The sequence below is a fragment of the Hippoglossus hippoglossus genome, chromosome 6 (genome assembly GCF_009819705.1).
Source record: "Hippoglossus hippoglossus isolate fHipHip1 chromosome 6, fHipHip1.pri, whole genome shotgun sequence".
NCBI lineage: Eukaryota > Metazoa > Chordata > Actinopteri > Pleuronectiformes > Pleuronectidae > Hippoglossus > Hippoglossus hippoglossus.
Genome location: NC_047156.1, coordinates 25,084,497 through 25,228,675, shown reverse-complemented (window position 1 = coordinate 25,228,675; position 144,179 = coordinate 25,084,497). Strand labels below are relative to the sequence as shown.

The following is a 144,179-nucleotide window of genomic DNA, read 5'->3' as shown; positions in this document are numbered from 1 at the left end:
TACAAGTTTGAGCACACACACACACACACACACACACACACACACATTCAAATCTTAATGTCTTTTACTACTTTGAACTCAGAAACAGAATAATTGTCAAGGTTAACAACATTTGGGCAGAGACCAAACCCTGTTATCATAACTATTCACTACAAGGGCTGATACATATGTGAGCGTGTCATGAGCTTGTGTGTGTGTGTGTGTGTGTGTGTGTGTGTGTGTGTGTGTGTGTGTGTGTGTGTGTGTGTGTGTGTGTGTGCGTGCGTGCGTGTGTGTGCGTGCGTGTGCGTGCGTGCGTGTGTGCGCGTGCGTGCGTGCGTGTGTGTGTGAGTGCAAATCCGCTGACAGGAAGTATTGAGGGGAATTGTTGTTTTTTTGTGAGCTGGTCCATCTGTTGCTTCTGACTAGGTTTTGGTCACAGCCTGTTCCCTGAGCTGGATTAATAATCTGGTCAGAGGGAGAGAGAGAGAGTTGGAAAGTGTTAGGGTGTAAGCAATGAGATTGTGAGGATTGGCTGTGGAAATGATAGCACGGCTGGCATGCAAGAGGGAGTGTGTGTGTGTGTGTGTGTATTGTGCGTGAGAGAGTGTTTGCTATATTTCACGTCGATGTGTTTTGAGAATGAGTTTGTCGGCTCTGTGTGTTGGTGTGAATGTGTGTGTGCTTGCGCGCCTGCCCTGGAACTTGCAACACGATCTGTGAGGGCAACAGGAAATTACTGGAGTGGATGAGAGGGAAGCAGTGTGACATGAGACAGGTGGGTGGGTGGGTGGGGGGGGGGGGGGGGTTGTGCTGGGGGAGCTGATGGAGGGATGGATGGTGGAGGGAGAGAGAAGAAGGGGGAGGAGGCGGCTGTCAACACGCTGTCGCTTGAGGGTAAGAGGGACAGGAACCGTTAGCAGAGTTTTAGCAGGCTTGCCAAGTTTAGCCCCACAACCCGCTGCCTTTATTTTCAGGGCCCAAATGCCAGTGAGAACTGGGGCAGCGGCGCTCCACAGCGACCTCAGAGGTTGGACACCATGTCCGTGATCAATGATAACCCAATCTAACCCTAACACGATACCGGATGTGGCATTCTCATTCTCAAGTGTGAGGAGAAACAGGCATAAGGTTTGATGCTTTGTGGCAAAAAGAAAAAGGTTGACAAATTGGGTCTTTAAACTGCGCCAGAAACTCAACAGTTACTTGTCCAGGTGCTGATTTCAACCTTTCAGATGTTACTTTTTGGACTCTGCTGTGTTGTGGAAAAACGAGAACCTCCCCACACACTGAGAACTTAGCTGCTCCCGCCAGAAAAAGGTGTTATTAGCAAGCACCTGGAGTCGTGAGCACTTTCTGCCTTAAAAACTGAACAGTTTCATTCTCCAGCCAAGATAGCAGTTGGGTCTTTATTATTGCAGTAATAAACACGGTGATACCAGGCTCTCCATTGTAATTTGCCATTTTATAATACTATGTTTTAGATAATGGAAAAGTTCGATCAATATTGTTGCAACTCCTACTCTGATAATAAGGGTGAAAGGTTAAAGGTTTTGGAAAGGCAGGTGAGTAGATGAAGGTTGGTGGAAGGGTTTGGTGTTAAGGGTTAGGGCGGTCCTAAGGTCGGCGGTTCGATCCCAGTCTTCCCCATCTGCATACTGTCCTTGAGCAAGTGCTGCCCATAGATGAGATCCACGTGTGAATGGGTGAATGACAAAGAACTGTACTGTGAATATTATATCTGTCATATTTTCTATCTCATTCAAATCTTCCCAAAACATCAAAAACAGTCATGGTCAGGGTCCATGTGTTCTTAGCATGTAACCATCTGTGACTTCAGTTTGGATTCTTGTACTTCAGCTAAACTTACTTGACTCACCTCTCTGCCTCCTCCAGTTTCCCACTCATGCGTGTGACCGGATCTCTCCCGCTGCCTGCCTCACCTGTTGTCTATTTGCAGCGACCTTTACTCTATCAGATTATCTGCGTTGTATTTTTGCTTCAGTGTTTCAGCCTATTCATGCTCCTAGATGAAAAGCAAATGCAGACCCAGCATTGATTTTAATGAGTGAATGGTTCCAACTAAATTTGTTGAAGCAACTTTCACTTTTGCCTAACCATGATGCGTGTAACATGTATGTTGGGACCTGCTGTTGTTACCTGGATGAGGCCTTTCTGTTGGGGTAAAATGACAGCTGTCATGGTAACCTTTTACTAAATCCTCTGTTTGGACTTCCTGAATATTCCTGAACCACCTGTACCTGCAGTAACACTCTAACGCATTGCAGACCATTGTGTTGTTAATTCAGTGCTATTTCTAGGCAGAACACCTGCTTACTCTCCTCACTACTGTACATTTAACTCCACCCCCCTGACAGCCCTCACCATAACCACAGCCATACGTGTCTCCAGGTCCCTGTATGGCCTGCCCTGTCACAGCAGCTGGGCTGTGGTGATGTAGGTGCTCATGGGGTCTGCCAATCCCATTGACATGCCTGTCTGAAATTAGCACTAGTAGTTTCCTGTGCCCTTTAATCCTTGGCTTTAAAGCCACGGAAGGCCAAACCGCAGACAGGAAGAGCGGCCATGAGAGCCCCTGGGGTGCTTGACATGCCGCACATACCCCCGGCCCTATCTGTTCATCACAGTTCTGCCATGACATCACCACAGTCCAGTCTAAGAATAAGAGCTTCCCAGGCCTGACTTGATGGACGATATCCGGGTGGCTGAAGAGACTTGCCCCTCACCAGCAGGCTCACAGGTTTGATCCCCTGCAGCAGCCAGAGTATAAATCTGTCACAGTGTCCTTGAGCAAGACGTTGAATTTCATGCTACACTGAGGACACCCCTCATGTCAGAGCACTTTTGCTTTTATCTCTCATATAGTATAATTACTTACACTGAATATTAAGCCTTAACTTGATAATGGTGATAAAAGTGTGGCCAATGACAAGCATCAGTTTCATCAGACATGCAGTTTTTCACTGCAGATAAATAGACCTGTAGTTTCATAATTTGAGAAGATACAGCTGGGTTTCATCAGCGTAGCAGTGAAAAATAATTCCATGACTGTGAATAATTTGACCAAGAGGTGTAATATAATAAGAGAAACTCAAACAGCCAAGAACAGAGCCCTGGGCACATCTCATATCAGAATATGTGTATTGTTATAGGAGACACATTGTGTTCCTTAAGATAAGATGGACATGGGTACTAATGTTATCTCTCAGTGCCTGTACAGTGTATCTGCATTAATCCTGTGGTACTCTGGTTACTCCTCCTTCCATTGAGTGCAACCAGAATCCATGACTTTAAAGTTTTGAGCTGGCAGAAAAAACTAATGGAGAGTGGTATTACGTGCCACAGATATTTTCCTGCACTACTGTTTTGCATGAATTGGTAGTGTTTATAGCACAAATCACTATGACAGTGCACTATTTACATAAATTATAGATTCATACATTGACTTCTGCTATTTGATTCCTGGATTTCACCCTTGGTCATGGAAATCATTGTGGGCAATGTGGCAACTCTACGATGAGTTAGAAGAAGATTACTTTGTTTTTGTTCACATGGCTGTTATATCTGGACTGTAGGAGTTATATTACTATGAAATTATTACCAAGGAACTGGAAAATCATCTTAACTGGAAAGTGGGCAGGGGGTTGAGTGCTGGTGTCTTTATAAATCATTTACATCAGGACATGAGTGTACATGAGACTTCAGGTTTAATCCTTTTGTTACATTGCCAATGATTCACTTGCTTGGCTCAACTGTATCTCAGATTGTATTTCAAGTCTAAACCTAAAAAAACATGCCAGCGACATTAATTCCGTTTCTAGTGTTTGCTCAACTATCAGATTTTGTTGATAATTAAGCAATACAATTATTTATTTATTTTGCTTTGAGTATTTGGAAAAGACTCCAGCTTCCTGCCTCTACTGCACCCAATGCCCTTTCCAGTTACATTCTCATTGGTAGCACTCAAAGACTGAATACCAATACATTTTGGTGCAGATCCAGTTAAAGGGGCAGAGTCAGACATTTTTTAGCACTTCCCTTAACATTGAGAGAGGCCACTGTATGACTTTGAGATCAGAGTTTTTACAATTTGGTGCAAATTATAAGAGATAATTGTATTGGATTTGGCTGCAACCCAGTTTACCCTTGATACTCCAAAAGTGTTTTGTGGACTCAAACACTTCCCCCGACCCCTCCATCGGCATAGTGGTGATGATTGAATTTTCATTTTCATTTTTGGGTGAACTATCCCTTTAAAGCAACTCTTCGCGGCCAGTCACATTAAGGATGCTGTTTGTGTGGACCAGTTTGTGAACATTGTGACAAGCACATGGATGATGCCCACGTCAAGGACATAGCAGACAAAAAGAGCTTCATGCTATTCAGACTTTGATGTACACAGATCGGGGCCTTGGTTGATGCTTGCTCCAAGTCTTAGAGAATGAACACACTTCAGTCACACATACTTGGTCTGCTTTTGCTGTTAATCAGCGTGTGTGGGAATGTTGGTGCATGGCAGCACATCTCTGCTGAGCTGTGTAGCAAGTTGCTGCTTGCGTGAGAACACAATGCACCCCCTCCCTCACTTGCACTGTGAGGGCCGTCTCCCTAGCCTCCAGGTCTTAACAGGTACATACTACTATGCTCGCTATCAAGTATCCGCCTATCTCGGTACTTTCTGTTCCCTTTGATGGCTGAATACAGAGGCACCACCTTCAGGATGTGCCCTGGGGAGCATTAGCATGAACCCAAAGCCCTCACCACAGAGCTGCACCTGGAAAAACCAGTCGGGCAGTTTACAACATGACTGGAATCACTTTGTACTTGTTGAGTAGCATTTTACAGTTCATGAATGACTGTCGTTTGGAACAGAGTGTGCACAATGCTATCTTACACAAGCGTCATGTGACAGGACATGCTAATTCTGAACTGGAAAGTGAAGTTGGAGATTAATCGAGCACTGCCGTTAATGAATAGCAAGAGCTTTGTGAACAGCCCCATGATTCACGGCAACTGTTTTTGTTGTCGTGACTTGGCTCAAGTGTTCTGTGGGTGAGGAGACCCTTACATAAACGTGTCACTGTGGACACAGACAAAACACCAACGAACTGCATTAATGGAAAAACAGACATGAGAAGCGGAAAGTGTAGACAAAATAGCAATTTATTAATAACTTATCTTTTCTTTACATTCGTAAGAGAGGAGTGTGTAGGGTGGGTGGGGTGACGGAGGTCACCAAGTTGGCATCCTCCGGCAAGTGGCCTTGTCTTTGGAGGGGGCAACACAACCCTCCTGAGCTCTGGATTCTTCTCTCATCTTGACAAATTAAAATGCATTTCACAGACATTTCCCTGAAGAGGCGAGGCAAGCAAAGCCTCCTGCTTAGTCCACATGTCAGTGACTTTGAACACTTGTGCACAGATTGGGATTAGTCACATTAACCTTCAGAGATCCGGGCAACACAGTTGGCCACTTTAATGTGGTGCCAAATTAAAAACTGCTACTATTTTAACTGCAAGATTTGGTTTATTTGTTGTGTGAAAATTGTAAGAAAAAGAATTCTGGTATCCCATAGAGTTGAGAACATTTCTCTGTAGGGTAATGCACTAAAAAACCTTCTGAGCACAAAAGTAAGGCAAACAACCATGGTGACTTTGATTTGTGATAGGGTGGGTGCAAAAACAAGGCCGATCGGCTGAATTCACACATAAAGCGATTATCAAATATATTACACATGTACACATTTTTCCATAATTCTTGGAAAGCCTACTTGATTTTTGGCATAATAAACTTACATACTGATTAATATGCAGTTTGTTTGCTTACACAAAAGTAGAATATGAAACAAAGAATCTTCAGTACCCACTTGTTGCAAAGGGTATATACTAGAGCAAGGCTTTTACCGTATTGTTTTATATTAAGATATATACACAATGTATAAATGTTTGAAAAGAATCCACAAATGTAAAATCGAGTCCAGTATGTGTGCCATCTAAAGCTGGGGTGTTTCAGCCCCACACAGGCAAGTCTTCACAGAAGACAAAGGAGACAATGCACCCTGAAGTCATGGGGAAACCAACATTAGACCCCAAAACAAACATAAAAAAAGACTTTCATTTGTATATCTGTCCAGTCTGAACAATCTTGTATCTTTGGCACACCAGCCTAGGAACTTTGAAGCATAACGCACAGCTGTCCCGACAAATCACCTTTAGTTTCCTCAGACACAATGATAACAAAGATAGACGACATCGGGAATCCAACAACGATATAGGATTATAGAAAGTATCTGCACTCTTTAATCAACTCTCTTCCTCTTTTTTGTCTCTTCTACTGTCTCTCCTCATTTAGTCGACAGCAGCTGCATCTTGTCGGACAGCTTTGGCCCTCCAGTTACCGCACTCAGCAGCTGTCACCTCCAACCAGCTGTATCAATAGCGTCAAGAGCCTAGTCGCACAGCAGACGACAGGAAAAAGAGAGACTTTTTGTAGCTTTTCCAACAGGAGGCTCACAAAACCTCCAGCAGCGACAGGGGTGGCAACAGTCGACCTCACGTGGACTCCAGGGGGTCCAGCTGGAAAACGTTGTGGTTGGTCGGAGTGGTGAAGTAGAGCTGCTGGGTCGGCGCAGCCATGCGGTTGTCGCACGGGCTTTTCAGGCCCAGCGTGCGCTCAAAGTCCAAGAGCTGGCCCATGAAATTGAAGTTGGGTGAGATGTTCGACTTTTTCATCTTGACAATGTCATAGGCGTCGTTCATGGACAGGTTTAGTTTCTGCATCAGGTAGGCCACTGTAACTGTCACTGAGCGGCTGATGCCGGCCAGGCAGTGGACCAGGACGCCGCACTTCTGGCCTCGAGCTTCATCTGGTAGAAAGAGAAAAGGGTGTAAAGGTTTAGATACTTTTCCCAAACACTACAATTGCAGAGCAACACATAGTTTAACAAAACAACTCGGCCTTTTTTGTTGATTCTTCAATGACTCATCAATTCATTTTTTGTCAGAAAAGTCTGTGCCTGTTTCAGTTAATCAACTAATTAATATTTTAACACCTAAAAAAGTATTCCATCTTGTAAATGGCTCAAGAGGCATAATTTGTATTTCGGACAAACAAGAAAGGAGCAGTCCCTTTTTACAGAGAACAAAACTTGGGATAAACCTCTCTGTTATTTAAGTCAAGCTATGTGAAAGTTGAAGCCGGCGTGGGGGAAGGATAGCAGCGTAAGTTATTATCCTGACTATCTCCCAGGCGTGTCAGTCAACAAAGAAGGGACTGCAGCAGTAGTGCACATAAACAGAGCCGACATTCTTTCGTTTTTGGCCTAGAGTAGCCGGCTGGGAAATTGACTATTACGGTCTATTAAACCATTCTTCCGCTTGCTAGGGTTACTCCGACAATGGTGCCATTTGGGCGTGTAAACGTAGGAGTCATGAGGGCACCCTGTCAAGGCAAACAGGATGTCAACAGGGCCTGTAAATGGCTCCTTTTGTACTGTGGAGATAGGAAAGAGGGGGGGGGGGGGGGGCCGTGCCATGTCCTAGATTACTTTCAATGCCACTTCCTTCCTGTTGCGCTCAAATTACCGCCCTCCCCTTGTTCACTCTCCCCATTCTCCTGTTTCAACGTCGCCTTTGTTCTGCAATTACACAAGCCCCAGTTCAAGAGACAGGCCAGGAAGTCTTCCATTGAAGTCAAATCACTTGTACACATTGCATTTTAGCCTGTGCACCATTAGAGTCAGACTTGTATTCCTCTGCCTCGACACAATGGCCTTAATCTGCCCGCTCTGTGTGCCCCTGCCTGATTGACTGATAAGACTACAGCCAGGGACACCTCATCTAATCTCAATAGCACAATAAGAACCTAAGAACTTCCTGGCTATGATAACACATATCAAATTAATGAGATTATGTCCTTGACTATCTGCTTCCGCTCCTCAACTTTATCTGCATAGAGTCAAAACAATGACAAGATGTCCAAAAGTGAGGAGCTAAGGTGTAAAGGGGGTTTAATGATTAGGTAAATAATTAGCTGATAACCCTGTTCCTCAAATTTAATGTCACTGCAAACTAATATACATTTGAGTTTTGTACCAACCAAAACAAGCATTAAATATATATATACTACTACTCAAAATATAATTGTTGGGTAATCATGGATGAGAATCATGACTAATTACAGTACTTGCAGCCCTAAATGTGAATGTAAACAAGGGGACAAAACCATGGCCTGGGGGGGAACAGTATGCAGCAAAACAAGCGCTGGTGTGTTTGCAGCTCTGGGGGAACACTCACCGATGAAGCTGATGGCCTCGGGGAAGAACTGCGAGAGATTCTGGCTCCAGTGGTCCGAGATGGGGATCTGCTTGTACTTAAACTCCCCGGCGTTCTCGAAGAGGTTGGGCAGGTTGGGGGTCACGTTGAGGATGTACTTGATGCCGTACTCCTCCAGCACGTCCAGGTTGGTGGAGTCCTTGGCGCAGCCCAGGTAGAGGTGCGGCAGGATCTCCACGGGGAAGCAGGGCTGCGGGTTGGACAGCGGGCTGCCGTCAGAGTCCGTGGCGCTGCTCGGGTCCCGGTCTATGTCCGACTCGATGTCCGAGGAGTCGGAGCTGATGCGTAACCCGCCGAGGCCCAGAACATGGGCGGTGGGGGAGCCGCTGTTGGAGGAGCCGTCCAGGTTGGTTTCGCACAGAGTTGGATACTCTGCGTGGAATTTACTGAAGCCACCTGGAAGATAGAACAAACATCCAATGAACATGGGTTGCACTGCAAATTTTATTGATCTTAAATTGTAATGTAGACTCGTTTAGCTGCACAATAATCGTTTGGTTCTTCAAATGCCTGCACACAGTATCAGTTTGTTTTGATTACAGTTCCACGTGACTGTGTTTTGTTTTGGAATAAAGGATTCCCACTAGGAGACTGAATGTTGGAGGATGCAGGCTGATCATTGGAGGCACAGCTCAACAAAATATTTCATATTAAATGTGTTTCACTCTGCTTCTCTGCGCAAAGATCTGCTGGTGCTGAAGAGCAGCGGCCTCCGGGGGCCGTGAAATGTGAATGAACCGCACTCACCCTCCAGGTAATAGGCCTTGTAGCCTTCGTCCTTCATCCTCCTCAGCAGCAGACCCAGCACCGAGCCACCGTCCACGTTCTCGTTCCACTCGCGGCTGTACTCGTCGTACAGCACGATCGTGTCCGTCTTGCAGCGGCGCACGAACCTCTCCCGGTCCTCCCCGTCGGAGAGCAGCGAGCGCACGGGCAGGTTCCCCTTCTTGAGCCGCCGGAGCATGAGGCTGGGGATGGCCACGTTGATGGCCGTCTCGACGTGCGACGACTCGTACAGCTCCTGGGCCCGACAGTCCATCACCAGCAGCGCGTCCCTGCGCGTCTCCAGCTGCTCCCGGAGCCAGCCTACCGTCTTGCTGATCGCCATTACCGAGTCGAGCTGGACGACGGGCTTGAACTTCTCCAGCATTTATACGCAGGAGGTTGGGAAGATGTGCGTTGAGAAAGCGAGGGGAGCTTCCCTTGCTGCTGCGGCGACCAGGCGAGCGAGCGCAATAATGTGAATGGACTGTGTGTGTCAGTGCGCCGCGCTGAATGGGGGGGCCAGTTGAGTAAAAAGAAAACAGACGGGAGAAAGAGGCAAAGTCAGACAAATAAATTCTCACTCCGAATGTCCTGCGGGTGTCCTGCGGGTGTCCTGCGGGTGTCCTGCGCGCTGCGGGACGAGGCGGGTGGAGAAACGAAACGCAGCGATCCCCTTCACAGATTCCCGGGCTGCAGGTTGCATTCACTGGCGCTCATTCATGCATCTGGTCGGAGGGAGCCCGTGTTATTTATCAATGAGTCACACCGGCCCTGCGAATGGCTCTTATGTAAGTCCACGGGTCCAAGCGCAGCCGCGTCTCCAGCCGTCAGACTCGCAGTGGACAGGCAGTGTGAGGCGGTGTGTTCCTGGGGATGAGAAGCGTGCGGGTAATATCCGAGTGTCTGTGCCTGCGGATGCCGCCTGTTCCCTCTCCGTCCTCCGTGTGAAGCGTCGCTCTGCGGCTCGGTGCGCTCTCTGCGGCGCCAGGCTGCTGAATGGCTACTAACAGGAGGCGTCTCATTGGATACATTAGGCAGGCCGGCCAATCGGAGCGGGCCCAGCGGCGGTCGCCTTGGAAACGGGGGCCGGATGGAGCGGCCCCGTGTTGATGAATTGTTAATGAGTTTGTCATTCACAAAAACGGAGAGGAATTTCCGCTCCGGATCAAGTGAGTGCAAACAAACAGAAGAACTGCAGGCGGAGGGAAGGAAGAGAGGGAGGGAGAGGAGTGAGTGCTGCAGGGTATTATAGTCCACAACAACACAAGGAGGCTACATAATAATGTGCTTTACATCAGTTTGAACTGCCAAAGTTCAGAAGTTGTAACATTCCAAATGAACTAAAGGCTTAAACAAAGTGAAACTTTTCACATAACAGACTAATCAAACATTGAATAACAAAACCGTTCTACCTTTTCTTGAGCTTCCTCAAGTGCCTTGTGTAAAACCTATTTACAGAAAATAAAAACTAGTGTTGCTGTGTGATTTTAGACATTTTAACGCTTCAGGTGCTGACATCACATGACTTTACTCATCGACCTGCCCTCATCTGGCCTTCATCCATACTTTGTGGACTCTTTAAGGACGACATTTTTGGTTAAATCTCATTGCATAGTGTTCAATTTGACTGTAAAAATGTTATTGAAGATTTTAAAGATGAGAATTGCAAAAAAAACATAAAATTGCACATACATAAATGCAGAATGGAAAACAATACCCCCATATTTCACAGGAGTTCTTTAAGAATACATGAAGACCTTATCAACACTAAAACAATTACCAGAACTTCACCTCTATTTCTTTTATTTTCTCTCTTTTATATTTATGTTAGTATGTATCATTTCTGACATATATATATGTGTACAGGTTTATTTATCTAACTATTTATTTACTTTCTGTGTCAAGCACATCAGCATTGTTTGTTTATATACAAGTAAAGTTATTTTAAAAATCCATCCAGTGAAGGTCAGAGGTCAACCACACATGTACTACATGATCTTTACTTTGCCCATGCAGAGACAACTAATAACTGTATCTCAGAGGGACGTCCTTCCTCTAATCCCAGGTTTCTTTACTTAGGGGGGTGTTATAACATCTTTTTAATTCCATAATTTCATAGATTTGGACTAGACATTTGAAACTGTGGTGGAGAGGAGGACTCTGAGCAAACTGTTATCGATAACCCTGACCGCCCTCTACCACATGACTGACAGCTTTTATATTTTAACTTTTTTGCATAGTTTTGATCAGTTATGTTTAGTTCTTGTTCAGTGTGTAATGCACAAGCCATCTATCTATCTATCTATCTATCTATCTATCTGTCTATCTATCTATCTATCTATCTATCTATCTATCTATCTATCTATCTATCTATCTTTCTATCTATCTATCTATCTATCTATCTATCTATCTACCTATCATCCATCCATCCATCCATCCATCCATCCATCCAGCCATCCATCCGTGCTCACATCCAGGCTGTTATGATCAAAATTCATGCTTGTATGTTTTGCACAGCCAGAATTGAAAAACAACAACCCTTTTTGATTACATGTGCAATTCTTGAAACTGGAGAATTGAAAAGGTTTTAATCACAACATACTCTACTTATGAATATTCTGGTCCAACAGTAATTAAAATGTTCTTCTGTACAGAGAGGACTTTCAAATGTTTCTGTGGACATTTTTTTCAATCGAAATGAATAAACACTGCAGCAGAATAATGATGGCACTCAGTGATACTGTGAGCAAACCACAGCACTGGATCTATTATTGTCTGTGCAGCCTTCAGTAGACTGGAGAGGCTCTGTGTGTGTGGGTGGTGGTGCATCAATATGTCACAGTCAGTTTGGCTTCAGCCTGCCTCTCTCTCATTAACTACACTCACTGGACTAAGCACAACCACTTTGATGTTCCTATAAAGCTGCTGTGGGGGGGAAAAAATGACTTATTCTAAATGTTCACTTTTATATCTGCAGCCCATGGTCTTAGTTAAATCCCCGTAATATTCCAGCATTTCCAGTCTATTCCCGTTTGAAAGGACTCGCGCATTAACACAGCCACATGGTGTCAAAGTGGTTAGTTTACATCAATCAACCGGATCTCCTCCATCTCCGCGTCCTTCACGCCCTTTTAGCGCGGACAGGCCGTGTAGACCTCGGTCGGTGGTGGGTCATCAGGGCCGCTGATCGCTTCCCATCAACCCATTAACGCCTCCACAGCCGATCTAAACGCGTTTGTGCAGTAAACAAAAGATGCGTGCACGTCCACGGGTGGTTCACCACCCGTGCCTCGCAGCCGACTGTGAACGCGCGCAACGCTTTCCCACTGATGACCTGTGGGTGTGACATCACTGCAGAGTCAGCAGCTGTAATGAAGTTCACACATTATATAGGACAAATAAACACCATGGAGTTATAAGCTAAATTACAGTTATACACACACGACACAGCTGGAATTACAAATTCACACTAACAGGGTTTATTTTTTAATCAAAGCCTGAAATGTATAGAAACAACCACTGTGTAGAAAACTAAGACAATAAATAAGACTAGGTTAGACTCATATTTGTATTTAGTACAATGATTACAATGTTACTACCGTAAAATAAGCTTTATTTACTTGTTACAGCAGCAGATAGTCAGAATGAGGTAGATAAGAGAACATGTGATGGTATGAAATAGAATAAAAATAGGTAGTAAAATAGATCCTTAAATTAAATAAGAATACAGAGAATATCAACATAATAGACACCTTTCACTTTGCATCCTATTTCACATCCTTATAGCCATGAACATTCTACATATGTGAATATAAAAGGTTTACTTCAGGTTGGTAACTCATTTGTGAAATAAAAAAAATATATATGATTGTAAGATTAGTGGACTTGCAAATCTCCAATTAAGACTTAATTTATTTCCTGACCAAACAGTTCAGATATCAACCCTCTGAAGGAGATGATGAGTGGGTCATGATGCACCCTTCACAGACAGCTATTTGTCATGTAGTCGTCCTGTACACAATACTCCCGAAGCCTTTCAGAGGCACCAGCAGCTCTGTGATGATATATCATGTGTGATTAGAAGCTGACAACATCCTCTGAAACATACCATATAGATTCAATCACTGCAAAAATTAAGCAGGAGGATATTTCTTTGTTACGAATAAGATGTATTCCACACACGCATACACATATAATATCACTTATCATTTGTTTTGCAGGTAAAAGCTTCACCTGCAGAGTAACTGCTGCTGCTGCTGCTGGTAAAATGTATGAGTGAAAAGTGCAGGAAAGGGAGTAAATACTTTGTTCATGGTCTGAAGAGGCCGCCCGTCGCGGTTTATGTCCACGTCTCGTCACGTCCTCAATATCACTCTCTTGCAATAGAGGTCAGTGATCCAGACCAGACAATTTCTTTTGTTGGACCTGAGAGCATGAAATCTCCTTTTGTTTAAAACATTTCCATACTCATTCCATGATAGTTTGCCAAAACAGATATTCTATGAACTGAACTTGTTATTCTTTTCAATTTAGCAGCTTTGCTATCTTTAAAACCAGCAGTTCTGATAAAGAGTTTTACAGCAGTTATGTTTTGATTCAGCTGTGATCAGGAAAGAAGCATCTCTCATATAGGGGCACAGTTATCTAATGTAAAACACACCGGATACCAAGCCCTAATGGTTCTAAATCAAACACATGCACACACACACACATGCACACACACTCACACACTAAGCAGACGACCCCCACTTCCAGTCTCCCACCCAGCAGCCCCTCTTTTCACTCGGTGCGTCTGTATGCTGTATCCTTGCCAGTGTCTCTGCAGTGTATGTTAGCATATGAAGCGTGTACCGGCCCCCGGCGTTAACATTGGCCCTTTTGCCCATGTGGCACGACCCCCACCCCTTTCCTAAATAGCCAAGCTGTTTCTATTCACCTTCAAATTAATTCTGCTCTCACCAGCAAACTGCCCCCTCCCTCACCCCTGACCCACCCCAACTACCACCTCCTCCCTGTGTGCTTGCTCTATTCTTCTGCCTTTGCCCCTTTTTTTGGCCTTGGCCCCTCTTTCTCTTCCCCTCTCTCACCCTTTTTGTTTCGTTTTCACCTCTTTCAGTCAGGATACGTACTGTCAGAAACCACCGATTTTGACCAAACTTGCGCAAATGCTGTATGTCACTTCTTCGCTGGGACATTTTCACAGTCATTCTGAGCAGCCTGTTTGATGTGCCAAGTGTGATTACGTCCAAGTGGAAGATTGGGATTTATTTTTAAGAAGTCCTTTTCCACACTGAAAACAACAAGATTTGATTGTGGCTCACACACACTAACAAAGAAAAAAAAACAGTTTCTACAGTGATGATTTAATCACTATTTGGTAAAATATGTACATAAATCAGACCATTGGCAGTGTTTTATACTGGTGCAGTTGACTGACTAAAGAAATTAAGAGATTTGTCAATGCCAAGTCAAGAACTGAATCGTTGGCTACGTATAAATAAACAAAAAGTCCTTCAAAAATAAAATGCCACATTTCATGTTCTACTATTACATATACAGTATATATATATAAATACATACATAAATATCTTACATGTACAACCAATTTTGAAAAGGGGATAAAGAGAGAACCCAAAAGACTTATGAGGACTTGTGGAGGTGGGGGGGGGGGGATTGTGCTACAAACAATCACCGAGAGTCAGCTGTGGGAACACTTGACAGTTTCAGCGTTGCGGGAAAACAGTGACTATACCTTTGACATTGGACAAAAAGGCAAAAAACATCTGGCTTTTCTCTGCAGTGTGAATACGTACAGTTGGCATTTATGCCGTCGTCAAATGACTCTGCAGTGGTCACAGATAGACCCATTTATCAGCGCCTAGGTGGGAACGAGAATTTTCAGTGCTGCAATGTCTTTCAGAGCACACACACAAAGACACCTGTCAAACCCACCACAGCGCCATTAAACCAGAAACACTGCAGATACGTCATAAAGGCTCTACTCCTCTACTCACCACTATGCCGATGGAGGGGTTGGTGAAGTGTTTGAGTCCACAAAACACTTCTGGAGTCTCAGGGGTAAACAGCGTTGCAGCCGAATCCAATACAATTGAAGTCAATGGGGACTTACACTTCAGACGTAAAAAAACAACAGAAAAAACATATCAAGCCCCCATACTGCTGGTGTGGTGTCATCCAAGTGTCTGCAAGCCCCGACATTCATATTGGACTCAAAACAAGGTAATTTAGACTGTGTTTTAAGCCTACAAGTCCAATGACATCTTCCTGCGAGGTGCATTCACCGACCCTCGGGCACACTACGTCCACTAGTTTAGCAACTTCCAGTGGACATTTTGGCTGAAAACACAGTGTAAATGACCTCGTTTCCTATACCCATGATGCTAGCTAATGCTAACAGGCTAGAAGCTGCCAGGCCCAATGAAAGTGTGCAGCAGTAAAAGTGCATATATGCTTGAGTGGATTGATGGGTTGGTTTACACTCACGCTCGAAGTGTGGTGACTCGGTGCAGTGTTCTCTTAAATGATAGGTGTCACTGCTGAGAAAGATACCCCACTGGATTAAAGGCAAAGAGGAAGAAGGAACACATACGGAACCGTTTTGGCACAAGCTTGTTTCCTCCAGGAGCACCGCTTCAGGATTGTGAGAACTTCTTTGCCTTGACAAACCAGCATTGGAGGTTTTTCTATAGTTTCCTGAAGAATGTCTCGTCTTTATCAATTGTCTCTGCTATCTCCGTCCAGGAGCTATAGGAATCTCAAAAAAAAAACTAGGCTAAATAAGTTTTAAAAACATATTTATCCAAGCAAATCTTCTGAGGCTCAGATACTGACAGGAGCGGCAATATGCTGATGAGAAAATCATTTTTACCTGTCTGTCTATATATGTGTGCTCATTTTCGGTGTAGCACGTGTATAATAGTGTGACCAGTAGGCCTCAAACACCACTGATTTCACAGATTGTGCTAGAAATTAAACAACTGTATATCTATTCAGCTATTTAATTTGCAGCCTATTACCATGTGATGTCTGCTTTGAAAAATCTGAGCCAAATCATTTGACATTTTCTCCAGTCAGTCTGTTGACATGTTTACAATTGAATTCTTCTCCTGGAAAACCCCAGACTTTCTTTCTTTCTCTCTGACTGTACGTATATGTATGTCACATCCACTGTGCTGTGTGGCTGGTCCATGTTGTTTTGCTTCTTCTTCTTCTTCTTTGCTAAATTCTCAGGATTTATTTTCCTCTCAGGCTTGTGCGCCTTGACAAACCAGCATTAAAGGTTTTTCTATAGTTTCCTGAGGAATGTCTTGTTTTTACCAACTGTCCGTCCAGGAGCTATCTAGGAATCTCTATTCTCCCTCATTAATGAGTCATAGAGATGAATAATAACTTTATTTGTATGGCATTTATTTGAATAAGGTTACAAAGTGCTATACAAAATACATGTAAATGAAACAAACGCAAAAAATAAAAGGTAAGTGAATATTAGGGACATAGTCAATTCAATTCAATGGTAAGCGTCAAATCATAACATCTTAAGGTCAAAGCCTTAAAAAAAACTTCCTCATTAACTGGAGGGGGGGGGAGAGAGAGAGAGAGAGAGAGAGAGAGAGAGAGAGAGAGAGAGAGAGAGAGAGAGAGAGAGAGAGAGAGAGAGACCAGGAACAGTTGTGCAACCATCATATTTGAGCTCTGTCAGACTGGTTGTCTGTCGACATGTTTACAATTGAATTCTACTCCTGGAAAACCCCTGACTTTCTTTCTTTCTCTTTGACTGTACGTATGTATGTATGTCACATCCATTGTGCTGTGTGGCTGGTCCATATTATTTTGCTTCTTCTCCTTCTTAGCTAAATTCTCAGGATTTATTTTTCCCTCAAAGCCTCAATTTCTTGAAAGATTCATCCTTTTCTCTTTCAGATCCTGTCTCTCTCCTCTCTCATTTACATCACATTTGCATTATAATCGGTTCACATTTCCACAGCGACTGACTTAACGATGGAAGATGAGTGAGTTTAATGAGCTTGAATGAGCAAATGACCAAACGCAGGAGTTTAGGGGTCACAGACTCTTCTTCTCTATTACCACTACCTGTTGATAGTGATTCCAGTGTATAACTGTAGAATTACAGTTCACCAAATGAAAGCAGCATCCAAATGAAGATGCCTTTCCAACATCCAGAGTCTGCAGTTCCTCCATATTTTCCAGTGTCATACATGTAAAAGACACCGACGAAGATGTCAAGAGAGTTCGTGGTGATAAGAGCTGACGACGATGCGGCGGATCCACCTCTTGCCTGAATAATGTGGAGGATTTGTTTCTGTTGTGAACACACGTGTAAGGCTGACTACGGGGAAACTCCCTAGCCAATTCTTTGGATTTTGCCCGTAGGTCATGTCTGAAAACGGCTTTAAAGTCAGTGAAGCTTCATTCTTTCTACCTCCGTCTTTTCCCATTTGCCCCCCACCCCTCCCTGCCAACCCCACCCGTTCTCCTCATTCAGCAGCTAATCTTGTCCTGCTCCTTGTGTCTTTGCCACCAGCTGCTCGTCTCAAAGAGGGAAATCCTTTGTCCTCAAACAAAGACTCACCGCGTGCACTAATTAGGTCTGGAGCTAGACCTGTCTCTCTCTCTGTGCGTGTGCGTGTGCGTGTGTGTGTGTGTGTGTGTGTGTGTGTGTGTGTGTGTGTGTGTGTGTGTGTGTGTGTGTGTGTGTGTGCGTGCGTGTGTGTGATGATACTGAGGAAGTGAGTATGGGTTATCATGGAATTTATTGTGTGAGAACAACACAGAGTCTGACAGAGGCAGACAATGAGAGAGTGTCTGTTGCGAAATACTAAAGTTAGCACATGATGCACAGGAAGCCTGTGTTTGTGCTTGAGAAAGGAACTTGGCGTTAACGTTCAACAGTGATGCAAATAATGATAACACACAAAAAGAAAAGTAAGAGCAAATGATATAATCTTAAAGCGCGAAATCAAATTTTAGGATACAATCCAAAACTCGGAGCGAAACCACCAAGTATTTATGGTGAGGTTCTTTTGTGTCCCATTTACACCTGGTAGTGAGGTGCAACCAGACGAGTTATCTTTGTGTGGAAAACCCGCTCGTGGTGGTGTAAATGCATGCAGAAGTCATAGTGATCAATCAGACCATGAATGCTATACATTAAAGCATAAAAGGTAGAAAAATGAAGTAGAGCCTACAAGACAACTGTCTCCCTTGTTCAAGATTGCAACACATTTCTAAAAACATCCAGCATTGCCAGCATAACTGTGGTTATGTTTAAGGCTGGTTATGATTACCAGGTTTTTATGGTTTACTTGATAACACATCCCTACATTCTACCTAGATTCCTACTAATATTAGCGAGACAGATATTATTAACGGATTTTGGCTCAACAAACGACAAAACATTATCACCTACATAGTTATATGTCAACATCTATGTTAGACACTGTTCTGTCTCATGAGAGTTTCCAAAGGTTGGTTTTTTTTGGATAGTTTTTTCTCAGGCTTCAGGACAGAGGATGTTGCACCTTCTCCAGATTGTTAAAGGTTATGAGGCCACACTCCACATAGAGGCAAGATGAGACCAAGTTACATGTAAAGCTCCTTTTCCACCAACATCTGGCTTTTGTCTGCAGTTGGAACGAATACAATCAGCTTTCACTCCAGGGTCAAATGATTCTGCAGTAGACACAGGTTTGTATCGTCTCCAGCTCCAATCAGCAGTGATGGAAACATGACACGTGGGTGTACACACTGATTTCTTCTTCTGCTTTATTTTGGCAGTCTAGACGCTGATGCTGCATCATTTCCAGTGCAACGTTATGGCGCACATTGATATACACATATATGTTGGCACGTAAACAGCCATGAATGTTTCTGTACTTATTGTTTTTTACATCTTGGACAACATGCTGCAGTGATTTCTTTCTTCATATCATGCAAGATGCAACACTGGCCAGACAGCGAGGACAGAGAGCCTCTCAGTTTAAATTGAGATGAGCAGAGACATCTTAGGTAGAGCTGCTCAGGCTCCTGCTCACAGATAACAAGCACATGCTTCCTTCTCTTATCACACTGATCGTATCTGCACAGGGGCAGAACGCTCACCAGAGCAACACACACACAAACACAAACTAACGGGTGAACCGCACGCGATGACTAGACCGGATGAGGCTGCTTTTATTCTGACTGTTTTTTTTATCCTGAAGAACATCATCTCATGGCCCCAGATGTCGGTCTTTTCATTTAAATAGGACTTAATTGTCACAACAATCATATTATAGATTTATAAATCAACAGGTCAACTATTCATTCCCCAAGTTTGTTTGGTTCCTTTTGTGTTACATTTCCATCAGTGTTGAGATGAACTAATTAATTGACATGTGTAAACAATACAACCCTACCCCTGTCTGTTTGTTGGTTTAACTTTAAGCAGGATAACACAAAAACTACTTGACAGATTACCATGAAATTTGGTGAAAGAATTTGGCGCATATTGGTGCGGATCTAGGAACTTTTTTCCCCACATGCTTAAAACATTGTGTTATGGGGCATTCATCAAAAGATTTGGCATGTCGGAAGACATGTGTCTTTAGTCTCTAGTATGTGTAGACTTTCTGTCCTGATGTCAATGGGGAGCTCGTTCCACCATTTGGGAGCCAGGACAGCAAAGAGTCGGGATTTTGTACGTGACATTCTAGTTCAAAACTTTGCTGCTGCTGATGAGGAAAAGGAGAGCAGCTGAAAATGCTACCAAAAAGCCTTCTGCGTGTCAACAGTATCTTCACATGTATCCACATCAGTGTAGGAACACAGTGACAGTTTAAGGGAGCAGCTTTTTGTACACACGACGGTCATTCAGACCTTTTCAGCCCTCACTGAGATCTTGTCTCTGCTGCTCAGTCAGCTGCCGTCTCCACCACCCATTCACACACTATTCACATTCAAATCAGCCAGCGTCACAGTTACACCTCCACCACCTGGGGGGCTGAGGAGAACACACGGGGACACATGCATAAAGACACACATGCAGAGATGCAGACATAGGAGCACATGTTTCCTGTCTATTTCTGAAACACTCACAGTTTTTCCTCTTTAGTTCTCTGTAATCTGTTTTTGTGACACACACGAGTGAAAAAAAAGTCCAGTATCTATAAAATTTCTTCTGAATGACTTGTGCCTGTTCTCCATATTTAAATATTTTCTACTTACTGTGATATTTATGATTATGTCATACTGAAAAGTGTATTACTCAACATCAAATCTCTTGTTTTGAAATTGGTTATTGTTATAGACATATATAGATATGTTATATATACAGTATACACTGCATAAAGAAACTGAGAAGCACACACACGGTTTGATTTCCAGAGAGGTCTCCTCCAGCTGTTTGGTAACAGTTCCAGACACACACACAGACACACACACCCTGGTCTGAGCTCCGTGAAGACAATGGTGGCACCAGTGTTATCAACAGCTCCATCACTCTGTCTCTGCTCTGCTTCGCCTCACTTCTGTCCTGCCCCAGTGTGTGTGTGTGTGTGTGTGTGTGTGTGTGACCCTTAGAGAGGATTTCCACTGCATTGGGTGTCCACTTCTTTCTACCTTTGGCCCATTTAGCATGCAAAACAGGCAGACCGCCGTTTCTCTCTCTCACTATGAGACTATATGGTATTTACACACCAGCTCAGAGTAGATACATGTTTGCTGAAGTTGCGTCTATGAGGATGTGACCGTGGGCGAATCATATCAGTAATCAGTATTTTAGCAGACGTATACATTTCATACAGGATGTTGGTTTATATTATCTTTCTTTAGCCAAGGCTGGTTAGAAATCGACAATAGCAGCATTTCAGTTTCTCAGCAACTTCAGCCTTTGACCACGTTCACCAGCTTCTTGTGCCAGAAATTACTGACTCGAATGGTTAAAAAAAAAGGAAGAGGAACAGACCAATGAAATAAAAAGAACCAAACAGTCTGCATTTCTAAGATTTACTGAAAAGTAGTTCTCATACAAATGTCTCCAATAAATGTATCAATATAGGTTCAACCCAATAGCTACAGTCCAGAATGTGATTTTGTGTGTTGAACTTAACAATGAATAACAGAGAATTCGTTCAAGCATGAGTTCTGGAGAATGTCCGAACAACTGGGTCCGGCCTTTCACATATGAACAAAGCAGCAGGAGATTCTTCACTTAGACGCGTTCACAACAACACAGACATCTCTGCAGCGTTTAGGTGAGGCGTGGTTCAGCAGGCAGAGGACGGTGTGACATATTCATTCAACTGTGGGGATCACATGTTTTTGTTTACAGAACAACGACGTGTCCACCACGGGATAAATGTCATCAATACCCCCACTCGTTTAGCTGTGAATCCATTTAAGGGTCTGGCAGGGGAAACTCTGTAGAATGTTTGCATTCTAGGCCGCGTACACACCTGATATATACATGTGGTTTTTGTGATCCAAACTCAAGTGGACCGCTCTAAGTACAGGTGTGAAAGCACTCAGGCCCCATACACACCTGGTACAAAAATCCGTCCTGGGCCACATATGAAGGACCGCCTACTCGGCTGACGTCCTCTGACCCACTGCAGTTTCCCTATGAAATAAACGTATTTTTTCTCTTCTTGTTGATTTGTTTGTAACCACAATAACAACACTGCTCAACGCATAACGATCGATACTTTCCTCAAAGAAATCGCACTCGATTCATTCAGACTCTCTTGACTCATCTCTCTACCTCTTTCGCTTGCATGTGCCGACACAGACACACACACACAGGGTGGACACACATGTGTACTCAGACTGGGTAAAACAACATAACTTGGTGTGGCATTCGACGATGCCACCGGGGTCTTCCCACAGCAAACATTTTATTCTTCCTTGAACCGGATCAAACATAAGTTCACACAACACTGAACTTAAGGTGTCCAGCAGTGCCTGCTGGTCGAGGCAGCTCAGCTCTGGCGTGTCTTCCCCTGTGTCTCCTGTCCCTCGTGTCTCTCCTCTATGGCAGCTCTGCTTCTGCCTTTTAAACCTGAGGAGTAATCAGCTAACAGCCCTATGCTGCGCTGACTACTCCCAGGTGTGTACGAGGCCGATTGTTCTTCAGCATATCTTTGGATTGAAACTGGATCTTCAGGATGATATGTCATTTTCAAAGAAGTAGAAATAGCAGGCAACACATGCAATTGTTGGCTACATATGACACCGTCCATTAATTATCCATCAGAGGTGAGATTAGAAACTAGATAAAAGCATTCCAAAATGCATCCAAAATAAATGTTGATGTCATGTCTGAGTTGAGGTATTTTTTGGAGAGACAAGGTAAGACGTCTTTTTAATCTGCTCTGGTGTGTTTATAACACAATATCAATATGTGCCGCGTTAATGTCAGTTTCACCCCACAACATTGGCTGTTGTCCAAAAGTAAACAAGTCGACTGGCACTGAGATCCAGCTTATTTAAAGAAAAACACAGGCGTATCTACTGCTGCAGTCAGTGGGATTCATTGTTAAATAGCAAAGGAAAATGCATGTTTATGATGAGAATAATGATCTTTCTGGGGTTGGGGTTGTTTCTGGTTGAGTAGACAAAAAGTGATGTTTGCCTGCACTTTTGACTCCTGCTGTCCAGTGAAAACAGGAAGTGTCAAGACTGAACGGCATCCTTCAAGAGCGAGTCCGCAAACAAACAGACCCGCTGGAAATGGACGAGTCCAAGCATGAGGAAAACAGGAAACACAGATGGGGGACGGCGGGGAGAGAGTCGCTCAATGTTTAGCTGTGAAAGTGTGTTTCACCTCTAGTATATGTGTATGGTGGTGTGTGTGTGTGTGTGTGTGTGTGTGTGTGTGTGTGTGTGTGTGTGTGTGTGTGTGTGTGTGTGTGTGTGTGTGTGTGTGTGTGTGTGTGCGTGTGTGCGTTTGGTGGTATTTCTATTCACCCATGTGACTTTACTTTGAGAGGAAACAAACGAAGGTGGAGGGGAAACAGAGAGCAACACAGCAGGACAATGAGAGACAGAACGGGAGAGAAACTATTGTGCGGAATTGAGTTCGAGTTTGTCCAAAAAAGGTAATTTCTCCTGCATGATTCCACGTTGTTTCTCTTAGCAAAACATTGCTGACATTCCTTGTCGGGCCACTGGGAAAGGAGAGGGCGTGCTTCAACTTCCAAACAGCTGTGCAGACACATGTAAATGTCAGCCAGGGGTCTCAATGAACAGGCATCTGTCAAAACAGCATCTATTGGACACACAGGCTCTCTATACATAGATATCTAATATGTAATATGAATATGAAACAAAATCTGAGTGAATAGTTGGAACACGTTATCCCTCCAGAGCCAATATCCAGAATCTTTGGGTTTCTGTGCCCCTACATTCACTTCTGTGGGATCCCCACTGTAAAGGGTCTCCCGCCTTTACCTCTCCCTTTTTGCTATTTTATCATCTGTGGGAGAGCTAAGCAACTTTCTAGTTTGTTACATTTCAATGTTTTAGTCTTTCTGTCAAATTACAATTACATTTAATTGCAGCTTAAATGTACATCAACATCCTCCTATGTCATATCATATGTGGAGGAGCTCCAGGTACATATGTAATCATAATCCTTTGTCTGGTATGTTTTCTGTGTTTTCTGGTATTGAATGAATCATAATGTGGCCCCATTTCCCATTGTACTGTAGGAGAGGAGCTCAAGTTACATAATCACAGGTGAATGTTTTGTCAAAATAAACAATCATTGCAAGAGATTATCTGGAGGATACACTGCGAGCAAGTGGGTGCGTTGATGGATTTGACAGATGCAAAACTGAGAGAGAAAAAAATCCAAATATCTCAGGACGGAAAAGAGGTGACAAACACGACAAGATGTCAACTTGAAAAGACACGTTTTTCATTTAGTTTTTGGTGCTAAGGCCAACGCTTGATGTGCTGTAAACAAAAACACGTGATCTCCAATGAATTCATACGTTATGCCCTGTTTCCTGCAAACTGCACCCCCCACCTGAACATTGCTTTTGAAGGCAAACCCCATACAAAGTCTGAAACCCCATTGTGCAGAGTTTGTGTCTGAAAAGGTTTTTTTTTTATATATACGACCTAACATCCAGCTATCAGGTCACCCATTGGGAGGCTTTTAATGTGAAAGGTACACCGGAAGTGTTGGATTCCAGTGAGAGTATAGTCAACCAAATGTGTTTGTTTTAGCCACTGTTATTTTGATTCAACTATTACTTGTGTACCAGCATTTCATTTACAGTTTATGGCAAAGGCTTTTAGCATGAAGAATGTAAACTGTTTATACTGTAGATAACCCATCTCTCAAAGATTTTACCTTGTACATATACTATCTACTACTACTACTTATACCATGCACTTTTTTTGCTATTTTCCTTCTGCCAGTGTTTTTTAAAACTGCATCAGGGACCTTTTTACAAATGAATCCTTCCTCACCTAATCAAGATGTACTGACCGACAACCGCTGATTCTGGTGCATTTCAGCCACACAACATGGGTGAGTCTCCTGCCTGTCCTCTGCGAACACAGCGGGTCATTGTGTCACTTGAATTCGAACAGCAGCGTAAAAAGGAAGATTGAGAAACACTCAAACGCGACCTCAACCTCCATGTGATGTTATTGAACTTTTCCTTATCCCTTCCTGACAAACATCCAGGAAGAATTATACACAGGAACATGGCAGCTGAATGACAGCTGCCCCAGTCCCACAGACATCCCCAACGTGTTTTTCTGAATTGATGCACATCATTGTACTTTTTATTTTATTACTTCCTGTTTGTGTATTAGAAGCGAGCCGAATTAATCGAAAACAAAGGCCGGTTGTCCTATAACTCCCGTATTTGCATCTGCAAATAGTGTGTGCTTGCACTTCTTTGGCTCAATATTTTGCCATTATCCAAATGATGAGGAATCAAAATGTTAGCAGTTTAGTTTTGGGAAATAAAATTGTTTTGCCCTTTGAAGAAACATAGATGAGCTCTTACAAAATAATATATTGAAGAGTGAAAACTTGTGGAAAAGGAGCTAATCTGAGAGTGTCTGTTAAATGCCTTGATTATTATTTCTACTCCAGCAGCTTAGGTACACCTCTACTCACCTCTAGCTTAAAATGATGATCTGTAAGTAATTAACCACCGGGAATAATAGGTGCCTGTGTTAAGTCAGAAAAAAAGACCACAAGCTATGCGTGATTACAGCAGAAGGAGACTGAGCCTGTTACTTTCTGGCGCCGCGTGGTGAATCCCAGTCTTCTGCAACCACCCGTCAGGAAATGAGTCAAGACCTACAAGTCCAGGCAAGACCCCTCGCTCCTCAACAGCTGCTTTAGTCACACACACACACACACACACACACACACACACACACACACACACACACACACACACACACACACACACACACACACACACACACACACACACATACACACACACAGGTATACTCTGGTGCATCCCATACAAGTAAGGCTCGAGAATGCGATAAACACTGGGAAAGGAAGGAGGCCCTGAAGCAGCGTGGGTAATGACCCCCCAGAGCCGGGGTTGTTGGGATGGCGAGCAGGATGAGGGCCATTATGTGGTTGTTTGTTGCTGATTTGCTGGATGTTGTGTGACCTTAAGTGAAGAGGCCCCTTTAATTAGGTCGCTGTTGCAGTTATTGTTATGAGCGTCTGGTTGGTGGGACTAACCAGACGAGGGAAAACTGCACAAGCACTGAGTGATGTTGGGTGTGGATATGTGAATATATCAAACTAGAAAGAAAGACAGAGTCCTTCAGTTGCATCCATGTAGTATTATGCAGTGCCAAAATATAAACCTTTTTCTTTACCTGACACTGATAGACATTTTCCACCTATACATCAAGAACCAGTTCTTCATATTTTCATCAAAAAATCTAGTGTCAGCTCAGGTAAACAAAAAATACTGACAAAGTCTGTCAGCCTTGGAAAGCACCTCAACGTCAACTCCATTACATTCTTCCTGACAAAACAATGAACTGGTGCATTACTGCCACCAACTGGTACGGTATGCTAACGTGGAATGTTTTATTCTCACACATGTTGAAATAATGCTGGTAGGTTCACAAAAGGAAACGTGTGTTCAAAATGCTTCCTCAGTTTGTTAAAGGTTCAGTGTGTAAGATTTAGTGAAAGGGATCTATTGGTAGAAATTCAATATAAAATAATCCTGGTGATGTTTTACCTAGTGTGTTTCATCTAAATTGTACGAACTGTTGCTTTCTGTACCCTGATGCACATCAGGTGTGGGTCCTCTCTACGGAGGCTGCTTTTTTTACAGTACAAACTAAACACCTTTGAGTTTTTATGACAACTGAAGGTTACCACAGGTTCTCAATCATGTTTGGAAGGGGAGGGTGAGGTACTGTAGATGTCACTAAATTCTGCACACCCAACCTTTAAGTCAAACTTCACAAATACAACCACACACATCATCCAGATTCCCCATATTTCTAATTAAGAGAGATATTATTATGCTACACCATGCAATGATATTATAAACTACAATGTGCATCCAACTCTGCCCATAATGGTCCATTAAGAAACGGTTATCTGAGTTTTGAGTGGAACCCTGTTAAAGGTGCCAACCCAACCCAACTGCAACCCAAATTTGTGACAGCTCAAAATATATCCATAGCCTTGGGATTCAAATCCAATGGCTATAAAGAAAAACTATGTTGCGTATGTTTCAAAATACAGTATATGTTCTAACTCTTAATTTACTGCTTATGTTTCCAATAATAAATTGATGGATAGTAAACTCAAATGTATTGTTCTAGCAGATTTATAGTCAGTTTTATCAGTTGTCTGTTTGTGGTAGCATGGTTGCAGATTTTGTCCCCAAAATAAATGAAGACCTGGTGTTTCTCTCTAGTCTGTTTATCCCAGAGACTGTATTTAAAGATGGACGACTAACCTCCTCTTCCTACCACTGAAATAACATTTCTGGTGTGTGCTGCCATGCACCCAGGGACGTTGAGCATAAACTAAGCATCAGCCTTCCAAAAATGATAATGGGAATATGATTAAGTTTTGGTGAATTATTTGGCTTGATGATATGGTGATCTGTAGGTCAGGGAGTTCTAACACCTGCACCAACCTAACGTATTGCAAAAGTCAATCTGACCAACAAAAACAGGTTTTAGTCAATTACCTTCACCGTCCAAACATGCAATCTCCCAGTGTAGCTCTCTCTCTCTCGCTGTGTCACAATATAGCAGCCTACATGTATCTATACCGTCTTTCTGAGAACAGTCAAATGCATCATAAATGATACTCTGGGTGCAGAGATGTGTGATAGATGAGGGTCACGAGTTCGGTAATGCAGAATATTGACAGTCGGGGTAAAAGTGGACCTGCACCCTCTAGTGTGTGTGTGTGTGTGTGTGTGTGTGTGTGTGTGTGTGTGTGTGTGTGTGTGTGTGTGTGTGTGCGTGTGTGTGTGTGTGTGTAAAGATACTGAAAGAGAGGCTGCAATGTTTCTGTGAGTTATTTACATATGCGGTTACATAACCCAAGTGTTGTGGGTGGACCCGGCATCATAACTGTGTGCTTCACAACGACGTCTGTTTCGGATGTTCCTTCACTACACCTAAGTGATTTCTCCAACAAGAGCAAAACAAATTATTTTTTGGGACAGAATAATGCTCAAAACATAGTGAGTAATTTAATTGAACACTCGGCACATTAAATCGGTATAAAACTAATAAATTGTGATATGAATGTGGTTAAAGCTGTGGAGCCACATTGATTTCTAAAGAAATACATAATATCTGCTTAACAGCTGCTTAAGCAAAGTAAGACTTTCAGAACATTGAATCTGTCCAGTAACTTAAAGGCAGCAGGATGCATGTTTATTAACCTCCTTCCTGCAATTCAGCTTCACATCAATCCAGAGGAGCTTCTTTCCAAACTTGTTTTTGGTGTTTTCCAGCTGATACTGGTGCATTTTCATATACGTTGCAACAATTTAAGAGTGTGCTGGATCAGGTTTAAGATTGAAAAAGTATGAGATCAATGAGTGTGTGACCTCCATGTCGGGAAAGTTAAATACATCTTTAACTATTAAGGATTAGGCTTGCATCATTAAACAGACTGATGAATGATGACTTCAAGAGAATCTCTGTATGTACATATGTCTGATGTATATTTCTCTCAGTTCCTCTCTCTACTCCAAGCCTTGCACGTTTTTTTCACATGACATGTTCGGCAAACTCCACGGCGCACTAACCCTCCACTGTGCCCTTGACACAGCTCTCTGGAGAGTTGTGGTTGTCGGGCAAATGTTAGCAAAAAGTAGGGGGTCTGGTCTTTGCAACAAAACAAAAACTGACTCCGCTTGACTTGACCCCACTACACAGTGTAGCTGTGGACCACCCAGCCTGTCACTCACTCACTCGCTCGCTCACACACACACACACACACACACACACACACACACACACACACACACACACACACACACACACACACACACACACACACACACACACACACACACACACACACACACACTGAATTGTTCAGTTGTCTGGAGTTGGTTCAGGAGAACGGGCCTCGCTCCACTCCATCACCGTTGGAACAATTAGCACAAGGGATGACCTTTGACCGAGTGAGCAGCGGGGAAGAAATGAGCTTTGAGGAACTCTGCAGAGCACAAAGCCAGGAGTCTTACACGCTTCTGAAGATAAATAGCTGGGGTTTTGAAGAGAGTGGTTAATTTGCTTCAACTAAGAGCATGTGGTCTCTGTTGAACTGCTCCAGAGTCGCGATCAAAGACACAAGGTAATCCAACATGTAGTCGGAGTCGCTGAACTTTGAAGAAGTCTCTTTGAAGACTTTTTTCTAAACACTCATTTTGTTTGATGGGAATTTGTTAGTTAACTTAAACTTTTACTGTCATAATGTTAATGGAAGTAGAACAAGCAACATTCATTTTAGCTAAACTTCAGTTTACAATGCAAACATACAAACAATTGTCAATATTGTTTTTTTTTAAACATTCAGGGTAATGAAGCACATTTCCAGTTGAACATAAATATTATATAAATTGTTGAGGTTTGAGGACATTGTACATGATTAATATTTGTCTTGGTCCAGCACGGTGGTACAGTGGTTGGCACTGGCCACTTACAGCTAGAAGGTTCTTGGTTTGAATCCTGATTCAGGGTCAGGGTCTTTCTGTGTGGAGTTTGCGTTTTCGAGGGTTTTCTCAAGATACTCCTCCCACAGTCCAAACACAGATTGGAGTTAAGTTAATAGGAGACTGTAGATGTGAACGTCAGCGTAAATGGTTGTTTGGCTCTGTAATACTCTGCCTCTCGCAGTATGCTGTGAGTGGCTCCAGCTCCCCCCCACAATCCTTAAAGGATTAGCAGTATAGTTAATGATAGATGGATCATTTTTGTTTTAAATAACATTTTTGTAATTAAAATGACTGAAAACAATATTGATTCAACATTTGAATTTAAAAATTACTACACATGACAAACACTAAGATTTCGTTTTGAACAAGATTACATTGTGTCAGCCAACAGACAATTCAACACCATAGGTTAAAAATTACAGGCTTGTCTGACTTTGCGGCCTATTGTCATGAAAAGCCTATTGAGGGGGTTTAAAACAACAATTATATTTGCAGGGAGTGCAAACATAGTGTAGTGACTAGAGGATGTGTGGATCAGATTTCTGAGTATTGGTATGGTTGTGTAACAAAAATGCTTGGTGTCCAAATCTTCCTCAAACATAGGTTAATGTAACTGTAAAATACAGGTAAAGTACTGCCATTTTTTTGTGTGCTTTCCTTGTAACATTTATCATTCCCTTTACTTAAAAGTATCCAAATAAAAAAATATTATTCGTTCAGTATACTAAACTAAAATTCACTCAATTACGCACAGTCTCATGTCACCTGACCCACACATAACCCTGCTTAGGAGCACTGTTATCGCTGGAGGCCTACAGTACATATTACCTAGTGAATATGCAGCGAGGTTAAATCCACTGGCAGCAGATTCTCTTTCAGAGCTTTAGCTGTGACAGTGACAAACGATAGTGAGCAGACGGCCGCTTTACGCTAAGAGTTGACAGCCGTTAGCCAAATGTCCGAGATGCAGTGATTACCACTGTCACCGCTTTACAACCTGGGTCACCAACTGTCACCACACTGAGCCACATCAGATGGGCCGGCACATGAATATGTGAAGTCGTACAAATTAAAACACAAGCACATATATTGAGCTCACTGTGTGCTCAAGCATTCCTTCCTCTCCATAAACAGTCACCTTAACAGTTAATCATACGTCATTTTCATCAATTTGAGGGCACACGTGCGATCACCTCCCTTCACACATCTTCTGACACACATAATTTGCTGTGCCCACTGCGCCTGAAAAGCCAAACACCTCTAATCCTTGGCAGTAGTGCATCATGTCCAGCCCCTCCCCTGCACTGGTGAAATCGGGGATTTGAACCAGGCCAAAGTTGGCAACCATATCTTGCCAGCCGCCCTCCCCACCCACTTCCTCGCTTCACTCTCCTCTACCCAAATCCCTGTCCGACCTCACTCGCGGCGTAGCCAGCACCCCCCAGCTCATACAATCCCATCAGCCCTGCGTAGGGCCAGCTGCCCACAGGTCTCGTGCATGTCTGTGGCGTCTTAAAGGATCTCCCATCCGCTAATGCAACTTAAGCACAAAGCGCTTCAGCCGAGGAAGGCTGAGTGCTGACGGTGCCTCCCTGAAAATCAAACATCAATTCAATTCAATTTTATTTGTATAGCGCCAAATCAATACATTATCTCAAGGCACTTTACATAGAAGGTCAAGACCTTAAAACCCAATGTGGGTGGCCATCTGCCTCAACCGGTTGGGGTGAGCAGAGAAAAATGTGGAGGAGAGGGGAGAGAAAAGAGGGGGGGGAGAGACACCAGGAACAGTTGTGCACCATCAGGTTTCAGCTCTGACTAGTTGTTATAATGAAAACAATAAGAGTGATAATTATGGATATAAAGATGTTATTAATGATAGCAGCAACAGTTTATATAATAATAATAATAGTTACAATAATTGCTGTTGTCTGAAAGAGAGAGAGAGAGAGAGAGAGAGAGAGAGAGAGAGAGAGAGAGAGAGAGAGAGAGAGAGAGAGAGAGACTATGGGAGTGAAAAAACACAGCGTTAGTGACATGTAGTAAAATAAACGGGGGGACAGAGAGAGGGAGAGAGAAAAGTGCTCAGTGCATGATGGGAGTTCCCCCAGCAGTCTAGGCCTATAGCAGCATAACTAAGGGATGGTTCAGGACTCACCTGATCCAGCCCTAACTATAGGCTTTATCAAAAAGGAACGTTTTAAGTTTGGGAAGAGTGGGAGCTGGTTCCACAGGAGAGGAGCCTGGTAGCTGAAGGCTCTACCTCCTGTTCTGCTCTTACAGATTCTTGAAACCACAAGAGAGCCTGTGTTTTGGGAGCGAAGTGATCTATTTGGATAATATGGTGTTATGAGCTCTTCGATGAAGGGGCTTGATTGTTAAGGGCTTTGTATGTGAGGAGCAGGATCTTGAATTATATTCTGAATTTTACAGGGAGCCAATGCAGAGAAGCTAAGACAGGAGTAATATGATCTCTCCTTCTAGTTCCTGTCAGCACTCTTGCTGCAGCATTTTGGACCAGCTGGAGGCTTTTCACCGATTTACTGTGACATCCTGATAGTAAAGAATTACAGTAATCCAGTCTAGAGGTAACAAATAATTGGACTAGTTTCTCAGCGTCCTTCTGAGACAGGATGTTTCAAATTTTAATAATATTGCCCAGGTGGAACAAAGCTGTCCTGAGACTTGTTTTATATATGGGTCAAATGACATGTCCTGGTCAAACATGACTCCAAGGTTCCTCACAGTGGAGCTAGGGGCCAAACTAAAACCATCCAAGGTGACTATCTGGTCAGACACTGTTTCTCTGAGATGTTAAGGGCCAATTACAATGACCTCAGTTTGATCTGAATTTAGAAGTAAGAAGTTTTGGTTCATCCAGGCCTTGATGTTCCTCAGACAACTGAAGTTGAACTCAGTGATTAGATTCATCAGGCTTCATGGATATCTACAGCTGGGTGTCGTCTGCGTAACAATGGAAGTGTATGTGGTGCTTTCTGATGATGTTGCCTAAAGGGAGCATATATAAGGTGGAGTATTGGTCCAAGGACAGTACCCTGTGGAACTCCATGACTAACGTGTGTGTGCATGGAGGAGTCATTGTTTACATAAAAATGTTTAATCTATCTGATAAATATTATTTAAACCAGCCTAATGCTTTTCCTTTAATCCCTACATGTTGCTCAGATCTCTGTAACAAAATCGTCTGATCTATGGTGTCAAATGCTGCACTAAGATCCAGCAGGACAAGTATAGAGACCATTATCTAAGGCCATGAAAAGGTAAAAAGTAAATTTTAACAGTGCTGTTTCTGTGCGGTGATGGATTCTTAATCCTGACTGACCTTCAGCCGGCTGTTCACTTCCTTTGCCTGATCGGCATACTACAGTAAGCTGCCTGGACAGGAGGAGTGAGGGTTACTGTACCACAGCCAGAGACAACAGTTTGGGGTGGAGGCTTCCAGGAGAAGAGACAGCAAAGCAGAAGATTGATGGGATTTAATGTTGAGGAGATCAGAAGTTCAGCTGCCTTTGTTTTCATCCACCTTTTGATTCCATGTATAAACTTCTGAGTCAATGGGTTAAATATTCAACTTTGTCACGCTGAAGGAAAAAGGAGGGCCTACAAAGGATTTCCTTTTTCATTTTAACATTTGTGCAAACACAGACACTGTCAGAAAATAGCAGAACAAAACCTTTCCTTTTCAGTACAAAGAGAAAACAGAAGATTGTCAGGGGGTGATAGGGCAAAGCCTGATCCATGCTGCCGGGGATTGCCAGGGTCTCCACAACAACCTTCAAGCAAATACACAATCAAACATGTGTCTGAATGTCCCCTTAAGACTGAGGCATTGGAAACAATGGAAGTGCCCACTTTACATAACCTAGAGTGGATCAAATCCAAAACTCTATTGTAAAAGTATTTGCAAGATGACTGAGGTAATACAATTGTGATAATATGTTCTCTTCCCTTAGATGCAGTTAAATTCCAACCACAAAATATTGACTCTATCATATTTGCAGCATGTTGTTGTTGTTGTTGGGTGTGTGTGTGTGTGCGTGTGTGTGTGTGTGTGTGTGTGTGAGACGTTAAAGATAAAGTTTTGAGTATGGCTGGGTACTCACAGTACCTGCTGCCCATCCAAGCTGTGGTGTGGTCACTGCAACACTCTTATCATTATTATTTAGTCTGTTTATGTTCTTCAAGTGTACAAACAGTTCTGCAACTTTCTTCAAAAGTGCAGAATCTTTGCTGTTTATGGGAAAAATTCACTTCCTGCCTTCCTGGCGCCTGATCATGACTTAGCCACAACACAGGCCTCTTTCCCATTTCCTCCGTCTGTTCAGGAAGAGTGGCTGGGAGGTCATGAAGTCACAGGCTGTTTAGCAAAGAAGGACAGTCCACATTGAGACATAGCCAGGCACTGCTGGCATCACACTGGAATCTCCTGATGGACCAAGACATATATTTCATAAGTTTGTCTGCAGATGAAACTGGGTCTCAATACTTAGTGCACCAAACTAATCCTTAACATTTTACCTTGAGACACAACCACAAGCAAATTGTATAAAAACCTGAATAATATGGAAACTATAGCTTGGTTGATTTTTACGGCTGCTACAATGTGTTCAGGCACACACACACACACACACACACATTACGTAACTTGCCACTGGCTATACTGTTTACCCTTTTGGATAATTTTCAGTGGTGGCACCCGTTCAAATAAACTCCAGTTTGTCCACACAAGAGTGAGGCTGCCCGCAATGGAAGCTAAAGTTAAATATCAAAGTAAGCACTCTACAGATATTGAGCTGCAACGTGTCTTTCATTTTAAAATGTCCAGCGTATTCTGCAACACGAGTGTTGTCACACGTTTATTACCCTGTGTGAACATTTCCACACCCTGGTAATACTACTGGAAACATCACTGCGATCGATACGGATAAGACAGCCAGAAGCAAACAAGATATCCTGTAAATAATATCTCCATGTGGATGACCTGTGGAAGTAAAGGGACAATACGATTGCCTTGGGAATCCCACAGGAAGAGACCTGATCAAATCAATCAATTCACCAGAGAGGGATTCCCCTTCTTTAGTCACGGTATTGATGGCTTTCCAAATGGGTGAAATCCGCTTTGCGGTATCAGTCGTTGATTGATCTCTGGTCCGGTGGGAGCTCTTTGAAGTAAGGAACAAAGAGTTCCTATTGGGTTACACAGGTCAGGATTGATGATGCGTGAAATCAAGGACTCAGAGGGGGAAAAGAGTGGAAGATACTCATCTTCCCATGGGAATTATTTCTCCAAAACATACCTCTATGTGAAAGTTCTTTGCAAAACTCTTTACAAAGTCTGGCAAACTATCAGATGAATGTGCGCCTTAAAGCAGGACTCAAGCTTCAGTGTTTTCTGCTGTTGGCAAAGCATGGACCAAAGTGGCCGGGTATGTTCTTACTTGACAATAAAAATTCCTGTTTATCTATGCAGTAAGCAGATAGGAGCCATTTTTGACAGCTCAGACCGTCTCATCTGAGGCCATTGGCTGTTCACTTTCTCTTGTCTGTCATCTCCCTACTCTCTTCCCTCCCCTCCCCTCTCTTTCTCCAGTCTGGGGGACAGACACGTTGACAGACGGACTGAGTACATCCGGACACAGGAGTGGGGAGGGTGGAGGGAGCATTGTGAGGCTGGAGGACCTAGAGGGCAGGAAGCCAGAAGACAGGGAACAACAACAGGGGTTGCCAGATACAAAGTGTTTGTCCTTGCAAGCAAAGAAGAGATGTCAGACCCCAGGAGCGGAGGATTGATTAAGGCGAAGAAGAAGTGGTCGGAGGGGGGTGGTGGGGGGTTTAGATGTTAGTGGGGGTAGGCTTGAGTTGGCCAACACCTGGTGGGGATTAGGGAGGAGGATAGGTGGTAGTTGAGTAACTCTTTTATTCTGGAGGAAATCCTTTTTTTCTCTCTCTGTTGTGTCATGTTATTATTATAGGCTTGATGTGGATAATGAGGTAGTAGAGCTTTTACTAAACAGTAATGGTGAAACATTATTGTATGAGGGATTTATTTTTAAATTGTCACTAAAGGATAAACGTCCAATTTTAGCTCCGCTAAGAAGGTTGTGTTTTTGCCCCTGTCCTTTGGTTGTTTGTTTTTCAGCAGGATTGAACAAAAACGATCAATTGGATTTTCATAAAACTTGGTGGAAGATTGGGACATAGGCCAGGAAAGAGATCTTTAATAATTGCATTTTTTTGACATTTGCACCAATTTTCCAGAGAATAATTCATGGATCAAAGTCAAATAAAGGGAACTGATATCTAAAAGTGTTTGGTGAAGCTTGATTGAATTTCAGGGAACAGTTAGGCCTTGGTGGAGGAGGTATCATTCAACAGTGTAGAGCAAATAATATAATACTGTATCAATTCTGGTGGGATTCTGAAAATGTCCCAAATTAGATAATTACTTTTCATAGTGTATGATTAATTTAACATATAAGTTGATTAATTAAGGTGGCCGTTTTGGTGAGTGTGTATGTTTTATTTTTATTTTGATTGTTTAATTTCTGTATGAGCGTAGTTGTTATTGTTGTTGCAAACTGACCACCCAATGGTTTTGTGTCTAATTTTAGCAAAAGCTAGGACAGGAGCTTGACACGGGGAGAAGATGAGGACACTGTTCAGGTTACAGCAGACAGGGGCGGGGTGGGGGGGGACTCTGCTGTCCTGACATTCAGCTGAAAGGTCATCAAACCGTTGGGGAGATGGGAAGAGGCAAGTTGTGACACCAAAGACTTGATTATTAAAGCAGGCAATTAAGATCTTCATTATTTTCTGTCATATATACAATGTTACAATGGCCAACGTAGTGGGTGAGGTGAAGGTAAAGACGGTAGAAGGATCGGAGGGAGTGAAAGAAACGAGGGATCAGGGAACCCTGCCGTCACATCCTGGGAAGTGGGCTACACCGAGGGTGCATTGTGGGAACTGACCCAGAAGCCCAACAGTGCTGAACAGACAATTTAGTGTGGCGCTCAAAGTACTAGAAAGGTGAACTGCAACATCCATTCAGAACTATAACAAGCTGCATTAATACTAATACTCGTCTGTATATTATACCAGTGTTATCAATACTTGATTTTATGTGTACATATAGCAACATTAATATTCATTGATTAGTCAAAAAAAAAATCACTGTTATTTTGTATTGGCTCAAAAGTGCACCCACTTTATCACACTTATCTAAACGGATATAAATGGATGTGTAAATGGATGAAAGGATTTAATTCAAGATTTTAAGGGTGTTTTTTTCCACTTTTATTACTTTCTATTTGAAGTACAGAAAAGGTAATTATTGATATTAGAAAAACTTTGGAACACAAAAAATATGAATTATTAAGGTCTATATTTGACATTATTTGTTCATGCTCTTTGTGAGGTCATTTCTTTGTAAACCTCCTTGGTGTCACCGTGTTCACCACAGTCCCTGCAGCTTCACTGTTTAATCCCGTCCTTGATGCTCTGTGTATGGATGAAAGGATAGTTGCGAACACATCTCATTTTCTGCACGTGACTCACACTGGCTTACCGCAGTGATTCTGAGTCCTCATCATATGTAAACCTGAGGAGTGTGTGCAGACAAACTTAACCTGCTGTGACCAGGATGTACATGATCCCCTGCCGTCGTCACCTCTGAGCACAACCACTTCAGGGCAGGCTGTGACAGCAGGCTTAGAGGAAAAACTATTAACCAGGATCCTCGAGTCTGGAGGCAAACACCTGACTGAGCAGACACATGTGGGGGGCCTGGGGAGAGGGAGGGAGAGCGTCACGGTAGAAAGCGGAGATAAGAGACAGAGGGACGACGATGATCCCAGTGACACAGTTACTCACATGAGCAGAGAGAGTATCACACTTTGAGGATGTGTCAGGCCGTCTGTCACTCTGAGACTGAGGGCTGTTGTTCCATTAACAAGCTCAGACCAACAGCATCAGACTCGTTCAGCATCATAAACCACATCAGAAAAGTTTGTTTGGCAATGCGACCTGTTGAAATGTTTTTGGAGTTTGGTTCATTCTTTCACCAAATCCATTTTGGAGATTGAATTTGACTTAAACCCTTAATAATATTTATTAAATGTAATGCCTGGTCAAAAATGTTGAAGCTTTAATTGTTTAACTACATATATCAAAGTTATAATTTTGTTACGGTAGAAGAATATTAATTGAGTAATTTATGTAAAGGAAATACTAATAGAAATTGCAATACTTATTGTAAATATTGTAATATTGAATAAAGTTCTTTGTCTGGCCAGTAAAAAAAATGAGAAAATAAAGAAATGTTGGTCTGTGTAGTTCATTAAAGCTTTGGTACGTGGAAATCTGCTTTCTCCACAGAGCCTGGCATGGTGCCTTCATGTACCAGCAGGCATTGTGTTTAGGTTCATCAATGACAAGCTGGTGAGCATGTTAAGCTTCTTATCACATCTGCTAAATGTCCGGCAGTGAGCCTGGAATTCTTTGAATCACTAGTTCAGGGCTGAGCCCAGTGATTAGTTTCATGATGAATTAATTCAGGTTAACAGATTAATCAATCAGGTTAATAGAGAAAAATGCAAGTTTTGTCTTACAAGATATTCATAGAGAAGAAGTGTCTTCACATATGAGGAACAGGGATGGGAGGGTTGCTAAATAAATGATTAATCAATTATTAAAAAGGTTGTGGGTTGATTGATGAATAAAATAAAAAATACTCAGCTTATGATTGTAAAGACATTATGTGATGAGCTTTATTTATACAGACAGTGATAATTTGATCCATTTTTTTTATTTTTACAAAAGGTACATATAAGAAGATATGTGTAAGGAGTAAGCTCTCGGTGAGAGTGCGTCAGTGGCCTTTAAGAAACTTTAATTTCCCACATGACTCACCCGTCCAAACCACAACACGGATTTGAACATGTCGGCTAAATGCAGGTCCAAAACATGGCCACTCAGAATAGGATTCATCTTTAAATTCATTTTCAGGGGAGAAGAAAGAATAAAGAAACTCAGTCTCCATGAGTCGAGTAAGTTGAATATTAAACAGTAATGAGTTGTACAAACTCTAAAATAAAGGACGCCATAGTGGATCATGTGATCAGAAAAGCTCATATGTCTCACACACACACACGTAGTTTGCATAATGGTTGATGTGACTTAAGCTACGTGTGTCATACAAAAATGTTTATTTTTTTGACAGTTTTTAAACTACGATTGGGAATACAGTATGAATGGAACGAAGTGGGCTGTTGATTATAATCAGCTTCCTCTCTCTTGTCATGAAGTGGACATTGGAGGCCGAGAGGAGGAGTCCCACTCAGCAAACAGGCTGTGGTGGGACAGGCAGGAAGGATGTGTGATCCACCGAAGGGACCTTTGACCCATATGGCCCTTGACCAATAACATGCCAGGATGCCAGGAAGTCCTCTGCTTCCTTATCAGAGGAGCGGAGGTAGGCCGTTCCCACGTTTTGTTCCTTATTCCAGAGAAAAGGGAACCAGATAAAACAACTGAAAACTGGGCCAATGTCGGAAGCCGAGGTCCGGCAGCATTTACGGGAAGGGACTTGGAGGGATTTATGGGTTTTTTTTTTTTCTTCTGGACAGATGTCAAAATGTTATGAGACTCAGCTCTGCAGGTCTTTTTAGGCAAGGTGCAAGTTAACCTGCCTTTTAAGGTCTGTGAACGCAGATGTAATCCTGATACAGAGCAGCACTGATTTGCAGGTCAGAGGACATCTCGTTTTAATCCAGGCTAATCTTGAAAGTGAACTCAACAGATTCAATGCTGGCTGATGCTAATCAAGCATTCCCAGGTAGCTTAGGTACCTCTGTGCATAATGTAGCAGCAGAGTTTCATGGTCAGCAGACGCGTTATGCAAACATATTAACCAAAAGTATGCAAGTTGGAAAAGGCATCCAGTGCTTAACACAGTTAATTCGTTTTTCCTAGAAAATGACCTTAGCAGCAGGGATCTAGTAAAAAGCAGTGCATTGTCACCTTGTGTGGCTTATTGGCCTGTAAGACGCTTAAGAACATTAGCTGGTTACATGTCCGGGAAGTGAAACTGTTTAGGATTCGGCGCACTGTGTGTCCAGGATACAGGAAGTCGGAGGAGAAACAAATAACATTTTATTGTCGCACAAAGGAAGGGAGAATGGCGAGCGTGTTGTCAGAGGCCTTGTGTACATGCATCCCTGTTTCCTGTGAGTGAAAGAGAGGAACAGGAAGGCCGAAGAGCGGGCGAGAGATAGAAAATCAACTGGGGGATCGAATGACAACAAGCAGATCACACAGGAGCAGAGGTCCCTTTGAACCTTCGCCGTGCGGAAGTCAGCTTTTTTTCCCTGTGCGCGCTCTTTCTTTCCCCTCACTTTTTTTTAAATCCGCCGCTCCCCCCCCCCCCCCTCCACCGGAGATAAGCTTTCAACACGCTAAGCCCTGTAAAAACAGGCCACGAGTGTTTAAGCCGACACCAGTCTGCAAAGATGTCCCAGCATGCTGCGGTGCACCAGAGCGCTGCTGCTCAGGACCGCGTGTCCACTAAAAGTTGCTGCCTCTCTTAGCTTGTCCGCCTTTAGAAAAAATGTTGTTTTGGAACAATTAGGGGTTAGAAGGCATTTTATTATTTGCCAGGGATAACACATATCTTAAATCAACTTCAAGGGGAACTTATTTTGGAAGAACAAACACATCAGTTCATTCATTTTCTGGCTTTTCACTGTATGAATGAATGTGTTTGGTAATAAGCTACTTCCAGACATACACTGAACTCCTGACATTCTCAGGAGGGGCTGTATGTGAGAACGCAAATGTCAGAGTGAGATGCTCTGGACTCTCTGCGGAGTTTCTCCAGCCAGCCCCCCTAAACACTCCACAGACTCCCAATGAGCTCATGTGAGAACACAGCAGCAGATCCTCCGCAGGAATCACCGCGAGCGATTGGGTGGGTTGATGCCGTTTCTAACATGAGACGCAAAACTGTAAAAACTAAAAGAATACAAATATCTCAGGATGAAAAAAGCAGAGCCACACACGTAGAGGACAGAGACAAAGACATCAAGAGAGATTTGGGTGATAAGAATCGACACCAGTGTCAATGTGCTGAAAAACTAAATCCCAGCAGCAGAAGAATTGATATGTTCTGCCTCCGTCTGCTGCTCCACCCGAACGCTCCAGAGACTTCTGCGTCTGAGCGGAGAATCTCCTGTTGCGGCAAACAACTTTACTTTAACAATTCAATGGGAGGCCATGGATCAAATATTGATGCGAAATTAATCTGTTGTCGCTGCTATGCCAGATGTTTTTGAGATTAATAAAATACAACACCAGTGTCTGATTTTAATTGTGAGTATCCTTGATGTCTAACAAATATGCCAAGTGTATATCATCTAAAAGATTAGCACTTTTAAATATTAAAAATCCTGCGTTGTTGTTATTATCATGAAGTATTCTGCCTTACCTCGTTGTTGCATTGCTGTATTTCTTTGTGTGTAATTGTAATGAAATAAAACAACTTTGTTTTCATGATATCCAACATACAGATTTTACAGGAGCGGTGGTCGTATGACAACTGAGCAATGTTAGGCTGTAACTTCCCTTTTTAGGTGCAATCTTTCCCACAGACCCAGACATAGTTTCTACATTTCCCAGAATGTTATTCCTCAAGCTTGAGTTGACCTATAGTCAAGGAAATTGAGACTTAAAATAAAATACGTAAATCAACATCAGGTGAAGTTACCAGGATACATTTAACCAGGAAACGTGAAGGCAAATTCTAAATGATTTATGGCAAGTGCCTGGATGCTGCACACAGGCCACAGTGAAGGGTATCAATCATGCATTTGTTCACTGTTTCCCTTTGCACAGTGAGTCAGTTCTGGGCTCAAGTCATAAAATACTGTTGTAAACATTTTCTACCACAAAACACATCCTGTGCACATTTGTCTCCTGGTGGAAAAAAACAGGTTTGACCAGATCAGCAGTGACAGGATTAACTGCCAATCATGTAAAAATTGACCTTTTTTTTTTTTCTCACAGTTGTTTTTATATGAGCTCTGGAACGGAAGCAGGTTGTTAAACCCCTCTGGCAAACAGGCAGCATTTTTCCTGACGAGCACAAGTCAAACAGGAGCATAGAAAGCAAACAGGGGAGCCACTGGTGCAACAGTGTGCAGGTTTCACTATTTACCTGTTCCCTTCTGCACCTATTTGAACAGGTGTCACGCAGTGTGTGTGTCTGTGAACGGGCGTGCACATTAGATAAACTACAATCAATTACTGTTAGGGCCAGCGTGAGCCTCACTGAAACTCAATAGGCGTGGGTGCAGCATCCTCCTCTCCCCCTGCCCGCCCTCCTCCCTTCTCTTCTTCTTTCTCTGTTCACTCTCTCCTCCTTTTGTCCCTGGAGTCCATTTATCGCCTCATCCCCTGAAGCCTTTGAGGGGAATTTCCGAAAAGACAATCCTCTTGTTTTTGAGGGATTGGCAAGAAATAGCAGAAAAGATAGAGGAAGGGAAAGAGAAGAAGGGGTCTTTCTATTCAGTTGAGGGCAAAAGATAATGTTGACCTTCAATCTAATACCAGCTATGACTTTACTTTATCATGCGAGTCAAATTACAGCATCAATCGAAGTGTGGGAAAAATAATTTTGTTTAGATAACCCTTTTTGTTATTTTTGATGATAATAATATTAATAATAATAATAAACGTCATTTATACAGCACAATTCATGCATACAAGTGCAACAGAAAGTGATTCACATAAAAGCAATAACAATTTTGTATAAAGCAGGTTAAGCTAAATATGGCAGAATAAGATCAAATTTAAAATAAAAAAAAAAATCCTCTGGAACAGCATCTGAACCTGTAGGGTGACAATGAGACTTTCCACTGAAACCCAAATTAATAACACTCCTCCCTGAGTATCAACTCCTTAAAAGAAGTCCGACTTATCTGAACTATTAAAATACAGGAACATTTTAAACCGCCCCTAAATATTGCTAAACAGTTAAAGGGCCATTTCACCATATAACAGCTCAACAGTTTTTACTGTTGTGGACAGGCCCATTTAATTTTCTTAGGTAGGAAGCAGTTCCACTGAAACCTGTTGACAGTGTAATATGTAGTATAACATCTGGCCTCATTCACCAACTGTTTTTACCAAGAAATGTCTTCTTAAAACTCACTTATACTTTTAACGAAGATTCTGACATTAGATGATTTCTTATCGGGGATTTGTTCTTAGATAAGAACAAAATCTACTCACACTGAAGAGCACTCTTACACTTAACTGGCTGCTCGTGCAAAAATAATCAGTTAATGTATTTTCTTCAATTCGACATATTGATAATATGTTATCATTCATAATATTTTGCTAGTATGTGGTTCTTAACAGTTTAGAGTTCATCTCAAGAAAGAAACACATCGCTTAAAAAGATTGTCAGGTTTCAGTGCATACCTTTAATTTTGCGAATTTGTTTTAATTTAAGTGTCTCCGATTTTAAACAGAGGGACCTTAACCCTTGAAGAGGAGAACACTTAATCAGAAAATAGTCACTAATCTTTAGGGTTGTACAAACTGGTGTTCACATATGAAATGTTTCCTGGTTTTACAGCTGCAGCTTTTAATTAAAATGTTCCATCCAATTGAGCCAATTATTCTGAAAAACAAGTTTATGTCTGATTCTGAGATGAGAGATGACCGAGGAGATGCACCGCACCCAGTTTTCTAACAGGAACTTTCTTAAGAGCAAATTTAAGAGAAAACGTAGGAAGTTATGAGCCTATTTTTTCCTACAATAAGAGTTTGCTGTTAAATTCTTAAAAAAAACAAGTTTTCTAAGCTGTGAGCATTAAAAAAAAAAAGCTTACATTTCAAATTGTGGACAAATAAAACCAAAAGGAGAAGCTGACCCTTCAACTAAATAAATCTGAAAGAGATATAGAGACTTCCTGCTCATCCTTCATTTGTTTGACTTTTCCCACTCATGAACATACAGTTCATCATAACAGCAGCAAAGAGCAGCAGATAACAGATAAAGGTCAATATCAGCTTGAGAAATCAATACACAGCTGTCTGACACTTACAGACATCAGAACATGACTAATCAACTCAAGGACAAACATATAATTACACACTCACACAATTCAGCAGTAAACTGTGACCAAGCAGTGGCCTGGTGGCAAGTCAACAACTGTAAGAGATCCGTCCTTCATATCAACAGGAAACCCCTCCTCCAGGAAGCTATGAACAGGTTATGTGATCATGTTCACAACACACTAAAGACACACACACACACACACACACACACACACACACACACACACACACACACACACACACACACACACACACACACACACACAGAGTCAGGGGTTTACACCACGCTCACTGTAAAACAAGTCCTGTGTGCACTTAATGAGATGGAATTGGAAGTGAAGTTGGAAATTGTCGTTAACCCTTTGCACCTGACTCCCTCTCCTGCTTTTGTTCTTAAAAGGTTTTGCAGCCGGGTTCGTTTGTGTGTTCTTGGTTTTCTTCTTGCAGAGAAGCAGTAATGAAAACAGAGGCCTTAAGTGGACATTTCTTCAAGGTGAGGTCATTCTGGTCAGACTTCATTGAGTCACTTTGGGGTTAAGACCCCACTCAAGATCCACTTATTTTAAAAAGAAAATCCTATCACACCATCTTCATCAGAGGATAAAGTTTGCTCAGTTGATGTGGAGGTGTACATCTTCAAACCTGCCTGACCGTGCAGGCTCAAAGGTTGAGCTTGTCCGTAAGTGAACGTTGAGTAAGTTCCAAGTTCATTACCAAAATGTATCATGTGATGAAGACTTTTCACTTTGACCCTGATTGACTTTTTTGTGACTTTTGTGAGTAAACATTTACCACAAAAGATAAAATAAAGAAAGGACTGAGAAATCATTAATAGCTGCTTATTCTTTAAGACTTAATGTGTTCATGTGTTCCCTTTATACTAAGGACACTGATGGCCATTAAGGGAACTGCATGCTTATAGGTATGAGGCTTATGGGCATCAGCCACCAACCCTTATGTTTTTATACACTGTTATTACACCTTTACTACAGTACAGTAAAGTGTGGTGGGTGTGGTTATTTGAGTTGGACAAACATAGGTTTTGGTTACACAGGTGATTCAGTGTAGTATTATCAACCTGCGAGCTCAAACAACACAGTGACATTGAACTTTGCATGTTTGTTGAATTGTTTATATGATAAAGTTTGTGTTAGTTAGGTTAAGTCTTTTCAGACATGAACTTATTGTTTACGCTGTGGAGATAATGTGTTTTTTGGTTTACCGCACATCAACACTTGCTCTTATCTTTTTCTTTCTCAGATTTTTGTGTTCTTTATGTTTTTCCTGTTTTGCGTCCGTCTGGAAATCTCATCAACTTGCCCACTCTCTCACTGTGAGTCCTGCAGATGATCTTCTGCTGTTTTCTCATATCATGGGCTCACTCCGACATTATCCAGACATTTTCCTATAGGGGACTAGCATGAGAAATTCTAGAGAGCAGCTCAATGTGAGGAAGTCAATCGTTTAAAAAGAAAAATCTAAGTGTGCTAGGTGAATCCTTTTCTCTTTCTACTTGATGTTTCTTTCTTACTTCACCCCAGGTCTTCTACGAGTCCAACACTTTTCTCATTGCTTGGGATGAACTGGATTTGGTCTCCTCTACTCGGCAGGCCAAACTGCTTAGTGTAACTAGAAGAGAGAAAAAGACGCAGTAGGAGGAAAACCAGTAAAACCAGAGAGGAAGTGAAGGATGTGGTGGGATGAGAAAACAGCAGCCAGCGGAGAGCTGCCCCTTTGTGTGGCTTTTTTACTGCTTCCTCCCAAACCAGCAGCATCGCTCACCACATCTTCACCGCTGGGAAAACATAAACAGCCAAAGTCTCCACGCTGGGCGAGACCCAGCCAAAACATTACAGAGTCACTGGTGGAGACAAAAGTATCATATGAACAAGCTACAACAGATATCATGAGGGTCATGACCGTGTGAAAAGTAACCTACCACCAGCAAAATAAAAACGACAGATAAAAAGTGAGCGATGATAGAAATTAAATACTCATGATGACTTAAAATGTAAAGATAATATGGAATATTATAATCAAACTTATTGATACTGTGTTATAATGTTGACTTAATTATATTTTATGAGATCGATCAGCATTTCTTAACATTTAGAGTAATCTTATTATTACAGTATTACGTAAAAATACGTATGATAATATTTTTCTGGCAGTACTCCTTATCAGTCAAAGTTAATCTTTTGAACTGGTATAACCCAACATCATAATAAAGGTCTGTAGTCTGGGCAGGAATACAGACAATACTCATAACATCAGTGCAATACAGTATGACATTTATTCATATAAATTATTTTGGAATGAGGAAGTGTAACTGAGCCAGTATGTAGCACAATGCAGCTTTAAACCCCATGGCATTATGCAGAGATACAAACAGGGTGCAATGAGAAATGTTACAGCAGAAGCAAATGATGCACCACACACACACACACACACACACACACACACACACACACACACACACACACACACACACACACACACACACACACACACACACACACACACACACGGAGGTCACACAGCAGACATGCACCGTCTGTTTTCATAGCTGCAGCTGTCCGGTTTGGATGTAACATCCATATCAACACAATCACACACACGGACAGACACAGACACACACACACAATTACGGACACACACACTAATGGAATGTCTGCTTGGCTGTACAGCTGGATATACTTGAGAGCCAAAGAAAGACAGAGAAAATTTAACAATCGTAAATTTAACCCAACCCCCCCCCCCTAATTTGAAAAACAAATGTCGTTAGTCTGAGTGTTGTCCCCAGAGGTGGCCTGTGACACACACACACCGCACACTTTCAGCCTTGGTCAAGCAGTGTTCAGTCCGTGTTTGTGCTGCAGTCTGTGAGGAGGCGAGGTCATCCTCAAGTGAAATGGACGGACGATCCATTCGTCTCCCTGCTGTCCATCCTCCGCCTCTCTCCTGATGATCGCACATCCTTGAAAATCTTGGATTGCTGAAAGAGACACTCCTTCAGCTTGTCCTCTGTCAGGGTGAGACGCTCCTCCAGCACTGAAACAGTCTGTTTGAAGTGAGGATGTATATAATTAATATACCACGTGTTGATAGAGTAATTAGTTGAGAATCAAAGTCTGCGTGAGCGACAGAGGTGGCTTTTTAGTTTTTGTGTCATGGCACAGTGTGTTTTCAGGACAGCACAGAATAGCAAGTGACGTGACACTAGGATTCAGCCCTACAGTGGAGAGATGACCAACCTTTAAATCTAAACTGTTGGCCTGCTTCCAACACCTTCACATTCCTTTCCCCATTTTTATGATGCTCTTGGGGGATTTCACAACCTGCCAGTATCATGAGATGAGGGTTTGGACTTTCACTAATAACTGACCTGTGTGAGTATATCCAACTGTTGAACAATGTGCCTCAGGGTGGAGTCCAGACTTGATTGATGACCGGAGAGGACTTCCTGCGGGTTAATCTCCTCTGTCTCCTCTTCTTCCTCTCTCCTTCCTCTTCCTCCTCCGCCAGCCCCAATCTGGCTCCCCAAACTGGAACCCTCCCTACGGGCACTTTCGTCCCCCTTCCATCCTTCCTCTCTTAAATTGGCAACATGACACGCCGGCAACCTGTTGGAGTGGTGTCTGTTGGCGGCAGCCTGTGTGGGCATCAAGCGTGTCCGACCGTTTAAGAGCTGGAGATGAAAGTGAAAGAGAAAAAAAAAGACTGGACTTCAGCGGATTGATATTTATGTGGGTGTTTTTTGACAGAAGATCTGGCTTGAGTTTGGCCCTCATCAATAGTATTGCATACCAGATGAAGTCCACATGAAATCGAATCACCTTTGAGAAACCCAACAGTTAATTGAGGACATGCCAATAAAACATGCCTCTCAATTAAGTGTCTAGCGCAATGACTGTCTGTCTGCTGCACCCGGCTGCTCCACCTGTCGCCTCAATAATGCGGAGGAATTGTTGCTGCGTTGTGCATGTGTGAAAGGCAGACTACGGGTAAACTCCGGACCCAATTCTCATGTCTGAAAAGGGCTTAACTGATCTGCCTCCCTTCACCCTGCCCGTGCTCTCACTGCACATGTTTGGAGTCTTCAGGTGAGACATACACGGCTGAAGCAGGACGATAGTCAGAAGTTAGCGAGAGCGAATCACGGAAAAGTCGGCTTCTAGAAGTGGTCAGTCAGTGCACCATCATGTGTTTTGGGGACGTAGTTTTGACAAGAGGGACGTTGGGAGGCGGTGGGATCAGTTGCAAATGCAGCCTAGCTTTTCCAGCCTCACCAACCCTAAACGTATTAAAACATTGTAAAAAGAGCTCAGAACTGTGGTCGGCATAATCTCCCTGTTTGAAATGTGCAGGCATCAAAGTGGGAGAGAGAGCGAAACACAGCGGTATTCATTAGACTAAACTAATAAGCAACAGTGATACTTAATGTTAGGCAGGGTTAGCCAACATCCTTCCTGTCTCTTTGTTGTGTCAGAGTGGGCCTTGAGTGTGTTGTAACTTGGCAGAATGAAGAAGGCGGATGACTCACACTGCTGGATTACTGACTGAACGACAGACTTTGAGACTGACTTGCTGGCTAAAGACAAGTTCACTAGGTCATTTGCACTCTGAGGCAGCGAGAGCTAAAGCCCAGGACCAACACGGAGAGAATTACTTCATTTTTAATTGACCTATACATTTATTGAGTGTTCCCTTGATGGTGTAAAGACAACAAAAAACACATAACGAGGGAGATTGAAAAAATAAGAGCGAGAGCACTATGTTCAGTTTAACCAGGGACACATTTCCTTTGTTCCTCATTTATCCGGGCAGAGACGTCGGAGCAAGACTTCATATTACAACTGGTTTCATACCAGTAGCTTTACATTTCAGGGACAGTGTTGGAGTGGTGGCTGCTGAGAAGCTCTTCTAAAGCTCCAGGTGTTGAACAGCAGTTCTCAGGAGCACCTATACCAACCAAAGCAACTTTCTTATCACAAAACTTAGACTTCAATGAGCAGTTAAAATGAATATGACAAGCAAAGCAAGTCAAAACAAAGTCATCAAACAAAACGAGCAGAGTTGCTTACTGCAGTCGAGTATTACAAACACCACACACAATCACACGTGGAACCACTGCACTCAGATCACTAATAATCAGCATGAAGCAAAGTTGGGCTTTGGGCCAAAATAACAGCAACGTCTTGTTTGAAAGGTGGAAGTGCATGAAGAGAAACAGGGGGGAGATAAACGAGGGATGTGTCAAGAGGATGGAGGAGGAAGGAAGAGAAGGGTGAAGAGGAGGAGGGTGTCACACATTCCCAGCCTAATGCATGGAGCAATTGATTCCAGCTCGCTTCCTGAGCGCTGTCCTCACTTCAAAGGCAGCGTGGAGGGAGGTAGGAGAGGAAGGAGGGATGGAGGGTGGAGAGGAGGAGAGTGTGAAGGAAGAAGGAGAGAGGGCTGTGTTACAGCTCCAGAATGGAGGTGAACAAAGCTGTCAGTGTGTGGACGGTGTCTCTCTATTGATATCTCTGCTATGATATCACTCTTTGTGTTTCCTCGCTCTTTATCCTTCAGCCCCCTCCTCCTCTGTGGCCACATCTGGCCAACATCTGCTCCGATCCTTTACGCTCAGCAGATCCAGACCTCCAATCCATCTGCACCCCCGCAACCCCCCTCCGCCAGGAAGTTTGGGTGCAATCAAACGTTTAACATGCAGGATACCCCTGCTGGCCCGACACACACACACACACACACACACACACACACACACACACACACACACACACACACACACACACACACACACACACACACACAGTATAGAATATGACACTAATGATCCTTGCAGCAGAGCAATGGGCAACATGATTACATGAAAATATTTAACGGAATCCAACAAAAACATTTAAATAAAACTTATATGTATACAGCTGAATGTACAAAATCATGATATCATGCAGATCTACCATGATATAGCCCCAAGAGATCCATCCAGTTAAACAGAACACTGCCAACAAGTCAAAAATAAGTGTATAAGGAGCTAAACTGCAACACAGTGCTAAAGCACAACATCCACAAAAAGAACCTCATAATTATAAGGGTCATTTCTGAGATAAAATCATCCCCGCTAAGCTCTGTAGAATGTCAGGGGTCGTGTCTCGCTGTAGCTGCGTTCAACAGTGGCAGGAATGTGGTGATGGCTTGCTGCCAGCCAGGGTTTTCTGTCCGATGGGAGATGAGTGGGTGGTTAGGGCAGGGGTGGCAGGGCCGTGCAGAAACTAGCCACTGAGATACAAGGCGGCCAGTGGGAGTGACGTGACCGAGCCCCAGTGCTGGTAAGTTTACGGGAACAATGTTCACGTTGTCTCCGGGTGGAACACTATTGGAGCGCTGTCTTACAGCATTATGTTCTGTGAGACACGCAGGCTCAGCCCACAATGTTTGGTGAAAGGTTAATAGGTCATTAGGGTTGTTGGTGGAATAAAAAGGATATTCTGGATTCAATATAATGGGAATGTTTTGTGTTGTAAGCCAAGTAAATGTTTGACAGGTTTACAACTTGTTTCCACAGTTTTGTTTGGAAGTGTTATATCACAGCTGATAATCAGATGTAAAGTAATACACTTGTTGAACTGACAATAATTATTCACTGCTAATATGGCTGGGAGCATGTTCACATGACTGCAGAAGATTTACCTAACATAGCAATCTCATCTGTCAGAATAGCAGCCCATGTTAAAATGTTAACAGCATCTGTGATGTTTACGATCAAACGCATCCTCAAGGGAAAGATCAAAAATAGTCTCCCCTCCATTCCTAAATCAAATCACAGATGTCTGATCAAAACCATGATTAGCATCAGCACCAGAATTAGCTACGCTCTGTCTTTTGGCAGGAAACTTCAGACACTCTGACCCTTACATAAAAAGCTGTTTGATCTTAATTGAAGGGCCTCTCTGATGTTGCGCCTCCCTGCACCACCTCCCTGCTCTACCTTCTCCTCTTCAAATAACCTGCCTGATGTTTGTTACTGAGCATGAAAATCCTCCTCATGATGTGAGCAAAGGTCCTCCAAAAAAGTACACTTCACTGACTACACTCATTCTGTCTGATGTTGTTTAAAAACGACAAGGGAACAGCGACAACTGTGTACATCCTATATTTTCACAGGAGTGTGCGTACACACAAGGTTTTTATGACAGTAACTAAATGTCCACAATGTAAAATGTAAATCAGCAGGCCGTGTCTCATGAGGTGGTGTGCCACGACGATCACTAGAGGACACAGATGGGCTCTCAAGCCCTGTGATGTTTAGTATTCACGCTGAGCTGATGGCCTCATCATGCCCAGGCACTGGCTGTGTTTACAGGGAGACCATAGTGCAACAGACATTTCACAAGTGGCACTTAAGACGAGAGCGTGACCACACAAATTCAATGAAATGACACTTCATTTTAATATATGTGATACCGGGTCTTTTAATTGATCAGTTTCATTTTGAGGGATATATTCAAGAGAATTTGGGAATGAAATGTCTGACTTAACAGTGATAGAGGAATCTTCAGTACGATAAATGACAGTAATATAGAGTGATTATACAGATTTCACTTCAGTTCATTATTTTTTGCTTTAATTTACTTTTGGCACTTCATCACAATCATCAATAGTGGCAAAATCTTTTTGCAAACTCATTTAAACATTAAAATTAATAAAATAATGAATTTTAAATGAAATTTAAGTGTGAAATCTCTCATTTTCATAAAAAAGGATCTGAATGCTTTCCAAGGTCTGTGTATGTATCTGCTGGAGTTTGATGAGACTATTGGTTGATTTCAATAATTCCATAACAAGTTGCTTCTGTTGATATTTCTGCCTTTTGAATTTCTCTTTCCGTTGTGTTTTCTTTTCTAACAAAACAGGGTAAACTGGGTCAACTCTCCGGATTTTACCTGGAGGTCATGTCTGTCAGGAAACAGGCTGGACAACTGTCGAGCTCTATCTGTTAAGAGTGTGGTAAATAAACCACTGCTTTATTTCTTACTGTGCCTTTTTATCCAGTGTGTCATGACTACATGGTGGCGGGGCTTTGTCTGAGAGGAGATGAGGGGACAGAGCTGAAATAAACTTGAATGTGAGTGAAGCAAAAATTAATTCTAAAAAGGTGACGAAAGGTGAAGAAATACATGTCAGTATTTATATGCTTAATTTTGAAATTATTGTAATGCAACAATTTCAGTGACCTTGGTGTGTACCCATCACATTGCCCTCTCCCCTTCTTTCCTGTATCCGATGGTTGTTGTGGTGCTGAAATTGAAAAAGGAGCGCTTCCTGGTCACAGGATGCCATGTAATGCCATTAATAAAGCAGGCTCCATGGAGAGAGGAAATCCTTGTTAAAAATCAAAGCAGGCATTAGCTGGCCCTGACCCTCGGCCCTGGTTTCACTTTCCTAAATCTGCAGAGCAACACACAGACAAGCAAATTGTTGCCCTCTGGACACACATGCATGTCGAGCAAACATAAATGGTGGCTTGTACACAGTTGGCTGCCATCTGTACCAAAAGACGGACACGCACACGCACACACACACACACACACACACACACACACGCACACACGCACACACAAATAATTACTCACTCAACAACTGCCATCAGAAACACTCAAACAGCTGGAGTCACTCTTCTGAATTCTTCTCTTGATTAACAGCAGTCAAGGCCGTGCTCTAGTCTCAGCACACAGTCACACAGAGGAGCCCTCTTGAACTCAGTGAACCTCTACAGCTATGTACACATTACATGCTGAAGGGGCCCAAAAGTGACTTTCTTTTGTTGCCTCCAAGTGACTCACAGAAGTGTTAACAAACAAGATGTGTTATATAGCATCTGCACCACTTGCACACGTGTTGCAAGCTGTTTAGCTTTTTGTCACTTTCTCATTCTCGCTCTCATCATTTATTGTCCACCACAACAAATAATCCCGCACATGTACGCTTGCACAGCCATGTCATCCCTGTTTAAGATTGGACGGTCGCACGAATGCCATTGATGTTACTCTTGTATGAACAACACATTTCAGTTAAAGGCTACTTGTCATGCACTTTATGTGCAAAAAGAGTTACGTCCACTTGAAATGATGTAACCATCAGGCGACATTGGCGTGGTTGTTAAGAAATACATCCACATGGTGACGGTGGAGGAGGTTGCGATAAAGTTACCTCTGAAGTAAGATCATACAGAAGCCTGTAGTTTCTAACCAACTGGCAAAGTCTCTCCACAGAAAGTTCTGCCAGTGTTGAAATGTCTTCCTCGTGTATTATGGTCATTTTGTTTGAGCTATTGGCTACACTGCCCCCCCCTGTCTGTTTCATCGGTACACGCAAACCTTCAGAAGACATGCCCAAATATGAATGCAATACACGCAGAATACGGTAAGCAGGCTACGGTAAGCAGGCTACGTCCTTTCTGTGTATGTTGAGGATTTCTCTTCCAGGCTGACCAGTGGCCAGTTTGATGACCTGCCTCGACCTCCGAGTCAGTGCCAGGACCTGTATCTGATGAGTTTCATTCTCAGCACTGATTGACTTTCGCAACAAGCAAATATTTCAATTCAAGCAATTGAAGCCAATGACTTGCCAGTGATTTTGCGTCACGGGATTGACTTTGTATGTAATCTCATCGCACGAAAAACTCACCGTAAGGTCTGCGTTTTAGATTTTGACTTTGATTTCCTGGACTTCATTGTCCCACCTAAGGTAACACACTCTCAACGCCTCAGGCCCCTGCTTGGTCAAGGTTGTTTTCGGACTGAATGCCCACTTAATAATAGCAACAGTAGTAGCACCACTATTATTAGTAATAGTAGTAGCAGCAACAACATTAGTATCCAATGTCAAGTCAAATATATCTGTCTTCAAAAAGTAGCCTGCTTCCTGTGTGGAAACACACACAATATCCTGTTTCCCTCCGCCACCGACCTTTAACCCAAAGTCAGGTGGCAGCTAAAACCGGCAAGTGATCTTTGTCCACTGTGTTCTGTTGGTGCTGCCAAGACACCACATCAGAGGATTCATTTTCCATTCATCTCTGTCACACCTAATTGTCAGGTACCCAGGTGCAGTACCCACACCCACACCACACTATTGTATCACTTCAAACAAAACACACACAGTTAAGGATGTTCACACCCACACATGGACACACAAACTGACACACCAAAACATATGCACACTGGGAAAACAGGCAAGCACACAGTCACATGAACACACACAGACACACGCACACACACACAGATAATACAAACAGATCCAAGTTGTGTAACTATAATTTAGCTGGAACCACTGATCTGAGCTAACAGGATCTTTGTCAGAGGTGTGGCAATGTGTTTTTTTTTTTTTAATAAAGGTGGAGCTAAACGTTGAGCAGGAAGCCAAGAATGGATTTTTGTGGCTTTGAGGAAGTGGATACATCCTCTTGACTTCTCAGTCTTCCTCCTCTCTCTTCTATCTGTCTGTCTCTGACATCCGCACAGCAGCCACCCACACACTCAGACGAAAATATCCTGCTTGGCCGCGGATTGACATTAAATACAGTGTGTTTTCTGACCGCATCTCTCAGACACACACACACACACACACACACACACACACACACACACACACACACACACACACACACACACACACACACACACACACACACACACACACACACACACACACACACACACACACACACACACGAGTGGGGACAGTAAACACCTCGACCATAGCCAATCAAAAAACTAAAAAACAATACCGTCCTGCTTTGATTCAATGGCAGCTGAACCTGATATCATAGCTCAGTGTACAAATGCACACACATGCACGCGCACACACACACAATAATCCAAGAATACTGTGCAGTGCTGCAGCCATTTATTCATAACACATGATCCTCACTGAGACTTGACGGAACTAGTTTCCTCGTTGGCCTTACTATTGCACTGCACGGTCAGCATTTATCTAAATATATATTGATAATAAATTAATAGACCGTTTTATATTTTATAAATCGATATATTCATTTGTTCATTTATGTATTAATGCGATTGGAGGGAAGGTGTGGATTCCATCTCAATGGCAAGATATATTTCTTTCAATGTGTGAATATCCGTATACAGGGAAAGAGAGGGAAAAAGTGAGATTGATGTAGGTATAGAATGAAGTTGAATAGACAGAGACAAATGTATAACCCCTAGACCAAAGCAAAAGTATGTATACTATTTATATAGAATAAACAAATGAGGTCGGCTTTTGGTTTTGAAACTGCACACCCTGCACAATACCATGGCAGTCAATCTGTCAATATGAACACTGGAGCACGTTTACTATGACTAAGATTGTAGTGCAATAACTAATACTTTACTGAGACAAATATGTACAAGGAAAAAATAATCTTTAATCAACGGGATAAAGAATAATAATGTTTATCATTTTAACTATATCCAAATGGTATACTTAAAGTTGGTAATTAACTCTAAACTCAAATTGTAGCTGAGGCTGATTAGAACGTCATTTGATATGTGGCTATTTGGTCATTTACCAAAATTTCTGGACAAATTTATCCTGTTAATGGAGCTAGATGAAAATGTTAAGGAAACAAAACCCCCCAAAAAATGTTAATACAACCAAACTACATGTTTATCTATCGAATTAACATAATTAAATACCAATTTTTTCAATGCAAATGAGCAGCGGTTTTACTCTGAGCTCCCTACTGACGTCTGAGCTTGTCACTCTAATTCTTAGGCTGAGTCCAAACACCCCACAGAGGAAACTCATTTCAGCCACGTCCACAATCCACTATCTATGATCTATTTCTTTTGGTCATTACTCAGTGATCATGAACATAGATGAGGGTCAAAAAGTAAACTGACAAATAAGTCGAAAACTTTGCCCTTTGGTTCAGCTGCCTCCTCACCACAACAGTCTGGTACAACGTCCGCATTATCGCTGATTTTACCACAATCCACCTTGTGGCCTGCATTTTCACATCAGCTGCAAACCAACCCAGTGTGCACTGAATCTCATGATCTGTTGAAGCCAACAGAACCAGATCATCGGCAAAGAGCAGGGACTGTCCTCACTCCAGCTGCGGCTTGAAATGCCGTCCATGAGTAGAACCCAGAAAACATCGGGGGCAAGGGGATACGTTTGTACAGTCCAACGACCGCTGTAAACATGTTTGATTATGTGCCATGGATATGGACCAACTTTCACTTTGGTTATACAAAGACAACCTGGCTCATAGCAGCAGGGTTAAAATGTGCTGCTGAGTAGAGTCCACTCATGGTGGCTCCTTTAGAGCATTGGAGTTGGGTGTAAATGATACTGGGTCCAGAGCGATGTGGACAGAGAAAGAAATTATACCAGGATGGAGGAATAAGGCAACACTTTATATCAGTGTGAAGATGAACTCGGCACTCTGACCCACTTCCGCAGTATGAATGCAAGAGCATCTGTCGCCCAGTCCTACCAAGAATGAAGATGCCTCATCGCCTGGCGCCGCTTAGCTCACAGAAAGAGTTAGAGAGAGGTAATATAGAGACAAAGAGTCTCATCATCAGTCTTATTGCTGAATATCGTTATCAGAAAATAACGCTCCTAATAATGAGTAAGTGATAGGACGTAACTGAAACTGCTGCTCTGTCTCAATAACACACATCAAACTAACATTCATCATTCATTTATTAGATAAATGTCAAGAAACATGACTCCAGATAAATTAATGAGATTCTTGTCATGGTGTTAGCTGCAATCTACAAAGCAAAACAGGAGAGATCATGCAAAGAGTGTAACAGTGACTTTCCACCTTTACAACTGCTCGGGTTCTGTAAGTAAATTGCGTAGCTTGAGGTAAGTCTACATTGGATGGATACAGTACTATGACTGATAATTAGGATTACTCCTTCTGGAACCACACTGTTGAGCTTTATAAACGGATATGTAAAGGCCAGAAGATCCCAGTTTTGCTACTAATGAACAAAGATCATTCAAAGACGAAAGTCTTTGCTTGCAAATATGTTTCATGGTGGAACACTTACATTGTGCTAAAGATGGACGCAGTACTGAGAAAATAGGGCTTTGAAAGCATCCTGCAAAAAAGGTTGCCTGATCTTCAGCACATATGGTAAAGCACTTGCAGCGTTCATCTCAAGCTTGAGGACACCTTCAATTACACAAGTTATGATCTGCACCAGTGCCGGCTAAAGTCCCTGATAATCACCAGTTGGCTTAGAAACAACAGACAAATTCTGATTTGGTCATTAATGACACAAACTAAAGGAAAGATTTGAGTTGGCACTTGAAATGGCAAAAACAATGGCGAAACAACGAGAGGAGACTTATTCATTTGTGTTTCAGTGGCAATGTTCGGATGCAGTCTTTGGTAAGATAGGATTCAAATAATGTGCTAATGGGAGTCAAAGGCGTGATGTAAACCAGAGATCACACCAGCCACCTGTCAACATGTTGACGTTCTAACCCATGAGTAACTGAGTAGTCATTACAAGATGATTATAGATGGTGCTCAGGGCTCATGGGTCGCACAACACCCATCTTCGAACGTGGCCTTCATTCTGATCTCAACAACACACATGTAAAGATTTGAGACTGTGTCTTGCAGGCTTGTGACGCTATTGCGGTGACAATGTCTGTCCACACAGACAGACAGACATATTAACACCTGTTAAAGTTCTCAAAACAGCTTCTTAGTTCCAGCCACAATAGGTGTTTCAAAGACTACATTTTGTCATGATGACACACACCGACTAAAAAAGTGAAAACAATATATGTAATGCTGTCATGGCTGGTAAAAAGAACGACAGTTGATTGTGATTTGCAGCGCAGATGAGAACTTAGCCTGGCATTGCCTAGTCTAGTTTGCATTTATTTAATGGGTCTGGAATCATTAAGATCATTTTTGATTTCCAAAGGGCATTTGTCACTGACCAGACCATCAACCAATTAGAGCAGCGGAACGTGTGAAACAGCCATCTTGGCTTCGGTTTCACTTCCATTGACCACCCGTCTGTCGGTCAACATATCAAACCAGTTTCAGAACGGACAGAAATCAGTCTGAATGGAAGGGGGGGCCACATCCATCTGCGAGAGGGACGATACATTAGCTGTGTTTCCAGGCTAATCACAAGTGACCGACTGTATGAGCTGGTGGTTTTGTGAATCTGTTATCAGTTCCCAGTTACAAATGAGAAGCACCAGTGCATCCACATCTTGCTTGTGACTCATGGTCAAATAGAATATAACTCAGCAGCATGCAGGTGACATGACTCATGTTCCTTTAGGGAAGTGTTCCTTCTTTAAGGGTCAGGGATTTAGAGATTAAGATTTTCATCATCAAGAGGATTAAAATAAACTGATCCAATTTGTTAGGCCTGTATAAGCATAAACTACTATATACTATAAACTATTACAATAGCATTAGATTTTGAATGGTCAGAAACACTGAAAATCTCCATGGGATACCTTAAACAATTGAAATACTAAAGAGAGGCTTTAAACAAATTAACAGTTCATTCATTCACCAAAATGGAAGAAAATTTTTCTTTTTAACAAGCAGTTGAGCAGTTTAGTGTAATTGTGACACTGATTACAACAGAGTCATATAAATTAAGTGTTTGCATTTATGTGTGCGTGTGTAGATTTCAGCATGGAGAAGAAGTCATCCATGTAACAGTGCTGTTAGGCAGGCCGGCTGTTGGCGGAAATAAACAAGCATGTGTGCCAGTGTGGCTATAATGCATGAGAGCAGGAAGCTATTAACATGGCATTACCAGACCAACAAGGGGCAGGAAATTAAATTTGGCTGCCTCTGAGAAGGTTATATCCCAGCCCTCCCTCATGGGGGATAATTGATTATTATGGCTTTCCAAAGCTCTCGTGTGTACACACACACACACACACACACACACACACACACACACACACACACACACACACACACACACACACACACACACACACACACACACACACACACACACACACACATATATATATATATATAAGGATAAAATTATATTGATTACTATATGTTATATAGTTCCTGCAGGCCCGGCAGTTTTTACAGCAGTTGTCCAAAAGTGACTGGTCCTGACTGGATTATGACAAGACAACAAAAGGGCATTGAAAGTTTACACCAAACAGTATGAATATCATGTCAGATTAAATGTACAGAGTCAAGGTTCCACGAAGACAAAGCAATGTCTCCCTGACTAGGCTGCAATCCACTCTGGAAACACCCACATGTCAAATACACTCAGTCTGCAGAGAACACGTGCTTTAGAGACCTTAACCCCATTGGACTCACACATACAAAGTCACTCCCAGTCACACCTGGGACATCGGTATACACACTCAGATATGATCACACCCATACACACTCCCTTGTCCTGATGTCGTTTATTGTGTTTACCATGAAGTGCAGAGCAACTGTTACCAAAGTCAGTTTTTTCACCTTCCCCTCACCTGTGACACTTGGCTGTTGCCAAGACCAGGAGGAATTGCCTCTGCCTTTATGTCTTTATATCAGTTAGGGTTAGGGGTTAGTCTGGAGTTGGCCTCTGGTAGTCTGGATGCTCCATCAGTTTGTTGGCAGAAAATCTAGTACCATAGTAACATTTACCCTAAATTATAACCCATATCCTCTTGTATCAGGGCCCTGACATACCAAAAGCCACAAAGGATGATCAAGCCAACATTTTGGTTACTGCTCGTCTTTATCTTAAAGAACCTGGCAGTATCCAGCCTGACAAGTATCTGGATGTCATGTACCTAAATTACATGAGATTCTGAGTGTGTTCACAGTCTGAAGGTCCACGTCTCTTACAGAAATGAATCTACATTTTAATGCTGATGTGTATCTGCTGAAAAAGTCCAATTATATTTAAGATGTGAATAAATAAATGCAAAAAGTACGGTCACAAATGGCATTGTAAGGTTTTGCTTTGCACTGCACAGCTATTAAGAGGAGAAAAAGTGTTGCAGGAACAAAGGAGCCACTGCAAAATAAAAGCTACTTTCAAACATACACTGAACTCTGGAGATCCTCCATACATTCTCCGCAGGGGCTGTATGTGTGAACGCACTGCCTCTGCCTGCTACGCCACCCCTCAGCTGAACACGCCAGAGATTTCTGAAAATTGCGCTATACAGAATCTATAACCAGTGGCCACCATCAGTGATTTAATATGCTCAATTGAGCCTGCAGCCACTAATATCAACAGTAACACAAAAATAACATCTCAGCATGTCAGGGCCTTACATCCTTCTTCCTTCTCTAACAAACGGTCATTAAGTGCTAATGATTTAGAAATCCAATTCTCTTAAGCTTAAACTAACTGTATATATTCGGTTTATACTATTAGTACTGATTTTGAAAGGAAATAGACTCTTCTTAAGAACTGCTCCCCAGAGAGTTCAGAGGTCAGGGTCAGCAGCACAGCAGTACCCGTAGAATAATCTTGAGTTTCTCAAGGACACGTCTGCAGGATGTCTCTCCAAATTCACTTGTTAGTGGACAGATTTAATTTATGTTGCACATGTGGATAAGATTTTAGCGAGTCCTTCCTGCCAAAACGTGAACTAAGAACCTTACAGAGAGGGAAACAGGAGGCACACACATTTAACAAAACTAAATGAAGACCAACAATTTTGGTAATCTACCCCAACTCTCAGTTCCTTTCTTTCCTTGGCTCTTGTGCATCCTATGAGTCAGTCAGCAACTCTGGTTCCTCTTATTTCATCACTACCTCATTTTTTTCCCTCTCTCTCCTCTACTATACTTCCTCTTTATACTTCCTTTCTTATCTCTGTTACGTGCCAAATGGCACTTGGTTCTTCACATTACCTAATTCCCTGTGTCTATGGGTATGACCTACAATAACCCTTGGTTAATCATCCATGTACCGACAACTCTGATTAAATAACTCTGTCACCACCAACATATTTAAACAACATTTAGAAAGTTGCAAATCTCTGTGTTGAGATTCATTACGTTACACTTCAGGGTAAGAGAGTGTCTCAATCTTTGAAAGGCACCTCAAACTGTCAGGTTTTTCATGAAAAAGGAAAACAAAGTCTGATAGGTTTAAGTGTCTTATTAAAGGAAATAGGATTACTCTAATGCTACATGAGGCATTAGCTGAAAAGTAAAGGACAAACACGGGAACAACACTTTACTTTAAACCGATGTGAACAGTTTCAATGTTGATGATTTGTGCATTTTGCTTTCATACAGCATTCTTTTCAATGAGCTCTAAAAGGATTGACATCACACAGCTGAGGTTTCTAAGAAATGAGAGGAAATTAGACTTTTGCTGAGATTTCAGCAACTTATATCCCCACCAGAGATTTTTCTTTGGTTTCTTTCCCACCAAAGTCTCAAGCGGAGGTGAATCCTTTCACAGTGAGGAAGTGAATGAGCGTCATTGTGGCTTTGCATGGGATTAGCCCATTTTAAAGCCCCTTAGTAAGATTTACCCACATAATTCACATTTTAATGGAAATTCCCACCCACACATACGCATGCGGACTACAATCAAAATCTGTGGCAATGAAACAAGGCAGCATGAGGCTTAATAAAAGGGGAAATATTTCAAGGTTCATTGACCACAAGTTTAGGTATCGCAGGGATAGAATGAGAGAACACAAATAGGCATTGTACCTACTTCGATGACTGAGCATGAACATATGAAAAGTATATAACACGTAAAATTTAACCCCTTAATGCCAACATCGTTCAAGAGGAGCAGATACAAAGAGTGAAACTGCAAAAAAATGGAGGTAAGAGTGAGCTAGGGAGCTTCGCATGGTAATGCGTGCTGGTATTTAACTTGGAAGGTCCTTGAGACATTATCAGGACATGCAGCAAAATTTTATTTAAAGTTTCATATTAAAGTACAAACAGGAACATACTAAAATACAGAAACTAAACTTGACATGCAGAGATCGGGACAAAAACAATCGCTGCAAATGGGTTAACCCTAACCCTACTTAAAAGCAATGCCTTTGCAGTTCAATTGAGTACATGAAAGCAAAAGACGGATTTATAGAGGAAATAAATCTTTTCCAAAGATGGTTCTGTCACCTCAGGAAGTGCATCACACTGACGTATGTTCAAGCCTTAATTTTTCCAGTAAGTTTGATTTTAATAAAGTATTTGATACTGAAAAATGTGGTGAGACTTCATGATCGATAGCTGAAACTGACGAGAAATTGGTCAGACAAATATATTGCCAGGACTTTGACATAGCATCTCCACTCCATGATCACAACTACGCAGATGGCAGTGCCTGTATATGAGATGTTTTCGCCTCAGAGGGTGGAGTTCACAGGTCACAGTGGGAGTGGCCAAGACTTCTGATTTCTCTGAAGTAAGGTTTACATTTAGTGTTATGAAGAAAATTACAGTCGTTATGTGAACAGACAATATCCAGTCCACCCATCAATCACATGGACCTGTTGACCAGTTACAGGTGACTAGGCAATGGCCAGCATTGAACTTATATGCTCTGAAATGATTTGACAGATTATGTTTGCCACACTGCTCACACAAGCATTTTTTTCAACACTGGGCTGAGAAAGTATCCTGATTTCATTGGTAATCTGTTCTACTTCACTAGAGCAGAAACAGCAGTGCATGAGAGTGTAACAGTTGATATTGCAGTGGCAATTAGGGCAAAGGAATCTTCATCTATCATGGCTGAAAAGGACATACTGGGGCTTGCTAACTGAAATGTCAACGACGATCCATAGACTGTTCTAACAGTCTCCAGCCCCCTCAAAAATGCCAATGCAGATTGCGGGCTGCAAAAAAAACAAGAGAGGGTAGCTGATTGGGCAACAGGGGCCCTCAAAGAGGATGTAGCTAGCTGTGTTACTATTGAGCAGCATCACAGCGAGAGAGCATCAGAGAAGCTGGGGTTGCTGAGCTGTTTGATTGACAGCTGGTGCGGTGGGGGGGTTAGAGGTCATGCTGTGTCTCTGCCCTTCACAGAACAGGCAGGAGGGAGCAGAGAGAGCTGCCCTGAGCACTGGTAACAACAGGTGGGCTATGTGGTCTGTCATCATGGATCCTGTGGCTCCAAAATACCCCCTCAGTCCCCGTTAAAAAACACAAACAACAAGCAGGCTTTCCTGTCTGCATGTTTGTCCATATATTCCCACGTGTAGGCCTGCAAGTGGCTGTGTGCATCTTCTCAGCAGTGCTCCTGCAGCTTTTGGTTTTTAGAAACTCAAAATGACAATTTGGGCCATGGCAAATTAGGAGCGCTAATATGCATGTGGATATCTGGAAAATGTGTACGTGGGGCAAATATTTGAGTGGCCCTTCACTCTCGGATATGACTTCAGGCATTCAGCATTTCCTTTTTGCTTTCACATTGGTTTCAAGTTCCATGATGTCTCACCAGGAATGTAGCTGCTATGTTCACATGATTTTTTTACATCTGACTTATAAGCTTAGGTCACACAGGAACTTGGTTGGGAAGTTTGTTTACTGCAATTTGCCGCTTAGCTGTCATGTTATCTCATCTTCGGTGTGTGAGCAGTTCTCTAACTTCACTATAGGCCAGGGCATGTGACCACATAGCATAGTTTCTGCAGTGAGGACAGTTGTGTAGGCCCTTTTCAGAGAGCCAATTAGAATGGTGTAGGACTCATAATCCCTCTAACCAAGAAAATGGAGGAGAATCTTGTTCTAGCTGAGAAGCTTATACTGGCTGTATGTCTATTCTGAGCTGCAGTATGGGGTTAGGTATATGAGACAGAAGCTCTCACAACAAAGAACTTGCCATTTGAGGGAGCAGATCGACTGGACACTGTGGGCACTGTTTGTGGTTGTACACTGTAAGCTTGTTGTTAGCTGTGTAGTCAACACAGAACATCTCCTTGCCATGAACAGCACTTTTCTGTTGTTTAAATGTTTAAAGTGAGCACTGCCCTATGATCACTGCAGTAAATGCAGTGTGAATGCCTTTCCTTACAATTTCATTTGAAACAGAGGACATGTCACCCAGACATAAATATGTTCTAGGTAGGCAGATTGCCAGAGCAACCCTGGAAATGTAACTTGTTGCTCCTTTTTTAAAACCGCCATGCATGGTTTACATCTAGAATTACAGTAGATGAAAGAAAATTTTGATATTTTGCTTGTTCTAGTTTTTTAGCCTCATACACTTGAACATCCTCCTCTGGTGGCAGCACTGAGGGCTCGGATTAGACACCAGCTGGAGTAGCTAAATCAGGCATACATCCGCTACTAAGACCTTGCACATCAAACGATGGGATGTATGAGGACTATGATAGATAGAGAACAGGAGGTTCCACAACGTGGTGTGTACTTGTGTTCTTTAGAGTTATGAGGGCCATTTTGGTTCAAAACCATCATTTTGAGGACGTTTTTATGTTGTGAGGACATATTGGCTGGTCATCACCACCTCAAAGGCTATTTGAGGGTTAAGGGGTTAGAGATAGAATTAGGTTAGAGTTCAGGGTTAGGCATTAAGTTGTGATGTTAAAGGTCAGGGAAAGGTGGCTTATGTCAATGAGTGACCTCTCAACTATTAAAAGACCGGTGTGTTTTTGTGTGTAAGGGACACACCGGAAATATGATCATACACAGGTACCAGATATACTTAATATTTTTGGGGTGTGTATTTTTGCTTTGTTGAAGCAAATTGCACCACATTATGACAAATCAGACACAATATGACCCATAATCAGGTCCTGCAAGGCTTTCAGTCACAGCTCTGTTTGAATAAAGCTTTTAGAATAAAGATGTTTTTACTTAAAGGATTTTTTTCTCATAAATTTGTCTCCACTAAAAGAAGTCCAGTCTGCAAACTGGTAAGCCTAAACACTAAGGGCCTGATCTACTAAGATCCCAAATAAAGAGTGATACATTGTGTGTGCATTAAAACAGATTGCACATTTGGATTGTGGGCATTTTGTGGGTGATCTACTAAAAATAATTGCGCAAATGATAACAGGTGCAAACATGGTAGAGGCAGTAGTATTTAAAAGAGTGTTTTGCGTGCGTTACTGGTTTCCACCACGAAGCATTACGGAGAGCAGAGTGACCGCAAGCGCAAAGTGAAATTTAATGCCATGGAATTGGAGGTGTTAGTGGAAGAGGCAAACAAACATGTTGTTGAGCTACAGCAAAGAAATATTAATATAACTCAAAGAAACGCGATATGGGAGAGTTTCTGTGAGAAAGTAAATGCTGTTGGTAAAACAAAAAGAACAACCGATGAAATTAAGAGAAGATGGCAGGACATAAGAAGAAGAACAAAAGAAAAAAATAGCTCATAATAAAACCACGCCAAATAAAATTTGCATCTAGTCAATATTTTGCGCACTCGGGTATAAACCTTTGGTAGATCAGGCCCTCTGTGCTTTAAAAACCGCCACAAAAACAAAGAGATTACCAATTTAATGTTGGTAAGCTGATTATTCCAAATGGCAAAAGCCAAATTCGGCCCATTTCTTCAAGCAAAACATTGCCACCATCCAGGCTGACACTAAGGAACAGACAATGTACTCAGAGATCCCTTAAAACTTCCAATGAAGTTATGAATAAATCGGTCAAAAGCAGAGGCAATGCCAGGGTTGTATGGATGATTGCATACATGAGCTCAGAGCTAAGCAGAGCTGGGAAGGGGTTGTGGAGGTGAGAGCTTCTGAGCAAGAAAAATCTACTTTGTTAGAATGTCTGGGGATGTGACAAGATTAGCTGGCACACAAGGTGCTTACTTGGTAACTCCTGTGACTTCCCTGTGCTCATCCGCCTCCTCTATCTTCAAAGCCAGGTTTTTATGTAGGCGTTTAGTCTAAACAGCAACAGGGAAGGTTTCATCAGATTCTGTATATATTGCGAAAATATCGTGGCCACTTGTGCTTCCAAGGATTAAGACTCTGGTGACAATCTTTATGATTTTCATTTATATAAATATTTGTTAGGTCACTGTATTGCTGAATGAGGTTACACAAAGCTTATTGAGCTGATGGCCCACAAATAAAAATATTGCAATGTTTATGTACATGCAAACCGCTGTCTGTGGTGACATTCTGTGGGGAAAAATGCTGTTTTAAGTTACTGCTAATCTCTTTAAACAGATATCTCCATAAGAATGGTAAATGCTACATCATCATCAGATGTTATCTGATTGGTTCGAAAGTTGCTGGTAAAACAAACTGAACATTTCTTACTAGTAATGGAGCAGTCAGGAGCAGCCACAGTGCGCTGCTAGATGAAGAGCCAATCTGACAGGGAGGCAATCAACTCTTTTCACTTTACCCTGCTGTTTGCAGAATCATGTCATGCAGTAGGAAATCAGGAAGGTCAGGTTATTGCTTGACTTCTTTAATTAAATGACAATAGTTATTTTTGCTGCCCCCAGAATTCTATAACCTGCAAAATGAAACCACATTTGCAGCTACCATCTGTAATTACAGGTGTCCCCAAATCAACCAGGATTAAAACCTTCCAGACTTCCACTTTAATTATCTAATAAGGATATATGTGTAGATACTAGAGTTCGACCACTACAGCTTTTTTGCGGGCTGACGCCAATACCAATATTTGTGAGGAAGAAAAATTAACAACAAACAAATGTTTAAAAATTGGCAATGATTCCTAAGATGTCGTTATCAAACCCTTATGGTAAAGAAATGTAACTGAGGTGTGATATTTTACAGTTGAGCTGTAAACATTATTATAAATAACTACAAATAAAAAGAAAACACCATCAAATATATAAAACATGAATGAACAAATTTTTTTTTAACATAAAATGTAAACATGACAGCACATCATTTCAGCATTGTTTATTCTGTAAAATAAAAGTTTTCATATTGGTGAATATCACCAAATAATATGCTTGTCATTAACTGAACACAATATGTGCACAGTTGAAATTGCAAGACTGAGACGTTATAAAGTTATAGTGAACTAAGTCCTTTTCTTCTAAAGTAGCTTTATGATTAAATTGGCTGCACAATCAGCAAGTCTGCGGCTCTGGACTGACGGTTTTTTCATGATGTGGCCTACTTTACCACACACTAATGCATGTGAACTCTCAGTGGGTGTGAGACTAGAGTAGATTCATTCATTTGCACATATTGACATACCAGCAGATGTTTAAGTATGACCCTGGTTCTGCATCTAGTCCCTCCAGAGAGAAGTGAAAAGACATAAGACAGTGTGCATCCGAACACAGGCTGAAAAAACAATTTCACACAGAACAGGTGGGGCTCAAAGACAGCACTGCCAATACTGAGTAGTCTGTGATATATTGTATTCATTTGTTATTCAAGAAGGGAGAAGGAGTGCGACAGCTCTATAGAGGACTTAGCAGATGTAGGAAAGGTCCTACTGGGCGATCTTCTTGAGACCCAATGGAAACATTAGCGAAACAAGGAAAACATTTCAAACTGTGGAGCCATTCTTCTCATTTTCATTGCACCACCTCCACAAGGGCCAGGGGTTAACGTCAAACAAGCCAAACCTTCAAGCCCACTCTGTCCTGAGGCGGGTGGGTCAACAGACTGTGCAAGTGTTTCCTCCTGGGCACTTCAACATCTGATGCTATTGTGCTCTGCACTGAGTGGCAGGAACAGAGGAAATGTGGTCTATTATCCAGGATGAAAAGTTCCAAAAGAACCCTTTCTTAGACCATAGAAGGTATAAGAAAGGGTTGTAAAGGGAAGAGTGGTGTGAGGAGCAGAAGATGAAGACAAGGAACAAAGAATATATACTGTATGTAGTGTAGGAGTGGCAGTCACTGGTTACTGGTTTGGGAAGCAATTCTGTAACCAGAAGGGCACTTGTTGTTCAGTGTGCTTCTGTCAAAGTAGAGTTAAGTAAAACATTCAAATCATTACCTGCTAATTCTATTCTGGATGCATCTTCCAGAAAGAGGCAATCAATTAAAAACACTCAAGAAAAGTTTGTGTAAAACATTCACATATCTTTTTGTGCTGTCCCAAAATGAGCCTTTGTTTCCGACCCAACCCAAGCTCCTCAAAGCTGCATATAGACGGACCATCCTGTGAATCTTAGCCTCGCTTTAGATTTGACTGCTAGATTATGCTAGTGTGAGAGGGTGAATAGAAGAAAACAGATGAAGAGAGCAGAATCGTGTTTATAGACATGATGCAGAGACACAGAACTTTGCAATTAGCTTGCATCTTTTTCTCGGGTTGAACCTTTTTTTTTGTTAATTACACGGGGACATTTGCACCGCCTAGAGCAAACTTTATTTAAGCTGCAACATTTGAAGAATCAGCAATTTTGCTCAGTCTGAACACTACTTCTCCTGCTGCACCAAAAAAGTGGGTAAAAATGGATGCCTTCATGCAAATAATTTAGCAGTACAGAATGTTTAGGAAGTGTAAAACTGCCACTATCACCATCAACTCTTTACTGAGCAGGAACTAAATGCCAACCCAAAGATGCTCTTCACAAACAATCTCCTGTTGTCAACACACTGACAGTTTCGGTAAGACCATACATTCACTGATCAGCCTTAACATTAACACAAGCCACAGCATGCAATATGACAATTTAAAGTAATTGGATTCCAGACACTTAATTGAACCGTTCCATGTCAAATTAGAGGACATCACTGGGTCACTTGTTAACCATACTTCTTGTAAATTCCCCTGAAATGAGCCATTCTAAACATAAGTCCTGTTGTGTGTCACAAGATTACTGTTTATTTCCTAAGAAGGGCCGTGGCTGTCAGTTCAAACCGATGCCCTTTAAAGTGGTGCAACTGATTCATTAGAACAGCAAGGGGACTTTTTAAGAATAACTAACTGTAGAGAGGGAAATAAATGGGTGACTTCCTTTCATTATACTCACTCAAGTACTCAAATAAAGCTGGTCACAAGGGGACTTGCGGAAGAGATGGCACGTGGACATGTTCTCAAGGAGAAATGTAGTAGGGCAGAGTAAGGACACGTTGATGACTTCTATACATATAATAAGCTCTTTTTAATACAGCATTCTGTCAGGTTATTCATAGTTCAATGTTAAGATGAAATAAGGGAATATAGGGTTGGCCATTTGTTCTTTAAACACTTTATTGATGGCTAAAAATAAGATGAAAAAAAAGAAGAAAGCCGTTGTCTGTGGCCCTAACCGACCCGCCGGCCTGTGTGCTCCCTGCCCCTGCTCTCACTGCGCATGAAGCAGAGATGATAGCCAGACGTAAGCGAGCCAGTCACAGAAAAGTCGGCTTCGAGCAGTATTTAGGCAGTGCAAGTTCATGTGCTTTGGGGGTGTAGCATTGATTAGAGGGCCGATGGGAGGGGGTGGGATGTATTGGTAAAATTTTGTGTGTAGCCTACTGTTGCTAGCTTTTACAAGATTACCAATCCGGGCTTTAGGTAAATCTTAAAAGCATGGTAATGTTTCCTTTAATATTCACAGTTGAAGCAGCGATTGTGTAATCTCACATGCTATCTTTGTTTAATTAAAATGGCTCGAAATGTAATGTCAGACATTAATTTAATTACTCTCCTACTGACTCATAAACAGATACTCCAACATTAAGTCATTCGTGAAATCCTTGTGCAGATTCCTGAGTATGAAGTTGTAAGGAGTACAACTACAAAACAAAAATAACCTTTATTCTCAGCCAATTCAAGTTGTCACATGTGAAAAACACATCTTGAGCTTTTTGATTACATTGAAAGCATCAGAGGGATGATGCATACCGAGCACACGCACTGTATTTCAGAAAAATAATACCCTACTCCCGGTTATACTGGCATGAAGTGGGCTCTTTAGTTTTATCAAGTTTCAGGAAATTATCTGTCGAATTTTGCTGCTCAAGTAGCTTCACACAATATTCAGACTTTCATTTTTATTTAATCAATATATGGAAACCAAAAGCACATTTCCTAGTGAGTCCTGGTTCTTCAATTTTTAACCAGAAATAACTCAAATCTGGCTCTCTATCCTCCCAGGAAGGCCCCTCAATTTCTGGAGAATTAAATACCATTCAAATGGAAAACAACAAAAGTTTAATCAAATTGCAATATCTTCCAACCACAACTTTCATTAATTTAACCCACTCTTCCCAACTACAATGCATTCATGTGCAAACTGTCAAGCAATACTGTAGCAACAAGCATCCAACTGTAACACTGACCATTCACACCATGCACTGTTCTTCTGAATGACGAATGATGAATTATATAATCCAGTGCAGCTAGACAGAGTTAATACTTTAACAACTGTGTGTCACCAAGAACAATACACATGACTGAAACAATAAGTGGCAGGTTTCAGAGAAATACCTGGTGATGTGTCTTTCAAATTAGAGTTTTACAAACCATGGTATTTTTGAAGCATCTTTGAAACAGCAAGAGGTTAATTTTGCCATGTAATCTTGACACATATTCAAGCATAAGCATGACTCGTATCCGTTTACCTCAGAGAAGGCCGACATGGAGACAACTGAATGGGCAAAAACTTGGATGAGTGACAGAGAGGTTAGACGGCCGACATTCTGACTGAAAGTGTCACAGAAATCCTCCGCTTTGCTTCAAATAACCACATGAAGGATAAACTATGAATGTACAAAAAGTAGAGCACAAAAAAACCTCTTTATCTGTGAATAATCACTGCTTCTACAGAGCACTAAACGCAAGAAGGCCAGCGACATAAGTTTTAAATCTACAATTTCAAAGCTCTCGGCTCTCCCAGGAAACTGCAAACCGGGCAGGTGTCCATAAGAGAGATCGGATTGAGCTGCATTGCCACACAAATGCCTGCTAATCAGCTTTAGCACTTAAGCTAATACCAGAAGGACTGCAAAGCACCTGTGGGAAACTCATTTGCCATTCACAATATCCCCTCTGCTAATTGCTAATTGTCTGGTTATAAGACAATGCAAACTCAGGCCAGCACTGATCCCCCCCTCACAGACTGTGTTAGTGACCAAACCTTTGCCAAATTCCCACATGTGCCGGGCTCACGGCCAGTGCAAAGCACTTAAGCGTCTTTAACCAACAATCTTAAATCTGAACTTTGACAAACAATCCCAAAAAAATAATATTAATGCAACAAAAAGATTTAGTACTCAGGAACTAACAATGTGAAACTTGTTTTGCATGTAGACCATAATTAAATTTTTGGCATTAAAACTGCATTCCCTGGCTGTTTGTATCTGATTAAGACAAGACCCAGTAAAAGATCAAAGACTTATCAGCAAAGTCTGAAAACAAAGGGCAAACAAATCTGTGTGCACAGTGGCTACTGTGTTCCAACCCTCAACAATTTCATAAAGTTAAAAAGGTACTTAAGCTGACTAATGTGCTATTAAATATTTAGAAGGTCAACTCAGATTTACATAGGTAGCTGGATACTTCCAGTGTTTTGCCAAGTGTTTTTAACAAAAGTAACTGGGAATCTGTGTTCACATGGATCTGACTGGACAACGAGAGGGCGTGTCCAGCAGCAAAATGCACATGTTTATTGTTGAACAACTATGCATTTTGATGGAGTCTTCTGTAGCCAAAGAAATTAGGATTTTGCATGTTTGTAAGTTACAATATACGATGCTTTGGGGGGGACTGGAGTTCTAATTGTTCCCTTTGCTAAAAGATTGTTTTCCTCACTGGGTGTCTGTCTGTTACCAGGATTACACAAAAAAACTACTGAACCGATTTTCTTTCACTTTCTTTTACAATGAAAGATCTTGATGAAGAAAATCAGGCTCATATGAAGACTACTAGTACCTATGAACAGGTGAAATTGTAAGCAGTTTGTAGTATATATAGTAAATGTATTATGATCTCAGTACATGTATAAGCAATGTAGTGATAAAGTGCTCCTTGGGCCCTTCTACTTTTACTATGCAACTGGAGACTGTTCATTTAAATAGTATTTTAAAATCAAATAGTCTCACAGGGACACCACATATATGATTGGATAGCAGTTGGAAAAATGGAAATATATGTATGGAGAGGACTTGAGACCATCTGAAAGTTTGCTGACTGCTAATCCTGAAACCAAAAACTGAGGGCCAGCAACTGCCGAAACAGAAGTGTCATTGTAATACTATATTTGTGAAAAGGACATGGCACATCGACACTAAAAATGAAGTAATAAGGTAAATCATGAGCCGATAGAGTAGAGATACGAAGAGAGCAGATTCGATTTGGAAAAGACAGAGGAAGAGAGTGGATACATCAAACAATAAAAGCCCATTAAAACCATCCATCAGTGGGGCTGTGGTCAGAGGTGGGGGATCCAGTTATCTCTCTCCGGGGAGCAGAGAGATGAATGACTTCCTAACAGGTGGACTATGAGCTTAACAGGAGGGGGTAGTAGCGAGGGGAGGTGAGCTTTAACCTGGAACCAAGGCAGTATTGGGTTACAGCTTCAGCGCCGGGAAGAAACCGTGACCCTGTGGCTTTCTCAGCTCGAGGAAATGGGATTTGTTTTCCTCGCTCTTTCCAAGTAATCCTCCCTTTACAGTTATACTCTATATCAGAGTGTGACGCCACAAGTATAAGCGATTGACATATATACAGACAGATACACATACACATCTGCACAAAGATGACACATGTATACAACATTTTACAGCCACACAGAAACTGCAGTGCTCAAACACATGGTTCCTGACAGAAAAAGAAAAAATATAGATAGATAGACTAAGTGTATCCGGCCAAAGCAGTATAATCTACCTAAGAAGTGTTCCACAAACAGCATGAACACTGATTAGGAGAACAAATTAACAGTACTATACTCTCAAAGAAAATGAATACGTTCAACCCACCACCCAGCTAGAAATAGCATTAAAAAGTCCATTCCTAAAAGTACTGAAAGTCCCCTGAAAGTCCCGTCCAGTCTTGGCTAGCCTTTGCTCCAATCACTTAAGGTCTGCAGGTACATGCTGCTCAGTGGGAGGTACAAAAAAAAGAAAACACATACATTTTTTTGAAAAATCAATAATTTGTTTTTCTTCACCTAAGAGCAGTACAGAAATAAGCTGGGCCTGCAGCAGAGCCAAGAGGCGTCTGATCTTCCTACGCGGTTCATCGGGGCACATCCTCTCTGCCTCCGCTCAGGAAGAAAATAGCATCAGATATTAAGGTAGCCTGATATTTCCACACAAAGTGTCTCCCTCAGACTGGTTTAGCTGCAGTTGTCCACCACCTTTAGACAAACATTAAATACACTACACTTATTTGGCCTTAATGTTCAGCCTGTCCACCTTTGAAACTATCAACAACATTTCAGTTGTAGACTCTCTATCTATGAATGTCTATTACCTTTTATATAACTATTTCAAACATACAGTAACCTACAGTCTTTTGCCAAAAAGAATAGAACAATAAAAATGACATAATAACTTCTTTTAGTTGAAATATGAAGTTCTGGCAAATAAAGCTGAGCCAACATGAAAGGGCTTTCCTATTTTTGTTCTAATGTTGAGTTTGAATCGTGTTTATTTTAGCAGAAGATTAATATTACCACAAAAACAACAAATTGTTTTCATGAAACATACAGTACATTTTGAATTATTTTGTTTTCAGTTTCCTTCACTGGACTTTTTTGGGAGAAAAATCTCCAAACTCAAAGACCAATCCCTCCATGAGATCATAGATTCAACTCACAACCTAGGAAATATTTTAAAAAAAATCATGCGTTGATCGCAAGGCAGGGTACCACAAATGTTTCTGGTTGTCTTTTTCTCTACCTCCTCTTGGCAGGAACTAACAAGGACATAATCAAATTTCATGTCTGCTCGTTTTGATCTCATCTGAGTTCTGTTTCCATCTTGCATCCTAGCTACCCCCCTTTTCTCCAGGCAGGGATAATGGCAAGCAGGGTGGAAAACACAACACATTTGCCTTTCAGGTGTCCCTGGTACCTGTAATAGACCTGCATAGCTATTTTTAGTCTCCTGCATGGACCGAATGTCAGCAGGTTCCCAGGAGAAACCCCTGAGGGTGCATTCTGTACCCTTGAGACAGCACTTTCAGAACTGAGGGTAGGTCAGACTAGGATGGATGGTCTTCCTGAGGGAAGCCCTTACAGTGACAGTAAGGGAATCAAACAGCTCAGAAATAAAATCATATGTTGGGAAAAGGAAGGACTGAAGAAAATATGAAATTATGTGATGGCGGGATTCACATATGATCCCATTAATCCTAATCTTGCACCAAATCACTACTCCGGCGCTGGGTATTTAACCAAATATTTTCTGATACTTACATTACTTTAAATTTGTTCTCTATTTAACTTTCAAAAACTGTGCCATAAAAGATGGCAAAAGATTCATCCAGTCATGTGTCTAACCTCTACTCTGCATATTCATTCAGAACAAATCAAGTGTGAAAAAAAAGGCCAGAGACTTATGGGGTGTTGATGATGCTTTAAAAACACGACGGACGCAAAAATGATAAAAAAGAACAAAAAGATAATAAATATCAACCGGTGAAAAAGCAGCGTCACACGCATAAAAGACACCGACGAAGAAGTCAAGAGAATTTGTGGAGATAAGAGCTAACGACGGAGTCGGGGTGCTGTAAACGTTATCACATGATCTCTGCAGCGGAGATAATATGTCAGTTCCTGCCTCTGTCTGCTGCATCCGGCTGCTCCACCTCTCTCCTGAATAATCCAGAGGATTTGATTGCTGTTGTGAACGAGTCTGTGCAGAAAACCTTACGTTGTGCATGTGTGAAAGGCAAACTACCGGTAAACTCCATAGCCAATTCTCTGGATTTTACCTGAAGGTCATGTCTGAATATGGCCGGACATGCCCTGCGTGTAAAGTACGGAGAATTGGGTCCGGAGTTTACCAGTACTTTGAGGAATGAGATAAAAAACTGTTTCAGAAACAAAGTACCAGCCCTATATTTCTAACCTGCTCTGCAAAAAAGAATTCCCCAAAACATCCAAGAGCATAAAATAATTATTCTCCTTATGAGCAGAGTGTTGGCATGAGCCTCAGGTAAGCACCTGCTTCCTGTGAGTGAGTGTTGCGTAAGGTTGAGATAAAGAGACACCAGTTAGTCAAGGAGAGAAAGGAGAGAGACAGGAAGGGGGGGGCAGCCGGGAATCCAAAGAGAGAATCCTCCTGAATTAGTAATAAGGCTTGCCCTCCTCTTCTATTTTTGATGAGGAAGATCAAGTTTTTGGACACTTGCATGCCAGCGAGCGCCAAGGAGACCGAAGCTGCTGGGGGGAATCTCGCAGCAAAACACAGCGCTACAGAACATGTGCGGTGTCAGGAGACTGGTTTCCGCTTCGACTCGGCTGTCACTGGGGCCATCGGATGGTCAGGAGGCGTCGTGTAATGTTTCCGTTACACAACGTCTTATCACAAACTGTCAAGTGCATTTAGGCCTTTTTTTCAAATTAGAAGAAGAAAGACACAAGCCTGATTTACTTCACGCTTTTACTTTGGTTTCCTAACTTGTGGGGAAACTACAGACGGTTTCGGGCAGTAAGATTTATCACAACTTTTTTTGATGGCTCAACATTTGCCACAACGCACTGCTGACATTGGCTTGATTCTAAGTGTGCAGCACTATGACTGGTTCTTTTACCTTACATGAAGTCATTTGGTTTGGTGTTTTTATCAAAGTAATATCAAGATTATGCACATTATAATTGTCATATCAGGTTCTGTATGCCTGCACGTTTATGTTTATCAAATTAGGCCTGTGGGAGAGTTTGTGAGTGACTAAAGTGACAGTCAGTGTTGTAGAATAAAGTATGAATGAATGTGCATCGGACTAAGTGTGCATGAGCGTGTTTTCCTGACTGTACCAGAGTGTGGTGTTTGCGTTCGGGCATACATGTGAGGGTGTTATGCAGCCTCTGGGTGCCTGTGTCCTGATGGAAAGTGACCCCCCCCCCCCCCCCACCTCCCCGGAGCTGTTACTATCTTTAGCTCATTTCCGTCGCGTCTTGTCACTCATGTTCTCCTCTACAGCACTTAAATCTGGTATCTAAACCTCCAGGCCATCCAATATCCTGTACTTCCCTTGCACAGGAAGCTCGAGAGGGGTGGTGGCGGGGCCATCTGTGTGAATGTAGACACGTACACACAGTGCAATACCACAAACATGCGTGGCCTTAACATATTCAGTTGATGGATGCACCTGAACAGAAGCATTACAAATTATGGCAAGTCCAACACACACAGGATTATACAATCATTCACAGAGGATGGAAGGACATACACCTACATAAGGCACACACACTCTCTCTCACACACACACACACACACACACACACACACACACACACACACACACACACACACACACACACACACACACACACACACACACACACACACACACACACACACACACACACACACACACACACACACACACACACACACACGTCAGTACAGGACACCTTGTCTGGTCAAACTGGCGTCACAGCTCACGTCTGCAGGGACACGAGAGATGGCGCAAGAAACCAAATCTAACCTTCTGCAATCTAATCACCTCTTAAACACACACACACACAGAATTATTATGAAACACCGCTTTACCCTTCACACTTTATAGCTAACCTTAACCTTATCCCAACTTTGTCTCAAAGCCTGTGTTTAACTTAAACTGATGCACGACAAACCTAACTTCAAAACAACCAGCTCTCCTTTGGTGGATATCTATGAATACACGTGGACCCTTTTGTCCTCATAAAGACAGTTACACCATACACACACACACATTATAACTATCCGCTTTCTTCCTTGGCCTCATTTCACGCTTGCCACTATGCATGTGTTTCACAGCTGACTTGATATCTGTTCAGTGCAATGGACTTGACACCGTCTGTGTCGTTGCATACTTTCTGCTGCCATTCGTCTAGAGGAGCAACTCACACAGACAACAGACTGTACAACGATTTGAGAGACAACCACCCACAAATCTCACACAGCTATCGTCAAATAAATGCATTTATCTTTTACATGTAAAAGAAGGATACATTTTCAGTTTTGTCCAAATTCAGTGAATTGAGACAAATGTGTGTTTATGAAAATGAGGTGACTATGAGGCAAACTAGAATGTCACTCAATAGAGTTCATACCTTCACCAAAGCCAAACAGTCCCCTTATGGAACCACATTTAATTCCACTAGATCCGGATTTATCAAGATACATTAATTATTCTCTGAGAAATAAAGGAATATGTTGAAAAATGCCCTAAAATGACTGCAACGTTAAAGAAAGTGACAAAAAAAATCCTTCCCACTGATCTGGAGCCGCACCAAAATTGAATGGTATCTTCCTTGGGTCATGTCCCAGCCTTTCACAAGGTTTCATTGAAATTGGATAAGTAGTTTTTGCCCAATCCTGCTTAAAAACAAACAAACAAATGCAGACGAATATATAACCTGCTTGGTGGAGGTAATTATGTATTATTATTATTATTATTATTATTATTATTAAGGGCATAATGCTGAATCCACACAAACAGAAGAGCAGTCCTACTCCACAACACATTGTAGACTGTTAATAATGGCTGTAAATTTACTTTAAAAATACAAATTTACTTTAATATTAGTTTAATCACATTTTATGTTGCTCACTCCCATTAAACTTTCAGAACCCCCTTAAATGAAATTACATTTAGATGAAAAAAAGTATCCAACCGGAGGAAACTATTCAGGTGGCAGCTGGAGCCTGTGGAGCCTTTTGATTAAAACAAACCTCATTTTGCTCCAGTGCAATCTGGATCACTGACCTCTCGGGCTCCCTGAAACCTAATTTTGTGCCAATATCATGAAGATCAGAACGAAATGTGGCTTGTGTCACAATGCAAGCATTAAAACAAATATATATATATAATTTTTTGTGTTTATATGTTCTCAAAGACTGATCTGTTATCCAGAGTGGATTCCAAGGACAGAGGATGAAAGGGTTTAGTGCCGGAAGGACACTGGAATAAATGCGATATGTCATTTTATGGTGACTGGTTTGTCTCTCACAGCTCTGCAATGTCAATGGGGAGCAAGGGCACCACCCTGAGCCTCTGTCTGCTCTACAATGACGTAGTGTTTGCTGATAACCCGCCATTCAGAAATTCTGAGTCCTGCTGGTGTTGCTAGCTCTCTGTAGAGATTAATGGCTAATACAAGAAGAAAGACAGAAAGGGGACAAACAAACTTCCTGAACACCTGATGTGTTGCATTTGCTTTCACTGTGTTTTCTCCAAGTTTGCATGATTAAAAACAAAGCATATTGATTTGGTTGTTTATATATTAGTCATATTATTATTAGCTGATTTCTTTCCATCACATTATTAGAATACAACATTGTGAATAGATAAGTTTAATACCGCTGAAGTAAAAAAGTAAAGTAGAAAAAAGTGACAAAAGGGGCATTGCCCTAGATTAAGGACACAAAGGTGAAGCGGGACCTCGAGTGCAGGGGCCTCCCCATCATGCCACCCACGTATCCACCTCAGGTCATTTGCATCTCCCATAACATCTCTAAGTTTGTCTGTCAGGCTCTCCTACTCCTTCTCTCTCTGTTTCCGCCCACGCTTGGACCCATTAGGGCGATGAAGGGGAAACACAGGCGAAGGGCGGAAGGGAAAGCACTCTGAGGACATCAACAACAGTGGAAGGAGGAGGAAATGACCGGAAGGGAAGACGAGAGGATGAGAAGAGGAAGAGGAGAGGAAGAAGAGAGGAGAGGTTCCCTGTGATGGAAATCGGGTGATGTGAACTGACAGGACGAGTAGCACTGGGGGCTCCCTGCTTTGAACCAATCTAAACAGGAATGACCCTCTCACACACACACGCACACGCACACACACACACACACACAGACTAATACATATGACTTTGTAAATTCACATACCCGCTGACACATGCACAACTCACTCACTCACTCATCCATAGAAAGTAAATATACATGGGAGATGTTAGTTTTTTTTTATCTTGTATGATCAGCTTGCTTGAAGACACGGGTCCGCACCACGTGCTTTTGAGGTTTGGGAGGTGCGCGCATCAGCTCCTCTGCAACGGTACGGTTACTCATAAAACCCTTTTCTGCATATGCCTGCAGAGATGATTACGTACATCTTCAGAGGAGGCACAACTATAGTTACCACACACACACACACACACACACATATAAGAACAAACACACACACACACATCCATGGACACAGCTTACAGGAGGCAAGGAGAAGGGCTGGGTGTGCATTAATGAGTCTGTGTGTGCATGCTTTACATTTTAACACCAACACACTCATATTATCATATTAGCCAATGCACTCACACATTGGCTGACGTAGCTGATGCACTAACAGTGAGTAAGCATGTACAGGAACCAGCGTTTGTCTTTCTATTTGTGGAGAGGATGAAATTGATGTACATGTATTAACTGTGTGTGACTCCAGAGTGCAGCGAGCTAGTCAGGCAGGCAGAACTCCAGCAAGTCTATTATTAGAGCTGCGGCTACGGCTGCTGCTGTGGCTGCTGCTCCCTGGATGGGGCCCCCAGGGGGCCTGGGTACTGGCACGTGGATTCCTGCTATCTCCCGCATCTCTCTGATCTCTATTCCTCCCCAGCTTTATCTCTCTCTCTCTCTCTCTCACGGGCCTTTCCATTCAGGCACGCTTGGGCGATTCATACAGGGAGCAATGACGAGCTCCTTTAGCAATACCACGAAGGAAGGAGAACAATAAATAGAAAGAACAAGGAAGAGATGGAGCTAAATCTGAGCGAGAGCATGCTTTTGACTACACAGTGATCTTAAGTCAAAAAATACCAAAAAGTTTTTCATATGGTAAAGAAAGAGGGTTTTCCCACATACAGTAATACACAGGGGTTCTGCAGGTTTCAACAAGACTTTTTATGAACATAATGATTAAAATTTAAGACCTTTGTCAAGTACGACAAGTATGTAGTAATATCGGAGAATGACTTCCACTTCCCCTGAGGATATGTGTATTGAAAAAATATAAGTTGTGATAGGTCTTGTTTGTGGTTTTATTGCAGCATCGATATCATTAAGAAATAACGGAAACACCAGGAGACAAGCTATTCACACCATCAAAACATTTCTCGAAGTGCAACAGCGTTAGGATAATTACGACCTACCTAAATATGTTGAAGACCTAGTATGTTATATCTCAACATATTTAAGGATTCAGATTATGTTATTTTAGAGCCAGATAGTTTATGCAAAGACACTCAAACAGTTTTTGGTCGTCTGCAAATGTCTTCGTTGCTAATTTGCCTCCAATTTTTTTGTCATCTTTTCTGGGGCGGCTGTGGCTGAGGGGTAGAGCGGTCGTCCTCTAACCAGGAGGTTGGCAGTTCGATCCTAGTCTTCCCCATCTGTATGCCAAGTGTCTTTGGGCAGGAATCTGAACCCTGAATTGCCCCTCATAGAAAAAAAGTGCTGCTAATAGAAGCACTGTATGAATGTGTGTGTGAATGGGTGAATGGCAAACTGTACTGTAAAGCGCCTCGAGTGGTCATCAAGACTAGAAAAGCTCTATATAAATACTGACCATTTAGCATTTTCTGCCGACTACTTGATGTTCCTGCACTGTCACTGCCTGATATCACTAGTCATTAAAGCAACAGGGATTTACTGTTAAGGAAAATCTGTACAGCCATGGTGGGCATCATTGCTCATGACAACCAACTACTTCTTCTCCTTTAAGTTGAAACTGCTTTATATTTGTCACTTCCTGTATGTCAGCTCTCCCTGTTTGATGTTTAAACTCAAATTCCAAAGTTAAAGCTTCACTTATTCGTACATATGTTGAATTACTAATGTGTTACACTTACTTTGTAGATTAGATACTTTAAACTGTCCTTTTTATGACTTTCTAAAATTTCACAATTTACCAGAAATGATCTGTTGCATTAAACCCATCCATCTGATAGGCTACTGCAGGCAGGTTAAAGTTAGTTCCCTGAATTCATCTACACACTTCCACGTTAACATTGGATAATTCAAGTCATGAATGGCTGTTCTGTGGTCATGGGTTTACTGGACTCTTGAATCCAAACCACTTATCTGACTTGGCCATCCTCACTCTAAATGACTTCTGCTTGGTTGGGTCCATTCATGGCTTTCCCCCCACACAGCAGCCAGCCGCAGGAATGGAGACACTAAGAGAAGCAGGGTGCCACGCTAGAAAGAAATTCCACAACGAGAGGAGGCATAATTTCTAAAGACAACATTTTTGTACATTTGTCTTACAATAAAAAAGTGGTAAGGAGAACATTAAAACAAACTCTTTTGGTTGTTCAATCTAAGTCTGAAGCTGTTTTTTTAAAGATCATAACCATGATCCTACATTAGTGTGTCAACTGTGCAGTGAACTGAAAAGACCTTAACACAACTTGACTTTGAGTTAAGAGTCTCATAAAGACACAGCCCTAAAGGAAAATGACAATATGTCCATGAAAAATTGGCCCAAACTAACAGTCATGTGTTGTGTGCATACTGAGGGCTTGGGCATAAAGTACAAATATTTCTATTAATCATTAAATGTTAATTTCAAAACTTTAAGGTATAGATTGTATTGTCCATATGAGTGGACAGATGTATTTTTGCTTCTCCCAAAGTACAGTTAAACAACACATACACTATGTATAACACAACACACCGTGTAGCTCCACCGCTGAGAGTTGTGGGTGTGAGGCATCTGTAATTATGTGTTTGGCCTTGCATTAATCCACTGAATACAAAGCACACTGATCAACCTGCCCATGCCTGAATAAATGCTCCTTTCCATTTCACTTTAGATATGACATCCACATCAAAAGAGAAAAATGTGCCCAAATCTACATTCACCTGATAATCAATTTACACAACAAACACGAGCACACACACCCATGTGTGTACTGAGGGTGTGGACATAAAATACAAACATTACTATTAATCATTAACCATTAATCATTAAGTGCATAAAGCAGAGAAGGCCCTACAGCACGTATACATGAGTATTCTTTTTCTTATTATGAAGTATTTTGTGATCCCCTGCTTTAACATTTAATGACCTGATGTTCTTGTTTGCAACAGTAGAGGGCGGTAATTAATTATAATGTCTGTGGGGACAGGCTCCTGATTCCACTCTAACTACTCATGGACCACACCAGGGAACAGCAGCATGTGATGGGACATTTCTAAGATGCCAGACAAGAAATTAAATTTCATGCCACTGAAATTCCCTAATAGAAATACACAACAAATTCTGGTGTAGTTTACAGCAACCATGAGCAAATGAATGAGCTACAATCTCGAGTCCTTTATATGGCTGTGGTTGAACTACACAACCTTGCTTCCAAACCACTCACCCTCACATACTGTATAAACCCCCTTGAACATTTCATGCAACATCTCTCAGTAAGTTCATGAAGTTCTGTGAGAGCATGTTTTTTTTATCCCAATACTAAGTGAATCGGTACATTAAGACCCACCTAAATCAATCGTATGTTTCGACCTGGTTATCCAAGATCTGCATTAGTGGAGTAAGCGGATAGCACTAATTCACACCCAGGATTTTCCTCTGCAACATAATGCAAACTCACTATTCAAGTTCAAGACCTGGTCACGGCCCAGAGCAACAATAACGGACCCCAGAGAGGAACCATTAGGAAAACACAGAGTGGCATTACGAGTTTGCTGGGTCAAGACAATTACCAGTAGGTGGCTTTAAAAACAGAACAGTAATAGAGCAAATTCCTAAAATTCATTTTATAAAATAAAATGAATATAAAATCTTCTCTGCTGATAAACCAGGTAGGATAAGTGTTCTAACCTCACTCTGCACCATTGACTTTGTTTATAAAAGCTCTGTACACAGGGTCCAGCACACAAACAATTAAAGTGACAGTATATTGTAGAACTGTTTGACTGTCACTAATGACAAGGAATAATTCTGAAGTAGCTCTGGAGCATTAACACAGGACAAGAGAACAGAACATTGCAAACAGGCAGCTTTAGAACGGGCACTGTGCAAGTCATGTGAGTTTGTTGTTCCCTGCGGCAGCTTTCAGAGCTGCAGCGAGATGGCGTGTCTTAAGACTGACTGGTCTGCACTGCCACCTGGTGGTCATATGAGCCTTTCACCAAATTAACACAACGTTTCTGTGAACATTAAATTAAAAGGTACTTTTCACAGACATAAGATTTTCATTTCATCTCATTTCACTTAAAACCATTATTTGATAATATTTCTCTTCACAATCAGCTGTTTAATTCAAGCAAATATCTTGTTTATATGTTATAAACTTATTAATTATATCAATGGCCCCCTGTTTCCAATGAGCTTTCCCCATTTCATTCTAGAGCTATGGAAGACAGAGAAATAAAACCAATGCAGCACACTACAGAGTCCTATCAGCCCATCAGGAGTAGTGTTATTTACAGAGCTGCAGATTCTGTGGGCAGCAAGATGAACTCCAGAAAATCTCCACAGAATGGCCTCCAGACTTTCTCCGGAGGACACCTGTCACACATGAACAACACAGCAGGAGATTCTCCGCTCAGACGTGTTCGCAGTAACACAGAAATCTCCAGAGTGTTCAGTTGAGAGGTGGTGCAGCAGGCGGAGGCAGGACGTAACGTCACTGGCATCGGCTCATATCACCTAAAGCTCTCTTTACATCTCTGTCGGTGTCTTCTACATGTGTGGCAACTCTCTTTCTGAGATCTTAGTATTCTTTTGGGTTTTTGTATATTTAAATTCTTGCGTCCGTCATGTGTTAGAAACGTAATCGACACACCCACTTGCTCACAGTGAATCCTCTGGAGGATCTCCTGCTGTGTTCTCTGGACCTTTTACAAGGGGACTATCACGAGTAACTCCACAGAAAGTGAGGAGGCTCTGAGTGCATGTCTGGAAGCAGCTGAAGGTAGGACTTCAAAATGATGTTTCAGTGGCACTTTCATTTGATGTGGATTTCCACTCAGTCCTATTGTTTGTCTAATGAGCTTAAAAGGGATAGTTCACCCAGAAATGAAAATTCACTTATTATCTACTCACCCCTATGGACACTTGGATGACACCACAGCAGCAGTATGGAGGCATGTTTTGGTGTTTCTGTTGTTTTATTACCTCTGAAGAAGGACTCACCATTGACTTCAATTGTATTGAAACAAAGTTTACCCCCTGAGAGTCCAGAAGCCGTTTGTGGACACTTCACCCCCCCCCCATCGGCATAGTGGTGAGTAGATAATGAGAGAATTTTCACTTTTGGATGAACTATCCCTTTAACTGTTCTATGTTACATATTGTGTAACTTCTGTAAGATCTCCAAGTCATTCGTCCTCTTAACATGTGTTTACCCTGAAGAAACCACATTTCTGTTGCCATTCGCTCTATGTAATCAAACATTTGTGACAATAGATTTCTTTCCCAAAGTACCCTGAATAAATATCCAAAGTATGATTAGGAATTTGGCTTGTCTTCTTGAAACTGTGTAAGTGCAGATTTAGTAATGCCATCTTACCATGGTGCTGTGAACAGCATGGCCCAACTCTATGACATGCGGGTCAGCTGACCGTGTGTCTGCCACTGTTTGACTGATCTGTGGAGATAAAGAAATGTCACAGCTTCTCCACTTTTAACCATCAGAGAACAGCTCTTTCTTTCTCTTCGACATAATACTCGGAAAACAGATGATATGAGAGGAATGTCAAATGAATACCAGATCAGGCTGCTTTTACCAGATGCTTTTTATCTGTACAGTAGAAGGATGAATAGGTGAAGAGTTTTAAAGGAGACATATGATTTATAGGTTTTCATAGGTTTGTCTTTACTCCAGTGTCTTATATAGGTTAAGTTAAAAAGCACAAAGTAAAAGTAAAGAAAACTCTTCTCCACCACAGAAAATACTGTAGGTGCTGAAAACCTCATCAGTGGTCCAGCTGATGAATCTGCATCATCATGATGTCATGTGACATCACAATGCCCTTCATTTGCCGAATGCAAACGCCTAGTGGCTAGTCGGGCAGGCTCCTTTACAAAGCTAGGTAGAGCGACAGCGGAGCCCGACATTTCCTACTTGGCCAATCACAACAGTGTGATTGTGGGCATGCTGGCCAACTCATACCTCATCCTTCCACCGAGTTTCATGGTAATTTGTCCAGAAGTTTTGGGGTAATCTTGCTTAAAATCAAACAAACCAACTTACAAACCAACCATGTATCATTCGTTCTTTTCATATTCAATTAGAAAACCAAAATCTGAAAATTAATAAACAAGTCATTATTTCGTTATTCATTTATGAATAACGAATGATACACGGATTCAACCAACCAACCAACAAATGGACAGGGGTGAAAACATAACCTCCTTGGCGGAGGTAACAAGTCACTATGAATATGAATTAAATGTGATGTTAAGTCAGATTGAACTGACCCGAATGGCTGTGGACTGCGGGTGATGAAGGTGGGGTACTTTGGGGTGGATGTCGGACAGGTGGGGTGGGGGATCAGGGGTGGACCTCCGGCTGTGTTGTTGCAGGACCTCCTGGTAGGATTTGGTGTCAAAGTTTGTCCTCCACAGCAGCACCTGGGAAACCAAGGGAGCAGCACAACTAACATGACCCAGGTTCTCCACATTGTCCAATTTAGAAAATAAAAGGATTACACAGACTAAGTTTTCATGGACACCAATAGTCTATTATTAACCTGATTAAGTCAGTAGTGTGAATAAGACACTGCCATGTAAACAGCATTTCCTGACTACCCTCACCTGAATAAGGTCATACTCTCTACAATAAATCATTATCAAAGTAAAACATGTGGAATTTTCTTATCTTAGTCACATTATGTTGACATGTAAACAACCTAATTGTATTATAACGTCCTATTGGAGTTTTCACAGCATTTTGCAACATCTACATACAGCAACTACCAACAAAATGGAAAAATTTAAAAGGAGTTGTAGATTTTGCAAAAATAAAAATAAAACACCAAAAGGGTACATACGGTATCATACCTTAAAGTATTTCACATTGGGGATTTTAAAACTGGGGGAAGAACATTGAATGTAAGGAAATAGTGGACATATTGACGTGAGTCATAATCAGACTATGCTCTGGAACAATAATAATAACAGGAATTCACTTAGCAACACATGTAAACACCATAATGGAAATAATGTCTTATTCTAAATTAGGTCAAAAGTCTGAATATTGGTGTCCATGTAAATTGTCTGTATCTATACAGAGCTTTTCTAGTCTTGATGACCATTCAAATCGCTTACAGTACAGTTTTGCCATTCACCCATTCACACAAACATTCATACATTTGGGCAGCACATTTATTTATGAGGGGTCATTCGGGGTTCAGTATCTTGCACAATGACACGTGATGGGGAAGACTGGGAAGTTACAAGCTATTGAGTGTATAGGATACACACGACGTCATTACTGAGTCATGAAACACCAACCTGACTATCAGCTCCACCTGAAGCAAACTGATTTCCAGTCCTGGAAAAGGCGACTGTGATCACAGCGCCCTGCAAAACACAATGTTGGGGATTAACAAAACTTACTATGACGAAGAGCATCAAGGACTATTCCAGAAAAAATATTGGAACAGCTGCTCAGACTGCCTGAACTGTCTGATAATGTGTGATTGGTGTCTGTGGGTGAACTGAGCTGTGCTGCAGCATCACCTTGTGTCCATGCAGGGTGTAGATGAGGCGTCCCTCCAGCAGGTCCAGAATCTTGACCGTGCCGTCAGTGGAACCGCTGATCAGGTAGTTGTTGGATGGGTGGAAGGAAAAGCTGTTGATTCCTGCACTGTGGACTGATCCGAACGGGAACATACAAAGATTAGCCACACACACAAACAAGCAATACACATTAGTAATATAATAAGTAATCCACTCTGAAAGAAGATATATTAGAAATACTGAGTCTGAATGCTCGACAGGATTATAGATGAAATAATTCCTCAGCTGAAAAACTGGAAATACAATCAGTCAGGATCTTCTGCATTGTCTAACTATTTAAAGGAACATTTTAGATAATGACTCAATTTTCCAATCTGGATATATCATCAGTATTATACTGTAGCTCTGACATTGTGACATACCCTGATAATGCTGAATCAGCTTGTTGGTCCGTAGATCCCAGATTTTTAGTGAACTGTCAGCTCCTGATGATGCAATGCAGGTGCCGCTGGAGTTGAACTCAACAAACGTTGTGGACCTGTGATGATAACAAACAGAGTCAGTGACCTGTAGCAGCTACCATCTAAATAATACACAGCAATGCCATCTATGGGAGAAACAGAGGAACGACTACACCAAATCAGTTACTGTGGATTTTACATTTTGTTCATCAATCAACAGACATAATACAATAAATGAGAGTTAGCTTTTTAAGATAATTTTCATATATTGTCCCTAACCTGTTTTTACAAGGCAACCTGAAAAATAAAATTAACTATCTTACATAATTGTAAATATCTATGGATAATTCATGTACAATTACCATCTAAACTAACTGTCCAGGCGAAACAAAAAACCATGATTACATTTTTAATTCTGCTCTAGTCTACAAATAAGAATACAAACTATGCACCTGGACAATTCTACTGTTTAGAAACAAAAAATATAATGAAAAATATATATAATTAAAATCAATTTTGTATGTACAATTACACAAAAATATGTAATTGATTTTGAATTTGAATCTTTTGAAGAATGAAAGGACACCCATGCAGGTTATTTCTGGGCACTTACCCTCCGTAGTCAGTGAAACAGTTGATGCATTGTTTGCTGGATGTGTCCCAAAGTCGGACTGAGCGGTCGTCCCCACAGGAAGCTATGAGCCGCCCATCTGGAGAGAACCTGCAGCAAGGAAAAAACAAAATCCATCAGGTGTAAACACATAATAAACACACTGCAGCCACGCCTGATGAATAAGTAGCTTAGGACGACTTATCATAGATGGTTCATAAGCCGTTTTTCAGACATGACCTGCGGATGAGCTCCGGAGAATTGGGTCTGGACTTTCTCTGCAGTTTTCCTGTCACACATTCACAGCGCAGCAGGAAATTCTCTGCTCAGATGCATAACATATTAATTCTGATGCGAAGATCACATGTTTTTGTCAAAACTCTTTTGACATCTTTGTTGCTGTCTTCTACAAGATTTATGGAATTTTTCATTTTAGTATCTGTCTCGTGTAGGACCTCATCACCCGCCCCACTCGCTCACAGTGAATCCTGCGGAGGATCTCCTGCTGTGTTCTCACATCCACTCATCTATACTTTCTGCAAAGTCCAGAGCAACTCAGGAGGCTCTCACTCGAACATTTGCATTCACATATAAACCTCTTCTCCGCCGGGTTTAGTGCATGTCTGAAAGCAGCTATAAAGATTCTGATAGACCTTATATAGACATTTATGTGTCTTTCCTAATCATGTCTAAAATGACTGATTAGGGAAAATTTGGCTGCAACATGTTACATGCACATTCTAATGCTATAGCTAGAGAGGGTGCTGACAATCATGCTGTACCTGGCACAGCGCACCCAGTTGGTGTGCTGGTTGAGGGAATAGATGAAGCACTGTCTATGAACGCTCCACACTTTGACCGACTTGTCATCAGAAGCTGTCACCAGTCTCTGGCCATCATGGGAGAATGCAACACTGCGTACTGCGGCAGTGTGAGCTTTAAACACTGTTGACTCTCCTTTCCTGTGACACAACACACAAAAATACACTTATATTAGTCTGCACCAGACCATTCATTCTGTATCACTGTACATTTATTGTACTTAATGAATAAAAAAGTAATGATTAAAGTGGTAACAGTGACTTTGAAAACCTACATGGAAGGTGTCCACAGTCTGACTGTTCTGTCCTTGGAGGACGTTGCCACCAGGCTACCTGATGGGGAGAACTGCACCCCAGTGATGACATCTTGGTGGCCAACAAATCGGAAGGCCCTTGTCTTAAGAGCCAGATTCCAGATCATCAGGCTCTTGTCCACTGACCCTGAGGCTGGAGGAAGACAAAAGAAAGATGATTCAGTGAATATTAACAAAATAAACTGGTCCGTACAGCTCCCGTGCAGGAGAACTGCCATTGATTTAACTACAAATGCTTAATCTTGACATTAAAAATTTAAGTTAATTATCTTCTATTGTAAAGTTAAAAAAAAAAGTTTAACCCTCAGTACTCCTTTAAAAAAACTTCCTCTCACCTACTTCTCATGTACTTTGGGACCAAAAAGTCCTCTCCCTAAAATCCCTACAAAACGCTCTCTCTCTCCATCTATCTAGATAGACAAAGATCTATCTATGTATCTATCTATCTATCAATCTAGATAGATACAGGGTCAACACAGCCTGGCATATGTCACTGAGTAGCAACACATTTTTTTTGCATTACTAGTTTTTGTGTAGTGTCCCATTTAAAAAAAAACTTTCTCATATTATGTCAAGGGCAGCATGAGTATTATTCACACTGTATATTAGAGACATAGGAGCAGAATTTGAAAGTTCCCAAAAAAATACACACCCTTGGCAAATGTCATGCTGTATGCATCAATACAGCCAAACGTTCCAAAAAATAATAACTTAAAAAGCCAAAAATTGTTTTAAATGTTTTAATTTTAGTTAACTCAGATGCAAAAGTTCAGAAAATTATCAAGTTTATGAAGCCAGTGTCCTTTATATCAGTCAGTTTGTGCTTTGCCCAGCTTTGCCGTTATGTGGAGTGTACTATACATGATGATGGCACAACATTTGTGTTTGTATACAGTATACACATGTTGTACATATAGCCTATGTATAGAGTTACATGATTAACTCCAAAGATAGTGATTTGTTTTACCACTAACTGTTACAGATTCTGATTCTCTACATTTTCCATATTTGTAAATGTAGTGTATCATTGTATAAAACGTGAGAAAATAAATGGTTCAAGAGTGTTTTTAAGTTAATATTAGATATTTTTGAGAACCAAAAGCATGACATATGATAACAGCCAACTATCTCCTGTAAATGTCTGAGGCTCAAAGCAGCAGCAGCATGTTTTACCCAGTTGTTTGTGATTTGGACTGAAGTCTGCACACGTGACAGCGTCTTTATGACCGTTGAAGTGTCTCTCCAGGGTTGGATCCTCCTGCAGAGACAATGCTCACAGTCAGTCAGCAAAACTTTGCATTTCCTCTGCAGATTAATGGTGAAAACGTTGTCTGACAAGAAGGTGGAAAGAGTTTTGCTCCGTGGTGATTGTGTTTAAATACTTGTTCAAAGACTTAGTTTTCATATTCACTTTACTGTCAATAGAGAAGCAAAGAATCTCAAACTCTCAAACCGATTTATTGATTGAAAAATAGTTGCTGATGATCGATTACTGAACAAATAAGCGATTGTTGCAGCCCTGCTCCTGAGTGAAGGTTGTGGTTTTAAACTGTTCTTTATGAGCAGAGAACGACAAACACTTGGTTAAAAGCAACGGATTTCACAAATCTGAGGTAGATCGATGATGCGTTTTAACTCCTCGATGTGCTTACACAATGAATAAGCAATATATTGTTGTTATATTGCTCTTGATTGAAATGATATAGCATAATTATTGATATTGTTTTATTGCCCAGCCCTAGATAGCACATGCATGAACACACAGACACAGAGACACAGACACACAGACACACAGAGACACAGACAGGAGGGGGCTCTTAAGCATTAGTGAGTGAACACTGAAAAACACAATGGTTCAGCTTATAAGTGCAAACATACATAAACGAGATCTCTAGACGCTGCTGTGTGAGGAAACACTGTATCTATGGTGCAGGGCTGGAGTGCAGGTACTTCCTGTGGGACACTGCCTTCCTTGACCAAGCGTGTTCGAGTTTACAAATCTCACAAAAGCGACATTTCACCAGGACATCGCTGAACCTGACATCAACAAAGTCTACAACTCCTCCGACGAGCCGGCACAGAGGAACCAGGGTGTTCTTCACAGCCACGTTCAGCAGCAAATCCTCTTAGCACAGACGCAGCTAGCAAACTCGCCGACTCAGCTGCCATTGGCACAAGTGGACAGTAACAGAGTAAACGCACGCTTTTCCTCATTAGCTTAGAGTATTAAACGAATGTACTCACCAGGACAGACGCCATTGTGGGCATTAGCTGTCTTCGCAGACCTGATGTTGTCAGGAGGAAACTTGTTGTTCTTCCATTACTGTCAAACTGTGCGCCTTCAGCAACTCTCCCAGACCCAACCTGTCGAGCCCAGATCCCCCCGCTGCGCCCCGTCCAACGGGCTCTCAGTGATATTAACTTGTTTCTTATTGATTAGCAATGAAAACTAACTTTTGTTTTTGCGATGGCGGCAAAATACACCCAGTGTTTCTTCATCGGAGTAACTGTCAATCTGTGGCTCGATGATGCTGCAGTGAAGAGAGTGCTGCTGCATTCAGGAACCTGGTGTGGAAATTCAATTACAAACAAATCAGTTGGGAACGTTGTAAATAGGAATGCTAACATGCTAAGGTGAACATCAGCATGAACATCAACACAATTCACTTCAAATTTAAAAAAAGTAGATATGAGGATGTACACAAATTTGGATTTTCTGATAAAAGACCTGATTTCGTTAGGCAATCACTTCATCAATAGATGCAAACATAAAAAAACTAGGCTCCATATCAACAGAAGGAAACATGAAGCACTGGACTTGAAATAAGACCCACTATTTATTTATTTATGCTTTTGTTATGTTATTTTGTCCGTAATACTCTATCAACACCAGTATACGCCTTAAAAATTGTAACCGTTGTCTCCAAAAGATATATCCAGCTAAATAACGGTTATTTCTATGTGACGTGAATGCACCACGCCGTGAAGGTGGAGCGTCCCTCGCTGCTTAGCAACTAGCCACTCTCATCAAATGAAAGCGTTCTGGAGAGTGAGTATCGGCCTCTCTGATTGGTCCAAGTAAGTGCACCGACCAATCATCAGCGAGGTTGGTAAACTTGGACGTTAATGTTTGGCATTTGGGTTTGAAAGGATGTCGGTCAAACAGGGAATCGGCAGTGCGCAGGTAATGTTGGATAGATAACATTTAAAGTCTTTTAGTTACCTGCTAATTGTCGGTGCTGAATTAGTTTAATGCACCGTGAACAAAGTGTGGGCTAACTCTATCAAATGTAGCTGTCCTAGCTAGCTAGCTAGCTGTCATCTCTGTTCAAACATATCCACAGTACACCTGTAAGAATTTAAACCTTGCTTTGGTCCGTTACGTTCGTAGAAAGCGATGTTAATAATGTTATTTGGTTTATAAACAAACTACTTCTGTGTACGAAGCTATAGTGAAACTCCACATTGTCCTTTTCCTTCTAGTTCATGAAAAGAAGAATACCGAGAAACGCAAAGTACCAACACGTCAAGACCCGATTGGATACAGGTACAGGTTTAAATTATTTAGGTGTCATGCTCTCAGGGTACTCTACTCTCACGGGTTCATCGGACACCATGAAGGACTTTCGTTGTAGTTAAACATCCCATATCGGGCTCTAGCAGTCAGGACCCCTCGGCTCTGGAACTCACTGCCTGAGGATCTGAGACTTCAGTGACATCCTTTAAATCACCTCTTCCCTTTATTCATTGTGTTCCTCCTTTTTTCTTATCTATTGTTATTGTTTCTACGGTTGGGTGGTTTATTCCATCTATTTTCGATATTATTTTAACTATCTTTATTTATTTGCCTCAGTCCAAAAATGACCTAGTCCTTGTTTATTCATATGAACCAATTTGTAACTAAAAAGAGCTGCATAAATTAAGTTTATTATTAGGATTATAATTGTATCACTTCATTTCAAAGCTGGGCAGATTATAATAATCAAATTAAAGTGGAATAATATAGATATAGGTTATTCTACTAAAATGTGCGTCCCTCCTGTCCTCATAGACAGGACAGTAGAACCAGATATGAATCTCACTCTCAATTTCACTTAGTTAACACAATAAGCAGAGTATGTCCTCTTCTTGAGCGGCATTTGGATTGTTGTTTTTGATCTAAATTATACTTCACATAAGGTTATATATTGTAGACAATAATCATGTATCAAAAAAACATGAGAAAAAGAGACTTAGACTCTGTGGCCTAGGAGTCAGTTAGCAGGTTGAGGAACTTGTGTACAAATCTGCTGTTGAGACTGTTTTAACTTTTCTCCCTGCTTGGTACATAAACTGCAGAGATTTCCAGGGATGCGTCAATTGCCCGTTGTGGTTTTATGTTTGTTTGTTTATTAATTGAAGACAATTTCCCATGTAGGTGGACAATAAAGTTCTACTCTATTTGATTCTGCTCCTTAACATCACAAGTAACCTGTTCAGGAAACGACACATCACTCAAGTAGAATAAGGATTTCAAGTCATGTATAAACCATTTGACATCTGAAACAGCTCTGCTTTAAATCTTCTTCTGTCTTTTTATCACATTATTGTTATGTTTGGTTTTGTAGGATGCAGCCTTACGAAGTACATGGAAAGACTGGACGATATTAAAAAAAGTGAGTAACTTGTTTGAAGAGGAGAGGAGGTCAGAAGTGGCAAAGAAATAACATTGTTGGCTGTTGGTTTATATATATTCATTTATTATGCATAATGGCTTTGCTATGCTTGTATGCTTTTGTCTGATTGTTTCATTTCCCCTTTATTTGAATTTGAATATCAAGGTAAATATTAACTTACCTCAACTTAACTTAAAAGTAAAGCTTGAATCATTAGGGGGTGTTTGATTATAACACATTACTGAAGCAGGTGCATAAAGACGACAGTCTGTCAGGCAATTTTTCCAAGAATCTTTGGATTCCTCATACTACCCCATTTGATTAAGCAAGAAAATAAATGTTCATTTGTGGTTGACCTGACCTTCAATTTCTCAGGGATAAGTGAGAGATTCCTTCTATCTTCAATGGAGGATTGCAGCATTCACAAAGTGTGGCCAGACAAAGACTGCGGGGATGTGCTTGTTGGATACCAACAAGTGTGAGCTAGTGTGCAGGGATAAAACTGAGTCTGAGGAGTCTGATGTGGGGGAAGTAGTGGCAGCTGTGGATTGAAGGTATCATGAGAGTAGACAGGTTAGAGCTGAGGTTCGTGAGGTTTGTTTTTTTATTCTCCATTTCCTCAGATTACAGGTACCGTGCAGATGAAATATTTAAGCGGTTAAAGGTGTCTACATTTGCACAATTGGTAAGAATCAGTTTTTATTTCCTTGCAATACAGTAAAGTCCTGCTGGATTTACTGTCAAGTGCTTATCTATTAATTTGTTGCCTATACTTTGGAGATGACTGAATGTCAGAAAACCTGATCTGTTTACTGTACTTAATAATTGATAGACTAGTTGTGTGAATAGTTCTGCACAGACAGCTCTAACAAACCATTCAGCTCAGTTTATTTACCTTCATTTACGGACACCAGAATACCATTGTCCATGCACTTTTACTTTCTATTTGTTTTAACTGGTTTTCTTAATGGTATATGCATTGCTGAGTTTCAAACTTGTTTTTCTCACCAGATACTTCAGGTAGCCTCTGTGTCAGACCTAAATGAATGTGAGAATGATGGCGACTCACACTGCCCAGACGGTAAACGTTATTCATCTACAGCTTCATACCAATAGGCTGATAAACATTTTCAAACATATTGAACTTGGGTTTAAGTCTCTGACAGTGGGTGACAATCTGTTGATTTCACACTCATTTGCAGACGCCCTGTCAGAGGTGTCTGATGCAGACCTGGAGAGTTTGTCCGAACACACCAACGGGGCCCTACACATGTCACCACTTTCTGATCCCCATGTTGCAGGTGACACCAGGGAGAACTGCTACACTGCCAGGTCAACGCTGCTAAGGTAAGAAAGACCTCGCTCAATATCTCACATATCATTTTACCCATTGTTGGGAGGACAACCTTGATCCAACATGATGTGGATGATGAGGGCAAATATTTTCAGCAAGTGTTGCACTTAAGGGAACTGTACCTCTGTCCCAGAAGCTGCACTTAGACGATCTGACAGAGTCGTCTACTGGCTGTAGTGTAGAGTATAAAGCTGTTTTCAGACATGAACTACGGAGAATGTTCGGCACAATGGGGTCCAGAGTTTGCCTTTCAATCACAAAGCATCAGGAGATTCTCCGTTGAGATGTGTTCACAAAAACAGGAAACTTTCCCGAGCATTCAGGTGAGGGGTGGTGCAGCAGCATGTAACATAAATTCTGCTTCGGAGGTCACATCTTTTTGTTCACAGCACATCGACACCAGCATCGGGCCCTTCTCACCAAAAGCTCTCTTGACACCTTTGTCGGTATCTTCTACATGTTTAGCTCAGCTTTTGCATCCTGAGATATTTGTTTTCGTCATCAACACACCAACTCCGTAGCATATTTGCACTATTGCACATAATTGCACTATTTTTCTTTAGGTGTGTATATATATATTTAGACATATATATTTTATTTTCTATTTTAAATTTTTGATATTCTATTTTATATATTTTATCTATATTTTTTGCTGTAATACCCTGAGCATTGCTATAAGAGAGCCTGTGACCCAAGCATTTCATTGCCAGCGATTGCTTAATGTAATTGTTGTGCATTTGACAATAAACTCTTGAAACTCATTCAGGGTAAATCCTGTGGAAGATCTCCTGCTGTATTCACTCATTTGGATATTCTCCAAAGTTTTTACTAGGGGGCTGGTTGGAGAAACTCCAGACAAAGTCCGAAACCTCTCACTCGGATATTTACGTTCACACATTCAGCCCCTCCGGGGAATGTCTGGACTGGTGTTCAGTGCATCTCTGAAAGCAGCTTATGAAGCAGTGTTACATATACTCCAATACACACAGACTCACCCTCAGTCACATCCAGCATCCAAAAATCACAGTCCCTAATCACAAGAAGCCCTGTAATCCTACACCCACCATATCTGTGTCACTGAACGCACTGTCCCTTAAGACGTCCACTTGTCCTACAACTCCACCCTCCTGTATTACGCACAGTCACAACCCTCCATCTGTCATCAGTGTCCCCTCTTCTCACCTGCGTCTTTGCCCCCTCCAACTGCAACAGGAACCCCAGGAGTGTAACTCAATCTGCGACCTCTCCCGGGGCTGCAGACTGTTTGTAATGGTAAAGCTTTTATGTCTCATTTACTGTGCAAGGAAGGACAAATGGAGAGAAAAGGCACTGGGGTAAAGCCTACCTACACGTAGGGACAGTGTTGTGTGTTTGACTGACTTCCACAGTCAGTTTCACATCAACTGGTGTGAAAGCTGCCAGATTTGAAGACCTCCCTGCTTTATGAAACACACAACACCAAAATCATGTACCGTAGTGAGTCGTCACTGATGATCAGAGGCACTAGTAAAACATTAGCAGATGATTACGATGCTGAGCTTCCATCCTCTTCTGGTTGCTTAGTCAGTTTTTAAGCTTGGATTAGAGCCGCAACTCAAAAAGTCTGATGCAAGAAAATTAATTGGCAACTATTTTGATAATCAATTCATCATTTCAGTCTTTTTTTCTCATAAAAACACCAATCAAACATCACAGAAGACTGAATTTCTTTGTTTTGGTCTGTTAATTGGACAATACAAGACATTTGAAGAAATCTCCATGGAAACTGTTTTTGAAAGCCACGACAGGCATTTTTGTGAATCTTGGACATTTTAGACATAATTCTTTGAGAAAATAATCATTGGATTAATCTATACCTCAAATATTTTTTAGTTGCAGCTTTAACATGGATATTAATCATTGCATTAAACTATAAGTAACTGTAAAGCAACATTACTCTATAACTCGGTTGAACTTTTTTTAAGTGTACCACATAAAACATCTGCATATTTTCAAAATAATGATACGTCTGCTAGGACCCAACAGTACCCTTATGGAACCACTTTTAAATTCACTAGATCCATATTTTAATTTGGATATTTTTCTTCATCAAGATCCATGAATTATTCTCTGACCCTGTTCAGACCTGGTATTAACATAAGTCCTGAGAGATCTGATCACAAGTGGCCAGCGCTAAGTATGTGCGTCCTGAATGTGTCTCCTGTGACCACTTGTAATCAGATCTCATGTCCCCGCTCTACCTGTAAATGAACACGTATGTCATTTTTGCAAGTTTAGACCAAATTATGATGTTTTGACCCAGTTTGAGTTTAAAGATGTGTCCGATGTCACTGTTTGTGTTTGTGTGTCCACATGAAGAGAGAGAGAGGAGTCAGGAGGCGATGAATGAATCTCATGCAGCTGCAGAGAAGAAAGATTTCAACAATTTGAGAAAAGTATTAGTCCTGATGTCGTGGTCAGTGTTGATATTTTGGCGATGGCCACAAAGAATTCAGTGTATAGGCACAGATAAGAATAAAAATAGGTTCAGTTCACAGTGAAACTGTAGGAGGTCAGAGGATATCAGCTGAGAAGGAGGTCCTTCATAACTGGCCCAGGAAACATTCACGTTCACACTGCTAAAAATATGTGGACACATGTGGCCCAGTCCACCTCCGAATGTGGTCTGGCGTGATCGGATCGCTATCTGATCCCAGTGCGTTCACACCTGTACTTGCTGTCCCCTTGTGATTGGATCTAGGCACAGGGTCTTTGAGAAATCAATGAAAATTTAAAAAAAGATAACACCCTATGTCACAATGTTAAAGAACGTGAACAAAATTCCTGAATACCCCTGATCCAGATCCACACTCAAAATGTATTGAGTTCCCTCCTGACCCATACCACATCCTTCCACCAAGTTTCATGGTAATCCGTTTAGTAGTTTTTGCGTGATCCTGCTTACTAACAAACAAATGCTGACGAACACATAACCTCTTTGGCGTAGGTAATATACGCAAAGGAATAAAGACTAAATAATACAATCTCCTAACCTTTGACCTCTCACAGCGTTGTCAGTGGTGTAGGAGAGCTGAGCCTCGACATGAAGAGTCAGAAGATGGACAAAGATGCTGACAAGCCCTACCCCGACTGCCCCTACCTGCTGCTGGACGTGCGTGACCGGGACCAATACAACAGCTGTCACATCATCAGCGGTATGTAGCAGAAAAATGATCATCAAGCTCTTTATGCCAAATAGAATAATGTTAACATCCTTATCATTTGTCTTTCTTATAGCACACAGTTTCCCGATCGCCCAGCTGTCTCGAACAATGAACCCTTTCTCCAAAGAAGTGCTGGAATATGTATCCTTCAACACAAACTGGCATTAAACACTTTCACTTTAGATACTTTTCCATGTCAACAACAACATCAGGGCTTTTTGAAATGCAGGTGTGATGGAAATCTGAAAATGCAAATTTGTAATTTGATTACCAAATTTGTCTTTGTGTATTTTATTAGGAGCTTTCTGCAAAAGGGATCAACACAGAGATTCCCATGAATCTCAGTGTTGATGGAGAACAGTCAAATGCAAGGATCTTATGCAGGAGAACTAAGGCTGTTGTTTGAGCCAGTTCAGACTGGTTCTGTAGGCGCAGTTTGAGACAGGAATTAAAAAACAGGACAAAACTCTGTATAAGTTTCCTTTGAAGATAGAGCAGACAGAAAATAAGTAATAGGAAGGTCATAAAAGATTCAGGTCACAGATAGCTCAGGACATTTAAAGGCTCAGACAGGTATATAAAAGGTACTTTTCAACTACAAAATAGTTTTCCACCACACAGGTACAACTGATTATTGTCTTGTTTGAACTTAACCCACACCCTGTTTAGAAAAACGCAGCAGGTAAGATCATCATTGTGTATGATGAGGATGAGAGAATAGCCAGCCAGGCAGCCACCACCATGTGTCAGCGAGGAGTCGAGAATCTGTTTATGTTGTCTGGAGGTAAGTTATCATTTCATTTAAGTTGTTCACACTTTTTCTAAATCATAGGGAATATTTTTTACCATTCTGTGGTTGTAGTAGCTAGAGGTGCTGGAGCTTACATTTCTGCGTTTAAATAACTCGTGTATGAGTATGTAAAGGAATATAAAGAGGTACTGCACTCTTAAATGTGTTTTTTTTGGGCTGTAAACCAAATCATTTGACTGCTCATGACTGTAATGAAATGCATGAATGCTGGTTTTAATATCCCTCATTACTAATTTTATGAGAAAAATCTAGATTTATGTGTTTAACATGGCTCATAACGCGACTTAATGTATCAAACCATCTTGGACCTTGCAGGGCCAATGCTGACGTAGAGTCAACAGTTTGGGATTTATATATCTATGTAATTTATATATTTGAAAACTCTAATAGGCTTTTGATCACAGCGTTCCTCAGACACAGTTTAGCACCAGCTGTCTTGGCACCAGCCGCCTTTTCCAGTAGTTCACGTTGCTCAGAATGACTGCTCTTGGCCGTCAGGAAACTCTGGAGGCGACAAGCCTCTTTTCTGTTGAAAAAGTGTGTCTGCTGCTACTGGAGTCATCGCTAGACACCCTAGATAGCTTAGCTTTATCCCTGCTTTTCCAGTATGTGTCCAAAGACACAGGGGTGTTTCCTCCCATTTGCTAATCCTCTGCATCTATCTGCTTGATTTGTATCTGCTGTCCAACATGTTTACAAATCTACTGGTATGTGCAGGGTAGAGGGAGATGAGGGTAGCTGTGTTTTAGTTTTGAATTTCCAGGGAAAGACACTTCAGCCAAAACGTATGGGTGAAGTTACACTTCAATGACCAAAATGCTAATTAACATGTCCCCTCTGAAAAAAGGCATTTTTATTTTGAAATTTTATATTAGTCAACCCATGACACAAATTTGTAATATAAACTAATTGTAAAAAATGTTTTGAAGCCATCACTTTTGCAGGTTCAGTGCCTGAAAAGAGCTGTCGTCCCACTTTCCTCTCCCAGGTCTCAAGGTAATCGCTCAGAAATTTCCAGAGGGGTTGACGACGGGCTCCATCCCGACCGCTTGCCTGTCGTCTCCCACATCGTCGAGGTGGAAGAAGAGTTCTGTGCAGCAGCAGATGCAGGCGGCAGAGATGAGGAGGCGCTTTACATCAGATGAGCTGACCAAGATTCAGGAGCAGCTGGAGGAGATACTCATCCCAAGTAACCGTAAGACCACACTGTTAGAAACTCAAAACCCCTTTTCTCAATTGAAAATTAGATTGTATGGTAGGGTAAGGTACTGTTTTAGGTTTAGGTATAATTTACTAATAAAATGGCAATTTCTGAGAAAGTTTGTTTGGAAAGTAGAAGGTAGAAAGAAAGTAGAAAGAGTAGAAAGAAAGTAGTTTGGTTCTAAATGTGAGTAAAATAGAAAAAATTATGATATAGTTATGAGTTTTTTTGTTTTTGTTTTTGTTTGTGTGTGTGTATATGTTGGGTTTAAATGGAAGTGTTGATTTATGGGTTGGCATTTACATGCTCCTTGGAAGATCCCATTGTGAAATTATTGCCTTTGATGTGTTCAGGTGCTTTGAAGTCAGAATGTGGATTTATGTTTCTATGTTTTTTAAACAACCCACTTGTAGTGTTTTGCAGAACCTGGGGCCCATTCACAGTTAGAGACGAGATAAGAAGCTGGAGGAGGAGAGCCTGTGGTCTCTCTTTGTCTCGCTCTTTGAATCAAGCCACACAGCAGCCGCATATTCTAGTTTGAGTTGGAGATGTCCATTAGTCTAGTTTTCTTGTTTTGGTTTTGATTTAGATTGAGTTTAATAGTTTAGGGAGAAGCGCTGGGTGCGATGGCCAACTTCGTCATCTTTTGTTTCATTAACTTAGTTCCTTTATGGCTTGCGGTTTTTTTTTACAAATAAACTCGGTTCATCCATCCGTTCATTTATGGTGTCCTTTTTACATGGTATGACCTCATCTAAATCTTTCTTTATTGATTGTTGTTGGGTGGTAACAGGTTTATAAGTGATGACAACTCATGTACCTAATTTTTGAGTTCCCTTCTGACTCAGACCTAGAATTTTGGTCCATGACGCGCTATTATCGGTGTCGTGGCAATTCTTTAATCCCACTCTGACAACGAGGAACGAGACACAAATCTCTTACAGTATTGTCACATTTAATGCTCAGAGCATGGTGCACAAATCAAAGGTTGGTTTGTAATATGCACACCGATGGGAAGCTGTTTTCTCTTTATACATTCGGCTGGTTCCTCCCCCTCTTGTTGAGGTTGTTTCTAAGCCAAAGATCAGGATCTTCTGATGACATCAAGGCAACAACACCTTAGTTTAGGCAATCAGGCCAAGATTCATTCAGTTGTACAGGATTCAGCACGATCAAGGTTACATTGTATAAGATTCAATCATGATCAATTATAGGGGAGATGAACATGATTTCATTGTGCATGATCAAAATGTTACATTTCCCTTACATCAGGCAAATTAAACATGAATCAAAAACATATTTCCACTTGGTAGAAGTAAGACTGACAAATGTTTTTAATTCATTTCCTTTCATATTGCTCACCAGTGTTTGTGTGTGCATTCACAGAGAGCAGCATATCCAGCCGCATGTCGACCCTCAGCTCCCGCTCCAACACATCTGGCGCCGGGAGTCGACTGAGTTCCTCTGCATCTGGAAGGAACAGTTCCAGGATTCAAAGCAGTCAACCCTGGAAATAACCTTCAACCACACAGATACACAGAACTAAACATACCTCCGACCGACCAAATCATTGGTAAAATAATTTACAAAGAGAACCCCACTCTCCATCTTCACTTGTGGAGATTTTATGCCTAGCTCCATCACTATGACATTCCTAAAAGAGTTATAGTTTGATTTCTGCAGCGTCAAACATTGAATGTTGACATGACATGAAGGATGTGCTTGGAATGTCTGTTTTGCACAAGTTTGAATGTATGTTGAGATAATGTGATCTATTTTGTAAAAGCATGAAAGGTTGTGCTGTATTTTTTTAATAAGCCTCATGAGGTCTTATTTTAATTCCTTAACTGACAACGCACAAACAGCCTATATGTGCAACTTCTGCATCCACCTACACACTAATGATACTTTGACTTTCTGTTGCGCGTCTGTGTTTGTGCGTGCACAGCACATTGTGAACCACTGTAACTGATTAAAGTGAAGCCTTCACACAGATCAATGTGCACATCACAAATTCCCAGTGCAAGGACCAGACTGTACAGGCAGCACTTTGTTTCTTAGCGATGCTTTTGAAAAACAGTATTGATTCGTGGCCTTTGGTTTTGTTGGTGATTTGTTCCTTTGTGCTCGGCTCCTTACTACACTAACACAATCAAAATGAAGTGAATTTAATTAAAATATGGACTTCTCCATTTTTGTGATCATTTTTGTGTTTTCCAAATCACGCCTAACTGGTTTTAATCAGGTGATCTCATCACTTGATTTTGTTGGTTAATTAATGTGCACGAATAAAGTGTATGATTGTTTGCTGTTTATAGTAATTGTGAAATTATCATTATTAAAATGAAAGCTACCTGGATCACTTAGTGTTTTGTTATTTCAGCAGATCTGTGAACCCACTGCTCCCTTCCTGATCAGCACATCTGTCTTTTGGTAAAAATAGGAAAATTCGATTTTTTAAAAGAGATTAAAACCTCCCTATGAGGGAGACCAACTTGGAAATGTTAAAGGTTTATATAATGACACTTTCAGGTTTTCAGCTTTTGTCTTTATCCAAAGTAATTATTCATCTTATTCCACCCAAAAAAAGGGAGTGATTTGAATAGTTTTAGTATAGTTGTTAGATGGGTGGAAGGAAAAACGTTTTATTCCTGCACTGTGGACTGATCCAACCTTTTTCTAACAATTTGAAAGAACATTTTAGATAATGACTCAATTTTCCAATCTGGATATATCATCAGTATTGTACTGTAGCTCAGACATTTTGACATACCCTGATAATGCTGAATCAGCTTGTTGGTCTGTAGATCCCAGATTCTTCCGGAGTCAGTGACCTGTAGCAGCTACCATGTAAAGTAGTACTGCTGCTTCTGCTAGAGGTTTCTTCCAGTTATTGAGGGAGTTAAGGTCTTGACCTTATTCTGTTATGATTTGGCCCATTAAATTGAACTGAGCAGTTACTGTGTTTTTTATATTTTTTTGTATTTTTAATTATTTGATAGTGACAGTGCTCATAAATCAACAGACATAATACATTAAATGAGCCAGAGTTAGCTTTTTAAGATCATTTTCATATATTGTCCCTTACCAGTTCTTACAAGGCAACCTGAAAAATAAAATTACCAATCGTACATAAATGGAGCTACGCCTGCGAGCTTGTTCAGGCAGCCAACTCGATCTGCGCTGCTCCAATCAAGAGACATACATCATGTGACATACCTCACTCTCCACAACCATCTATAATACACACCCCTTACAAGGCGGCCTATTTAAGCAGAAAGTTTCTCATCACTCCCTTGCCCCGCTGCTGCGTCAGTATTGCTACCAGTTTGTTGTGTCCTGTTAATGAGCCGGAGGGCGCTGTAAGGTAAAGGTGTGACGTGCAAGGTAAAAAGAGGGGAATAAGAATAAAGTTCAATGAAGCACAGTATATGTCTCTCTGGCTAATACTTTAGATATTTTTACAAGTGCAATACACCACACAGTTGCTTCAGCGTCTCAGTTGTTGACCATGTGATCGTTGTGCCTCCACGGGTCACTTGTTTCTCAATCCGAGTCCGGGTCCTAATCAATTGTTGCAGCCCTCTTGTTATGTTTAGAGTGTCTTCGCCAGCGCAGAGACAGAACACAAAGCACAACGCAGTACGGATAGTTCAAGGGTGTTTATTGTCCAGTGAAGCTGATTTGAGGATGAGGTTAGATGATGGAGGGTGAAGGATATGTTCTGTGATGTCGCCAGTGAGGAGGGAAGGCAGGAGAACGACCAGGGTAGATATCCTGCCGGTGATCATTGAATGAGCTGCAGATGAGGTGGTGAGCTGTCCCTGGCCGCGCCTCTGCTGAGTCATCAGAGGGATGTGGCACACACCTGCGGAGGAGAGACCAACAGGGGAAGGGAAGGGAAAAAACACTGGAGGAGCTGTGACAGTAAGAAGTGGAAGGTCCCGGGATGACAGCCATACCTTCTGTACTGGTGTGTATGTGGGAGCGGGGGTGCATCGACAGTTAGCCAACATCTCGTTACTGGTGGCCGTGTGGACCATCGCAGCCCGAGCCTCCCTCCAGATCCTACAGCAGCGGCGCAGGTGGGACTGAACGGAGGGGACGGCCACTTCCTCCTCCTGGGAGGGAAACAAAGGGGGATGAAAACCCAACATGATGGTGAACGGTGTCGTACCTGTGGCGGAGCTGGTGAGGGAGTTATGGGCATATTCCATCCAAGCCAAGTAGGAACTCCAGAATGAGGGATGTCGGGCAGAAACACAGTCCCGGTTGGCCCGCTTGGTCTGCCCGTTGGTCTGAGGGTGATAGCCGGAGGATAAGCTAACTGACGCCCCAGTGCCAGGCAGAAAGCCTTCCACACCTGGGAGGTGAGCTGGGGTCCTCGGTCTGAGACAATTTCCAGGGGTAGACCGTGTTACAGAAACACATGCTTGGTCAGGAGGTCAGTGGTCTCCAGGGCTGAGGGGAGTTTGGGGAGAGGGACAAAGTGCACATCCTTAGATAACTGGTCAACAATGGTGAGTATGGTTGTGTTACCTGCCGATGGGGGGAGAACAGTATCGAAATCCACAGCAATATAGGACCATGGACGGCTGGGGATGGGCAATAGTTGAAGCAGTCCATTGGGAGATGGTGGGAAACCTTTCCGCGTGAACAGACCGAGCGGGCGGCGACAAAGGACTATGTGTCCTGGACGATGGTGGGCCACCGAAAACATTGCTTGATGAACTCTCAAGTGCATTGAACTCCCGGATAGTAAGTTAGCTTTGACGTATGCCCCCACAGGAACACTTGGGATATGAGAGGGACAGGGACATAGAGGCGGTAAAGGGGACAATTACCTGGGCCGGGGTCGGTCTGCTGGGCCTCCGCAAACCGGGACTCCACCTCCCAGAAGACAGTGGCCACAATACACAAAGGAGGGAGGATGGGCTCCGGGGGACTGCTGGAGGTCTCAAGGGCAGTCTGTCGGGAAAGGGCGTCAGGTTTCTGGTTGCGGGAGCCGGGTCTGTACAACCTCCGCCACGAACTGTTGGGAAGGGTCTGGGTGGACAACAACCGGAACGGTGGAGAACAAGGTCTCTAAAGTTTCTGGAAAGCCTTGTCAGAGTCTAGTGACCAGGTGAACGGAATCTTAGTCGAAGTGAGTCTAGTGAGGGGTGTAGAAACCTTACTGTAGTCCCGGATAAATCGGTGGTATAAGTTGGCAACACTCAGGAAGTGCTGTAATTGTTTCCTGGTCTCAGGCACGGACAACTCTGTCACAGCCTGCACCTTGGCGGGGTCTGTTCTGATACATCCCCTCTCCACAATGTAGCCCAGGAAAGACACAGACTGTCTGCGGAACATAAATTTGTCAGCTTTAACGAAAAGTTTGTTCTCCAGAAGTTTCTGGAGTACCATCCTCACATGTTGTTTGTATTCCTGTCCTGAATTCTGGAGAAGATGAGGATGTCGTCCAGGTACACAAAAACAAAGCGGAAACCTGCTCCTTCCGGAGAGGTTGAAGCTCGTATGAGTCTTCCAGTCAGCGCTTCCTGGATGTATTGTTCCATGGTTTATCTCTCGGGTTTGGACATATTGTACAGCCTGCTGGAGGGAAGCGTGGCACTGGGGAGGAGTTTTATGGCGCAATCATAGGGTCAGTGAGGGGGTAATGAAAGGTTTGTGTCCTTACTAAAAACCTCTTCCAGGTTGTGGTTGGCAAGGGGAAGTTGGGATAGGTCCGGGGTAAAAGTCAGGGGAGAGTGACGGGAACCTGGAGACAGGCAGGCTGATCTAAGGCAGTTAGAGTGGCAATGGACGCTCTAGCCTACTGGACAGTGTCTCCAGTCAAGTCCAGTCCAGTGACCTAGAACCATTAGCTTTTCTATGAGTATTAAACAAATGTACTCACCAGGACAGATGACATTGTGGTCATTAGCTGTCTGCACAGAGCTGATGTTGTCAGGAGGAAACTTGTTGTTCTTCCATTACTGTCAAACTGTGTGCCTTCAGCAACTGTCCGAGACCTGACCTGTCGAGCCCAGATCCCACCGCTGTGCTCTGTCCAATGGGCTCTCAGTGATATTAACCTATTTCTTATTATCAATGAAAACTGACTTTTGTTTTTGCGATAGCGGCAAAATACACTGCAGTGAAGAGAGTGCTGCTGCATTCAGGAACCTGGTGTGAAAATTCAATTACAAATAAATCTGTTGTGTAAGTTGTAAATAGGAATGCTAACCTACTAAGGTAAACATCAATTCAAATTTAAAACTAAATTAGAAAATATATGTATGAAATGATGTTTTTAGAGTGTTCAATATAAGAATGTTTGAGTTTCTAAGGGCTGCCAAAGAGCCAGGAACTCCAGCGTTGTAATGATCTAGAGTAGATATGAGGATGCACACAAATTTGGATCTTCTGATAAAAGACCTGATTTCGTTAGGCAATCACTTCATCAATAGATGCAAACATTTAAAAATTAGGCCCCATATAAGCAGAAGCAAAAATGAACGAAAGATATTTGTAAAACCTCTTTAATGCATGATGAACAGAAATGACCTGACACTCTTTTCTTTACTGGACTTATTTATGCTGCTTGAAATAAGACCCTCTATTTATCTATTTATGCTTTTGTTGTGTTATTTTGTCCGTAATACTAATCAACACCAGTACACGCTTGAAATGTGTGTATACGCCTTAAAGGTTTGTAATCGTTGTCTCCAAAAGATCGAAAAATAATTACGGTTATTTCTATGTGATGTGAATGCACCACGTCATGAAGGTGGAGCGCCCCTTCGTGCCTAGCAACTAGCCACTCTTACAAAATGAAAGCGTTCTGGAGAGTGAGTATCGGCCTCTCTGATTGGTCCAAGTAAGTGCACCGACGATCAGCGGGGTTGTTAAACTTGAATGGTAATGTTTGGTATTTGGGTTTAAAAGGATGACGCTCAAACAGGGCATCGGCAATGTGCAGGTAATGTTGGATAAATAACATTGTAAAGTCTTTTATTTACCTGCTAATTGTAGGTGCTGAATTAGTTTAACCCTTTGACACAAGCTATGCAAACCCCTTCTAATACAAAACATGGGTCAAAAATTACCCGTATTCATTTCCTGTGTTATTTCATGCATGGCTGGATGTTTCTTTGCTATATTCTTTCATGGCTTATTCTTCCATTCATTTAGGAGAAGGCTCCTTTGATGACATATAAGATGAGTCTCTACTATGTCATCAAAGGAGCCTTTTGTCTTGGAATCCAGTCCCCTGAATGACTCCCACAACTCTAACTTGATCCTGTGGAACATAGCTTACGTCCTCAGCATCAGAGATTTCAGACTCAGAATCAAGACCAAGAATTGCCTCCTCACTTTTCTTATCCTGTTCTTCATACAGCATCTTTATTAACATGTCAACCGTAAGTCTGAAATGATTTCGACCAGCCATACTAACCTTTCAAATGCATATCAATCAATGTGTATTAAGTATATACTGTTATATTTCGAGATTTATTTAGTTGATCTAGCTATGGTTAGCTAGCCAGAAAAGAAGCTAGCTAGGTGAGCTAGTATTGTACATATTTTTCTTTCTCACTAGTAATGGATTGTAAAATAAAACTAACACGCATCAGATGTGCAAAAGCAGCTGTGTGAAATGAATGGTAGGTGTTCCGTAGTGAATACATACTGTTTGGGTCATTTTTGACCCATGTGTGTAAAAGTGATGTAGAAATACAAAGTACACCTGTAAGAATTTAAACCTTGCTTTGGTCAGTTACGTTCTTCTACGTAGATGTTAATAATATTATTTGGTTTATAAACCAAATACTTCTGTGTACGAAGCTATAGTGAAAATCCCCATTGTCCTTTTCCTTCTAGTACATGGAAAGAAGAATACCGAGAAACCCAAAGTACGAACACATCAAGACCCGATTGGATACAGGTACAGGTTCAAATTATTGAGCTGTCATGCTCACGTACTCTATTCTCACAGATTCATCAGACACCAAAAAGTTTAAAGTTAGTTAAACATCCCATATCGGGCTCTAGCAGTCAGGACCCCTCAGCTCTGGAACTCAATCCCAGAGGATTCATTGACATCCTTTAAATCACCTCTTAAAACATATCTTTGTAATTTAATGAATTCTAGCACAATGTTTGATCGCCAACATGTCCTATCTATGTTATTATTATTCATATTTTGTATTGTTGGGGGCGTTCTTCCCTTTATTCATTTTATTCCTCTTTGTTGTAATGCTATGCATGCCAATACACTATTATTCCCCATAGTTCTTATCGTCATTGTCATAATTATTATTCTTCATTATTCTGCCTAAAATTTCGTCCGACAGTTTTTGTTGCACATGCACAAAAAATACATCAAAACGTGCTGCTCGGTGTGATCTGGCTTTCCTAAGACTTTCGCCAAACGGTTCGCTTGTTAATTGCGAAAAACAGTGGAAAAAATTGAATGGGAGTCAATGGGAGCCTTCATCAAAGGAACCAGTGAGAAAATGGCTGATTTTCAGCCACGGTCACATTTCTTAACTCTAACCAATAAAAAAGATATCTGTGCATTCAGCAAAGTCTTGGGATTCTCACGGTGTTTTTATTTCAGAGATAGGGCTTATTGTTTTTGAATAATCGCACGTTGTTTGAGGGCTTCAAGGTGTCTCTTCAACAGTGGGAGCTCTGTATAACGTCATAGATCAAAGGAATATTTGATGTCTTAGACAGTTGCAAAGGTGAAAGATTTCTACTTTTTCAAGCGGGCCAGTAGACCCGCTCACTATCTCATTCTCTCTCTCTCTCTCTCTTAAATCAGCCAGTCTGTGTCTCTCTCTCAAACGGAATTAGTCTCTGGACCCGGCAGGAAGCACGCTGCACACATTTAAAATTTCTAGGGAGGGATTTTCTAGTTGTTTTTACGGTTGGGTGGTTTATTCCATCTATTTTCGATATTATTTTAACTCTCTTCATTTATTTTCCTCAGTCCAGAAATGACCTAGTCCTTGTTTATTCATATATCGCTTCATTTCAAAATTACTAAAGCTGGGCAGGTTATAATAGTCAAATTAAAATGGAATAATATAGATAGATAGGTTATTCTACTAAAATGTGCGTCCCTCCTGTCCTCATAGACAGGACAGTAGAACCAGATATGAATCTCACTCTCAATTTCACTTAGTTAACACAATAAGCAGAGTATGTCCTCTTCTTGAGCGGCATTTGGATTGTTGTTTTTGATCTAAATTATACTTCACATAAGGTTATATATTGTAGACAATAATCATGTATCAAAAAAACATGAGAAAAAGACACTTAGGCCCAATCCGATTTCACCCCTACCCCTACCCCTTGTTTTCGAAGGGTTATTTTGCCCCTTAAAACGGAGTCACACGGGGTAGTGGTTGAAATCTTCCCCTACGAATTGGGACAGCCCTTCGAGAGGCCGTTACATCATCAGTAGTCGTCGCGAAAACCCGACACGTCATCACTAGTCGATGCTAAAATACGGGATTTGATGCAAAAAAGGATCGCTAGCATGCTAACGCTAGCGCGCTCGCAATCTTTTTTTTAAAGGTTGTTGTGAAAAAAGTGACCATAATACATTGAAATGATATAGAACTAAGATATTACAATCATTATCGTAATTTTTCAATCCTTATTAATGGTGAAAATTATACATTTGTGGGTCTCTCCCAATTTGCCGGTGATTCTCAAGGCTTTCTGGGTACCCCTCGGTTTGAAGTGAGGGTCTGAAAAATCTCCGTTTGGAGGGGTATTTGGACAACCTACCCCTACACGTGAACGCGCAAAAGGGGGTGATATGGGATTGGGCCTTAGACTCTGTGGCCTAGGAGTCAGTTAGCAGGTTGAGGAACTTGTGTACAAATCTGCTGTTGAGAGTGTTTTAACTTTTCATCTCCCTGCCTGGTACAGTCACTTAAGCTGCAGAGCTTTCCGGGGATGCGTCAATGGCAAGGAAAGTAGTCAGCAAACCCCAAAAGCCCTTGACCAAACTCTTTACTTGAATGACGAATAAGAAATCGAGGAATACTATCCTGGCAGATAGCTCCCATCCTTTTTTCTGCCAGTTTGAGCTTTTGAGCTCCGGGAGGTGCTACAGACTTCCTCCAGCAACTAAAAATGTTTTTAAAAAGTAGTTTATTCCAATAAGTTTGTTCGTTTTCTTAATTCCAAAAAGTGACATCCGATCCACAGAAAGGCTATTACTAATTGCCCGTTGTTGTTTTATGTTTGTTTGTTTATTAATCAAAGACAATTTCCCATGTAGGTTGACAATAAAGTTCTATTCTATTCTATTCGATTCGATTCAATTCTGCTCCTTAATATCACAAGTAACCTCTTCAGGAAAATAAATGACACATCACTCAAGTAGAACAAGAATTTCAGGGCCTTAGTATAAACCATTGACATCTAAAACAGCTCTGCTTTAAATCTTCTTCTGTCTTTTTATCACATTATTGTTATGTTTGGTTTTGTAGGATGCAGCCTTACGAAGTACATGGCAAAACTGGACAATATTAAAAAAAGTGAGTAACTTGTTTGAAGAGGAGAGGAGGTCAGAAGTGGCAAAGAAATAACATTGTTGGCTGTTGGTTTATATATATTCATTTATGATGTATTATGGCTTTGTTATGCTTGTATGCTTTTGTCTAAATGTTTCATTTCCCCTTTATTTGAATTTGAATAACAAGGTAAATATTAACTTACCTCAACTTAACTTAAAAGTAAAGCTTGAATCATTAGGGGGTGTTTGATTATAACACATTACTGAAGCAGGTGCATAAAGACGACAGTCTGTTTAGTACATGACCAACCCAACGTTTAAAGTCTGACCTTCACAGTTCACCTTTCTTTCTGTCAGCTGGTTCAATAGATGTGAGATAGAGCAGGCAATTTTTCCAAGAATCTTCGGGTTTCTCATACTACCACAGTTGATTAAGCAAGAGAATAAATATTCATTTGTGGTTGACCTGACCTTCAATTTCTCAGGGATAAGTGAGAGATTCCTTCTATCTTCAATGGAGGATTGCAGCATTCACAAAGTGTGGCCAGACAAAGACTGCGGGGATGTGCTTGTTGGATACCAACAAGTGTGAGCTAGTGTGCAGGGATAGAACTGAGTCTGAGAAGTCTGATGTGGGGGAAGTAGTGGCAGCTGTGGATTGAAGGTATCATGAGAGTAGACAGGTTAGAGCTGAGGTTCAATGAAGCATTAGAGGAGAAGGAGGAACTGGAAGACTCGGGTTAGTAGTGTGTAGTACGGTTATTGCAGCTTGTTATACCTGTGGTCAGACTTTTTGACTCTTGGTCCAAAGTCATCATCTTCAGCTATCATGGTCATTCTAAATGGGGTATTTCAAGACTGTCAGGGCTGTGAGGCAACATTTACCTTTTTTATATTGGTCTTTTATTTCCTTTGTTTGTTTTTTTATTCTCCATTTCCTCAGATTACAGGTACCGTGCAGATGAAGTATTTAAGCGGTTAAAGGTGTCTACATTTGCAAAATTGGTAAGAATCAGTTTTTATTTCCTTGCAATAAAGTCCTGCTGGATTTACTATCAAGTGCTTATCTATTAATTTGTTGCCTATACTTTGGAGATGACTGAATGAATGTAGAGAGAAAACCTGATCTGTTTACTGTACTTAATAATTGATAGACTAGTTGTGTGAATAGTTCTGCACAGACAGCTCTAACAAACCATTCAGCTCAGTTTATTTACCTTCATTTACGGACACCAGAATACCATTGTCCATGCACTTTTACTTTCTATTTGTTTTAACTGGTTTTCTTAATGGTACATGCATTGCTGAGTTTCAAACTTGTTTTTCTCACCAGATACTTCAGGTAGCCTCTGTGTCAGGCCTGAACGAATGTGAGAATGATGGCGACTCACACTGCCCAGACGGTAAACAATATTCATCTACAGCGTCATACCAATAGGCTGATAAACATTTTCAAACATGTTGAACTTGGGTTTAAGTCTCTGACAGTGGGTGACAATCTGTTGATTTCACACTCATTTGCAGACGCCCTGTCAGAGGTGTCTGATGCAGACCTGGAGAGTTTGTCCGAACACACCAACGGGGCCCTACACATGTCACCACTTTCTGACCCCCATGTTGCAGGTGACACCAGGGAGAACTGCTACACTGCCAGGGCAACGCTGCTAAGGTAAGAAAGACCTCGCTCAATATCTCACATATCATTTTACCCATTGTTGGGAGGACAACCTTTAACCAACATGCTGTGGATGATGAGGGCCTGGCTTTCCTTGGCGCTGCGCGCCGCAGCGCAGTGCTTCCGCGTCCTGTGTAAACCCGGCGTTAGTTGCTGCGCGGGGATGCGGAATCGGAGCTTTGCTCGCCACCGCCTTCAGTGCCGCACGAGAACGCGGAATGGGGGCCATGTTTTTAAGCTTGGATAAGAGCTGCAACTCAAAAAGTCTGATGCAAGAAATGTATTTTGATAATCAATTCATCATTTCAGTCTTTTCTAGTAAAAACACCAATCAGATATCACAGTAGACTGAATTTCTTTGTGTTTTTGTCTGTTAACTGGACAATACAAGACATTTGAAGAAATCACGTATGTCATTTGTGTTAGTTGAGACGAAATTATGAGGTTTTACATGTGTCCGATGTCACTGTTTGTGTTTGTCTGTGTGTCCGCATGAAGAGAGAGAGGAGTCAGGAGGCGCTTAATGAATCTCATGCAGATTTCAACAATTTGAGAAAAGTATTAGTGATGATGTCGTAGTCAGTGTTGATATTTTGGCAATAGCCACAAACAATTCAGTGTATAGGCACAGATAAGAATAAAAATAGGTTCAGTTCACAGTGAAACTGTAGCAGGTCAGAGGATATCAGCTGAGTAGGAGGTCTTCATAACTGGCCCAGGACATAAAAACGGACGAAAACATAACCTCTTTGGCGTAGGTAATATACGCAAAGGAATAAAGACTAAAAAATACAATCTCCTAACCTTTGACCTCTCACAGCATTGTCAGTGGTGTAGGAGAGCTGAGCCTCGCCATGAAGAGTCAGAAGATGGACAAAGACGCTGACAAGCCCTACCCCGACTGCCCCTACCTGCTGCTGGACGTGCGTGACCGGGACCAATACAACAGCTGTCACATCATCAGCGGTATGTAGCAGAAAAATGATCATCAAGCTCTTTATGCCAAATAGAATAATGTTAACATCCTTATCATTTGTCTTTCTTATAGCACACAGTTTCCCGATCGCCCAGCTGTCTCGAACAATGAACCCTTTCTCCAAAGAAGTGCTGGAATATGTATCCTTCAACACAAACTGGCATTAAACACTTTCACTTTAGATACTTTTCCATGTCAACAACAACTGACCTGCAGGTACAACTGATTATTGTCTTGTTTGAACTTAACGCACACTCTGTTTAGAAAAACGCAACAGGGAAGTTCATCATTGTGTATGATGAGGATGAGAGAATAGCCAGCCAGGCAGCCACCACCATGTGTCAGCGAGGAGTCGAGAATCTGTTTATGTTGTCTGGAGGTAAGTTATCATTTCATTTAAGTTGTTCACACTTTTTCTAAATCATAGGGAATATTTTTTACCATTCTGTGGTTGTAGTAGCTAGAGGTGCTGGAGCTTACATTTCTGCGGTTAAATAACTCATGTATGAGTATGTAAAGGAATATAAAGAGGTACTGCACTCTTAAATTTCTTTTTGAGCTGTAAACCTAATTATATGACTGCTCATGACTGTAATGAAATGCATGAATGCTGGTTTTAATATCACTCATTACTAATTTTGTGAGAACAATCTAGATTTATGTGTTTAACATGGCTCATAATGTATCAAATCATCTTGGACCTTGCAGGGCCAATGCTGACGTAGAGTCAACAGTTTGGGATTTATATATCTATGTAATTTATATATTTGAAAACTCTAATAGGCTTTTGATCACAGCGCTCCTCAGACACAGTTTAGCACCAGCTGTCTTGGCACCAGCCGCCTTTTCCAGTAGTTCACGTTGCTCAGAATGACTGCTCTTGGCCGTCAGGAAACTCTGGAGGCGACAAGCCACTTTTCTGTTGAAAAAGTGTGTCTGCTGCTACTGGAGTCATCGCTAGACACCCTAGATAGCTTAGCTTTATCCCTGCTTTTCCAGTATGTGTCCAAAGACACAGGGGTGTTTACTCCCATTTGCTAATCCTCTGCATCTATCTGCTTGATTTGTATCTGCTCTCCAACATGTTTACAAATCTACTGGTGTGTGCAGGGTAGAGGGAGATGAGGGTAGCTGTGTTTTATTTCTGCAGGTTCAGTGCCTGAAAAGAGCTGTCGTCCCACTTTCCTCTCCCAGGTCTCAAGGTAATCGCTCAGAAATTTCCAGAGGGGTTGACGACGGGCTCCATCCCGACCGCTTGCCTGTCGTCTCCAACCTCGTCGAAGTGGAAGAAGAGTTCTGTGCAGCAGCAGATGCAGGCGGCAGAGATGAGGAGGCGCTTTACATCAGATGAGCTGACCAAGATTCAGCAGCAGCTGGGGGAGATACTCATCCCAAGTAACAGTAAGACCACACTAACAACCCCTTTTTTCAATTGAAAATTTGATTATATGGTAGGATAAGGTACTGTTTTAGGTTTAGGTATATTTACTAATAAAATAGCAATTTGTCAGAAAGTTTTGCTGGAAAAAAAAAGAAGTATTTTGGTTCTAAATGTGAGTAAAATAAAAAAGTTATTATATAGTTATGCAAGTTTTTTTGTGTGGTGTGTGTGTGTGTATATGTTGGAAGTGTTGATTTATGGGTTGGCATTTACATGCTCCTTGGAAGATCCCATTGTGAAATTATTACCTTTGATGTGTTCAGGTGCTTTGAAGTCAGAATGTGGATTTATGTTTTTATGTTTTTTAAACAACCCACTTGTAGTTTTTTGCAGAACCTGGGGCCCATTCACAGTAAGAGACGAGATAAGAAGCTGGAGGAGGAGAGCCTGTGGTCTCTCTTTGTCTCGCTCTTTGAATCAATCAGCCGCATATTCTAGTTTGAGTTGGAGATGTCCAATAGTCTAGTTTTCTTGTTTTGGTTTTGATTTAGATTGAATTTAATAGTTTAGGGAGAAGCGCTGGGTGCGATGGCCAACTTCGTCATCTTTTGTTTCATTAACTTAGTTCCTTTATGGCTTTTTTTTTACAATTAAACTCTTATTTCGGTTCATCCAACCGTTCATTTATGGTGTCCTTTTTACATGGTATGACCTCATCTAAATCTTTGTTCATTGATTGTTGTTGGGTGGTAACAGGTTTCTAAGTGATGACAACTCATGTACCTAATTTTTGAGTTCCCTTCTGACTCAGACCTAGAATTTTGGTCCATGACACGCTATTATCGGTGTCGTGGCAATTCTTTAATCCCACTCTGACAACGAGGAACGAGACACAAATCTCTTACAGTATTGTCACATTTAATGCTCAGAGCATGGTGCACAAGTCAAAGGTTGGTTTGTAATATGCACACCGATGGGAAGCTGTTTTCTCTTTATACATTTGGCTGGTTCCTCCCCCTCTTGTTGAGGTTGTTTCTAAGCCAAAGATCAGGATCTTCTGATGACATCAAGGCAACAACACCTTAGTTTAGGCAATCAGGCCAAGATTCATTCAGTTGTACAGGATTCAGCACGATCAAGGTTACATTGTATAAGATTCAATCATGATCAATTATAGGGGAGATGAACATGATTTCATTGTGCATGATCAAAATGTTACATTTCCCTTACATCGGGCAAATTAAACATGAATCAAAAACATATTTCCACTTGGTAGAAGACTGACAAATGTTTTTAATTCATTTCCTTTCATATTGCTCACCAGTGTTTGTGTGTGCATTCACAGAGAGCAGCATATCCAGCCGCATGTCGACCCTCAGCTCCCGCTCCAACACATCCGGCGCCGGGAGTCGACTGAGTTCCTCTGCATCTGGAAGGAACAGTTCCAGGATTCAAAGCAGTCAACCCTGGAAATAACCTTCAACCACACAGATACACAGAACTAAACATACCTCCGACCAACCAAATCATTGGTAAAATAATTTACAAAGAGAACCCCACTCTCCATCTTCACTTGTGGAGATTTTATGCCTAGCTCCATCACTATGACATTCCTAAAAGAGTTATAGTTTGATTTCTGCAGCGTCAAACATTGAATGTTGACATGACATGAAGGATGTGCTTGGAATGTCTGTTTTGTTGGTGATTTGTTTTCCGTTGTGCTCGGCTTCTTACTAAACTAACACAATCAAAATGAAGTGAATTTTATTAAAATATGGACTTCTCCATTTTTGTGATCATTCTGTGTTTTCAAAATCAAGCCTAACTTTCTTTAACCAGCTGATCTCATCATATGATTTTGTTGGTTAATTAGAAAATTTGATTTTTAAAAAGATTAAAGCCTCCCTATGAGGGAGACCAACCTGGATACTTTAAAGGTTCCTATAATGATACTTTCATGTTTGCAGCCTATGTTTTTATCCAAAGTAATTATTCATCTTATTCCACCCAATATGAGATATATTTAGGATTAAAATGGGAGTGATGGGAATAGTTTTAGTATTTATTTTTGTTTTAAAATTCCTCCAAAACAGGTATGAATATGGATAATGCAGTGGTGTAATGCAGACAGGTGAAAAATGCTAATAAAGAAATTGTGCGTGTCACAAATCATGAATTTGAAGTCTTTCAGATCATTAAGACAAAAAAGCTGCAGTTTTTCAGATGTGCTTGTTTATTTATCTGTGGAAATCATCCGTAGAAGTAGGAAGATGATGATGGTGATATTAGTCTTAAAGGTGGCATCTGTCAGCAGTGACCACACAGGTTTTGTTTAGTATGGGTTCTTGAAGGTGTGATCCATGATGGCCATCAGAGCCAGCCAAGTCTCCCTGGCGGTGGGGATGATCTGATTGGCTGGCAGGATGAAACCGTGACGACCTGTGTCCCTCAGCTCAAAGGTGTAAGAGTACTTGATGCCTTGGTCGTAGGTCCAGTCGATGGTGCCACCACTGGCTTGGTCTGCAGCAGAAAAAAGTATCGTTGTTGATGATGCTTCAGGTATAAAACACAAATCTTGAGGCAGGAGTCGTAATGGAGGTCCTATGCTTTGATTCTGGAGATCTTAGGGAGTATTTTGCAGTTAAAGCCATTATTCAAAAAATATTAATATATTAGAATCTGATGCTCGCTACTGGGAAAAGAATGAAAAGAGATAGTGTGGCAGACAATAATGCATGGGGCTTAATTACAGTAGTTTGGGAGTTAAAGATAAAACTACAGAAGCATTATATAGATACAGTATATTTACCATGAACCAAAGGGTCTAAAAAACAAAACAGCTTCCTTTGTCACAGTTGCTTAAATAGACAAAAACAACTTAATACAGGTTTTGAACTAAACAGTGATTCATCATAAACCCACACAACAACATTTCCAAGGAAATAAATAATTGGAGACCAATGTTTTTTTGAATGCTAAATTACATCTACAAAATAAAATCCAATTGAATATCTTAAGGTGCAAATTTGGTTACAGTATTTTGGTGATTTTATTTTGAAGTTCATAAATTATCAGTGTTGTAAATTCACACTAAACATTTGCTCTGTTTTCTGTGTTCTCTAGAATCATATTTTATTACAAGTAAAAAGTTGATAATGATAATTATTGTTAAATACAAATAATAACATTTAGTGTGGATATAGTGATAAGTGTTGAAACTTACAGATGGTGCTAATGATGCTGCCGTATCTGTATCTAGTACCATACAGGGAAGCCAGGTCAGTGATAGCCTTCTTCGCCAGTGCGTGCTGTAGGAAGACATTACCATGATATATGAATATATAGGTATATATATATATATATATATAATTCATTGTTTCTTATATAACATTTAGCATCACAGGCACATCTTTTTGTAGGGACCCAGAGAGGATATCTAATGACAATTTCCCCAGTTTGATCTTGAAAAATAAAACAGATCTGAATAAAGACGTTTAATTAAACAGTCAGTAAGTTGTTATTTTTACCAGCTCTGTCTGATCCTTGGCTGGATTCCTGGTGTAGCCGTAAGGATACAGAAGCATCTGGGAGTAGGAATGGATGGAGACGAACGCCTTAATGTTTCCATGCGACTTCACAAAGTCCACAATGGACTTGACCTCAGACTCAGAGTTAGCCCTGGGGCCACGGTAGGTCTCAGAGCAGGGGCTGCTGCTGGCACCAGGTCCTACACATGATGACATCAGACTTAGAGAAAGTGCAAGGAAATGTCACTGTCTATAAACAGCTTCTGAATTGAAATGACTGTGATCACTTGGCCTAAGAGCATTACAACTGGCCCAGCTCACTTACGATATTTACTCATACTCATGGTACAAAAGTCTCAAGCACTAAAATATGTGAGTTATTTATTGTGTCTTCGGCTTCCTGGTACGTATTTTGTGGAAGGTCAGACTAATTGCGGGAGTTTTGGGCCACTACTTTCTTGATGGAAGAACCATAAAAGAAAAACTCAAGCACCAGTGATGATGCTGTTTAAAATCAATCTATGAAGAATTTGAATATTTGCTACATTGATGCCACCTGGAGGTAGCATTGAGGATGACACTTGCAGATACAAGTACAAATACAACAAAGTACAAAGGTTCATGAGGTGATTATTCAAATATAGTAAAAACACAACAGATTATTATTGGAAAGTAAGTTTTTGTTGCTTTAATTTAAAGAATTTTGAAAAACTGATAATGACATTTGGTGTCTCTGTATTTTCCAGTGACAAGGGGAAGACGTTACCTCCAAAACCAGCATCCCAGTTCCTGTTCGGATCGACACCAACGCAGTTAGAGCCAGGGTTGGGCTTCCTGGTCTTACGCCACATACGGTTCTACAAAGGAAGTCATCACAGTATTTGTTATGCTATTTATGATCATGAATCTTATTTTATGTGAGTTCTTGTGAAAATCTGTATTTGATTTTTGTCCATTTTTCCGTGTGTGCTTATTGTTGACAATCAGTATTCATATCTATGTTACTGATATTACACTACTATTTGTATTTATTAAATCTAATCAAACATAAATCTCAAAGTAAAATGACAACTCTAATTTCAAGACTGACCAGTTTTATTAGGAAAAGCTGAATGTGATTGGAATCCATTGGCAGATCAGAAACTTACGCTGGTGTGGGTGTAATAGAAGCCATCAGGGTTTGTCACAATCTCCAGGAAGATGTCCATCTTGTTGAGGATGGCGGTCAGAGCAGGATCACGTCCGTAATCAGTCACAATCTGATGACGACAGACATTTAAAGGACATGATAGTCAGTGCAGCAGGTCAAAGGTCAAAGAGACAGAGGAGAAAGATGTAATAGTTATCAAAGCACCTTCTTGGCAAACCAGGTGCCACTGGCCTGAGTGACCCACTCTCTGGAGTGGATTCCAGTGTCGATCCAGATAGCGGGACGATTGGTTCCACCAGTGCTGAACTGAGACAGAGGAACGGAACAGCAAACATCAATCAGTAAATATATCTGAATGGAAAATAAATGCTGCAATGTTTTTCACATCACCATTACTGGCACCATTTGATGAAAATGTAATTTTGCCCATTAGTATCCACATTACGTGTACCATTAATATTATAGTATATCATTCCACATATATATATATATATGTGTGTGTGTGTGTGTGTGTGTGTGTGTGTGTGTGTGTGTGTGTGTGTGTGTGTGTGTGTGTGTTTGTCTGTGTGTGGTGTATATGTGTGTATGTATACATTTGCCTTTGTAATTCTCTTGTCGAACTCATTCTATCTATCTGCTGTTATAACAAGTGAATTTCTTTGGCATGGGATCGATAAGGTTTTATCTTATCTTATATCTTATCTTATACCACAAATCATTTTTATCGAATACAACATGGGAAATGGGAAAGAACACTGTATCTGAAAAGTTTGTTTTTATTCTGAGCCAGATTATTTACACGTAAAAGTAGAGCGGGTGTCATAATATTTTTATTGATCTTTTAACCATAGTTTTATTTGGACTCACTCACCTTGAGCACATTCAGGGGACGGCCCTGGTAGCTCCGACCAATCACGATCTTGCTGACCATGTTGGGATTCTCAGCCACCAGCATGTCCTGGAAGCTGTAGATCTTAAAACCGAGACAAAAAAATCTAGGTCTGAACACATGAGCATCACTACAAGCTGCAGCACTATTATTAGAAGACAAGCACTGGTGATGACTTATATGAGACTTTCCTTTTACCATTCAATAATTTAAAACAAATCTAATTAATAATCAACCACTGTAATGGTTTATATCAGACACATAGGTTTAGAATTTGTATCCACTTGAACCTTAATCAAACTGAATGATGCTGTTACTGGATAACAGAGTGAGTGCATGTACGCACCTCGTCTATGGTGTGGTATCTGGAGAAGTCAAAGTTGTCAGTGTTTCTGGGATCAGCCACACGAGCTGCAGAGTCCATCTCCTCCTGCTCCTCATCCAGCATCGCCTGAACACCAGTCACATCAAAGTCAGACGGAACCTCGTCTGAGTGAATTTAATAAATCACTGCTGCTCCCTTTTCGTACCTGCAGGTCTTCAATCATGATGGAGTAATCGATGCCCTGAGACTCCAGGTACATTTTGGTGGACTGCAGGCCGTGGAAGGGAACTCTAATGTGCACAGGAGTGTCCACATCAGCCGCATCCTTCCAGAAGTCCAGCTGAAAAAAAACACATTCAAATTTATCCCCCATGTTCTTGGAGCACAGAAGTTGGTTATTACTTTAATTACTTTCCATTTTTATGTCATTATTGATAAAGGATGATAGATGACCTCAAACTCGATCATGTCCTCCAGGTCCTTCACAAGTGAAAGCTCGACCTCATCTTTTGGAATAATGCGAAGCACCTGATCTCTGCAAAGCGAGAACCACAATGTTTTACAACTTTTTACTCAATTCAAGTAGAAGGAAGTTGGCTCACATGTGTTGGAGTAAGATTTCCTAAGGCTAACTGCTTGTGTGTAATTGTGCGGTTTTTAGGCCACATTTGCCACCGGTAAAATAGTTTACACCAAAATATTTATTTGGTTGTTTTGTTTTATTTATTTATTTTTACACACTTTTTACAAACAGCAGCAAAAAAACTGTAGTTTTCGGTAAACCACCAAACTAGTACTCATCTGATGATTTTTATCCATTCTAATTGCAGGTATGAAATGTGAATTTGTAGTTTTCATATATTTTGGGGTTTTGAACTATTGAAATGTTCAAATCACAACCCAAAACACATCTATACTGATCAGTCTGCCACACATAGCATCCTATCTATCCGTCAATAATCACATTTTGGTTTTACTCTTTAACTTTTCTCGTGTCACATTATGTTGCATTGACAGGTGTTTGTGTCTCCTCATCTGATTTTAAAGTTTGGTTTTATTCACGTGTTTATCTATGAAATATTGTAAGGTGTCCTTGGGTGCATAGACATGTGTAGTGGAACAACATATACTATCTGTGAAGATTCTCAGTCATCCAGTTCATGGTGAAGGTTTTCCAGGTTGACAACGAGGGCTTCTTTTAGAAAGAAGTCCTCGTTGTCAACCAGCATAAAGCTACAAAAACATGTCTAAGAATACTTTCAAAAGGCATCAGTGCATCAGTCAGTCCTGCTGCCCACTTACCCCTCAAACGTCTTCTTGCAGAGAGAGACCACAAACAGTGTGGCGAGCACGAGCAGCACCCTCATCTTGACCAGCAGTGTGAAACTGGCTGAGCCCAGAAACAGGCTTTTATGGCTCAGCCTGCTCCGTCACGTGTCCAAACCACAACCTTGCTTAAGGTGATGGAGGTGTGTCAGCAGCTGGTCCCTTTCTCACAGCAGTCTGGACAAAGCAAACCAAAAGCTGCATGCAATTACTTTGTTTGTGTTTGTTATTTACTTTTGCTCAGTGGCTAAAGAAAAGGGTAACAGTCTGACTGGGTCTAACTGAGAAAATGAAACGAGCTCAGTCCGACTTCTCATCCGTCTGTATTATTACATTTTTATATTAAATGTTCATTAAAGTTAAAAGGACTCGTTAAAACACTGTAAACTCCCTGTGTATAATTTTCAGCATCAATTCCATCCTTCCATTCACTATAAATTATCTTATCTGAAGCCAATTCCAGCTGTCATTGATGAGAGGCGGGGTACATTCTGGACAGGTCACTAGCCAATCACAGTCACAAACAACCATTCACATGTACAGTTAATTTAGAGTCTCCAATTAACTTAACCCCAGTATCCATGTCTTAAGACTATGGGAGGAAGCCGAAGAAAACCCATGCACACATGGGAAGAACATACAAACTTTACACTAAAGGCACTGGCCAAGCTGGGAATCAAACCAGGAACCTTCTTGCTCTGAGGCTTACCATGCCACTCTCCACGTGCCAATTTAACTGACTGCTTTTATTTATTTTTTCTCGGATTTTATTATTATTTTTAATAATTATTATGATTAAAATATTATTATTATTATTATTATTGTTGTTGTTGTTATTAACGGCTTACTAAATGAAATGCTAGCAAGCAGTGAAAAACAATTCTTATCACAGTGGCATCTTCAAAAATGAAGGTCACTTTATAATAAAATAATCTTTACTTTTGAGAGGCTGGAACCAGAAAATGTTCTTGTTGAATAAAACTAATAATCATAAACAACTCAGAATTTTTAAATCTTTGCCTCCATTTTAATGTATTGGGCTTTTACAAAGCTTTTTCTCTTTTACATTTTTTTCTATTCTGAAATGTCATCGGGAAAATAAACGAGTTGTTGAGTAAGCAGGACGTACAGATCTACTTTTAGTTTACAACTCAATGGACGGTGGACTCTTGCTGCTCGAATCCACAGTCATCTTCCTCTTTGTTCATGTTGGGGCAAAAACTGTTATCAGGCAGCACTCAGTTTCAGCGAGCTAAATTTAAACCAGGTGTTGGGACTTGTGTACCGTGAACTCTACATGTTAGCAGAGAAACACTTCCAGACATGACAACGCCCAAAATTATGATGTTCTATAGCAAACACGAAACCTTCATCAAAGTACAACTCTATGTCACCACTGATATGCTGTTTTCGCTTTCTGCCTCTAAAACAGTCACACGTAGAGTCATGGAGAATGTCTGGATATTGAACAATGGTCAACATTCACAGCTATTTTGTACATGAAATCATATGTTGCCCTCATACAAACACCTTCTTATGTGTATGTGTTGACCACAAACTCGAGCATGCAATCATCTGAGCTCACTTCACACGACAGCAGAGTACAAATCCTTGACATTACTCACTAATACGACCTCGCTCAACTGTAGATGTCCCAGAATCTGTGACCCAGCTGATAAGAAGACTGCAAAGGAAAAGTAAAGAGACAGAAGTGGAGGTGTGGAAAACACCTGCTGGAGGGTTCCAGGTTCTCAGAGACTCACAGAGAAGCAGACATGTGTGTAGGTCCACATCTATGTGTCCTGCTGAAGTCCCCTTGAGCAAGACGCCGTGCTCCTACCTGCTATGATTAGGAATCTCTCAAGGCTTCAAGTAATGCAGAACCCACTGTCATGTCAAAAGTCTAATAATGTCACAGTGAAACAGCATTCTGAGAACATATAACTTCCTTATTTTGAAATATGTAGTCAGGGGATACTCTAAGTATATTTTAACACATGATACAGTTTTACCAGGAGTAAAAAGAAAATGTCTTTCTATTGCCACTTGAGTTTCGTTTTAGTTTACTGACTCCTGCTACTTATTCTATTTCTACTGTTATTTTATTTATTATATCTTATGTTAACTTAATCAGTCCTCTTGTTCAAACTGGGCAAAATACACAGTCATTGTTTTGCCCACCAAAAAACTTTTATCTGAAGTTATTATAAAGCTTCAGGCCCCCCTGAGTTATTCAAATCAAAATAGATGTATTAAGATTACTGTTTTATTTGACATTTGCATTAATGTACTTCACTGTTCAGCAACAGTGGAATAATGGTAACATAAAAATTGAAGGGTCTTGATTTTTCCAACTCTCACTACTGAGAGGCCTAATTTGAAATGTCTATGAGCAATAAGAATGAATATAAGTGGAGGGTGTAGTTTCAGTATTCATATGAGGGCCTGGCTATTGTTTGTAGAACGATTTCGAGTAGGCTACAGTGACGGCTTTGGCTGCAGTGTAGTATTTGTTTTGGCTCTGATTGAATGGTCCCTGCAACCTCATTGAAGATTTGACCTCACCCATCTGGAACCTATAAACGCTGACGCTCTCTCTCTCCCTCCTGGCCGGCTGGTGAACGTCAGGAGCAAGGCTTGGTTTGGTTTGGTTCAATCAATATTTTTACTTTTATATATCATATATCAGCAAATATCTTTATCTTCTATGCTAACCCTAACCCATGTTCACATAGTTTGTTAATTTGTCTAATTATCGATAACAAGAGAATTGGTCCACTGATCCAATCAGGGCCGGGTTAGGGTTAGGGTTGCATCCTGCAGCAGCAGCACTGGCTGGTGAGGAAACCAGACATGGATTCAGAAGCAGCCGCCACCGACACTCAGAAATGAATTAATATGACAATGCAATGGTATCAATCAATAGCATCATCTGCAGCATTTTTTATTAATATGACAATGGGAGTCTTTACTATTGTTGTATAAAACAAAACATACAGTAGACACACAGTTAGTGGTGTACTATTGGATTGGATTTGGAATAGACTTCACTAGATAGAAAAGTTAATGTGGTACTTTTACTTGAGTACCCTTTTGTCAATTTATTTATCCTTTTACTTAAGTCAAATTTTTGAGTACTTCCTCCACCAATGTCTAGATTAGCATTTTCATTTTTCCTCACAGCCAATGCTCCCACTTCACAATGATCACTGGCCTATTATGGTTTGGTTTGCTTGTAATAAGTTTGACCTAATAAAGTTATTTCATATTTTAAAATGGACACTGCGTGTGGGCCTCCCTTCTTTTTAATGCTCCCGAACGAGCCATGCATAACAACACTCATACGCCACATTTGCTGCTATGTGTATTTTTAGGCATCATATCATTGGTGTTAATTGCAGCAATCTCTAATCCTAAGTGTCTTTGGATTCTTCTGTTTGCATGTATTACAGGTGACAAGACAGATAAAAGAATCCAGATGGCAGCATTTCACATGAGGAGGATCAAATTTCGACATTCCTGCAACTGAGGGGGATGACAGCTGTTTACGGATACTGAAGCACTAAAGGAAATCATGTTTTACAGATGTTCATACCAGATAGAATAGATCAGGCATTGCAGTGCTGTTTGAAGCTCAACATGATCTGAGCTGTAGAGTGAGCCTGAGTGACAGCAGGTCCCACAGGAAGCTGCTGACTGCCACTGTTTCCGGTTACTGAGGCGTTTCACAAGCCACGAAACATGCAGATCAACAAAACACAGCTGTGGTGACTCCCTGTTTCTTTTGGGTTTTAAGATTACTTCACTGTGTACTACCATATGCAGAAGGGATGTTTTATAATACAGAAAAATTTAGGCTACAATAAAATTTACACAATAATCAAATCAGGATGATGATAATAATAAAAAGTGAATTTTTAGGTAGAAAAAAACTGCAAAACTAGATATAGTACAACAGCAGGTTGAATATGTCGAAATAGGTTAGCACATCCTTTGTTATGACAAGTACACGCCTCTGCTGCTCTCTGATTGGCGGTCCCGCACTTGACTCCCCTCTCTCGCTATTCCTATTGGTTGAGGAGCAGGTCCATCAAAGCAGAGGCGCCCCCTCAAACATCAGTGAAAAGGAAACGGGACCCCCGTAGTGAAAAGCTGCATCAAGCTAGAGAGAGGACGTAGACAATCTTCGGAAGTGCTTTCAAAATAAAAGCAAAAGAGCGGCAACAACTGTCTGCTGTTGAAGATGATCGAATAATCTGACGTTAACACAGTCTATGATAAATGAAATGTAGTGTGGTGGGCATCAAACTCTCTCATTCACTGTATACATGTTGAAAATACATTGAAACATGGACATTAGAGAGCAGTTACTAGATGTTACAGCTTCCACGCTACTACACAGAAAATCTGCCTTTACTCATAAAACTGCGTTGTAAATATATACTTAGCATCCTTTTCATTTCACTTAGTTTGTGATTTGGTGAGTTATTCCCACCGATTTGCGAACACGGGTTTTATTTTTTAAGGCGTTGACCGGAAACGCTGTCGTGTTGCGTGTTAACTCGACAGCAGTGCGGGGCAGGACCAGGGCAGGAGCTCCGAAGAGAAAGCCGAGAGTGAAGTCCGACTGTCGGGTCATTCTTTCTGTGTCCCGCTTCACCTCAGCGTCTGTTTCCTGACGGCGGCTCCCGGGACAGGTGTTTTCCAGTCCGAGAGAACTTCGCGCCGACACACGCAAACATGGAGATAGAGAAGGAAGTGAAGAAGGTAAGCTCTCCCTCCCCCTACGCTCCTCCGCCGGGGTCTGGGAGCGGTAACGCCCTGAGAAGGTGTGCCGAGCAGCGGGCAGGTGGCGGGGGACGTTCCGGTGTCACAGGACGACCCCTGGTTCCAAACTGTCACAGTCATGTTTCTCCCCTTTTCATTCGTAAAACTTAAAAATGACGCGCTGTGAGTACCAGCAGCTCACTCCACGCATCTGGCTGATGGATTGGAACATTTATTTGTGACGTGGTTTACAAAACTGTCTTTTTTTTAATCTCGTTTCCTACTTTCTTCACTCTTTGAGAATATTTCCCTGTCTCAAAAGTACAAGTACAAAGTTGTGAATGTTGTCAATAAAGTTTGGCTCGGCCTACCACCAGCAGGGCCACAGTACAAAGGCCATTTATGAAACAATAAGAGTCTTTGCAAAATTCGGCTTGGATAATGCTCATTTCAGTCATTTCCAGATTCTACAGTATTCTTGTTTTAGCATCAGCAGTAACTCCTGCTAATGGAAAAGGCTGCAGCGGTTGTAAAAGTTGATTCATACAAAGAGTAGTTGTTACCGTTGGAATCGGACATTCTTCACTGGTGCTTTTAGCCTACTGTTGTTGGTAATCCACTCTGATAACACACCTTCCCATCCCATTCAGCCTGAGTCAGGATTCTTTCTTAGACCTGCAGATAGCTTGCAGCTGTGGGAAGCCAGTAGAGTCTGTTGCAGGGGTAATAATCACTCTGTGATGTGTGCAGACATGACGCTGTTGCATCAGTCACTCAATAACCTGCAAGTTCAATTTGTTGCCACTTTGGCTTCAGTCAAAGTCCCAAGAAAGTTTCGAATGCAGATACATTTTTGTGTATATAATGCAATATTCGCTGACCAGAAATCAGTGTGTTCCCAGCATAATTCAGGTAAAACACATGCTTTACACAGGGACAAACTTTTGGTTACAGTTAGTTAAAGCATGCATGTGTGGCATGAAACTAATTTGTAGTTTGCAGTAGTATGTGCTATTCCAGAACTTGCATCTCTTTACAGTCTTATTTGGGTCTTTTTGGGCTGTTAGACCATTCGAATGAAGCAGGGCCTCAAACCGATAGCTTATTGGTCATGGTGGCAGCTGACTATGATTACAACAAGACTACTTGGTATACAATAATATGCCTATACTCACATATACCATTTCTGGCAATAACTCCTTCATTTCAATTGTCATTTCTATCAGACATTTTCTATTCTATAAATACTTTAAACATTGACACAACTTTTCTTCTAATCAATGTTGTAAATATTTCAATGTTGTTGATGTGTTCAGCTACACAGGCCATCCTGTCCTGGGAGAGGGATCCCTCACATGTGGCTCCCTCTGAGGTTTCTAAGTTTTTTCCCCATTAATATGCTGTTATTGATAGTTTTCCTCACTCTTGTTGAGGGTTAAGGACAAAGGACGTCACACCTTGTTAAGCCCTATGAGACAAATAGTGATTTGTGAATATGGGCTATACAAATAATAGTTGATTTGATTTGATTCTTACCCTGTCTGTCATTCCATTCGGTAACCGGTGGTCAGTGAGACGTGTTGGCGGTAAGATAAGAGATAAAGTCCATTAAAGCCCAGATATAACACTAACCTCTGATTTGATAGCTGGAATATTCTCCTTGGTGAGGGAGAAGCAGTGAAATCTCTCTCTTCAGAATGTGTAAATCTTCAGCACATAATGATATTGTGTTGAAGGTTGTTGAGCTTGTTCAATATTTAACGCCTCAACAAATATGTAGAGTTACTTTCCAGTTTATCTTTTATGAGGTTGAACCTCTCAACAAATACCCAGTGGAGTTATTCAAATGTCTTAGCAGGCTCCTGTTCAAGTGTTTGCAAACTATGCACATGTTTACTCTACTAGTTCTTCAACATCAACCAGGTTCCTTCACAAATTTCCCTTCTGAATGAGATGTCAGCTTCTTAGTGATTAACTCTTTCACCAGAAAGAGCAGGTAGCAGCTAGGTGTGTGTGTGTTTCATTAACTCAGACCTGAGAGGCATTCAACCTGATGGGACCAGCCTTAAGGGAATGTTGCATAGCCAAATATTATTTTATTTGTTTTACAGTTATACATATATTTGCTGTCAAGAGATTCAACAACTATCTCCAAAAGTGCAGCTATTAGGCAGGACAAAAAATGATGCTGTATTATACAAATAAATATCTGTATGAATTTTCATCTTCAGCCCTCCAAGCTCCTCAAAAGAAGGAAGTGTTGGTCAGAGGAGTGTGAGTTGTTTACTTACAAGAAACCAAGTTTATCAGCTGCTACAGGGTCAAACAGAAAGGTGGTTCTTAAAACAGTAAAAGCGTTTATACATTTTTGACCTTTTTGATTAAATTGTTCTCTGCTTCCATGAATCCTGGAATGCCTGACATGCCTCATATACACACACGCTGTAGTTCTGCTATCAACTGCAGGCGTTTAGCTGTACCACATTAGATATAAAATACTGTAGGCCAGGGGCGCCGCCAGGATTATATTTCGAAGTAAGCACTAAAACAGCCTGCTTGTAACATTGGTCTCGGCGCACGCAAGTGAAAGAGCAAAAGTGTTTGATTCCGTTGATTCCTGTTTATCATGGTTTAGCTCAGAACTGCGGCAGAACTTCAACTGGTTGTAACATACAATAAAAACATTCACAGCACAGGACCATAAACAACACAACAAGATAAAAATTATGGAAAAGAGTGGAAATAAACGCCTGTGGATAAACTCACACATTGAATTAACTTACAGATGAACATCAGCATAAGTCAGAAAAGCAAATGGCTGACTCCCTCATGTGGCATCATCATCATCAGCATAATCAGATTAAGACAAAAAGATCGATGGCTAACGACAGCATGCAAAACCAAACACAAAAGGCTTGTTGTGAGCAAATAGGACTCTAGAATCTCTTAGAATTATTTATTTTCTGGCTCCATCTCGTCTCTTACAATCAAACACATTGTTCTAAAAATGGAATCTATGGACATATTCTGCTGTCGTAATGATTTAACGAACAAGATTGTAAAAAAAAAAAAACTTATGTGTATGCACGGTCCTAGCACTGGTGCTGCAGACATAAGACAATAGTTGTGCTTTGTCATGTTTGTTATGATGCAGGAACAAAATGTTGTGGTATAATATCTATATAACATATTGAAAGTTGAAATTCACACCACTCCATCAGATCCCTCTGATGCAGCTGCTACTGGCCCTGCTGCAACAGAATGACTCATGTATATGACTCATCTGGTCTGAACTGCATACTTTGTGTCTGAACAGCCTCTTTGCAGAGTGCTGTCACCATAATTCCGTTGAAGTCTTAATCATCATATGCAGTCACTGATAAACATCAACTGATAATGCAGATGGTGTCTCTGTGTTCAAAAGAAAAGACACACACACACACACACACACACACACACACACACACACACACACACACACACACACACACACACACACACACACACACACACAAACACAAACATTGAGTAGCCTCAGTGAGAAATGGCCAGTCTCCCTCACTATTCCCAGCATATAAATATTTAGACTTCCACAAGTGACCACTTAGCTTATTGGTTCAGACTTAAATCCCAACACTTAATTTAGTATTTAAGGTGTTCACAGCTCATGCGCTCATCCAGCGCGCAAAAAAATACAGTCTGAGGATAGATGCAACAGAATGTAAAATGTCAGTTGAATTATGGGTGTGCATTCAATAGTATTAAAGACTGAAATTGAAAGACAGATTTCAATAAAATTAGATACATTTCTGTGCTTTATTGAGGCATAGTTTTTGTACAGCTGGTATATTTATACATTTAGGGGGTTTGGCTCCCTCAGTTATAGTTGATGCTAGGGTTGGTAATTCTAGAAAAGCTACCAAGGGCTAGCTACAATCTGAAAAGATGCAACCCATTCATCCCAACCCCTCCCATTGGCCCTCTCATCAAAAATAAGGCCCCAAAGCACATGAACGTGCAATGACTGATGAGTTTTCTGTGAGTCAGTCGCTAACTGCTATTGGGACGTAAAGAGGATTTCAACAAATAAGATAAATAGAGTCTCAGAAACAAATGACCAACCGTTCCTTTAAGTATTATTCCATATCAATTTTGTATTGAAACCTGGCTTTTGTATTGGCACTAGTGTTGAAAAAAAAATCTACTCATAGCCCTAACATAATGCAAGAAATTAAATTTTAGAAGAAAAGCTATTATATGATTGGTCCGGACTTGGTCAGGGCTGAGTAACTTTTTATATTTCCATGTATTTTGAATGTAAAAAATTCACAGAAGGTCAGCTGTTAAACAACAGTGAATTTACAGTCAGGCTTAGCATGTTTATTTATATTGTACATTTACAAAAGGGAAAGTGCTTAACATAAAGCATTGAATAAGATAGGTAACACAATTGTTTTTAAATTAAAACAGTATAAACTGAAAAATAAGTACAATATGTTGTTCAGATAGATAGATAGATAACTCATCCCCTTGCGGAAATTCAGATATCTTATCAGATTATTTTGTTTTCCAGACCAGAGTCACAATCCCTGTAAAAGGAAAATATGAGCATCATACAAACTCTATAAATTCTGCCTTTAAAAGTGAATGTAGGAAGTTGAGTGTGTGTGCAGCTTGACTGTGTGTGTGCAGCTTGACTGAGATTCATTATGTGTTTGGACTTTTTATTATAACTACAAATCATGTTGTTGAATTTGGCTCTTGTGTTCCTCAACGACTCCCAAGGCACGAACGCCTCACACTCTTTTGGAAGATGTGATGAAAGCTAAAATATTGGCATCAAGTTTCCAGCAATAAAAAGCAGTAGTCGCTGTCTGCATTCCTCAGTAGTGAGTTTCTTTCAGGTCAGAAACTTCTTTCTGACATTAGGGAAGCCTGCTGGAGGCCGTCAGCAGCATCAGTGAATTGTTGACCATACATGGTCATAAACAGCGGGAATGGCTCAATGTGGACATGAGCATCGTTGGACACTGAAGACGGGGAAAAGTGTGCCGTTAAAGAGACGAGAGAAATAAAGTCCCAAAGACTGGAGAACAACTCAAATCTTTATGGCATTTAACCAAGGCAGCTGGGAACTGTCTGTGGAACAGAGGTGTTGAAATAACATAAAACAATTTGTGTGGATGACAAATCATTTGAACCCAAATAAGAGTTTGTAAGACTTTAAACAGTTTATTGGATTTTATTGTCAATCGTTTTTTAAATCAAAGAGAAAATGTAATTTGCAATAACTCCCCCCTGTTGAAGTTTTATTTTGTATTCCTCTGTTAGTTAACAGAGGAATAAACTCTCTTCTGCTTCTATAGAGTACATTAATATTCTTCTTCTCTGCCTTGGTCTTCTGACTTTTGTTGCTGCAGTCTAGATGAATTTTCATTTCTCTTCTGGACTTGTTTCACTCCAGACAGTTACCAAGAGAGATCATTTCCATTGTTAATCTCTCTCATCCCTCTTATGTACAGTAAAAAAGTACAATCTTGTTCCAGTTCCTCCAACCCCCTTATCCATACCTTCGCTAAGAGCAACCATATCTGGAACTTCTAATCCCTTTTGAATATCATACAGATGTAACCAACAATATCCTCGAAGTCGACCACGCCTTTTTCTCCACCAAATTTCCTCTCAAGTCTTGTGATTTTTCTTCAGCATAGACACAATTTCTTGCACAATCAAGTCCTGTTTCTTATGATAATATAATATTCAGACATTATTCTTGTAAATGTCCAACTTTTTTCTGGTAAAATCACAACTTTATTCTGTTATTATTATGATTTTATTCTAGTATTCGGTATCATGATTTAAAATGTGTATTTACTTGGTACATCTTGCCCTAATGAAGCTCAGCATTTCCTCTCACTGGTTGAACAGTCAAAACTGTGATATCATTTGTAACCATGTGCTCTGTTCACAGATGACGCTGGGCCACGAGTTTGGCGCCGGAGCATCCTGTTTGAAATGCAAGGACAAGTGTGAAGGCTTTGAGCTGCATTTCTGGAGGTTTGTCGAGTTTTCTTTTTTGCAGCATAGCACCATCACATACATTAATTCTAACTGTGGATATCCAGCTTCAAAGCCCATTTGCTTCCTGTGTTTAGAGAGAGGGACATATATATGAATTCAAAGGAATCCCATGAACAAAGCGTTGAACCTCAGGTGAAGATACTAGATACATAGTGGATTTATTGGACACTTGCCAGGCATGTTAATAAAACATTATGAACCAGGACAGTCTTGATAAAATACATGCTTAATCATCACATTCTTCCTGAAATGATAAAAGGAAAGCAAAAAACGTGCGCTTATGGGCCGAGACTGGTCAATAGCATCACTTTCCTTTGCTTAATTGAAAATAGTCTGATAGCAGCAGGAGTCATCAGCCTAATAGGAACATGCTGTTCCTGAGAACTGCTGTGCTTTATGTTCACAGAGCTCCACGTCCTGTTAGCTTATTGTTAACAAATGTGATGGCTACGGTGGAACCACCAGAACAGTGGATGACTTTAGGTCGGATTAGTGCTGAGAGCGGGGGCTATAGAGCCTTAAAGGGGGTTCTGCTCCTATTTCAACAAACTCACTGTAATAGGAAGCATTCAATGCACACCTCTACATACAGTGTATGCACATACAGACACTTTTCTCCAAATGTGGGATGGTCTTCATTCAGTAAAGACTCCCACAGTTCTCCGGCTTACTTACCCTGTCTGTCACAATGTGTGCTGTGGACCAGTAATTCCTGAATGCGCTGTCCTGTCTGGACAATTATCCACACTTGGCTAGTTTTCCTGAAGACATCAGTAGGTGCCCTGATGCCCACCACAGCACCAGCACAAACACCCGGCCATGGGTCTGTGGTGGCAGTCTGTCATTTTTAAATGTCTGATATCTAGCCAGGATTGTGGTTGAGCATGGCTTTTCCCACTCATGAGAGGTTGCTGGTGGCAGGGGTCTGCCCACCTTTGATTCATGCATATCATTTAGTTTACAGGTAAAGATCTTCAGTTTCTTTTTGAACTTCCTAAACAGAATCTCACAGGCACTTTATGCAGTCCGGTGTTTTTCTTTGTCAGTTTTTAGCCAAGAGAAAGTAATGCACCATGTGAAAGTGATCATAGCACACAGACATTTCTGGAATGTGAATGTTGTCATCACTGCTGTGTGTTCTCGCATATACAAATTAAACAGGGTTTACACTGCTTGACCCAGCAGTTGAGGGTGGTTCATGCAACTGGTCATGCTGAAACATGCCCTAAGTTGCGTCATAGCTACTCTGCAAATATGAAGCAAGTTGTGTTGAGGCCTGTGGAAAAGACAGATATGTGAAGGCAACACTGAGCTTATGGTGTTGGTTTACTATTGTAGCAGAATTGTATAAGATTGTTATTATTACTTCACATAAATTAAAGCAAAACAATCTCTCACCCTGAAAAACTTGTGCATACTTTAATATTAGAAAAATTCAAGCCACAAATGCTTTCCTGTTCTTCTCTGCAGGAAAATCTGCCGAAATTGCAAATGTGGCCTCACAGAGCACGATGTGTCCATGAACTCAGAGGAGAACAAGAAGGTAGGCAAGTTGTTCGAGGACACCAAATACACTGGCCTCATCGCCAAGCTGAAGACCGACGGCATCCCCAGTTACAAGGGCAACATGGTGACCATCACTCTGCCCAGCTCTGCCACTGCTTACGTCGTGCCACCGAGTTCCTCTTCCTCCGTTGTTCCCCCCTCGGCCCCGGCTGTTTCTGTACGGCCGGCTGGAGCCTCTGCAGCTGCAGCATCCAACAGTGGTCAGGCCCAGTTTCAGCCTAAGCTGGCACCAGTCAAGGCAAATAAATTGCCGTTCACTGTCAGCGCCACATCAGCCAATGTGATGCCAGTTTCCAAAGATGTGCCAATGAAGTCTGTCACCTATGAGTGGGCACCGCCAGTGGCTAATAAATATATGGTAAGGGTTTAAAAATACTGCTACTATCACTTAATAAACTGTTTTACACTAATATTATACTTTTTAAAGCTTCTCAAATGGGGTGAATGCTGCTTTTTAATGTTTTAAATTTGCTGGTCCGACCAAAAATGTCAGCTCAGGCTCTGAGAACTTGTGTTTGGCTAAAAATAATTCACAGATTATGGATGAAGATAAACATAAGCTGCAGCTCTAGCTCCATCACAATGATGTTGGTCAAAAATATTTACTGTATATTCAGTGACAACTAGGATTTTGTGATTGGAAAAACACATGAACTATTGTTTGAATCTACAGCTAAAGGTCTGTGGGAGGATGCCATTTTAATTACCCAAAAAAATAACCTGTGCTTTAAGACACTAGTAACTTGCACTTTGTCCTAAGGAGTATACATACAACAGATCTCTGCCATCTAGTGTGCTGGAATTAAAAAGTTTTCAAGGTCTATTTCTTCTGAGTATCACCATGTGTTAGATCCAGGGTTGCCCCGTTACAGGGGTGTCTGGACCAATAGAGTCTGTAGCTTTTATTCTAATAAAGTTTCTAAGCCTGATTAACTGAGTAATTGACTGAAATAACTTTGAAGCACCATTCAAGTTGGTGAACACACATCTAGTTTCCTTTTTACTATCTTGGAAGAATCAAAACTTCTCTTTAAATACAGTTTAGAATTTTATTGATTAAAAAACTTCGATTAGCAACGGCTAATTATTTTAACTTTTAGTCCACATATCTAACTTAAAAGTTATTAAGATCACTCTGCAGGGAATGTGGGAAAGTGCTGTTGATTATAAACAAGAATTTTAATAGCAGCAGTTCTCACCATCTCACTCATCTTCTGCTTGGTACTAAGTTTCCCAGTCTTTATGTCCTGTATCTGTCTTTGTTTAGTCTCCCTGCTTTATCAGGACCCATGTTTTGTTTGACTTCTCACAAGACAGGACAGTTTCCCTGTTACTTTATTTCTGATTAGCCCTCAATGTGCTCTTCTCATCTCTGGCCCTCATACTTTCCTTATCCCATTTGAGCACAACGATTTCTTTTTATTTTCCCTCTGACTTCCAGGCGGTGCGTTACATCGAGCTGCTTCCACCAGAGAAGCGACCGGTGTTCGGTACAGAGGGAGCGGTTTACCGTCGGCAGCAAATGGCCCTACAGCTGCCCGAGCATGACCAGGACCCGTCCAAATGCCATGAACTGACTCCTGCCGAGGTCAAGCTAATGCAACAGTTCGTCCGCAAATACAAGGATGAGGCCCTGGGCGTGGGAGATGTTATCCTGCCTGAAGAGATGGCTCTACTTCAGGCTGGAGGGCAGGGGGGAGCTGGAGGTGTCGGGGCTGGAGGTGTCGGGGGTGGAGGTGTCGGGGCTGGAGGTGTCGGGGCTGGAGGTGCACATGGTGCTGGTGCTGGTACTGGAGGTGTCGGGGCTGGAGGTGCACATGGTGCTGGTGCTGGTGGTGTCGGGGCTGGAGGTGCACATGGTGCTGGTACTGGAGGGGCTGGGTTTAGACCGGGAGTTGGGGTTGCTGGAGCTGGCTCAGGGCAAGGGGCTGCAGGCAGGGGTGTCGGGCCTATTTGTGGGCCTGGAGCTGGTGCAGGCTTTGGAGTTGAGGCAGGGGATAGCAGAGCTGGAGCTGGTGGTGCTGGATTTGGAGCTGGTGGTGCTGGATTTGGAGCTGGTGGTGCTGGATTTGGAGCTGGTGGTGCTGGATTTGGAGCTGGTGGTGCTGGTCAACTATCAGGGCCTGGGACTGGACCATCTGCTGGAGGAGCCATGGGCACTGCTGCCACCGCTGGAGCCATGGGCATCCCAGGAGCTCAGCAGGCTGGAGTACCACAGAAGAACTTTGTAAGATGTTTATATTCTTCTGTTGAATATTGTCTATCAGTCTGGCCTCTGTCAGTCCCCGTCACTTTCTTGAATATCTATATTACACTGTCACAGCAGGATACATTTATAGAAATATTATCTTAATATTAAAATTTATATCTTCTGATAGTGATATGTCATATTATGTAAAATGCATGCAAACAAATATTCAAGTATTGAGTTTTTCATTATGTCCAACAAAAGTCACCATATATAACCACAATGTATTTTTTTTATATAAATTGTAATCACAGATTTTTAGGAATCAATAATTTGAACAACAACATTTTTTGTTTAGTTAGAACATAAATACAAAATACATAAATGAATTGTTAAAGATATTTGTGGCGTATAGTTAAAACCAGTCATTGCTTACAAAATGTACACCCAAATGTGACAAAAAAACAAAAATATACAAAAAACAACATTTCAATACAGGTTAGATAGATATAAGTATAAAAGAAGAAATTGGAAACTCCCGACTAAAGTCAACCTTTGTTAATTGTGTCTTGAAGATGTGATTAACTCCTGTGATTAAACCAGTTAATCAGTTAATAATGCAACTCTAGTAAGTGCATAGTTTTTGTTAAATTGTTATGTATGTAATGTACAATATTAGTTAGTACCAATGTTAGTAACAATTACGGAAACCTGTAACTCCCAGACCGGACACTAGATGGAGCCATAAGACCAACATTGACTCAGCCTTCACCAAGCTGCACAGTGGTTAAGTTATGATTCACACTGGGTCATGTGGTACAAATTACGTTTTTTTCTTATCTTATCATCACCATGTGCAGTTAGTTAAGTCTTGCTGCCTCGAGTCTTATGATTTACTCCTGTTTTTCTGGTGTGAGTCATACTGAGAAGAGTTTTAATATTAAATCTAGAAGCAGCAGTGGTTTTGCAAGAAGTGAGAACATAAATCAGCATCAACCTTTTTTTTCTATTTTTATTTCCCTCCCATGTTCATCTTTCTCTCCTGGTCTTTTTCATGTTTCTCTGTATTTATTCTTTCACTCCCTATCTTCGTGTCATCCCCCCACATCCGCCTTGACACCCAAACTGCACCAGCAGTCGTGTTATCATAATTAAAAACACAGAGGTCAGGCCCCAGTAGCAGTGTCGTCTGTCATGCGAGGGAGAACTTCAGCTTTTTGTGTCATTCTCTTCCATTCAGGGAGGAATGAGATCTGAAGCAGAAACTTCAAATGTTCCCTCATTAAAAGGCCTTTTTGTTACATGAAACGATGCCTGAATTTACTTTGAACTGGACTCAAAGAGAATTATGTTGCTGTTTGTGTAAATCCACTGAAAAGTTCTGGAAGTACATAATAATTCATTGTTATTTGTGGAGGGGAAGAAAGAAATCTTTTTAGGACGGGATGAAATTGACGTTTCTTACCCCAGTAGTACAAATCTTCCCCTTGGGCTCTGTTACTTACCATGGGCACTTTTTATTGTTTTAGTGATTAGTTGAGACTTTTGAAAAAAAAATAGGAGGAAGAAATTTTAAATGAAAAATGTTGGTAATAAAAAATAATCACAACTCCACCTTAATACTAACCATCTCTTTCCTTCATGCCATCCTTTCAAGTCCTGCCATCACTGCCAGCTCCCGATGGGTCTGGGCGAGCCGGCCGTCTACGCCGAGCGGGCTGGTTACGACAAGCTTTGGCACCCAGCATGCTTTGTGTGTTGTAACTGCAGTGAACTACTGGTGGACATGATTTACTTCTGGAAGAAAGGCAAGCTGTACTGTGGACGCCACTATGGAGACAGTGAGAAGCCACGCTGTGGAGGATGTGACGAGGTGAGTGGGGATCATTCACATCATTTTAAAAACTATTCTGGACGCTGTCAATAGTTTTATTAAAATTTCTTTTCATTCTATTGGGGTATGTTGTTGTTTTTTTGTGCTCTTATCTCTTTCCCTGCTATTTTGAGCTTGCTGGTGATATTTAATCCAGTTTTCTGGGTTTCTGTCCACAGCTGATCTTCAGTAATGAGTACACTCAGGCTGAGGAACAGAACTGGCATCTGAAGCACTTCTGCTGTTTCGACTGTGACTGCATCCTCGCTGGAGAGACGTATGTGATGGAGAATGAAAAGCCTGTCTGCAGGCCCTGCTACATGAAGAACTATGCTGTGGTGAGACACAATTTCTTGTTTGTTTAGAAAGTTGAAATAGTTTAATCAGATTTTTGGACACTGTTATTCAAAACACAATTAAGATCATCAAGACACACTTTTAGTTTTAGAACTGGAACTACTGAGGAAAAAAAGAACAACCTGATGAGTGCAAATGCTTCTCTGACCTACAAAGAATGGTGTTTAGATTTATTCTTATCCTTATTACTTACATGTGTTTATTGACCTGTAAACTAAATTATATGATTGTTCTTCGATGAAATACATTAATACTGGTTTTAAAATCATTCAACAATGATAAAATCTATATATGTATGGGATGAACATGTCTCATATAACGCCACCCAGTGTTTCAAACGCTCTTGGACCTCTCAGGGCCAATGCTTGCACAGAGTCAACCGTTTTAGATGTCTCTTCGTCATGACATTTATATATATTTGAAAAGGTTAAAACCCTCTAATCAAAGGTGGGTGGCCCATCACCACTCATGAGTGGGAATCTTGAAATCTGTGCTCATTTTTAAATCAATGTTTAAACTCCCTAAACCACCACATTGACCCCCATTCTTTCCTAACTTAAGTTGATATTTCAGTCATTATTTTTGTATTAAATCATAAAATCCAGTAAAGTAATCTAAAGAAAAATCTCTATTGTGTCCCAGTCAGAACATGTGACTGTAGTGTTGATAACAAGTGTACGTGATCCTCCTCTTGTGCCTGTGTTGTGTTTAAAAACTTTGACACAGTGTATCTCAGGTAGCGTCAGTTTATTTTGAATGGGTGTTATGCAGATTAAACAACAGACCTCCGTGAAGGAATGATAAAAGAGAACGATTGTAAATGAGCGCCAAGAATGTGAAGCACTCGGCATGTGTTGACATGATTTGTCCAACATAATCCCCTGCAAAGCCACAGTTTTTATGCAACGTCACACTTGTCTTCACTTCTGATGTTGCCATTGTAAAAGAACTAGGGATTCCATTGTTCTACCAAGCAATTTTCTACCAAATAAATACTTTAAGGTAGGGTTGGCAAGTTGTTCCTGAAACAACTTGCTAAAAAAAAGAAAAAAGTCAGTGTCTGTGGCCCCTGCAGGATCGTAATAAACACGACTGATCATTTTATTCTGTACGAATTAAATGATGAGAAGCTTGTCTCATTTTCTTTCACTTTTAATTTGTTTTGGTAATGTGCTGCGAAAAGGCAAATAATTGACAGACTTAAAATGCAAAGTTTGAATATCAACATGAAAACAGAACAGTCAAACATGTAAAATATCAACGTAAAAAGACCCATGTGTGACCTGACATCATCATATCCCTCTTCATCCTAGAAATGCTCAGCCTGCCAGGATGCGATGGAGCCCGAGGCTCAGAGGGTTTCCTACGGCGAGCACCAATGGCACGCTGCGCCACAGTGCTTCCAGTGCTCCGGCTGTTCCAAGGACCTAGTCGGCCAACGCTTCATGGCACAGCAGGGCTTCCTCTTCTGCTCTGTGGAGTGCAAGAAGAAAACCATGGCTTAGAGGAACCAGGACAGATTCGACTAAGACTAGAACCAGAGCAGGGAAAATCAAACAATGGTACAACTTTGCAAGGTCAGAGATTGTAGTTGTGTTAACATTAACATAGAGTGCCTGAAACCTCTAATATAGAGATGTACTATATTTACAAGGCCATTTGCATGTGGGTGGGTTTTCCATCTATGAAAGACCACAGTGTTGATAAATCAGTCTAAACTAGGATGACACCTTAACCTATTCTGTCCACTATGTTCTTTGCCTTAAAAACCAGCGGTATCCCTTTTAATAAGTAGATTTTTTTTGTACTGTGTTTTTATACTGATGAGATTAATGTTGTATTGGTTAGAGGTGACAGTCCAGTTAGTTCATGTTAAACCTGTGTCTGTTTTAATGGTAGCACTGTTCTACTCCTAAATCTTTGATTTAATCTGCCACATTTGCTTCCTTCATACAACAAGCATCTGATTCCCCCCCCCCCCCCCCCCTCCTCTATGCAGCGATATGTTCAGCTTCATCAGCCAGGTTTGGTGTTGATTTGCTTCCAGTGCCTTGTTCCTGATCAAATTTAAAAGTAATAATAATAATGGGCAAACTTTATTCTCTAATAATTATGCAGCAAATTTCAAGCGCTTTAACTGAAGAAATAAATAAATAAATGTGGATATAAGTGAAATAACTGGAAGTAAATAGCCTCAACTCTGACAGCAATAAAGGCTTAAAGCAGCCACCTGGTTAGAGACCATCGCAATGTGTGGTGTGGTAGTGTTTTCTAGAGCCTGACCAATATGGATCTGGAGGCAAATCTCGATATTGATATTGGGGTTTAAAACACTATTATTTTTGCTGATACTTATATCAAAAAAATTGGCAAGATGTAATTTTCAAACCCTTGTGAAAGAAAAAAGTAATTGAGGCTTGAATTTACAACTTAATAATAATAAACGTTATTCTAAATAACAACAAATAAAAAGAAAACACTAATAAAATACAATATATAGAACTGATAAAGAAGATATTTTTGACATAAACATAAATGCACAAATGTTCTGCATTTTTTTCATATGGGCAAACATAATATCGGCCACACAGTAAATTGGTCGGGCTCTAGTATTTTCATGTGATCTCAAGGGAACCAAACAATGTGATGGTATGTGGTGCTCAGGTATATGAGAGGTGTTTCTAATATCATTTCCATTAATGTATGCTAATGTGGCTAAACAAAATGCACGAAGATTGTTGCAATACTCCCAGACAGCATTCACTTTTATCTAATGCAATTGTGACACCATGTAGTTTCATTTACAACAACAATACCATAAATTGTATTCTCAGAAAGAGCAGATTCCCACTGATCTAATGCAGTATTTAAGTGGTCTTCACAAATATTCAACTACCACATTATGATTGCATTTGATTGCACAGGTGTTTTCTTTATTTATTCTATATTTGCTTCCTAAGTAGCTTCCACAAAGTGGTCTCTACATTACATGCTAAATAGAAATTACATTAAAGGGATAGTTCACCCAAAACTGAAAATTCCCTCATTATCTACTCACGTTGACGTTCACGGTGTTCAAGTCCACAAAAAACGTTTGGAGTCTCAGGTGTAAACAGTGTGGCAGCCAAATCCAATACAATTTAAGTAAAAAAAACAACGTGTGGTGTCATCCAAGTGTCTGTAAGCCCCGGCATTTACATTTGACGAAATTAGGTAGATTACAAGGTAATTGTTTTTAGCCAAATGTCTGCTGATCTCCTCCTCCGGACGTGTGCATCACGTCAAAAGGACATTTAGGCTAAAAACTTGGTGTAAATGACTTTGTTTCAAGTCAAATACGGACATTTGGATGACATCACACGAGCAGTATGGACATTTTATGTTTTTTACTTTTGAAGAATTCGTCATCATTTACAATTGGATTGGATTTGGCTGCAACACAGTTTACCCCTGAAACACTAAAAGAGTTTAGTGGACTCAAACACTTCACCCACCCCTCCATCAGCATAGTGGTGAGTAGATGAGTGAATTTAAACGTTTGGATGAACTATCCCTTTAAGCATAAATCAAAGGGATAAACAAATCAAACATGGACTAAAGGAAATATGTATTCTCCCCCTGCAATTACTTAGGATTTTCCAGACATGTTTTAGTTTCAGGTCTGCTTGTGTCACTGGCCCCACAATAGATATAAACACTGTATTGCCAGGTGTCACATAGGAGGAACCGCAGGTTTGCCATGGTTCCCAAAGACTTGATGAAATAAGGAAAAACACTGTAAACTGTAACACATCAAACTTTTTGCTCCTTCAGTTCTGTTATGTTTGTGCCATGGATTTTCCCTTTCATGCAATAAACTGCACTTTAAAAACTAAATCCATAACATGTTGCTCACGTTACTTTTTTATTTGACTGCTATTTAATACATCTTCACAGCCTCTTTTCACACACAACTGTTTTCCCTCATGCTCGACTGTACTCCAATCAACCTCTTCTCAGGACAGCGTGTACACAGACCACACCTCTCCCTCTTTATATTTGGCTGCCTGAAGCTGCAGCCACCTACTGGTTTGATTTGCTCCACCAGACCCAACAGGCTTGATGTAGCCAATGAAGGTAGCAGGCAAACTATTGGTGTAACTAATAACATTAGTGATACCTGTGTCCCATTAAATGTCCATCCCACTGAGCTAGTATGTGAAACCCCAGGACACTAGTACAGGATCATTATAATGGAATGCAGAAATAGTTAATGTTATGAATCAAACCTTTTCTGTGACAAGTAAGAAACATTGTGACCTCATACAATTCCATTGTGGCTTTAACCTGAGCAGAACTGAAAACTCTGTGCATGTGCAGGACCTTTGATAATGAAAATTAAGATATCAACTGTCACAATTCCGTCCTACATACACATGTCCTGTGCACTATTTGCCATAGTACACAAATTATGACTTCTATAACTGTTTTGTATAGGAACAAGAAATGGTTCAACTGCATCTCTAAAATTCTGTTGCTAAGCTAACGGCACAAAGAGGAAGCTCAATATTTTCGTCATGTCTTTTTTTTCTTCCTGAAGAGGTTGGTGCGGCTGCATTACCATTCCCTAAGCAGACAGCTCCCAGTTCTGTAGTTGAATCACTTTCTCATCAAAGAATTTGCCACTTGTCTCATACTCAATTAGCATGCAGCTTATTACCAGAGAGTTGGGGTGACAGTCATACACATAAGAAGCAAGCGAGGAAATGCATCTTTGCTGCCTCCTCCCCTCGCATGAACCAAAGTTGGACTGCCCACCGGGCAAACAGGGACAAGTCCTGGTGGGTCAGTGGACAGTTTAAAAATGCATAAAGCTCTTCATGCCCATTTCTGCCTCTTGACCCTCTCTTTGCATACTTTTGACAGTGAGCTGTGTGAATGTTCTGGGACTGCATGGTCTCACTGGCCATCCATTCATTGGCTTAAATTAATTTAGCCTTTGCAAAATAATGATAACCTTTCTTTTAATAGCAGTTTTCAAAACACTGTTACAAGGTGCTTTACATATACGAAATCTGCATGGATAAGGGAGTAATGCTTCTCACACAAGGTTTTCTTTACAGTCTGATGATGTGTTAGATTGTTTATGACAATGATTTCACACCCAGTCAAAGACTAGGATTGTACTTGTTGTGGCAGTAGAGGACAATCCATGAGATGTACAGGAAGTGAGAGGGAGAGCACCTTGAGGAGCAGCATCAACAGCTGACCTTGAGGGATGGGTATAACAATGTTAGCTGTAGAGGTTTAGACACAGGTTTATGGACTTAGGCCGGACTGGACACTTCAGCGATTCAATGGTACGTCATAAAATGTAATATTGGACTGCGAGATGGGGCAGATTATGGCTCACTGCTTAGCATGCTAACTTAAGTAGATACAAAACTTTTGATTTGACACATTCTGTTGATGATCGTTTTTTTCCCCCTCTGCCTCAGAGGTTAAGTTTCTGTCTATGTTTGTTGGCCTTTTAGCAGGTTTATGCAAAATGTTGTGGAGGGATGGGGCCTGACCCAAAGAAGAACCCATTCAATTTGTGTGGATCCCGGATTTTTTTCTCCCACTTTCTTTAACATCGTGAGATTAGGCATCTTTTAACATTTTCCTTGATTTCTTCGATAATAATTCATGGATCTTGATGAAAACAATTAGTCATGTTTAGGGGACTGATATTTACAAGTGTGTGAAATATGGTGCAAATACAAATCTGGATCTAGTGAATTTAAATTAGGTTTCATAAGGAGACTGTTGGGCCTCGGTGCAAAGATGAGCTCTCCCGAGTGCCATTACAGTTTATACAAAAATACTCACATATTCCCCCTTTTATTGTGAGTAAACTAACTTTGACTCTCACAGGACCCATGTTGACTCAAGCTCTGACATAACAGTTGTCACACTCTAATGGAATCTCCACCAGGTCGGCCATGATGG

General features: G+C 41.2%; 6 protein-coding genes across 8 annotated transcripts; 3 read left to right on the top strand and 3 right to left on the bottom strand.

Moving 5' to 3' along the window:
• Positions 1-5,145: 5,145 nt before the first annotated feature.
• Positions 5,146-9,749, bottom strand: dusp6 (dual specificity phosphatase 6). Its single transcript, XM_034588580.1, has 3 exons — positions 9,081-9,749; positions 8,295-8,729; positions 5,146-6,865 (listed from the first exon to the last, which is right to left on the bottom strand). Exons 1-3 carry the CDS (start codon positions 9,481-9,483, stop codon positions 6,552-6,554), a joined length of 1,152 nt encoding a protein of 383 aa, XP_034444471.1. The 5' UTR covers positions 9,484-9,749; the 3' UTR covers positions 5,146-6,551.
• Positions 9,750-45,737: 35,988 nt separating this feature from the next.
• poc1b (POC1 centriolar protein B) lies at positions 45,738-91,167 on the bottom strand. Its single transcript, XM_034588574.1, has 12 exons — positions 90,627-91,167; positions 89,556-89,640; positions 88,344-88,515; positions 88,030-88,209; positions 87,251-87,358; positions 86,599-86,714; positions 86,177-86,310; positions 85,949-86,017; positions 84,914-85,066; positions 84,003-84,080; positions 46,848-47,150; positions 45,738-46,523 (listed from the first exon to the last, which is right to left on the bottom strand). Exons 1-12 carry the CDS (start codon positions 90,648-90,650, stop codon positions 46,365-46,367), a joined length of 1,581 nt encoding a protein of 526 aa, XP_034444465.1. The 5' UTR covers positions 90,651-91,167; the 3' UTR covers positions 45,738-46,364.
• On the top strand, positions 90,311-101,968 carry LOC117763449 (centrosomal protein of 41 kDa-like). Of its 3 annotated transcripts, XM_034588577.1 has the most exons (12): positions 91,385-91,566; positions 91,866-91,929; positions 92,990-93,037; positions 93,661-93,722; positions 94,049-94,118; positions 94,240-94,384; positions 97,440-97,585; positions 97,668-97,735; positions 98,264-98,378; positions 99,394-99,600; positions 100,993-101,033; positions 101,067-101,968. In XM_034588577.1, the coding sequence occupies exons 1-12, from the start codon at positions 91,534-91,536 to the stop codon at positions 101,121-101,123; spliced, it is 1,056 nt and encodes a 351-aa protein (XP_034444468.1). In that variant the 5' UTR covers positions 91,385-91,533; the 3' UTR covers positions 101,124-101,968. The 3 variants fall into 3 exon arrangements, with proteins under 3 accessions (XP_034444469.1, XP_034444468.1, XP_034444467.1); XM_034588578.1 differs by lacking the exon at positions 91,385-91,566 and adding an exon at positions 90,311-90,574 and having other exon boundaries at positions 100,993-101,968; XM_034588576.1 differs by having other exon boundaries at positions 91,463-91,566; positions 100,993-101,968.
• Positions 101,969-106,537: 4,569 nt separating this feature from the next.
• On the top strand, positions 106,538-115,852 carry LOC117763450 (centrosomal protein of 41 kDa-like). Its single transcript, XM_034588579.1, has 11 exons — positions 106,538-106,570; positions 107,473-107,536; positions 110,103-110,150; positions 111,072-111,133; positions 111,462-111,531; positions 111,653-111,797; positions 112,624-112,769; positions 112,852-112,919; positions 113,044-113,158; positions 113,974-114,180; positions 115,506-115,852. Exons 1-11 carry the CDS (start codon positions 106,538-106,540, stop codon positions 115,634-115,636), a joined length of 1,089 nt encoding a protein of 362 aa, XP_034444470.1. The 3' UTR covers positions 115,637-115,852.
• Positions 115,853-116,375: 523 nt separating this feature from the next.
• On the bottom strand, positions 116,376-121,507 carry cpa5 (carboxypeptidase A5). The gene is made up of 11 exons (XM_034587717.1): positions 121,354-121,507; positions 120,505-120,586; positions 120,257-120,391; positions 120,073-120,177; positions 119,709-119,810; positions 119,042-119,143; positions 118,836-118,946; positions 118,454-118,544; positions 117,688-117,887; positions 117,384-117,468; positions 116,376-116,680 (listed from the first exon to the last, which is right to left on the bottom strand). The coding sequence occupies exons 1-11, from the start codon at positions 121,416-121,418 to the stop codon at positions 116,493-116,495; spliced, it is 1,266 nt and encodes a 421-aa protein (XP_034443608.1). The 5' UTR covers positions 121,419-121,507; the 3' UTR covers positions 116,376-116,492.
• A 4,435-nt stretch (positions 121,508-125,942) lies between these two features.
• Positions 125,943-140,608, top strand: tes (testis derived transcript (3 LIM domains)). Its single transcript, XM_034587716.1, has 7 exons — positions 125,943-126,144; positions 132,116-132,201; positions 133,696-134,149; positions 135,233-136,018; positions 137,637-137,852; positions 138,032-138,190; positions 139,523-140,608. Exons 1-7 carry the CDS (start codon positions 126,118-126,120, stop codon positions 139,712-139,714), a joined length of 1,920 nt encoding a protein of 639 aa, XP_034443607.1. The 5' UTR covers positions 125,943-126,117; the 3' UTR covers positions 139,715-140,608.
• Positions 140,609-144,179: the final 3,571 nt, after the last annotated feature.

Bases quoted from the DNA above. Each gene is read 5' to 3' on its own strand.
- dusp6 (XM_034588580.1), bottom strand. From the start codon at position 9,483: ATGCTGGAGAAGTTCAAGCCCGTCGTCCAGCTCGACTCGGTAATGGCG. The intron at 8,730-9,080 runs GTGAGTGCGGTT...TCTATCTTCCAG, and splicing joins CAAGGCCTATTACCTGGAGG to GTGGCTTCAGTAAATTCCAC. The intron at 6,866-8,294 runs GTGAGTGTTCCC...TCTTTCTACCAG, and splicing joins CGAGGCCATCAGCTTCATCG to ATGAAGCTCGAGGCCAGAAG.
- poc1b (XM_034588574.1), bottom strand. From the start codon at position 90,650: ATGCCCACAATGGCGTCTGTCCTG. The intron at 89,641-90,626 runs GTGAGTACATTC...TTGTCTCTGCAG, and splicing joins CCACAATGGCGTCTGTCCTG to GAGGATCCAACCCTGGAGAG. The intron at 88,516-89,555 runs GTAAAACATGCT...GTCTTCCTCCAG, and splicing joins TCCAAATCACAAACAACTGG to CCTCAGGGTCAGTGGACAAG.
- LOC117763449 (XM_034588576.1), top strand. From the start codon at position 91,534: ATGTCGGTCAAACAGGGAATCGGCAGTGCGCAG. The intron at 93,723-94,048 runs GTAAGAATCAGT...TTTTCTCACCAG, and splicing joins TGTCTACATTTGCACAATTG to ATACTTCAGGTAGCCTCTGT. The intron at 99,601-100,992 runs GTAAGACCACAC...GTGCATTCACAG, and splicing joins GATACTCATCCCAAGTAACC to AGAGCAGCATATCCAGCCGC.
- LOC117763450 (XM_034588579.1), top strand. From the start codon at position 106,538: ATGACGCTCAAACAGGGCATCGGCAATGTGCAG. The intron at 110,151-111,071 runs GTGAGTAACTTG...CCATTTCCTCAG, and splicing joins ACTGGACAATATTAAAAAAA to ATTACAGGTACCGTGCAGAT. The intron at 112,920-113,043 runs GTATCCTTCAAC...CACTCTGTTTAG, and splicing joins CCAAAGAAGTGCTGGAATAT to AAAAACGCAACAGGGAAGTT.
- cpa5 (XM_034587717.1), bottom strand. From the start codon at position 121,418: ATGAGGGTGCTGCTCGTGCTCGCCACACTGTTTGTGGTCTCTCTCTGC. The intron at 119,144-119,708 runs GTGAGTGAGTCC...CCTCTGTCTCAG, and splicing joins GTCCCCTGAATGTGCTCAAG to TTCAGCACTGGTGGAACCAA. The intron at 118,947-119,041 runs GTGCTTTGATAA...TGTCGTCATCAG, and splicing joins GCACCTGGTTTGCCAAGAAG to ATTGTGACTGATTACGGACG.
- tes (XM_034587716.1), top strand. From the start codon at position 126,118: ATGGAGATAGAGAAGGAAGTGAAGAAG. The intron at 126,145-132,115 runs GTAAGCTCTCCC...CTCTGTTCACAG, and splicing joins TAGAGAAGGAAGTGAAGAAG to ATGACGCTGGGCCACGAGTT. The intron at 138,191-139,522 runs GTGAGACACAAT...TCTTCATCCTAG, and splicing joins ACATGAAGAACTATGCTGTG to AAATGCTCAGCCTGCCAGGA.